The sequence below is a fragment of the Prinia subflava genome, chromosome 5 (genome assembly GCF_021018805.1).
Source record: "Prinia subflava isolate CZ2003 ecotype Zambia chromosome 5, Cam_Psub_1.2, whole genome shotgun sequence".
NCBI lineage: Eukaryota > Metazoa > Chordata > Aves > Passeriformes > Cisticolidae > Prinia > Prinia subflava.
The window spans coordinates 40,573,137-40,705,727 of NC_086251.1; the positions used below are offsets into that span (position 1 = coordinate 40,573,137).

General features: G+C 47.4%; 8 protein-coding genes and 1 long non-coding RNA gene across 14 annotated transcripts; 4 read left to right on the forward strand and 5 right to left on the reverse strand.

Moving 5' to 3' along the window:
- The first annotated feature begins 9,104 nt into the window (after positions 1 to 9,104).
- On the forward strand, positions 9,105 to 14,935 carry EIF2B2 (eukaryotic translation initiation factor 2B subunit beta). Its single transcript, XM_063399012.1, has 8 exons — positions 9,105 to 9,302; positions 9,865 to 9,985; positions 10,529 to 10,677; positions 11,353 to 11,516; positions 11,769 to 11,864; positions 12,728 to 12,865; positions 13,499 to 13,565; positions 14,446 to 14,935. The coding sequence occupies exons 1-8, from the start codon at positions 9,140 to 9,142 to the stop codon at positions 14,601 to 14,603; spliced, it is 1,056 nt and encodes a 351-aa protein (XP_063255082.1). The 5' UTR covers positions 9,105 to 9,139; the 3' UTR covers positions 14,604 to 14,935.
- Positions 14,936 to 15,292: 357 nt separating this feature from the next.
- On the reverse strand, positions 15,293 to 25,872 carry LOC134551410 (DNA mismatch repair protein Mlh3-like). Its single transcript, XM_063399013.1, has 8 exons — positions 23,958 to 25,872; positions 23,250 to 23,321; positions 22,181 to 22,289; positions 18,739 to 18,898; positions 18,084 to 18,107; positions 17,803 to 17,884; positions 16,482 to 16,633; positions 15,293 to 15,779 (listed from the first exon to the last, which is right to left on the reverse strand). Exons 1-8 carry the CDS (start codon positions 24,052 to 24,054, stop codon positions 15,702 to 15,704), a joined length of 774 nt encoding a protein of 257 aa, XP_063255083.1. The 5' UTR covers positions 24,055 to 25,872; the 3' UTR covers positions 15,293 to 15,701.
- Positions 25,873 to 31,345: 5,473 nt separating this feature from the next.
- On the reverse strand, positions 31,346 to 34,764 carry LOC134551406 (DNA mismatch repair protein Mlh3-like). The gene has a single exon (XM_063399003.1). It carries the CDS (start codon positions 34,703 to 34,705, stop codon positions 31,361 to 31,363), a length of 3,345 nt encoding a protein of 1,114 aa, XP_063255073.1. The 5' UTR covers positions 34,706 to 34,764; the 3' UTR covers positions 31,346 to 31,360.
- A 1,102-nt stretch (positions 34,765 to 35,866) lies between these two features.
- Positions 35,867 to 36,881, reverse strand: ACYP1 (acylphosphatase 1). The gene is made up of 2 exons (XM_063399015.1): positions 36,721 to 36,881; positions 35,867 to 36,525 (listed from the first exon to the last, which is right to left on the reverse strand). The coding sequence occupies exons 1-2, from the start codon at positions 36,802 to 36,804 to the stop codon at positions 36,310 to 36,312; spliced, it is 300 nt and encodes a 99-aa protein (XP_063255085.1). The 5' UTR covers positions 36,805 to 36,881; the 3' UTR covers positions 35,867 to 36,309.
- Positions 36,882 to 36,997: 116 nt separating this feature from the next.
- On the forward strand, positions 36,998 to 41,027 carry ZC2HC1C (zinc finger C2HC-type containing 1C). 6 transcript variants are annotated; one of them, XM_063399010.1, is made up of 4 exons: positions 36,998 to 37,788; positions 38,281 to 38,608; positions 39,252 to 39,350; positions 40,180 to 41,027. In XM_063399010.1, exons 1-4 carry the CDS (start codon positions 37,544 to 37,546, stop codon positions 40,444 to 40,446), a joined length of 939 nt encoding a protein of 312 aa, XP_063255080.1. In that variant the 5' UTR covers positions 36,998 to 37,543; the 3' UTR covers positions 40,447 to 41,027. The 6 variants fall into 6 exon arrangements, with proteins under 6 accessions (XP_063255080.1, XP_063255076.1, XP_063255081.1 ...); XM_063399006.1 differs by having other exon boundaries at positions 38,281 to 39,502; XM_063399011.1 differs by lacking the exon at positions 39,252 to 39,350.
- Positions 41,028 to 42,634: 1,607 nt separating this feature from the next.
- On the reverse strand, positions 42,635 to 69,677 carry NEK9 (NIMA related kinase 9). The gene is made up of 22 exons (XM_063399005.1): positions 69,487 to 69,677; positions 68,241 to 68,418; positions 65,183 to 65,238; positions 64,244 to 64,314; positions 60,371 to 60,476; positions 57,300 to 57,431; positions 56,186 to 56,296; positions 55,552 to 55,616; positions 54,577 to 54,627; positions 53,650 to 53,842; positions 52,276 to 52,420; positions 51,109 to 51,309; positions 50,651 to 50,697; positions 49,671 to 49,826; positions 49,132 to 49,240; positions 48,440 to 48,601; positions 47,894 to 48,064; positions 47,622 to 47,681; positions 46,851 to 47,041; positions 46,456 to 46,620; positions 45,538 to 45,750; positions 42,635 to 45,142 (listed from the first exon to the last, which is right to left on the reverse strand). The coding sequence occupies exons 1-22, from the start codon at positions 69,673 to 69,675 to the stop codon at positions 45,020 to 45,022; spliced, it is 2,895 nt and encodes a 964-aa protein (XP_063255075.1). The 5' UTR covers positions 69,676 to 69,677; the 3' UTR covers positions 42,635 to 45,019.
- Positions 69,678 to 69,761: 84 nt separating this feature from the next.
- LOC134551414 (uncharacterized) lies at positions 69,762 to 75,774 on the forward strand. Its single transcript, XR_010080566.1, has 2 exons — positions 69,762 to 69,902; positions 70,365 to 75,774. It is a non-coding gene; the product is annotated as an uncharacterized LOC134551414 (long non-coding RNA).
- On the reverse strand, positions 74,650 to 90,514 carry TMED10 (transmembrane p24 trafficking protein 10). The gene is made up of 5 exons (XM_063399014.1): positions 90,278 to 90,514; positions 86,094 to 86,214; positions 81,636 to 81,709; positions 77,316 to 77,442; positions 74,650 to 76,879 (listed from the first exon to the last, which is right to left on the reverse strand). Exons 1-5 carry the CDS (start codon positions 90,512 to 90,514, stop codon positions 76,758 to 76,760), a joined length of 681 nt encoding a protein of 226 aa, XP_063255084.1. The 3' UTR covers positions 74,650 to 76,757.
- A 23,008-nt stretch (positions 90,515 to 113,522) lies between these two features.
- FOS (Fos proto-oncogene, AP-1 transcription factor subunit) lies at positions 113,523 to 116,254 on the forward strand. The gene is made up of 4 exons (XM_063399017.1): positions 113,523 to 113,864; positions 114,266 to 114,511; positions 114,626 to 114,733; positions 114,853 to 116,254. The coding sequence occupies exons 1-4, from the start codon at positions 113,724 to 113,726 to the stop codon at positions 115,468 to 115,470; spliced, it is 1,113 nt and encodes a 370-aa protein (XP_063255087.1). The 5' UTR covers positions 113,523 to 113,723; the 3' UTR covers positions 115,471 to 116,254.
- Positions 116,255 to 132,591: the final 16,337 nt, after the last annotated feature.

Sequence of the window (132,591 nt, forward strand, 5' to 3'; positions counted from 1 at the left end):
CCCTGTCCCCATACAACAGCCCCTTTCCCACCCATTCTCTTCACTTCTCTACTGATGCCTTGTTCCCGCTCAGTCAGCCCGTGCCTGCCCACCCACCCCCTTCCCCTCAAGCTGCCCCGTGCCTGTTCCATCAGCCCCTCCCGCTGGACCCCGGTCAGAGCATTTCCAGTCCCCCCTAGCCTCAGGGACAGCCTCCCGATTCTGGTCTACAGCTCGGAAAGGAAGGAGGCACAGCAGGTCTGGGGTCAAACCCTGCTGCCAACCCAAAGGAGCTCTGTGGCCTTTTCTGTTCTATTTTTAAGCCCCAGAGGCCAGGGAAGCTGGAACTATGGGAGGTGTGATGAGATGCCAACAGGCAACACGATCCCCCGTGGGCTGCAGGTCCCAGGGAAATAACGGGCTCTGTGTCCGTGCCAGGATTCACATTTCTGTCCCCCTGGGAGAGTGGGGAGGCTGCTTCAGGGCTTCCCTACCCAACGGGGTATGAGGTCTGTCCCTGCAGCATAAGGATGCCAGTGACCTGCTCCCAGCCCTGTGGGATCCCTTCCCAGGGGATGCAGGACATGCCAGCTGCCTGTTCTCAGCCCCGCTGGGCCACGCAAGTGGCAGTGACTCAGGCCAGCAGGAGCTGGGCTCAGTCAGGAGCTTCTAGGCACTGGTACCACTGAGTGTGAGACAAAGCTGCCGGAGCAAGGCCTGGCAAATTAGCATGGAGATGCTGCAGAGATAAGCACACAGAAATCCCAACCCTACCGCAGGGAGGGTGTGCTGCAGTTCATCACTCAGCAGCACAGCACCAACTCAGCAGCTGCTGGGGGCTGCTGTGGCAGCCTTCAGTGCCTGTTCATACTCCTTCTCCTGGCTGGGCAGCAAAGAGCAGTAACATCCTTAATGTGATGACTGGAGCATACCTGTGCTCTCCCTCTGCCACGCTACAGACTCTCCAGGGCCGAGGGGACCCCCTCCCCACTCCCCAGGGATGATGGTGAGATGGGGTGAAGAGAGCATTTCCTCCCACCCCAGAGCAGAGGCTGCTCTGAGCAGCAGCTGCTGCCAACTCACTGGACAGACAGAATCCTGTTATTGCAAAGACCGTGACCACATGGGGCCTCATGCCTGTCCTTGCAGGAAGGTCCCTTGGGGCCACCTCTCAGACACAAGGCCAGCCTCTGGCGCTGGAGCAAAGGGCTCTCCCCCAGGAGCTGTGTGGCTGGGGAGATCAGCCCTTAATTGCTGAGTGCAGTCCTGTTCCTGGTCTGAAGCTATTTCCTCAGAGGCCTTGGGCAGAGTTTACATTCCTAGGATGAGCATCCACTTTCTAGGCAGTGTAGAACAGAGACAGGAGAAGAGAAATAATATTTGGACACCGGTAACCTGTGATCAGCAACATCCTCCTGCATATGGGAGAAACATCAAGCTGGCTGGGGTCACAGTTTCTTGCTTTGCCCTCTGCCATGCTCCTCCCCGGGGGACCAAATCTGCCCTTCCCCAGCTGCAGGGTAGGGCTGGAGGTCGATGCTATAAATGCACCAGCATGTCCCTCACGCTGCCTCCCACTGGGCTCTGGGGAGCAGAGTTACGCACTTTGGGAACAAGGGACAGAGGAAGCTCGAGGAACCAGCCAGGGATGTAAGGCAAACAGAGACATTTCCTTAAAGAGCAAATGCCTCCCCTGCAGGGAGCCCCATGCAGTGGCTGCTGACTGAGAGCATCACCTCGAATATGCCACTGCCCAGTGTGCCACCTCGCTGCCCTGCTCACACAGCTGAGGAAGGAGGTGGGTGGGGGTTGATGGCATGTCCTTGCTGTGGGTGAACACTGGCTGGCAAGTGGGGAAGGCCAGCCCTGGCATTCAGCTGCAAGCATGCCACAGCACAACCCTGCCAGGGAACAGGGGCACCTCCAGGGCCTTCAGGGTGAGGGGCAAGAGCAGGGCCCCTGGCTGCCCATGAGCACTGAAGGAGCCCGGAGTAAGTGGCTGCTCTTCCCTGCAAAACCCCACCCTGCTCATTGCAGGCAAGGTCCCTCTTAAGTAATCTTTTCCATAAAACAGCCTCATTTCAGCATCAGAGTTCCCTCACAGATATCTTATCCCCTGTAAAATCCCACCTTTGGCATCTCACGCGGAAAGAACACAACAAGAGCTTGTCCCTGCATAATTTTTAAGCTGATTGTAGCCAGGACCTCCTGGCTCCTGAAGCCCTCAGAGACACCTCTGAAATCCTCAGGGCATTATTTCTGTCTGCTTCTATTTAGGACACAGGACTCAGTCTCACCAAAGCTACAGGCTTCTACCAAGGGAAGGCCAAACCATCCATGACCCAGTGCCTGGCACAGTCACCCTCTTGAGTTTGACCCCAGTAGGCAAGAACCCTGCTAGCAGCTCCCTGTGCCCTGCACTGTGATGGGACTCCTGAGGTCAAAGCAGCATGAGGATGTATGGCACTGGGCTCCTCACACTGTCCATCATCTCAGAGGCCCCACGTCTCACCCTTGCTGTTTCATTTGATTGCTTTCTCTGGTTCTGTGATCTCTTCTTAGAGAGTCTCCCAAGCTCCACTGTCAGGGAGCCAGTCCATAGCTAGCAGTGAGACAAACCGGGTCAGTCATCTGCAGTTTGTGTCTCCACAGTGAGAACGAGGATGGCAATGGTCTGGCTGGGGCATGCCCAGCTCCAGGCTCTTGGCACAGAGGGAACCCAGGCCTCTCTCTCAGGAGACTGCTGCTGACTTCTGAGAAATGCAGGGCTCTCCTTGCAGGCAAGCAAAGCTGCACTGATGACCCCTGAACAGTCAGTGTTGCTCCTCAAGGAAACAGCTTGCAAACACCTGCCTGGGCACCTGGGCCCTGAAGGACTCCTCAGAGCCGTGCTGCAGCAGCTCCAACTCTGAGATGCCCTGGGCAGCACATCCCCTGTCCCTGGCGGCTGCTGTGGTGGCGTCAGCGCCTCTCCCAGCCCAGGTGCGCAGGGGGATGTGTTTGCTGAGGGGCAGGCTGACAATAGGGGGAAATGGGCCGGGCTGTGCACCCCAGTGGTGGCGGCTCACGGCCCCGCCACCGCTGCCCGTGGCAGGCGGAAGCGTCCGGCCTTAGTCAGCCCCGGCCGCACGTGGCAGGAACTCTGCTGCTTGTTTTGGTTCCTGGGGAGGGGAGCTCAGCCTCCCTGGGGACCCCAACCAAACCTGCAGGCACCTGACAGTCCAGCCCCCTGCCTGGGGACAGCAGGGTCTGCTCCCCACGGGTCACAGCACTGCAGGCTCGCCTAGGTCAGACATGAATTTCACAGGGGCATGGGATGAGCTCCAGGACTGCCTGAGAGCAGTCAGAGAACCCAGGCCAGGGGAATCCTTGGCAAGCCTCGTACTGCTCTCAGACAGAAATCCCTCATGAGGGCAGGGACGATGCTAACAAGAAAGATGTCCCTGAGACTGCCAGACCCAAGCCCTGGGAAGCTGTGGCCCTCCTGCAGCCAGTGTTCCGGGAGCAGATCATCATGGGCAGACCTAGTGCCTCTCAGCTTAGTGCTCAGTGGCCAGTGGCTGGGCAGCCCCACGCTGCAGGGACTGACCAGGCCATGGGTGTTTGCATGAAAGCACAGCCCTGGAGCAGGGTGAGGCACTGGAGAGCGACACCACAGCCCCAAGCATACGTGGGCACCTGCAGGTAAGGGTTCTCTCAGCGAGCGCAGTCACTGTGCCAAAACAACAGCCCCCTACACACAAAGTGCCAAGAGACCAGAGCAGGACGCAGAGACACAGTAACCACAGCACAGCTCACCCTGCTCTGTCCAAGTTCCTCTCCTGAAGCTCTGGGTGGGAGCAGCGTCTTCAAGTCCCAGAAAGCCTGCAGGAATTTCTCTCCAGCAGCTGTAGAGTGCTGTGCTTGGGAGAAACAAGGCTGAGGGCAGGATGGAGTGGTGCAGCAGTGTGCATGACCTTCTGCCACCAGCAGCGACAGAACACGCTGGACCCGCACCGGCTGCAGGCACAGGGTACAGCAGCCGTGGGAGGGGTGAGATTCTCCCGGCAGGAGCAGAGCAGCCCCCTCCTCAGGAAAGAGACAGAGGTTACTTTTCCACCAGAGAACCAAGCCTATTCTGCACATTTATCACATTTCATCTACCCTTCTCTGAACAGAGAAGAGGCACACGGGCACAGAGCAGCTGCTGCTCTGCTGCTGCCCCTCGTCTCCAGCTTTCCCAGCCCAGCCAGTCGGTGGGCAGGGGCTGCCAGGCGCTTTGCTCCCCTGCCAAACTGGAACCCAATCCACGCCCAGCCCAGAGCTTCTGGCTGCTTATCATGTGGGTGCAGCTCTCCTGCTTTTAGTTGTCATAATATTGACACAAAGCAAAATAATAGTGATGGCGAGACTCTGCCTGGCTCTGGAAGGCAAACAGTCAAGGAGACGGGGAGTAGCAGACTCTGCTATTGTGTGGGACAGGGCAGCAGCCAGGGCTGCTTCCAAGCTCTGCTCCTCAGCATCACTCCTGCTGATAAGGGAGGGATGTGGGATGCGGGCGGAGGGGGATGTAAGCTCCACAGCACACCCTCCCTGCTGAGGAGAGTGAACGTGTGTATCGGCAGGGCTTCATCCCAGAGGCTTTCCTAGAATGTGGGTGGAGGAGTGGCTCATCTCTCCCTTTCCCTGAAACCTGGCAGCCGCTGAATAGCTGCCATCTCCCGCAGCAGACAATGAGCAAAGCGAGCCCGGGGCCAGCTGCAGCGCCGGGAGCGTGAGCAGAGGAACTGCGGGGAGCGAGCTGGTGACCAGGAAGCAGCCCAGACTGCTGGTGTCACGGACCCCTCGGTGACCACAAAGCCTCTGCGCCGCACTTTGTCTCACTCCACGGGCCTGGCTTCCTGCAGCCACACCAGGTTTGCTCCAGGGTTTCTCTGAAGCCAGCCCGCAGGGATGAGCCCCAGCAGCACCTCCTCTGTGACCCAGCCGGCCTGCCGGGCACCCTCCAGGTGGTGGCAGGGCCACAGCCAGTGCCTGCATGGTGCCATGGAGCTTTCTGAGCGCTTGTGCCTTTGGTGGCAGTGAAAAAAGCCAACGCCTTTTCAGGGTATGAAGGTCCAGGACACTAATAGCAATGCTGAGCTCCCACCCAGCTCTGTACCGTGCTCCCTCATCCATTGCTACATCTTGTTTTCCTACATGACATGCAGTGACTTCCCACACTTCCCTCACCTCTTCCTGAGCAGCCTGGCCTTTGAACCGGCTGCCTGCAGCTGCCTGTATCACGAGGGAAGACCTGGGCTGCTGCCATAGATGGATGAGCCGACGAGTGAAGCTCCACATCCAGGGCAGCTTCCCATGCCTCTCCCAGGGGCTGGGAAGAGACAGAGGCAACCCAGCCTGGGCTGCTTCCACAACAAGCCCTAGAAAAACCTTCATGCTTCCCAGACTTGGTCTCTATTTTTAAGGCTCCTAAAAGGAGGAGGGAGCAAATTACAAACTTGCTGGCAAGAGAGATGGTCCCTGGGCCGGATTCAGAACCGCCTACTCATTTTCCATAGGGATTGTGGACTCCATTGGTACCACAAGGGTCTGGCTATGGGCTTGGCCTGCCTGTATGTGCTGTGCTGACGTGAGGATGAGACAGCAGCCATTTTCCAGGCAGGGACAAGTGCACGTACACGCAGGCGGCCAAGCCAGGAGCTGCACCAAATCCTTTGCTAACCTGAGGTACTGAATCCATCCTGTTACTCCCCTTAGCAATCCCTGCCTGTTTCCCCTTGGCCACCCAGGCAGTTATGGCAGCCAGGCTTTCCTGAGGATGACCAGTGTAGGAGACAGTTGTTACCAGAGTCATCAGAGAAGAGCAGCAGAACACGTGCCCTGGTACCTGCAGCGTCAGATGTGAATTTCAAGCATGCCAAAACTGCCGATGACTCAGACAACGTGTGCGTGCGCCTGAAAAGCCACAGAGCTCAGCTTCCCAGCTATTCACGTACCTGCATTTGATCAGCAGCTGTTTGTTTGGGTTTTTTGTCTTCTTTCCCTGGAAGCTTGAGTTTTAAACATGCATTCCACACTCAGTTCAGCTCATCCTTTCCATCCCCTTCACTTACTAAGTGACCTACTTTCTCCCCTGTAGCACACAGAAGACACTGGTTTCAGCTCCCTTCAGCAGATTCATTCCTGCCTCTCTGTCTGTGACTGCAAGAGCTTTGGTCTTGACTTATTTTTGTCTCAGGCCTTTGAGCACAGGTTTTCCAAAGAGCAATCATGTCACACCAAAGTTACCTTAGTGTATCCTTCCCCTTAGACTCCGCTTTGTGCTCCCCCCATACCCGTGCACTGTGACCTCCTTAACGCAGTCATTTGTGCTCAGCGAGCGGCTTAGGCACCCAGCAGGAACGCTGCTTCTGCCGTGTCACCCACCCAGCCTCCACAGTGCACGCCGAGCCGACAGCCTGCCCTGCTGCTCCTGCCGGGCCATGGCTCAGCTGGCTCTCCCCTGCTGGCTCCTTTTCCTTGCCTGTGCTGAGTGTGAGCAGCTCCCTTTGCTTACCCGACTCTTGCAGATGAGTCCGATTACTGGAGTTCAGCAAACTGATTCCCCTCCCTGGCATTTTATCCAGCCCACTTATCCGCTGAGAGTTTCTAATCCAAACAGCCTCCCAGCACACGATGTTCCAGTGCTCCAGGCTCTACCCAGCCTCTGTCCTGCCTTGTCCTCCTTCACATGAGCACTTGGGGGCTGACATCCAGCCCACAGGGATGCAGAATTCCCTGGGTGGAGAGAAGCAGTGTCTCTAGCAGTCAGCCCTCATGGCACAGAGCAGGATGCCTTCCTGGCGAGGCTGGCAGCTCTCCAAGGAGGTGAGACAGTTTTCAGCTCCTCTGCAGACCCATAAAACATGCTGCCATGCTTGGCTAGCCAGCTCATTCCCTGCTCAGCTCTTTTGTCCACATCACCAGCACTGCTGGCAGTTGTTTCAGCCTCCTTGCTTGCTTGTGCACCAGCTGGGAAGCTGCAGCCACCGACTGTGCCCAGGGAACACCCGGGAAGGCAAGGAGGGTGGGCTGTGCAGGAGAGGGTTCCCTGTGGCTGTGGCAACAGAGGGGCTCCTGCTCCTTAACACCCAGCAGCTGTGGACCACCAGGTGAGGCTCCTTCCAGCTGCACAGGCTGCACGTCCCCACCTCCCCTGCCTCTGCCACAGTGCCACAGCGCCACAGCCTGCAAGGCAGAGTACACCAGGGCACAAACATGCATCTTTCCTTCCCCACTTGCCCTACACTCCCTGTGCTGTCTTTGCTGCCACTCCTCCTCCTCCTCAGTCCTGCTGGGCAGTCCTTATCTAACTCATTGGGTCCTGACAGCAGCGCCTGGCTAATGACAGACACCTCGTAGTCATGGTCCCTTTGAGCAGCCCGGGGTTTGCCCCGCAGCTCTCCAGAGAGCCACAGGCTTTGGCTCAGCTCAGCTACGCAGAGCTAACAGCTCCCGAAATCCCCATTCAGAGGCTTTCATTCATGAAACACAAGGCAGCAGACCAAGTGCAGGACTCTGTCCCTCAAGGGACACCAGACTGCCAGCCGCCTAAACTGGCTGTGGCAGCAGTGCCCGCCAGAAAGTGCTGTAGGGAAAAGAACAGAAACAGCACAAACAGGGAAAGCTCTGCAGCCTGGCAAAGCGCTGGGAAAAAAACTGTCCTGCAATAGTTACTGGGACCAAAGCAGGGAATGTAAACAGTCCAGCATCCACAAGGAGGTCATAACCTCCGAGCCCAGTTTCCCTTCCTCTTCTCCATCCTGCCTAATCTCCAAGAGCTGCTCTGTTTACTAGCAAGATAAGTAAACAAACAAAGGAAAGCTCCAACGCAATAATTTTTGTTTTTCTGGCCAATCCACAGGTCCCAGTCCCTGGGTGCATGTGTGGGAGCTGTTTCTGCACACCAAGGCAGCTGGCACACAGCCCTGCAGGACCAGCAGCAGGCAGCCAAAGGGCACAGCCAGCCTCCCCAGCCCTGCCTGTAGGTGGCTGTGCAGAGGGGCAAAGGGGCAATGGGGTTTCCCTGCACAAATGCAGAGCTGGGCAGACCTAGCTCCAGGGGTCCTCTGATTTATGCACCGTGGAAGAACATATACACCTAAATCTGGGGAGGAAGAGGAGACAAGGCAGCGGGGAACCAGGACGTGCCCAATTGGCACAGTGGGGCCCAGCACAGTGGAGCCAATAGCTGGGCAAACACTGTCACCCTCTACTGACTTTCTCCAGGGGCAGAGGATGGGACAAGCTCATCATGGAGGGAAACTCTGACTTCCATCCAGGGCTGCAGCACTCCTCATACACATCCAGCCAAACCCAGATGGGTGTCCTTTTGCCAGGTACTGGATACAGTGAGTTTCCTTCCCCAGGCTGGACTCTCTGGCTTCCAGGCACACAAGGGCACTTGAGGAAGCAGGAGGAAAAGACAGGTATGGAAGGACTCTCAGTCCCCTGCAGGCTTTGGGTGACAAGTCACCTGCACTAAGTCCTCAGAGCCAGCACAGCAGCTGTTGGTATTTTGCTGGGGACCCAACAGTCTCTGGACAGGATCTGGCTACAGGGCAACTCCTAAGCTAACCAGACAAGTGCAAAAAAGATGTTGTGAACATCCAAGGCCCTACAGGCCTCGGCATGAAGCAATCACTGCAAGATTGCAGCATAAACCTGTTTGCTTTTATTTCCTAATCTCAAACAACAGGACACAGAGCAGAGCGATAGAATAAAGCAGCACCGCAATGAGAATTATTCCATGGCTCCTGCCTGTTCCCTGGACACACTGCTCCAGGAACTAGACACAAAGGAGCTACATTCCTGCCTTATCCAGGGCCGGTTCTGGCTCTGACAGCGAGAACAATCGGACTGCCAGGAACTGCGCCTTTCCCGCCCCGTTTGATTTGGCTCTTCACACGCAGCGCTCGGCCCGCTCCAAAGTAAACCCGGCCGTGCGCGCTCCCCGTGCGCGCTCCCGCGCGGCGCCGCCGCGCCCGGGGACGGCCCGCGCCCGCCCACCCGTCGGACGCGCCTGCCCACCCGCCGGACGCTCCTCTCATTGGCTGAGTCGCCGCCGGGGGCGGGCACAGCTCGGTAGTCTCCGCCAATGGGGCGGCGGGGCGCTTCCGGAAGCGGAGGAGCCGCCGCCATGCCGGGCGCGGCGGAGCGCGGCTCGGAGCTCTCGGAGCAGATTGAGGCCTTCGCGGCGCGGCTGCGGCGCGGCGGGGAGCGGCCGCGCTCCGAGGACACGGCGCGGCAGACGCTGTCGCTGCTGCGGAAAATCGTCGGGAACGGGCGATGGAGCCGGGCCGGTGAGGACGAGCGCAGCGCTTCCCTCGGGCGGGTGCGGCTCCCCCAGCGCCAGAAGCGAGGCGGCGGCGGGGCCAGGCGCGGGAGGGCTGGGGCACCCCGGTCGTGGCTGTCGGGTGCGGAGGAATCCGCAGAGCCGGGGCAGGCTCGATGCCGTGCCAGCGGATTCGCAGTGCTCGTTCTGCCGCGGCGGAGCCCTTCCCAGCCTGCTGTGCTCATGGGCGGCGTTACCTGAGGAGCTGCCCTGCTCCAGCCTGGCTCTCCCCTCAGCCGTCAGCCCGAGTACGGACCTTTCCAGCAGCACGGTGCTTTCCTCTTTCAAAGGAAAGACCAAATGCGCTGTTGTTTCTGTGTTGTGTCCAAGCGTTTCCGACTGCAAAGCCCACCAGTGGAACCGGCTACTCTGTAAGGGGCTCTCTGTTCTCCCCTTCCTCTTGTTTCTTGGTGCTGTAGTCCTTGTGCTGGGGCAGCTGCTGGCCCTGGCACGTTGAGGAGGGTGCACTGGTTTGATGCTCCCATGGGCTTGCTCTGGGCAGCGATATCCAAGGCCCTCTGCTCTTTTAGGGGAGCTCATGGATCTGATCCGGACAGAGGGCCAGAGGATGACGGCAGCCCAGCCGTCGGAGACAACAGTGGGCAACATGGTGCGACGAGTACTGAAGGTCATTCGTGAGGAATATGGCAGGTAAAGTGCTCCTCTTGCTCCCTATATCTCTCTGAAAGCCCAGCACTGGCCTTTCAAGCTGCTTCTATAAAACCCCTTTTGTTTCCATCACCCCCTTTTCTCACCCCTCCTAAAGAGGGATTCAGGGAGTTTACCACTAAAGAAATCCCTGTTGTTTCCACTGTGGGTGATGATATTTCCTCCTTAGAAACCATTTGGTGTGTGTCTTGTGAGTGCATGAGCAGTCTGTGCCCTGGCCTTGGGTTGTTCTGTCTGTCTGTACCCAGGGGGGTCCATCCCACTGGAGCAGTAGCCTCAAGCCTGCTCCTTGTCTATGGACGGCCGTGTTTACACATGACTTGGGAAGGCACTTTCTGGCAGAGATTTGGGTCTTTTTCTGCCAAGACAGCTGTGGAAGCTCTTTGGTGTGGCATGGTGTGCCTCCTGTTGGTGGCTTTCCCTCCTGTCTCTGCACATCCAGGTGTGCCACCTGCAGGGACAGTGCTCGGCCTGCCGTGGCCCTGTGCTCTCTCCTGGGGCTGAGGAGGCTGCTTCTCTCCACAGGCTTCACGGGCGCAGCGAGGAGAGCGACCAGCAAGAATCCCTGCACAAGCTCCTGACTTCTGGAGGACTGAGCGAAGATTTCAGAACCCCCTACCCCTCCCTCAGAGCTAATGTTATTGAAGCTATTAATGAGATGCTAATTGAGCTAGGTACGGATGGGCCTGAATTGCTCCTGAGTGAAGATTCTTATGGGATGAGACCGATGCTTCCCCCTTCTCTTGGTGAAAAGAAAACAAAAAGGATCTGGGAAGCTTAATCTGAAGGAACCAAGAGACTGCTCTCAGGACTTAGTTTTAAGTTATCTTTGGCTTTTGGGGAGATGGGTAATTGTGGAAGGAGCAATATGGGGGGCTGTAGGCCTGCACTCTTGGTCTTCTGGGAAGTCTTGAGTCCTCTGAAGAAGAGTCTAAAATCCTTGTGCATATATAACCTGAACCTATAACTGTGATACAATTTTCTTTTTCTGTGATACTTGTCACAAATCAGGCACACCTTCTGAGGCCCAAGTTGCCCCGTTATTGAACTACAAAACTGTTGAAGCTTTGTGAGCCTGGTGGTTATCTGGAGTAGTGCTGACACAATCCACTTCCCTCAGAACTGAGTTTTCAGTGCAGCTATTTTTATACATAGGGAAGGTATAGCTAGGGAGCACGGGGCATTCAAGAGGCAGCTTCTTGATTCCCCTCCACTGGCAAAAAGAATGGGGAGAAAAGCTGCTCCTCCTCTGCCAGTGCTAATAACATTGCTTTAGTGAAAAACGATCTTGTTGGAGGACAGTCCTAGCATGAGTGTTGCTTTTACACCCAGGTCTCGTTCTGTTACAGAGGGCACCACTGATAACATTGCTATGCAGGCGCTGGAGCACATCCACTCCAACGAGGTGATCATGACCATCGGCTACTCGCGCACGGTCGAAGCCTTCCTGAAGGAAGCCGCTCGCAAGCGCAAGTTCCAGGTCATCGTGGCAGAGTGTGCACCGTTCTGCCAGGTAAGGCCTGGGCCGGCTGGCTGACTGAAACTTTGTGTCTGCAATCAAGATGAACATTGTGGACATTCCTCTGCAGCTGAGAGACTGGAGGCAGCTCATGATCCTACCCCAGCATCCTTGATTTAACAGGCTGTGTTCAGGTTTCATCACTTGGTGTTTTTGCAGTTCGGACAGGAATTGAGTGCTGATACCTCTGTAATTGCACTGCAGGAGCTATGTCACAGGAACCAATTGGATTCTCCCTCTCTTTAGGGTCATGAAATGGCTGTCAGACTGTCTAAGGAGAATATTGAAACTACTGTCATGAGTGATGCAGCTATTTTTGCTGTCATGTCTCGAGTCAACAAGGTAAGGAGGGCTCTACTGGAGGAGGGAATTCATGGCAGGTTGGGTTCTTAGACCTCTCAAATCAGCTGCAAGTCTCAGCAGCGATGGATGTGTTTCTTCACTGAAGACTCAGAGTTGTAATAGTCCCTGTTCACTGCTGGGGTGGAGATTCAGTATGGAACTCCAAGTCAGTATGATGACTGACTGGTGATAGATTTTTCTGCCTTAGTGACTACGGTTATAAGAGAGCCTCAAAGGCTCAGTTTTCTAAGGAGATGGAACAAAAAGCAGCATTTCCAAAGGGAAGAAACACCCTTTTGCCTGAAAAAGAAGATGACTGATGAAGGGAATCATTAAGGTTTGTCTTGTTGAACAGAGCTGTTTTGTACTTTCATAGAAATGAAAATTTGGCACTCTGATGTGGGGGGAAAAAAAGTACTTGTAACATATTAAAATCCAGCCACATCAATTCTTACGTATATTTTGAGCTGCTTTATATTATTCCCTCAACCATAATGCAAGGGAATTTTTGCAGTGAGTGGTCAAGTTACTTGTACAAAGCTTACTTTGTAGATTTGTAGAACAACAGGGACCACAGCCCACTTTCTACTTGGTATTCCCTGCAGTAGAACATACATTTGTCTTCTGAAATTCTCTGTGCTGGCCTCTCTGTGCTGGAGTCTTGCTCTTGTTAGCAAGGAACATCTCAGTGCAGAGCCAGTGCCAGATGAAACAGATCAGGCATTCAGCTGCCCTATAACTCCAGCCGCTGGCTGGCTGTACTGACACAGTCCTCCAGCTCATCTGTTAGGGTCTGAGCCAGGAAGTGTTCCTTTCCCAGTTTGCTGTGGAACGTGCTATCCAATTCTGATCTGCCTTTTAAGGTCATCATTGGTACGAAGACAATCCTGGCCAATGGTGCCCTGATCGCTGTGAGTGGGACTCACACTCTGGCACTGGCAGCTAAGCACCACTCCACTCCGCTCATCGTGTGTGCCCCCATGTTCAAGCTTTCACCGCAGGTAAGTACAGCAGCTCTTCAGGACTGCACCTGCAGGGCCTTTTACTTGTGGGAGCTTAGGGTGGAGAGCACCGTCTGCCCCAAGGCAGTAAATGAGCCATCTCCCCCATCTAGTGCTGTTACTTCTGATAGGAGATCCTCACCCAAATCCCCACCTCAGGGTCTCCTCGACACACTGTCCTCTGCCACACTGCAAAGCACTGCATTGGGCATAAGGATGTAGACCACTGCCCAGACTGATGACACTGGCATTGACAGATTTCAGTTTATACCGTTAGTGTTGAAAGGCAGAGAATATGGAATGAGACATTCAAATCTCTTTCTTACACTCAGTACTTTTTCAGTATTGTCAGATGAAGTTGCAGATGGAGGAAGTCACTCCTCCAGTTCACTAGGCTTTGATAAGGGCAGTGTCATAAAAAGCTCTAAAAGCTTTAAGGAAAAACCTTTCACCTGTAAATGTTAGAGAGGTTCTAGATGCGAGCACTATGTAATTATTGTAAACAAGAGTTAATATCACCTGGCAAGTCATCTTCCTCTGCATTAGTTCCTTCCATCAGTGCCAGGATCTGTTTTCACAAGGATAATCAGATATGGTTTTTTTCCTGATCTTCCTGTACTCTTTCTCATTTAGTTCCCTAATGAAGAAGATTCATTCCACAAGTTTGTGTCACCACAGGAAGTGCTGCCATTCACAGAAGGTACTGGTTATTCTTTATACTTCTGGTCAAGTTGATTCAGACTATATTTTTTTTTGTAACTCATATAAAAAAATTAAACATCAGACTATGTTATAACCCAAGACAGAAAATCCATTTTTACTGTCTGTGACAGAAAAGAGTGCTCTGAACCATCCAGTTTTATAACTGTGTATTACATGAAGTAGAAAAAAAAGATTTCTTTTGAACACTGTCTTTGCAGTTTTGCTTCTGCTCTGGAAGAGTGTTTTATTGTAGGATGGTGATAATGATTCCAGGTAGGTAGCAGTTTCCTGTGGGACAGGGCACATGCCCAACACCAAGGGCAGCTTCCCTTCTTTCCCGTAACTTCTTGAAACTTTGTTACATGATACAGCCATTGAAACAGCAGTGCCTGTGTCCTGGCCTTCCCACACAAGCACCATCTTTAGAAAGGCATCTGTGCCCAAGCCCATTTTCAGTTTTAGCAAAGTCTCTTTCGAAGCCCCATTTCTATGTGACAAAGACTTTTGAAATGAAGATAGCAGGCGTTGCACCAGATTTTAGTTTTAGCCTTTTGAGCATTTCTTTCACTAATAACTTTGGCAGTATCAGAATTTTTGTATTGCATAGTGGTAGGGTTTTTTTGGCAATTAGTCAGTCTACATCAGAGGGGATCTGGGGTTTCTGCAAACAAAAATGACCAGAAACAGAGTTTTGCTATTTGTTCAAGATTGCTGTAATTCAGTAACATCAGTGTAGAAGTTGGAAGGTGTTCAGGATGTCCAAGTACTGACTTCAGGGTGGCATATACATAGCCAGTTTGTTTAGGGACTCCAGATGTGCAAAAGACTAAATGTACTTTGCGTTGCTTTGACTGATATTGCTGCTGTTCACTTCACAGGGGAGATCCTGGCAAAAATCAATGTTCACTGCCCAGTGTTTGACTACGTCCCTCCAGAGCTCATTACTCTCTTCATTTCTAACATTGGGGGTAATGCACCGTCCTACATCTACCGCCTCATGAGCGAGCTCTACCATCCGGATGACTATGAACTCTAATACTGTGAATACATCACTAGTCAGACTCATATCTTTCTCTTTAGAAAGATACAACAGCTAATTAGAGTGGATGTTGAAAAGACAGGTTGCTGTGGGGAGCTAGTGGGGAATTTGCTCAGCAGTGTCTGTCCTACCCAAAAGCGAGAGAAGGCAGAGCTCTTGTACAGGTTTTTATCCCATGCTGTGTCAGAAACCATGTGGAGCTGCTAACCCACTTTGATTATTAAATAGCAAGGCATATGTGTAACTCCAGGGCAACTAATCTGTTACTTCAAAATATGCTGCAATAAAAGCTGTTTACAGTGCTCTCACTGTTAAGCACATTTTCCATATGCACTTCTTTGTTTCTTTAACTAGCAGGAGTTTTGCTTTTTAACTAGCAGCAGTGTAGTGAGTTGCCTGCACTCAGTGATGCAGTAGCAGGCTTTACAGTGTGTTTTCACATGTGAATGTGATAGGAGTAGGAATTCATCAAGAGTTGTCTTCAAAATGGATATTTAATTATTTAGTTACTTCTGTGGGGCTAGGTGGGGATTTAGAAATCTCTCACTCAAGAACACAAACTGCAGGGAGCTGGAGAAAGCAGCTGGGTGTGTCATTCATTGCCAAGCTAAGTGTTTCTTGATTCTAAACTGGCCTATATGTACTATGAAGCTTGTCAATCCTCATTCCAGCCATGAGCCCAAGGAGTGAGTTTAGTGTGAACTTTATTAAGAAGTACCTTCCAATTTTCAAAGTACTATAAAATACACTAATTAAATTTCCCCTCTCTATTATGCAGAGTTATGCTGTGCTTGCAGAAAAGTGCTTTGCTTTGTTACTGCAAGTAGCTGCAACTCCTTGCACCCAACAGTCCAGCACTGACCTAAGGCCCAGTGACTCCTTAATGCTGAAGATGCTTCTCCAGGCTCCAAGGGTGGGTTCCTCCTGCCATGTTCTCCTGGCTGGTCTCTGCTTCTTTGGTCAGTAGTTGTAGGAGAGCTTTGGTGACTGCACTGGCTCAGAACTTGGCTCAACACAGAATATTGTAGTCTAACAACAGGGCTCACGGATCATACCAATGCCTCTAGTGGTTGCAGTCTACAGTCTTAACTTTTTTTAAATAGGTTCTTTTTTTTTTCCAAATAGCTGCCATGCTCGTGCCATCTTCCTCAGTCTGGTCAAATTAGGTTTAGGCTGGAAGGAGAAAAATTAGGAAGCACAAGTCATAACTGAGTAAATAAGTTTCAGTGTTTCCATACTCTTTGGCCTAATACAGTCATTCCGAAGTTAATATCTAATTCAAAGTCCCTCCTGACTTTGAACAGAGTAAAGCACACTAATAGTAAAAGGGAGGAGTAATGATTTTGTTTCAAATTTAAATGTAACCTGATTTAAATATAATTTAAATGTAACCTTGTCTAGTGGCAGGCGTTCCTACTCATGGCAACTAGATTATCTTTAAGGTCCCAACCCAAACCATTCTATGATTTTATAGTAAATGTTGCTATTCCTGTGCTTTATCCCATTTTATAGCACCTTAAACTTTGGGAAAGTAAGCATTTGTTTAATTAGCATCTTTGCTGCTAGCAGAATTTCAGAATTTCCATGCTTTCCAAATTTTACACTTAAAAACTGCGAATGCTTTAAATGTATGCCTAACCTTAAGGATACTATTCAAGTCAGTGTGACTATTGAAATAATATATGCTAAGATCCTTGGTAAAATGTTTACAGGACAGATGGCTTATGTGCTGAAGTTTCAACATGATGTAGAAAGTCAAGCAGTATAAGGCCAGCGGTGATGTTTTCAAGCTGGATGATCCTAGTTCTAACACACATACATGATGCGCCCCGATAATCCAAACACGGATCACCAGAGGTGTGTCCCATGCAGTACCTGTTTTTCCTGCTGCAAATGTTCTATGTCTGCAAGAGGCAGCATTGAAGGTCTTCCATGAGCACACTGGAAGGGTAGCTTACAAGATGACAAAGCTTCAATAAGCCTGCAGCTCTCCTCCAAAGTCAAATGCTCATTAAACTTAATAGCTCCTGAAAAAGAGACACATTCTTCATTCTTGCCCCTGCTGCCAAAGAGGACTCCCTTCCACAGCTGTGGTTTTCCGTGAAAACAAGGCATCTCCCAAAGATGAGCTGAGAGGCTGCAAAGGCAACCCACAGGCTGCAGAACGGTACACCTGGGGCTTAGCTCAGTTAAAGAGTCTGTATAAAGAGATCAGCTTTGCATGGCTTAAACTTGCACATCGCCCAGGTCTGATGCACGGTGAGATTATTACACTTTGGTGGTTTTTGTGTGTATGTGTTACAGCTGAAGTTGGAAACGGTTCACAAATCACAAAGTATTAAACCAAGACAACAGTTAATAACAGTTTCATAGGCTTTAGTGGTTCTCTGTGGCTGCCACAGACACGTATCACTTCCAAGACCAAGTGTTAGCCCTGCCACTAAGTCCTTTCTCACAAGTGAGCACTAAAAGGCATCCAGAGGAAATTCAAACAGAACATTAGGGAGTTATTTCAGAGGTGTTTGCAAACTTTAGCCTTCACAGATGCACAAGACCATCTGCAATATGCTTTCAGCCGTTGGACTTTTTTAGACACAAAAACCCAAAACATATTGACTGCCAATTGTAAATGGAGACACTGCTGAGAAAACAGATACTTCTGGTTCACGTTTGCCCTTTCAGTGTGATCTTATTGATACTGTATATGGTACAGGAATTGCAACAAGAGGTTGGAGCTACTTCACTCCGTCCAAAAGTACTTGAAATGTTGCAGGCACACTTAAACTATCACTTGGGATACTTCAAAGGAAATTAAAATTTTGGAAAGAGTGGCTAAGTGGTTTTTTCTGCATGCTTTCAAGCAGATTCCAGCACCTTCCCCCTTACTTCATCATAGGGCTGTCATTTGAATGGTTTGAACCTCACACAGATGAAAGCATCTCAGAACTGTATATTTCACACGAAGGTTGGAAAGTATGTTAGGCCCATACATGAATAAATTGGGGGAGTATTGCTTATCCCTCAGTGCTATGCATGAGCATTATCTCCTCTTCCCTAAAAACCACAATCTTTAACCCTGCAATAGCTGCAAACACATCCAAACACTGCCCCAGAGAGAATGTTATGTAGAGAAAGGTTTGGAGAAAAAAAATATATAAATAAAAGAAAGAATGAAAGAAAAGCACAGTTTCCCTACCATGACAGGCCTGGGAAGCTAACACCTTCAGAAACGTCAGAGGAAGTGTCCCTCGGGCTCCTCCTCTTGTGGTCTGCACTAGCTAAAAGAAGTAAGGGAACATCATGTTACTTTCCATTTAATATGAGAAAAAAGAACTGTAACACAAAAGAAACTAAAAATGGGAGAAAGCTACAGGATTATCTAGTCCACTCTCTCATTTCAAGCCCAATATACTCCTTTGATTCACACAGTAAACTTTGAATTGTTATAGTCAACTCTATAAGTAGACAGCAACTCACCTCAACTTGTTCTTGAATGAGCTCCTAGAAAGAAAAAAGGTAATGTCGTCAGTTGCTGTTTTTCCCTTCTATCCCCCTATCCTACTTTGTTCACATCTGCGTATAATTTACTCTGTGACTGCTAGAATCTGAAAAAGTGCTGCTGTTGGTAATACACTGACCAGAGTGTGAAAGATCTAGGTGGAAGTCCTGACCTCCCACTGCAAGTAATCACTTCAGGAGTTTCTCCCTCAAACTGCAGAACATCTGAAACAGTGGTTTTTATAAAGCCCCACGGCCCATGTAGAGATGTCATGGAAACAAATTTAAAATTGCTGATACATAAATATTTTTTGTTAGGACTTACTCATTTTTCTGTTCCTTCAAGCATTTACTGTCCATTCACACACCCATGTGCAGTCAACTGTTGAAATATCTTTGCTATATAGAGTTTTTCTTAGCTTCTCCACTAGTCCAAGTCCGAAACAGTCTTCTACCATTTCAGTTATAGTCCAGTGACTTTAGTTTTGTGGCTGCTTAGCTATTAAAAGGGACGGCACTCACATTTGCCAGGGGATTTCACTGCCCTCCTTCATAACAGAGATCCTGTAATACCCTGGGCCATGCATACAGAACAAGACCTACTTTCATAACTGTACCCATATCCACAGCTGACCTCCACAATGCTTTTAGTGATAGGTTGTCTTTTGCGTCGTAATTCATTGGCTTCTCTTTCTATAAAACACATTGGCACTTTCCTCACAAGAATCAAGGAGTTGTTTGTCTCAGGAAATGATAATTCAAGACCCAAGTCCTCCAAATTTTTGTAGCAGCATCTGAAGAAAAAAACCCAACAGAAGTAAGACATCAAGCACTGTATCTATGACTCCACAGCACATGTAAATATTTCTGTGGTCCACATATGTTATTTCCTTACATCACTTCCTGTAATAGTTTCCCATCTCAAAATCCATGCCTCATGAGATTCCAAGTAATTTTGTCCTTTCAGCTTACATTCAGACATGTTTTTTCAATCCATTGTGCATTTTTCATGTTTCACAACTACATGATCTAAGAGTTCCTGAATTATGTGAAGAGAGGCTTTATTTCTAAATCTATAAATCTGCCTTTTCTGAAGATGCACAAGATGTCTGGTTCAACATACAAACATTCCAAATATTGAAATTACACAGCATTAAGACCACTTTAAGTCAAATCTAAAAGAACTGTGATTTCAATTGACATGTATTAGCAAATACTTAAAATGGAAAAATATTGTAAGAAATTTATGATGGTTTAATGAACTTTATATCCTGTTAAGCAAAGAGAACACAGGAAAGAACAACCTCTAGTTAATTATGACATATGTCAGCCTGTGGATGGAAAAATACACACAAAAATGAGACTTCACAGACAGATGAGAGCTTATCTTCAAAATGAAAACAACTGTAACAATATATACTTTATTAATCCAGGGAATATTCACTTACAACAAAGGTGGTTAATGTTAACTCTAGACAAGAAATTCTTTGAACGAAAATAAAGAGAAGCAAATCTAAATTTACTGAAATCAATCATGAGAATAGTACAATTATTAGCCTCCATATGAACATAGCTTGTGAAATTCTACTCAAAAAAAGAAGACATGCATAGCCTTCAGCAAGCACACAAAGACAAAAATGGTTGGACACTAGGAAAAAGTTTTTCACAGAAAGAATAATGAAGTACTGGAATGGTCTGCCTGGGGAGGTGGTGGAGTCACCATCCCTGGATGTGTTTAAACAAAAGACTGGATGTGGCACTCAGTGCCACAGTCTAGTTGAGGTATTAGGGCATGGGTTGGACTCGATGATCTTGGAGATCTCTTCCAAACTAGTCATTCTGTGAAAAAGCCCATTGTGAATAAAATGACAAAATCCAAGCAGCTATTGAAGTCAATTGAGCTTTTCTGCCTTTTTTTTTTATTATTATTACTAAGAGAATAAATAAAGAAGGAAGTTCAAGAGAGTCAACAGAACAATGCATTGCTACAGTGCTTGGTAGACAAATAACGGAACCAACGCTGCAGGTGAACGATTAAATTGTAAGCATAGCTGAAATGAAAGGTCTTTTAGACAAATTAATTTATTATATTGCACCAAACTTTACCACAGAATACAGTCACAGTCTGAAGTAACAATAACAACAGAATTTAGACTTTCCCATAATACTTTTATTTCATAACTTTTTAGTGATGATAGTCTCATAAAGCAATTGTAAAGGGATGAACTGCTAATATAGACTGAAAAATTATTAAGTCACGCAATAAAACTACTAGTAAGCCAGCACCAGTAAGCTTCTTGCTGAAAATCACAACTGGCATCCCTCTGTGTCCTTAGAAGACACACATGCCTTTTTGATTTACTTCCTTACTAATTTTTGTAGAATGTTTATGATTTACCTGATGAAAAAGAAGTAGCCCTCAGAATTTATTAGCTCTTTCAAAAAGCTTTTAATGCCACCACTTAAAAGCAGATAAAAAGGAAATGCAAAAGGTTGTCATGGATAGAGAAGGAACATCTATTATGATTTAGAGACTACGGAAGCAAGGTATGCTGGCAACAGATGGTCAGTGTTCAACACAAGTCCTGATCTGCCTCCTCATGATTTGTTATTAATGATGTGGAAAAGAAGAGGCATGGTCAAGCAAGCAAATTTGTAGAAAGCACAAAATTATTTAGGTCAGCTGAGACCAGAGACAAAGTTGAAGTCAATCAGAATTTAAAACAAGTAGAAAAATGAAGAATGAAATCAGTAGGATGAATGAAAAATGGGCAGAAAAACTGAATTTAGTGCTCCTAAAGACAAATAAATACAATCATCAGAAGTAATTTAATCTATTTCTACTTTTTGCTGGTTTCTATATAAACAACACAAATTTAAAAAAATAACCCCCACTACTCTATTTCTTTGTCATGATCATCCACAGACAAGCAGCTCGTGCAAGCAGCAGTAGCCAAAAAACCAGACAAAAATATCAGGTGTGGATATAATAAACAGAAAATATGGGCACAGCTGCAAAGCTACTGTACTGAATCAATGGGATTCTCTCAGTTGGTATATTCTATTCAATTTTAGCCATCCATTCTCTAAAGTAGATCTATTAGAAATGAAAGACATTCACAGATGAGTGCAAAAATGAATCAAAGTTGAACAAGAGGCATGACAAATATTATGACATTAGCAACAACATCGTTGAGAAGTGGGAACAACAAAGGCATCCAAATATTACTGAACCATGAGCAACACTAAGCAAGTGTATCCCTGTAAGAGGCAACAATTAATAAGGACTGAATCAGCAGCTGTTGAGCTTCCCACAGGAATCACACACACAAAAAAAGAACAGCAATGAGGTAGTACTGATATCTGAAAAATCAGAACAATGCACAGAAAAAAATTCACAAATGCATGTGGCAGCTGACAGACAGGGATTTGGGGGAAAAGCAAGTTTGATGAGTGTCCAGTAGGTCTGCAGTAGTCCAACAATAAATCTGTATCTAAACTCTTGAAGTACAAAAGTTAAATATCCTAATTGTAGCTAGGTCACCGTTCTGAAACATTTGGGAAATAGTGTTCATTAGTTACTCTTGGCAATCACCTGAGAAAAAGGAATGTGTTTTTGAAGGATTCACAATACAGACTTTTCATACCCCATCCTCCCCTTCTCAAAAAGTGCCTGTACAGTCAGCACCTAGGTCAACACTCTGGGCATTGCACTCCTTTGTGCACTCCCAGGTCCTGAGCCCCAGACAGGAGTGACTGTTGGAAGCTGCTTTGGCAGTCTTGTGGCCCACACATGAGGGTTTACTTTCCCAGGGAAATCAGAGCACATTGCAAAGGCACAGAAATGGCACACCCCAGGGTTTTGTCCTGAGATGTTGTAACAATGTGCCTAAGAAGCATATCTATTTCCCTCAGTACAGACAGAGCCAACTGGGCTCTGCTCAGGAAAGAATCAACAACTTTTCTCCTGGTAATATTCAATTCAATCCAATTTCATGGTAACCTGGCAATACATAGAGATCTTCCTGGTCAACAGAACCATCCCCAAAAACTGAGAGCTATTTGTCACTACTAACCGTAGAAATCTTCTTTGCTCTTCTGTAACTTCAATCTCTAAAGGAGGAGAGATGGAAGATGACAGTATTTTCTTCTTGCCACATGCTGCAGCTTCCTTCTCATAGGAATCTGTGAATGAAACATTTAGAAGTATCCCTCTTAAAATATTTACGGAGACGTTACCCTTAATGACCCTCTGGTTTGGCATGTAATCCCCTGCTTGGATTAAAAAGTGACCACAGAATGCCTTGTCTTGAAATTTGTGGAGGACTGGGAATGTCACAAACCAGACATCCAGTCTCTGGGGAAGGGTTGGTTAATGCCACTTTGTTTTTTCCCACCAGTTCCGAAAAAGAGTCACCCTAAATAGCAAAAAAAACCTACTGATATATTTGGTTCAACTCAGAGAGAACAATTTTTCCACAGAAAAGTCGGATATAAATGGAGTTAAAATACTATTCATTAAGCATTTCTCCCTTCAGTCTTTACCTTTTTTCAGTACCTGACCAGAAGGAGTAGAGTTCCTGGAACACTCTGCGAGAACTGCGCAGTGTTTGTTGATGTAAGAGAAGGTCAATGATTTTTAAGTATCTGATGGATGGCTATTGTGCTTTTTAACACTGAAACCAATGGCTAATGAGCTTACACAGAAGACTATTATCCCTCTGCAAACAGTCAGACTGTGGAAATTTTAGGCTTTAAGCACAGTATTCAGCTAAAAAGGAATCAAATGAACCAGGCTCTTTACTCAGCATCCCATGTCTTATTCTTCACAATATAACCACACAAACTTATTAATGTTGTTCTATTTCCTCTTCATTGTTTTTCCTATCAGTCTTCCTGCTCTTTCATTATGTCAAGACTATTTTAGTTCAATAGTTCTGTGGGTAGGGACTATATCTTTTATTTTTGGAAAGGCTGTAAGAATTTTCAGCTGCCAATATTATGACTGCTACAAATACTGAATGTCTGCACTCTTCTAGGGATCAGGATAAAGATGACAAATGAATATCATATTGGTTCTGTACACCCCAGAGAGCTCATTTGTACTTTTCTGTGAACTGATTATCTTTGCTTCTTAGACCTCACCTGCAATCAGCTGCTCCAAGCGGATCCGTTCATGAGCTGCATGTTGGTCCACCAAAATCAAGAGGTTTCCATCTAAAAATGTACCACAACACATGAGAAATAGGCAACTTTGTAGCAGACAACTGCAGTCAGGAAGAATAACCACTTCCCAGAGGCCACATTTAGAAGATAAGTATCAGCTTGTTTCACAGACACAAGTGAGGAGGAGGCTGTTTTGGCAGAACATAAAGTTACTAGAGAACAGAAATTCAGTGGTCCAAAGTGGTGGTTAAATTAGATAATTAAATTGAGTCAGAAACTCTTGTCTATTGACATCTTCATCTAACTTCAGAATGAGAGCTGAGGTCACCCATAAACCATTCCATTTGACAGTCTTTTAAAATGCTACAAAAAATACTGATTTTGAATGCCTTTTTTGTACAGCTTCAGAGAGCTTCAACAATGAATATGTCCAGACACTGTGAACAAAGCCTGAAAGATATTAGTAATTTGAGTACAATCTATTTTTATAACATTAATCTGAAGGCAGTAGGAACATTCAACAATGTCCAAAATAAAGATAAAGAAGATCCAAGAAATCTCAAGCAAAGACTAAGATTTTCCTCTAACAATATCATCCCAAGGCAAGAAAAGATTACAAATAGGACAGTGCTCCCTCTGCAGTCCACTTGACAACCACCTCAACTTCATGCTATTAACCAGTCTTACCTGCCTTTGTTTCCATTCCATTCCTAGTGTTAATTAAACAAGCAATAAATTTATTGTCCACTTGCTGAAGAACCTGTAAGATACTCATAAAACTCATTAGAGAGCAGTAAAATTATTTTTTAAATGAAGGCAAACAAAAGAAACAGCAATCAAAATGGATCAAGACCAACAAATATCTAGTAGGACAACTATAGGAGTGGAAGCCACATCTTTCCTAACCCAAAAGGGTAGCAAAACTAGACTGAGATGCTATATAGTTATTCTTAATAAATACAGCAGGGAACTAAATATGGAAAAGGCAGAAATTATTTAAGCTAAAAGATAATACTGGCAGAAGGTCAAATGACCATTAAATGGTCATGAAACAGTTTAGACTGGACCTAAGAGAAAGTTTCAAAATATATTAAAAAAAATCTGGATAAACTTTTTAAAAGATAGTAATAAGGGCATGAGCACTAACTGTTCTAAGGTGAATTAAATGGTCACATAGAAACCTCCTTGAATTGGAATGAAATTTGTGCACAGTGACTCTGAGTAACTGATTTGTTGATACCATCAAAAGCTAATGTCAACAACCTTTTTTAACCTGCTAAAAGGCTCTTCTTCTGCAGAAGAAAGGAAGCAATTTTTCCCTTCATTTTGTGACGCAGAATTAGCCTCTGTGACTTGATTCCACTTTCCCCTCAAGCATCAGAAGTCAACCAGAGTAACAGGTAATAATGAGATGAGGTGCACAATGCTTTCAGTATCTTATTGTTAGATTTCAAATGTATAGGTATGGTGTTACGGAGGAATTTCTCCCACTGTCACATAGACAGCTCACCCTGAATTCTCTGTTTCACAACATGTGCATTGTTCACCTGGTAGGTAAAAATTAATGGATGACTATTTCTTTGCAGGGATGCAAGACCAATGATTCTTTTTATTCCTTTCCTGTTGCATGATGCAACATTTTCTGCTTTTAATCTTTTGTAGAGAGATTCTCAAAATTGCTGTTGGGTACTGAAGGCAGTATTTAGCTTTTTCACAGATAGGAAGTACTAATTTCCTCTAGTTTTGCCATCTTAAAGACACAGAAAGGAAAACATGACACAGGTAATCACAGAAACATTCAGTAAGTTTTAAAGAACAGTTCTTATTATGAGAAAATAGACAAATGCTACCTTCCATTCTCCATCTTTCCTTTCTTGTCTTTGTGAAACATAACCTTTTCACTACAATAACTTTTTTACTCCTGTTATTCATGCACTCACAACATAAGTAAGGGAATCATTTGGATCCTTGTCCACCCTGGAGATGAACATTACCATGCCTCACACGGTCAGAACCTGCAATCTCAAAGTCAGCAGCCTGACTGCCTAAGAGTAGTGCCAGCTGGACCTGTAAGCCTTTTGTGACTGGGATGCAAGAGAGGGAGAGAATTCACTCTGGCATTTCTACCCAAGCAAACCATCAAATATGTCAGTTGAAAACATATATTTACATTAGCTTTTAAGCTAACACTCAAAACATTTAAGAAACCACTGAAATAGTAAAATTATGTTATTATGCCATTTCTAAAAATCACTTTTAAGGACAGACATAAATCTTTGGGTGAAATTTTAAGTTTTCCATTAAATCTTGGATCTGATTTTGAAATCCCTCTGCTAAGGAATTAAATTTCTAAGGTAACAGAGAAAGAAGATATAGGACACAGATTTAAGAGAAATATGATCTAAGAAAATGCCTACAACAAATATAAAATCTGTACTTTGAACTATCATTTAGTTAATATTGTTTCTAAGCAGCAGTAAAAAGGCTATCTCTTGATTTTGATTTAATCATACTAATCAAGTAATTTTAGAGTCACTTGCAGCCAGCTCATTAACCATGACATGATACTAAGACATGGCATGGCACACATGCCTGCTGGTATCACACATGACCAAGAATCCTGTTAGGGCCTGTGAAAATTAGGAATAGGAACTGTTTTTCTGGATATTTCTTTCCTACCAAGTAGAAACATCAGCAAATCCCATCTGCAGAGTGGGAATTTGGGGGTGAAAGGTAGTAATGGATTATACTGTACCTGCATTGAATGAACCATGTCTTTGGTGAAACGATAAGGATACAAGATATTGTGAATTTTCACAGCCAGACTGTCAGCCTGACCACTGGTCACATCCACTGCAATCTGTAAAAACAGGATTTCACATCAAGAAAAGGCCCAACAATAGGGCAAAAAAACCCCAAACACACAGAGCAACACTCCAAATGAACCAGCTTTAATAAAAACTGGAAACAACTATGCATTTCACAAACCAAGCTTTCTACACAAGAATAACACCAACTAAAAAAATCATCTGGCAATTCCTTTGCTTCTATCCTGTATCTTTCCCATCTGGCTATTACCTGCTAATTTCAATGTGTCCGTCTGATTCCAAGAACCTATCAAAAATGGGAGTTAATTATCAGCCTACGTGAGCTCTCAGGGGATGGCATTACAAAGGATGTATTACCCCAGAATGAGTCAGAGCACACGTCACTGCAGGGACTAAGCAGAACCGTTCCCTTCCAGGAACTCACCAGCAGGTGGTTTGCAGCTCCATGCCTATTGTTTGCAGGTGGAAATGGTTACATACATATGTTTACACACACACAACATGAGGATTAAAGATAATGCTGCCTCATGACAGCAAAGGAAGTTCTTCTAACAGCTCCAGCATTGTTTCCCTCTCACATGCTGTAATCCTGCCAGGCTTTAAAAACAGCCATGCTAAAATACACTTTTAAGACCTGTTCAAACCTGGCTTATTTCATCTCTGTCCACAAAGCAGACAGACACTGTATTACAATTTTGCCATTCAATTACTTTTAATTTTGAGATTACTATCTCCATAGAGGGAAAGAGAGTTTACAACATTTTGGGTTTGAAATTATATAAAATGAAAGATTAGCCTGATACCTGCTTCTCTTTGAATAAATCCACAACAATGATTTGCACCTAAACAGTCTATAAAAACTAAAACTGCCAGGTGCACAGTGTAATATATCTCTGGATAACTTATATGCAACAACCATTATATTTGCAATTTTGGACCCAATATCAGAAAGTAAAAAAAATCTAAAGTTATTCCTATTTTGCATGAGATGCAAGGTAATACTTACCTCTGGGCAGGGGACAAAAACAGGATTATCCCATTCCAAAAGCAATGACTGTAGAGAGTTCTCCTCTGCATCTAGGAAAGAACACATTGATAATAAGGGACTCCCACCATCTGTCAATAGAATGTTTGCTGGGTACCTCAACCTCACACAAGTATTATTTCTTATTTTTCCTTCATAGAAAGGGGAGAGGGTACAAATAAATGATGGAACATGGCACTAGGATTCTGTACTGTCTGCTTTAACTAAGAAGCACAATGTGCATCTTTCTGACTCCTAAAAATGCTGCAGCACAATTCAATAGGCCTGGAAAAGGGCTGGAGGGACGGTAGGGAAAGAAAGACCTGTTTAGCTACCCACTCCCTCTGGACAAAGTTACATACCAAAAACATTATTTCATCCTTTCCACTGCAAAAAAAAAAAGTGTGAGGATTGAAGCTATTTTTCACATTCCAAGGCTGGAATGAGTACAAAGAAGTGAGTAGGTAATTATTCTTCAAACTCATGACATAATTCAACAAAGAACTGGGTATTTCATCCTGTAAATAAGTATCCTTTAACCTGCCTTCAACTCGAATTTTTTTTTCCAGTTCTAGATCTGAGATGACTCACACAGTCCCATTGTTAACAGACCTTGAGTAATTCTGGGTTCCTGTTGGGACATCTGGGAGAATTCTTTGATTTCTTTTTACCACAGAACACTGTGTCCTGGAAAGCTGGCCCTACCTCTCAGATTCTGGCTTGCCTGAGTCTTCTCTTTTTGAGGTCTAGGAAGGAAGGGAAGCACAATCTCACTTCTAAAGGGATGGCATCTGAACTGAAACCCTAAACAAAAAAAATAAATTTACTGCTGCATAATCAGCAGCATGCAAAATTATTAAAAGCTATACAACTATTATAGTCTTATAAAGGAGTGTGCGCTTAGCCCTATAAAATTTTGAGTATCCCACAGACTTCATAACCTAATATTGAGAAACAACAACACAAACGTAAAAAGCTGAGAATTATCAGACATACATGCCTCGGGAAATATAAAAATATTACCACGGTTTCTGCAGGACCGTATTTAAAAATTGGCTTCTGTTTTAAACTTGTAATAATTATTTCCACAATTAGTGCAATCAGAAGTGTTTTCCCCAAAGAAAAAGGATGCATATAGTAGTCTATCGGAGATCAAAACACTTGAATTCCCTCTGTTAAGGAGTGGCAAAACTGTCAGTCTATTACCACTCCTATCAATATTTAATACAGTTATCAGAAATTTGTAAAACTGAAAACTCCAATTCAGTGAGCCCACATGAGATAACAGAGTCAGTCCAACAATATGTTCCACCCACCCAGAAATGATCTAATATTACAAACTTCTATTGTTATCAAGAGTATTAAAAAGGTGGCTCAGATTTCCAGCACACTGGTAAACATTTCACCCTTCCTTTGGTACAATTCAGTCTTTTATTCTTTGTGAAATAATAATGAATTAATAAAGTTCCTTTCTACTAAGAAATTAAGGGTGTGCATTCAGGAAAAGAGGCACAGTGATAAAGCCAAAGAAAACCAGCTGTGTGCTGATAAGCTCAGTGTGAAAAGACTGTATAAAATCTTAGGCCAGTCCAAAGACTTCTGACTCTTGGCTCCATTCCAGTGAGGATTAGTGACCCTGGGGATTGAGAATCCTTTTGAGAATCCAAACTGGCAGCCCAACACTGGAGAGTAACTCAGCATCTTCTTGTCACAAAACCCAGAGGAGAGGACAAAGTGGCCTGATCTAGTTCCTGGTAAACTATGGCAAATTGAAGAATGCTGCCTAATTCAGACTCTGACAGAACTTTTATAGCTTTTGCCATAAAAAACAGTAACTCTCAAGTTCACAGAAGAATCTATCATCTGTATCAACTTAAGTCCAGTATTTTATACATGTAATAGACAAAGAGTCATCTCCCTGTCTTTTCTTGAAGGGAAGATCCTTGTTGAAGGTATACATTGTTCATAAAGTTATGATTTACTTGCTCCAGGGTTGGTGAGACTTCAGACTTGGCAGAGATATTAATATGATTCTTCTGACAAGTACCATCAGAAAAGGTGCTGAGGATAATAACATATATACTTCATGCAGGCAAACCCCACACAATTACCATATTTGAGCATTCATTTTCACTTGCCTCAGTTGGATCATGAAGATATACCAGTGTACTGACACAGCATAATGTAAGGAACAAAAATTGCAAATATAGCTGGCATAATAACAAAGACTAGGTTGAACTAGGATAGTTTCCTACTACAAATGCATTGTTCAAAAACCATCCAATGGTGAAACAAAGTTTGATAAATTTTCTGGTAGCAATCAGTTTAATCAGTATGAAGGCCTGGGTCTGGCCTACAAAATCTAACATCTCTGCTGAGCATGTGGCTTGTGGCTGGAAAAGACGACAGACAGCCACTGCTGTCATGAAAAAGAGGACATGGATTATTCTTACTTATTTCCACCTACTGCTAAGCAATCTAACTTCCCCAGAATTGTGTATGAGATGCTATTCTTAGGGGCTATGAAATTCTAAGTCAACACCATGGGGTTGACACTACTCGAAAAAGCAAAATGAAAGCATACAAATGAAGAAATGATTGCACTCCTGGGTCTTAGCAGCAGTCCAAAACAGCACTCAACATTAAGAGACGTGAATGCTGCATTAGGGCACAGTTACGTTTATTCCTACAGCTGAAAGGAACAACCATGCTTTGCTTCAAAAACATACAAAAGAACATGTTTGTTGAACTTTGAAAACCTAAGACCTGTAGGATCTAGCCACAGTTCAAACACCCTGTGAAGGTTTGGGAGGTCCAACTCTTAACCTAAAAAAATAAAATCAGACATCTCCCCAAAGAACTGACAGAGTTTAGAAAGACTGGCACCACTGATACAAAGGAGAGTAACACCAATGCTAAGGCTAAGAACAGTGCCATGGGAGGTAAAAAGATGCAATACATTAAATGTCTTCAAAGCCTACAGACTGTGCATCATCTGAAAGCATAAGGGTACATGAGGTATCATCTCTATAAACATGAATGCACTTCCCAACACTTTGGATAGAAGCTCAAGTTCTACATCTCAGGGCTTTGGCTGGTTACTAAAGAGCACCGTGGGCAACAAACTTGGTATACCAGACACTAAAATGTTAGTCAAGGTGTGTATACTTGAGCTTGCAAGGAGTTTTGCATAATAAAAACTTGCATCAAGTTTTCTTCAATGGAACACAATAAATATTAAAAACTATTGGCATCAATTATTACACATAAAAGGGAATAGCTCAATAACTGAAACACTTACTGCACCACTGTTTCTGACTGGTGACAAACAAAGAAGCACCAGACAAAAACGGAACAAACCAAAGGCCATGACAATTGATTAGACAAATTTTCACATGATAAATATCTAGAAGGAAGTCCAAAGTACTTTTTCTAAACAAATTATGCAGCAGAAATAAAGTCTATGCAAAGAATGGCTGCATCTTCACTCATAAAATCTGCCTATAGACAGAATGGAGAACAACTTGAGAACACAGATATATTCATTGAAGAGAAAATTATCAAAGACAGTATTAGACAGACAAACTAGATTAGGAAGATACAGAAAGACAAAACTCAACAGACAGATCAGTGAAAACTCATGAACACCGTGTCCCTGAAAAAAAATACAGTGCAGGGTTCTTTCACTAGTGGAAAAAGTCCACCATCAAAACAGCAACAACGCTGTACAACATCTACTACAAAGTGTGAAAGAACAGCCCACCTTCTAAAATCCATGGACAGGAGACTACACATTCTCAATGAAGTTAGATTTTTTTAGTCATCTTTCAAGAGTGGCTTTAAATTTTGTATGTAGTTTGAAAAAAGATCATTTTAATATAAGGCTCTCTTTAACATTCTTAGAAACATAACCACTTAGGACAAAATGGTAAAAAATGTGATACTTTTCTAGTACACTTACTTTGAAGTACGTTTCTCGTTTTATATGTGACAACAATTATATGTAACTGTTATCACAGAGAATGTCATGATGCCCAGTGAAAACTACGCAGCTGTTAATTGACATGATACTGACATTTCTTTTTACCATTTTAATAAAAATGATCTTTCAATATCATTACTGTTAATGTTTTACTGTCTCCATAGTTCCCAACACTTTCTTGTTTTCCATGCAGCTATTACCTAAAAGGCAGTGACTAATTCAGTAAAAACTCTCAGGTGCTGCCAGCAGGATTACTTCATGCACCTAGAAGAACAGTTGCCCTCATGCCATTTTTACAACCACCACCCCTCTTACCGTTCTCTGAAACGACATTCACAGCCATTGTTGTAATATCTTGAATACAGGCAGTTTGAAATCCTTCGCTAGGAGGAGTGCCGTAGGTGCTGAGTCCAGTTGCTTTATTGATATATACTGTCTTACCCGATAAAGCATCAAAATCTTGCAGCCACACAGAACACGAATCATTCCTGGCATTGCCTGTGCTTGTGTTGTCGGCAGAGGATTCCAAGTTCCTTTGTAAGGTCTCATGGGGAACCTCAGTATCTTTCATATTTTGTTCTGAGGATTCACCTAACGTACTTTTATCTTTACAGATTATGTTAATACAATCATTTTTAGCAGGTAATGATAAAACACTGCCTGAAGAGACTCTGTACTCTCCTTCTATACTGCTGAGTGGTGACGAGCTGACAGGACTCTTCATAGACTCTGCTATCACACCATCTGATTGTGAGCACATAGTCTCCTTAGAAATGCTGGACTTACACTCCCGCACCTTTTCCACTGAGGATTTATATGTTTGACGAACATTATACAACAAATCATTATTTGAAGATTCAAGATCAAAAGAATGGTCGCATTTTCTATTTGAGTCTGTTTGGAACTCTTCACCAAGTTGTTCTACTTCTTTGCGATCAGTTTTCATTCTGGACAGTTTGGATGATAATGATTCTGGAGATCTTTTACAACCTGTATTTTTGTTACTAACCAGAGAATAATCAGACAACGTCAAAGGACTCTGACAAAGGGCTCGTTTGTCCTGTGATATTTTTCCACTGCAAAATGAAGTCTTTTCCAAGGAACCAAAACCTTGGCTAACTTTATTAGAATCTGCATCTTCTGCAGGCGGAGTTTCACAACTGCTGAAATTTTCATCGTCATTCCCATTCTTTGAAAAGTCACAGTTAATTTCCGAATTAAGAACTGGGAGACCGCATTCACTTTGCTGTGACGTGGGTGTTGGTAGTGTAGACTTAACTCTCCCATAATACCTCCTGAACTTTTCTAATGACCCCAGCTGCGTGGACAAGCTCAGTTTCTTAGAGAGCTGAGGTCTTGGTACAGCTATCTGTCTTCTAGCGTTTTTGATAACAATTTTCTTGCGAGGAATACCCGAAGAAGTTGCCAGTGGCACTTCCGTATTATTCAGTGTTTCATAAGGTCTTTTATTGGTAGCAGCAGGCATAGCTATCTCCTCCCTCACCTGATGTGACAAAGGTTTGTTCTCATTACCATCAGTCATGCATACTTCTCTGGTAAAAGAAGCTCTACATTCTTTATTAGTATTACTGGAAGTACCCTTAGCATTTGAAGACTGAATCACAGCGCTCACTTTGTGGTCAAAAATATCCTTGGCACTGACAGGGCCAGGCCTACACTGTGTGTTTAATGCAAGATTTGTTTCCGTTTGTTCACAGTCCTGTGGGGGCTCATTTTGCACAACACTTTTTATAAGGCCTGTAAGGCTCAACTTTAATGATGCTGAACTAACAGCCCCTCTTCTAGCATCATCTTTCACTTCAGCTGTTCCCCTGTTTCTTCTTGCATTACACAGTCTCATTAATGAACTTCCAGAGACAGTTTCAGGTTCTGCTGCTGTTTCAGTAGGGTCTTCTCTCTCAGGCAGTGACTGAATAATATCCTTATTTAAGACACGGAGCTTTTTGCTCTCCTGTGTTACTTGAGCTTGCTGGCTGCCCACATCTTTTACATTATTCTCTGCACCATCCCTTATGTCACCACAACCATCTACTTCTCTTATTTCTGATCTGGCCCCTGCACAGAAAGAGGAAGGAAGATGTTCTGAAGGTTTCAGGCAAGTATCAGATACTTTTTGGGAATTGTTAGTGTATTTTGGCTTCTGTTCTGAGGTATGTGATTTAATTAAATCAGAAACTGTGTCATCTTTGCTTGGCAATGGAATCTCTGCTTTATTGTTTCTACATGGATTAGATGACTCAGCAGTGTTCTGAATTGGGGCACTTGCAGTTTCCTGTACATTTTTACTTGACTGTATAAGACTTGAACTTTTTTTTCCAGTAATGGATTTCCTCTTGACATCTTTTGATTGCAAGGTACACATTTCATAAGAATCCACAATTTCATTACATGCTTTCTTAAAACTTTCTTGGATGCTCTTCTTATCAAGAATTGAAGGCTTCAGAACCGGAGCGTTATGCAAACAAAAGTCATTACGTTCATTAAATTCTCTGATGTCCTCGCTACATGGCTCAATAAATAAATGCTCTCGTTTCAAAAATGTTTTCACTCCTTCCTCTATGCAAGTTAGAAGAACATCCCAGTTCTGGAACTCAATCAAAGTCTTTGCAGGTTCCAGGCACACATCATAGTCACTGTATGCACAGGTTACATTGAGAATAAATATCCCGTACAACTCTGGCCCACAGCGATGGCGACCAGGACTTGAATTAGCCTGTCGGCTTGCAGGGACACTTTTTGCCTTGCAAATTACACTTTGTTTTCTTAATAGAAAATCAATTAGTTTATGTAGTTTTGTCTTTAAAACAAGCCTTCTATTCACATACAAGAACTGCATATTCTTATTGTAATGTCCCTCAGTACTGATAAAACCACTTATCTCAAATCCGCCAGACTTGTGATTTATTTCTCGCAACTTCTGGGATCTGCCCAGTCCATAAATTTGACAAAACCGAGAGTACACATCTCGTGTCTTAGGGAGCTGAAGAACCATAGAACAAGAAACATCATTTCTTAAAGAAAGGGAAATAGAAGGATGCATTAGGGAGACAGCCTCTACCTTCTGTCTCACTCTCTCAATTTCCAGCACAGGGTCCATACACTTTCTCCTCACTGGCAACTGATAGAACAGATTGCACACAGTGACTGTAGTTCCACCACTCGGTCTGTTCAATTCAGCTTCACATACTTCCAGCGCTTGCCCATTGTGAAACAGTTTCATAAATGTTTTTGCTGTCCTGCTGGTCTTAGATGAGATTTCCACTACACTGGCCATGTTGGCTATACTTGCCAAAGCCTCTCCTCTGAAGCCATAGAAAGTCAGGTTCTCCAAGTCTCTCACTGAGCTGCACTTGCTGGTGAAGTAGCGCTTTCCAATAGCCTTTAAGTCCTCTTTCCCCATCCCAGAGCCATTGTCCACCACCTGGATCTTAGAAGCTTCCAAATCCACCCTGATAGCTACACACGTTGCTTTGGCATCGATGCTATTGAGCACAAGCTCCTCAACACACTGTCCAAAAGAGTTGACAGTGACTCCAGAACGCAGCCTGGCTCGCACATCTTCCACCAAACGTTTGATCATGTCAAAATCTGATAAATGAGAAACACAAGGAACTGCAGGAGGCTCACTTCTCCATGTTCCTTAAAACACAGAGAGAAAAGGAAAAAAACTTAAAGAAATACAAATTAAAGACCTGAAAATACTTTCGTCTATTTCACTCACCCTCATAAATACACTTTTCTTAGTTTTCTTGGCATTCAGAGGCCTTTTCTCTTATTTCCTACATGCTCAGGCTCTGACTACACATTGTCAGTGTCTTCAGGGTAGATGGCCAGAGCCTGAATCTAAGTTTCTTATTAACACACACTGTGTTCTCAAATTTAGCATACCCATATCATACTCGTACCGCATGAGTCAAAACTTACAGGTTTCTACTGAAATTTTCATCAGAATTATAGAGTAAATACCACCAAGAACTGGGGAGAAAACTGCTTTTGTCCTGTTTTTACCTCTAGGTCCCCACAAAAATTCACAGTGCTTCGTCCTGGTAAAACAGCATCTGCTGCTACTTGACCAGGAAAGGAGAAAAGCAGGCTTGGCAATGGGTGTCAGGGAAAGAGCAAGCTGTTTATGCGAAAGAGAACCCACTGTTTTCAAGTGCTTGGCGCCTACTTGTTTCCTAGTGGCATTCAAGAGGCCTGCTAGCCGTGCCTGGGGATCCGGTGCCACCGCTGTGACACGTCTCTCGAGGCTCCCTGACCCGGGGGCTGAGGAGGGCAGCGCGGACCCGCGGCTCAGCTCGCCACCACACGCCGATCGTGCCCTGCCCTCACAGCCGGAGCGCCCTCCGCTTCCTCCTCCCGGCCGCCCCGGGCGCCGCTCCCGCGTCCCGCCCTCGCCCCCTCAGCACCCACCGGACCGGGGCGGGCCCGCAACGGCCGCCGCGCGAGACCAACGGGCCCCGGCCGCCGGGCTCCTCGCGCGGGGCGACGGCGCGTGCGCAGCCGCGAGCGGGCAGCGCCCGGGCAAGGGCACGCCGGGAGTTGTAGTTCCGGCCCGACGGGCCCAAAGAGGCCGGGAAGGGCGGCAGCTCGGCCCCGCTGAGGGAAGCACGGCTTCCCCTGGCCATGCCCGCACAGCGGCACCGCGGGGAGGGAGAGGGACAGCTTGGGCAACAAGATCCAGCTCCGAGAGCCGTCATCTGCTCAGCCCCTCCATCCAACATGCATGCCACACAGGAGATGATATTCAAGCAATTTTATTCAACAGAAAATATTAAGTTTTGGAATAAAATTAATTGCTTCTGAGGCATTTAGTGCACAGAAATAATAGTTTTAGCGATGTTTTCTTTCGGCATTGACCCCATGATTTCCTTCACACGAGCACCACACTCTACAAATTTCAGATTTATCTCATGTACAACTTCCCAAACCACGTACACTTAGAAAAATAGGTTCTAGCCCTGAACAACCCTTTTAACAGAGACAACATACCTCTTCCTCAACCCAGTGGAATTCTGCAAAAGGCCGAGCATCAAACTAACAGTACAGCAAAACAATAAATTAGAAATTTAATAAAATAAAGTTCTCTATAGCTGAACATTGGCTGACTGAACGAGTGAGGAAGAGGGGAAATGTTTCTTGAGGACAGCTCATGCTCCAGACTTTGCTTCTTCCTGGACAAAGTCACTTCAAAATCTGGAATTCCTTGTGCTCCAGCGCCTTGATGTTCTTCTCATTGCTGAACTCTGCTCGGCTGATACGGGACTGAGGACTTCCTATCTTCCTGAGCCATTCTTGCAGCTCCCGCACCCTGGCAGCTGGACCCTGGATTTGCCCTTGCACAGTGCCGTGGCTGGTATTTTGGACCCAGCCAACAAGTCCCAGTCTCTTAGCCTCCCCCTGAGAAGACAATGCAGAGCAAAATGAAGTTAGTCCAAACTGTAAGAGAGCAACAGAACAACATTCGCATATAGGAGCCAATTTTCCCCGCCCACCCGTGGCTCGGCCCCTCCAAGGGGCGCGCAGTGGGCTGACAGCGAGCGCGGCGCACGCCGGCAGGCAGGGCGGCCCGCCCCCGGAGACCGCCGCACCCACCTGGGTGTACTTGCGGAAGAACACGCCCTGCACCTTGCCGTGCACCTCGTAGTCCACGGACAACAAGCCCTCGCCGTCCGCCATGGCGGCACCGCCGCCTCCTCCCGCTGCCCCGGCTGCTGCAGCCGCCGCGCTCCCCGCGGCGCCTGCGCCGCGTGTGGCGGCCGGGGGCGGGGCCTCCCTCTTGCGGCCAATGAGGAGCCGCAGAGGAGTAGGGCCCGCCCCTCACTCGCCGCCTCACGGTGGAACGTATCGCACCGCCTCACGGATAATGCATATCGCACCGCCTCACGGATAATACTGATGCCTTAAGTTTTAACTTTCATGTTTTTTCAGATTCTGTGCAGCTAGGGGTGTAGTTCTGAGTCTCATATTAAGCTCTAGTAAGCTCTCTTCACAGAGTAGGTAGACAAATCATTTTCTTGCTGACGACCAAGGACAACGAGTACAACTTTCAGGCTCGAAAGCATAAACAACAGTGGACTGAAGAAAGAAAACAAGGATGAGGCTTCTCAACCCGAAGCTGTAATTGGACAATTAAACCCCAATATGCAAATGGACCAAAACTTATAAAAGTGTAAGACCTCGTGACCGGCAGTCCGTTTTGTGACATTTCGAGTCCACCTTGGGTGTAGCCCTAGTCAGGCTCTTGTGCCGCCCAAGGTGTACACTTAAAGGCCTTTCAATAAATATCTACTTTATTCTCTAGCTCTGTCCAGTCTCTGTTCCAGGTCAGCCTTCCCAAGGCATCAATACATACCGGACCGCCTCATGAATAATGCATCTCGGACCGCCTCATGAATAATGCCCATCGGACGGCCTCATGACTCAGGACCGCCCCTGGCCGCCGCGCTCGAGCCGAGGTGGAACGGCCGCGCGGCCGGGAGCGATCCAGGGGCGCGCACCGGCCGGAGCGGCGCCGGTCTCCCGGCAACAGCCACCAACCAGCGGCGGGCGCAGCTCCGAGCAGAGGCAGGAGGGGTCGGGTCTCTCGGCCATAAGCGCAGCGTGTGGCGACGCAGCTTGCCGAGGAGGGAGGCCGGCGGAGCGCCGGGCGCAGCCCCGCAGGTAACCCCGCTCGCCCCGCGGCGTGAGCACCCGACACACGTAGGGGAATGCGGCGGAACGAGCCACAGGAAGATTGTGCCAAGCTTGGTTGGACTCCTGCATGTCCGATCTGTGTGACACAGTGTTGAATCACACTGCCATGACTGAAGGGACACTTTAGGGGAAACTGCCTGGGGAGTATAACAATTCCTCTGTCATTGTAGTATATTTCTGCTGCTACCATGATAAGGCAGGGCTCAGACAGAAAGAGAAATAAAAGTGTGTCTTATTTCTGGCTGTATAAACGGTTGGGACTAGAAGAGGCAGCATGGGAGCTCCCTAGATGGAAGGAATATAAAGATTTATAGAAAGAAGAAAAGTTACAAAACCTTTACTAATACTTATTATAACCTTTTATCTACAGCCTCCATGCATAAACTATTAGGAGATTTGTTCAGTTTTGGACAACACTGTCTGTAAGGGCTTTGCTTCTAACCTCAGGCTCTTTCTCAGGCACCGAATGGCTTTTTTCCCACCGGTGACTCCTGTGGTGGCAGCTACTAAGTTTTCTCCTGGTTCCCAGCTGAAACATCAGAGTAACAACATTTCGCATGAATTCATACTTGACAAAGAGGAAAGTTTAAAAGATCTCTATGCACAAAAGAACCAAAGATATTCCTATTCTATGTCTGCAGAAAGCACTCAGGACAGTCCCAGGCGTGGTGGACTAGAGAGCAAGTATCTCATCAGCCAGGCCTGTACTCTGTCAGCTAAATCATTGGGCAGACATCAAGGAGTGGACCGTGCATATCCCCTGCAACCAGTTTCTCACCAGAAGAGGGTAAGAGCTCTGTTGCTCAACACAGGAAGTTCCCCATACATGCAGGAAGGTCCAAATAGAAGATCCAGCTCAATAAGCAAAGGGATGGTTCCAGCAGGGATGTCTCAGTTAGCTGCAGTGCTCTACCCTTCGACAGGAGAGCCTGAACCATCAGCTACCCATCTACACAGGAGAGAGCTGGCATACCTCCTAAAGCTGGAGGCAGATAGAAGGAACCTAGAAGAGGCAATTCAAAAGAAAAAGGCCCTTCTTGGAGAGAAGCTAAAGAGGACAGAGGAGACACTTAGGAGGATTCAAAGAGAGAAGGAGCTTAACAATGTAGAGGAGAGAAGAGAAAGTGAAGTGGAGAGAACCCATGAGCAAAAGACCACAAGGCACCCTGAAGAGAAAATTTTCAGAGCTGCAGACAGGCCAGGTGTTGGGATTTTCAGTGGGACACAGTCTGCAGAGGACACTATCCCCAACCCTGGTACCAATCTCCACCCCCAAGAGCTGGCTGTGAGGAAACTCAAGGAGTGTCTCGTGGCCACAAAACACAGCAAAACAAACAACAGCAAAATACAAGACAACATACCCATGGAGTACTTAGCTTCTTGTTCAAAACTGGCCCCAAAACACAGCCTTTCTCTCTCTGCCCTCTCAGACCAATATGCTGATGACCACAAATCCGCAGAGATGCTATACATGCAGGCTGCCAGTGCTGTGGAGCAGGAGGAGTTTGGACAGTGCAGCTTCTGCAAACGTAAGTTTCTCTGCACGAGGCTTGAGAAACACATGAGTATCTGTGGCAAGAACCAAGACTCCAAGAGGAAAGTGTTTGACTCCAGAAAGGCCAGAGCTAGAGGAACAGAACTGGAAAGGTATCAACAGTTGAAGAGCTCAAGGAGTCCTCAGGTAATGTGCAGTCCCTTTGCCTCCCTGGATCCACATCTGCTGTTCACACTCCTTCCACTTCAACATCTGACTGAGACACAAGCACCTTCCCATGTACATGGGGCTGAGGGATACAGTACAGCTATTGCCTCTGAAAAGTTCTTGCCAAATGGATAAACAGATCCATTTAAAATCTCATAGACTGAGGCAGGAGTCCTGACTTGGCTTTATAATGTGTCAAGGGTGTACTTCTAGAGAAAGCTCACTTCCTTGCTGTAGCTAGAATGCAGACTGGTTCTGCAGCAGCAAAGCTCTGTGACATTAGGGGCAGCTGGGAACTGACTAAAAATCCAGACAATAACACAGTCTGTTAAAAAGAAGGCAGTGGGAACATGCAGCTCTGTTCCTGCAAAGCAGGTGTATCAACCCTCTGTAGTGCAAGTGTAGGGCCCTACTGCTTGCTTTTCTGGTTATCCTCAAGCTCTTTCTAAATACTGATGTTTCCATCAGTATTTCCTTTACATCATCCTTTGTGCTGGTCTTTCTGATTCCCTTTGTGGGACTCAGCTTCTCAGGCTGGGTTTTATGTCAACAAGGAATGCACAGGGACGGGTGACATGGGTTGGGTTCAGAATGTAAGTTTGAGAATGGAGGCTGATGGTGGTCCCAGTTGCCCTGACTGCCTTTCCCTTCTGCAGAGTAAAACACCACCCAGAAGGAACAACTGGAAAGCGAAGCACGAGGCTCTCATCCGCATCATGTCGCAGGCCCGCCAGGCGCAGCAAACCCTCACCAAGGGGAGGAAGGTGTCTGACCTGCCCCCACTGCCTCCCATCGAGAATCCAGACTATGTTGCCTGCACCTACTGCGGACGCAAGTTTGCTCCCCAAGTAGCTGAGAGACATATTCCCAAATGCAAAAACATAAAGAATAGGCCCCCACCTCCACCACAGAGGAGGCGCTGATGAGGCAGTGCCCCACTGTACCTGCTGCTGTGGCTCCCTGCCTGGTGTTTGCCAGATTCCCAGCTATAGACACTTGTGTTTCCTGTAGTCTCAACACTGGCCGCAAGCTTCCGTGTACAGCAAGTGAACAGCTCAGGATGAATAAGCTGAATAATGGAACTTGTATACTTTGACTGCACCTAGGTTGCCCTACAAAAGATGCCCCTTTCCTCATCACAAGGAGCTCAGGATCAGAAATTCCAGGGGTTAGAAAAGCTAACAATAGCAGGCACTTACTGTTTGAATCCTTATGTCAATTCATGTGCGTAGAACAGCAGGGATACTTGGAATCAGCCAGGCCCTTGAGGCAACAGAACGACCATCACAATCAGATTTAATATTTTTAAAAATGGAGTTTTCCTGCAGGCCAAGTTGCTAGGAACCTCTAAAAAACAAAGCTTGCACCCTTCCTTAAGTCACCTGCTTATATTCATCTTGGTTGTGGCAATGGTAGGGAATTATGACAAAACATATCCCTTCTTTTGTTTTCTTCTCAAGATGTTATTTTTCTAGATTCTAATTATTAAATATATTAAACTAGTTCTCTTGTGTAAAAGTTATGTTAAATGGTCACAGACTGGTCTGTGTTTTCACAGTAAGAATGACTATTTTGTATGAGAAAGTTGCAACAAGAAGCAAACAAGGAATAAAAAAACGCCACCAGCTCCTTTCACAAGTCCTCCAGTAGCAAAAGCAGCAGCTCATGGGAGCCTAGGGAAAGATCTAAAGCAACTAGATTGGGCTGGAATAGTCAGAAGCTGAATATGAAGGAATACTGCAGCCTTCAGTGAGTGAACCTGACTCCTGAAAGAGGTTTGAGAGCTCCTGTCCTATAGATACGTGAGCAGAAATCTCAATCCCTTGGCACACCCTGGAAAAGCATGAAGGTCCAGAAAGGATCATTGCTGCACTGTGCCAACCAATGATGCATGTACAAATGAGAGAAAAGGCAGACTCTAAAAAAAGGGAAAATACTTTACTGTATTCAAACTGATCGGAGAAGCAAGACCACTGCTTCAGATAGCAAGAGGTAGGAAAGGGGTATACTGTAACCTTTATGCCAGCCTCCTTGGATTCATGAAAGGTATCAGTGATTTGAACACATTAGTTAAAAAATTCAGCACCACTGCCTGTCTTCTAATATTAACTCTGTTTCCCTTGCACTATGTTTTATTGACAATATTTAGTGGACCCTAAAGGTCAGCGGTGTAAATGGTGATGTGGACACACACAGAAAAGCATTTGATGCTGTAAAATAAACCCACATGTTGGGGATTTTTCACAACTGACAGGCAAATGGCTAACACTGGGATTGAAAAGATTGAAACTAGATTAAACAAAAGTTATTAAAATTAAATCACCAGGCTTCATTTGTTACCGGTTTTGGAGCTAATATAGGCAGTTCACCCCTTTTCACTATCCAGAAAGTCTCTAATAACTGGTTTAAAACTTAGGAACACGTTAGACCAAGTCTCAGGCTCAGCACAGAGATTTAGGGTGCTGCTTTGCTATCATGCTTGGTTACCCTGATGCTACTCAAGCTGTGTTACTCATGCCAGCTCAGCTTCCTCTTTTGCTCCTGCAGTACAATCCTCCTCTCAGAAACATGCTGCATTTTTAGCATCCAAATCTCTAGTGAATTTTAAGTCTTTAACTCTGCTCTGCCTGTCAAGATATTTCACAATTTAATAAAACTTCTGATAAAAGTGGCAGGCTTTAAGTACAGTGGGCAGGAACAGTTCGCTGAGCAGGTGTCAGGCAGGTTCTCCCTTCCTTAGGCCTTAATGATCTGTGAAGATCTGAGAGAAACAGGTACTTCTTCCCTCTAAGCCCCTCTTCCTATTACTCATTTCCCCGTTTGGCACTCAAACTGAAGAAATAAACACACACACACACAAGCTCCTGACGTCACTAGGAGGAGATGTAGCAGTATGAGAAAAGAACGGGTTTTTTGTTTGATTGTTGTTGGTTTCTCTTAAGAAAGGGACAGAGAAACTACTCTTTTTTAACCACAGCAAAGAACCTAAAAGCCCTTTCACCCTCTTCCTATAAGCAAAAGAAAATAATCAGAATCAGAATACCACAAAACCAGATGACTGTATGCATATTTCCCTCTCCTCTCTTGGAAAAAAAAGACAAGAAAAAGAGTTCAAACACAGGAGTATGAGTTTAAACATTTATTTAAACAGAAATTCCAAACCACTCCACCCTTTAACCTTTCAAAGACAACAACAAACTAGTTTTCAGCCAGAGTGTCAGAGCAGGCATAAGTTGTGTTCCACTACAACAACTCAGTAGCAACACTAGCAGAGACCAACATATATGGAGCTAGCACTGCAAGAAGGGGAGAAGTAAAAAGGGTTTGAAACTGCTCAAAGGCACTTCTGCCTGCCTGCCTTTCTGTTTTCAGCCCAAGACAAAGGTGCTACCTTTAAACTGCTTTTTTTGTTGCATAGCTGGCTGGTGTGAAATCTGTGGTCTGTAACAGGCACAACCTGGATAGCGTGAATCCTCTAAGGCACATATGAGATTGCGGAGCACAGGGCATCCTGTCGGGAGCCCCAGTCCTCCACTAGATCCGAGGGGAATCCAGTCTGTGCACCTAGCTTCCCAACTGCAGAGCATTGAGAAATGAGGATAGCAGTGCACTGCAGGAGAGCGACTCTCAGCAGCTTGGTGCTTGCTTATTGGACATGGCTCAGGCTCAACTTTTCAGTCCTCAAAGGCACTGTTACACACGACCAACGACCCTCAAGCTGGGACCCTGACCTGAGAACTGGCTCCAATACACGTGGGGGCAAGGAGAGCAGAGTCACAAGGGCAAACAAGCCTGGCTGTACCAGGGCACCTGATTCTCACCACCTCCCAGGAGGGCTCTCCTCCTGCCCTTCTTTTGGTAGCAATGGACAGGCACACCGGAACGATCCTTGCCCTGGACACTGCATGGGGAAGACAGCACTTGATTCAGCTCCCAGATACTAGCAATAGGCACCAAATAAGTATTTAAGGAGCATTACATCACGAGCAAATGGTTTGGCATCCACCTCAAGACAAATGAGGAATGCTGGATTCCCTGGAAGAGTCTCTCAAAAGAAGTCTGTCAGAGGTGATACGATATCCACCTCCAGTAGACCTAAGGCAATTCTAGTAACATGCCATTGAGGGAGATCATTTAAGCCTGATGAAATCATAACCCCACTCTCACGGCAAAGGTGAGAGAACTTAGGACTCCTAGGAGAGGCCATGTAAGGCAGGGGAGGCTAGCTGCTCCCAGGGATCCTACCAATTCCATAAGCTTTACTTCAAAGTCAGTTTGGTAATAAATTTAAGGGGAATAAAATTAACCTCATTCTCTAACAGAAAATGAGTACATCTTGAGCATCAGACCATGCCTCTTCCCATCTCCAATTTTCTTGGGAAAGCTTCTCACTTCTTGAAAGAAGGTGAATTCCGGACTGAGATTTGATCATTCATGGTCTTTGGGGAAGGCTACATCCTGTGACCACAGCCATAGTGACCTATTCTGGGTAGGAAATGGCATTCCAGCTTCATCAGAACACTGAGTGGAAAAACACGGACTTTCCCACACCCACACAGAGTGTAGGCACAGGGACTGAGCAGAAGAGAAGCCAAGCAGGGAGCAGCTACAGGCTTATGCCAAGAAACCAGAAACTCTGGCACTCAAACCAAGTTGAACAGCTGGAGAAAGAAATGAGTAACTTAGTCTGAGGCCCAGATGCTTGGCATCTGGTTGGGAGGCAGGTGGTCTGAGATTGAGAACTACAGATCCAATCTCAGACAGTCCCACTACTGCTACAGGAAACACCTGATTCACTCATCTCGGTGCACTGCCTGGAAGTTGGAAAGCCCTCGGCACCCAGAATAAAGCCTTCAAACTCTGTCTATGCAGACCAGTGGACACAGCTATATGGCCAGAAGCCATGCCTCGAGGCCAGGGACATGCTGTCTACTATTATCTCCCTAAAAGGAACATCTCCACTGCCTCCAGAATGATACATTTGCTGGTCCCTCTGCGCCTCAGCAGAGGGAAGCAGCCTCACCGGCGGGGCCTTACCATGTGGTAAGGAAAGAATCCTTCACCCCTCTGACATTAAGGTGGTGAGTCTTAGGGTTCAGCCAGCTTCAGCGTAAAACATGTTTCCTCCTCTCATCCAGAGATGCAGTGATGAATACTGGGGTCCCAAAGGCAGCTCCCAGGAAACAGTGAAACAATGAAAGGGCCACAAGCTGCTACTGGAGCCATCGCCATAATGGGGCCGTTCTGCCTGATGTGCAGAATTGACAGATAAGGTACAAAGAGGAGCTGCTGCTGCTTCAACCACTGAGCTGGCCTAGAGCTCAAGGGCCCTCCCCCTCTCAAACTCACTCCTAGTTCATATCAAACGTACATGGGTGCTGCTCTGGAGCCTCCGGCCTCGCTCCTTGTCCGCGAGTGACCTGACGCCAGAAAAGCCGCTCTCTGCATTCGGTTAGTGTGCTGTGAAGTTAGATGGATCCCAGTGGGCTCAGGAGACTAGAGGTTGGAGCGGCACGAGTCCGTTCCCAGGAGACACCAGGAATCTGAATCCACATCAGGTTTGGGATCCACTTCCATCTCCTCTTTGGTTGTCTGTGTTCCTTTGGAATGAACCTTCACCTGTCAAAACACACAGCAGTTACCCAAACAGCGGCAGGACTAGCTGCAGAAATGCTAGAAGCTGCACAAGGCCCAGTTTGTATTCTCCACAGCTCTTTGTGACTCTTTGCAACGTCTGACTGCCCATCCCGTCTCATCAGGAGAAATAAAGGTAAATCCCACGTCCCTCAAAGAGTGGGCTGTCATCAGCTTCTTCTTAGCTTCATTCCTGTCTTGCTACTGTCAGAGCCTGCATCAGCAGCTTCTACAAGAAACAGGCATCTCTCTTAGTCCCACTAAATTCTGTTCTGATAGAGATGGCTGTTAAGAGCTGTTTCTTTCTGCACAGTCTCCACAATCTGCAGGAGCATGGTGAGCCCTGAGCACGGATGTGCTCCCAGATGACGGATTCTCACCTGCTGCATTTCCTCCATCCTCCTGCAGAACCGCTGGAGTTGGGCACTCAGACGAATGGTTTCCTGCTGCAGCTTCTTCTGATCATCCAGACACTGTAAAACCAGGCCTCGGAGGTGTGTCACCTCCACTTGCAGAGCACTGCACATGCAGCCTGCACCAGGAGATGCATCCTTCCCTTCACCACATGGTAAGGTTGGACTCAGACAAGTAGGCTGCAGAGACATGGAAGGAAGTCAGGCCAGGTTTGAGTGCAAGGCCAGGAGCTGTATATGCCACAAGAAAAAAACATGCCCAGAGTGTTATCCCAGTTTGTTCCCCAACTTGAGAAATTTCTAGCAGGCAGGGTCAACAAGCTACTTCTCCTTCTGTCTTCTGTACAAAGCCACTAGCTTCCTTCTTTTCCTGGGAAGGTTGTTCCTGTCCTCCTATCACCAAAATCCTTCCGGTTTCCCCCCATTTCCCTAAGCGTAGGATCTGTGCCTCCTCCTGGGACAGAAAACTCCTAGAGTTAGGTAGTCTCACTATACCAATTCTTTCTATATCAATTCCTTCTATATATCTATATCAATTTCTACATCAATTCTTCTTCCTATCTCACAACAAATTCTGCTTTCCAGATTTCTGTTTTCTGCTAGGCTTCTGAGCCCTTGGCTTCTCTTTTTTTTCCAATTGCATTATACACATTTTCCCATAGAACTAATCTCATTATTTTAAATCTGACCAAGAATCAGCTTTGTGTTCTAGATCCTTGGGAATTTTTCTCTTTGCAGCATCATCTCTGATTATCAGCCCTCCTATCTTCATCCAGATGAATTCAGCCAATCTAACAGTCTCTTCTCAGATCTGCCTGTAATTCAAACATTGCCATTTATGGTCCCCAAGAGCTTTTAGCCAAGCATTCACGTTGATAACATTACCCAGGGGTCTGTTTTGGGCTTGTTTAGTCCAACAGGTTCCTCAGAAGCCACTTTGAGTCCTTGAAGTTTCTGGTAAGGAAGAGTCTCCTTCTCAGGCTCTGAAGATGCCATGCTCAGAGGAAAGGGGCTGTCAGGCATGGGGATGAATTCAGCATTCTCTAGCTCCTGGATACACAAAAGCAGCTCTGTCAGGCCTGCCAACTTCCCACAGGTCATTTCATCTTCTCAGTCTATGCACCAACACCCTCTTGTGGTTAAACAGGCAGCGAGGCCTTAAGGGCTCTGTGCAACACGGCTCTAAGAACCTATCCGAGTATCCCTCAAAGATGGAGGGGCCCACCCAGTTCTCCCAGCCTAGATCCCCATTTTAAGGCATTTCTGAGGAAGCACATTACCTGCCGCAGCCAGCCAGGGCAGGAGCTGCTGTCAGCACTGTTGCCTCCCTTAGCTTCTGTAGTGCTGATCCAGCCCCCCAGCTCACGATCTGCTTCCATGGTTCCCCGAAAGCCTCCACTGGGACTGGGGGTTTCCGCTTCCTGTTCATTATCCTCTTCCTCTCCTCCCCCAGTTGTGCAGCTCTGAGCCACTAGCAAACAAAAAGTGAAAACTTTATGCTTTTCCCCACCTATGCTATTGGCAACACCTATGTTGCCAAACCCCAGATGGGGCAGAGAAGATGCACAAATTTATACTGTATGGTCCCAGTGAGAACACATGCCAGCATTATCTCCCTCAGCAGTTTAGCTCCTAACTCTCTGTAAGGGCTCTCTGTAAGGGCTTGTGTGCAGCAGTCTTTTGCAGTTTCTTGGGCCCAGGCCTCCTACAGGTCCAAGAAACTAGACTCCATGTCTACAGCAGCTGCTCCATAGAGCCCTTCCCCTATCAGCTCCCTTCAGTGAATTCCTCTCAGCTTTTCCTTGTCAAATTTAAGTTCCTTAACTACAAAGGCCTCTCTGCACTCATGTTGTTTCTTCTCTGTTTCAGTTGTTTCTTACTCAGGTTTGGGCCATCCCTTCCCATGCATGGAATTAACTAGATTTCTTCCCTTTGAGCTCTTCTGTGAGGTCTTTCAAGTACAGAGGAACCATGCTGCAGGACAAACTTGATCCACTCAAACTAACCACTGAGTGGACTTAAACCAGAGCTCCCCAGAGCAAGTTACTTACCAGTACCAATGGACAGACCACTGCTGTTGGATCGTATTGTTTTGGAGTTCAACACCTTTTCTGCAAGGAGAGAAGCATGCTTTCAGTTAGAGTGCCACACAGAAAGCAAGGTAACTCCCACAAAGCCAGTGTTGCAGGCCAATGGCTCAGAGCAGCTTGCCACATTTCCCTCAGAAATTTGGTCTGTTCTCAGGCAAGATTTATACTCTCCTGGGAAGAGAATATATCATCATAAACAAGATCCCAAAGCAACATCCTAAATTTACACTTACCAACAATGATGATGGTGTGCCAGCCACGGCACGACAGGTCTGGAACATGATGCAGTGATCCAAATATTGGCCGAGGCCACGAGGTACAAATATCTGAGCCATGAGCTCTCTCAGTCGATGTCATTGCCAGACGCCCGTTCCCGCCATTACCCCAAGCAAAGATATGGTTGTCTGAGGAGAGAGAAATTCAGGGACTCAGTTCCCTCCCTCCTTCTCAGCCTGTAATTACTGTAAGGATCAGTCTTTCTGCTGTAACTGCTATCCCAAAGTATCTAATCCACCAGCTTCATTTTGACAGTGGGAGAACAAACCAATAACAAACCTAACAGGCAGCCACCAAGTCAGTACTCTGCAGCCTTAGGGACAGCAAATACTTGGGGCTGCACAGAGGCAATGAACAGGGCAAGACAGCCCCAGCCTAGGAGGATTTCTTTATTTCAATGTTGTGCTATGGGGCTGGTAAAAGAAGTGATCAGTGGGAGCCAGTTAACCACTCTGCAGATTAAGTTCAAAGTAACCCACCACAACTTGGCAAAGTTCACTCACCGTCAGTAGCAGCTATGGTGAATTCATCTCCACATGAAACCCTGATCACCTGCTTACCCCCCAAGGGGCCTCCCAGCAGGTTTATTCCTAGGTGCTTCTTATAGTCCCCAACACCAAGCTGTCCACACTTGTTGGAGCCAAAGGTCAGCAGGCGGCCTCGCTCTGCAAGGAGGAAGGAGGAGACAGTCACAGCGAGTGCCCAGCTCTGCAAGCAGCCATGATACAGAGCACAGGCAGCAACAGCCCAGGAACAGGAATGGCTCTGCTGAGTGGCCAGCCAGGCTGGAAGTGCCAGCCAAAAGGAATGGGTTTTGTCTGGAAACACCTCCCCAGCCCTTTCTCCTACTGCCTCCCTTTTCTGATGCGGGGGGCTGGGACTTCTCACAGCTCTCTGACTGATGTCGCTTGGGCAAAGCCTAAGTTGATCATAAATGATTCCTCTGCTAGCCCAGAGCGTGATTCCTCCCCAAATTTTTTCTCTCCCCTTTGAAAAAACAGGAAGGCTGACATTGCTGCTTCAGCTGGCCAGGAAACAAGACTGCTGAGAAACAGGAATCCCGAGTTCCTGGAGCAGGGGTAAACCTTGCTACCAAGAGCAAAATCCCCAGTGTCAAGGGCCAGGCTGAAAGGGCCAAGTTGATGTAATGTAATTCAGCAAGCAGCATTCAGTTCTTACTGCACAAGGTTCTCACCATCAATAGAAGCTGTGTGTGTCTTCCCTGGAGAAATGGTACGGATCTTGTAGAAGGACAGCTGCTTGGCCAAAGTGAGGGAAGTGGCGTATGGCACCTCGCAGTATGTCTGACAAGATACGAGTAAGCACAGAGTGAAAAAATCACACATTCATCAGCTAAGACCTACTCAAGCAAGTTCAGGTCTGACCAGGATATTACACCTAAAGTTTAGGTTTAGGTTTAATGGATCTAAAGTCTAGGTTTTAGGATCTAAAGACAGTCTGAAAGCAAGTATGATAAAAACTGCCAGAATCCATATCACTGGATAAGTCACCAGAGCAGCTCACTCAGTTTCACTGCCTCAGATCTGACATAAGCCCACAGGGCAGACAGAAAACTGAGGAACAAATTGCATCTTCCCACAATCTCAGTATCCATTGTCTTGACTGGAATTAAAGCATTGGCACAAAGCTAACGAACACTCTGTCACAGCACTTCCATTTCCCCTTATACTGCTGATTGCTGGGAGCTGGAGGCAGGGATCCAAACGCACTTACATCATGATTGATTATCCCTGATGTGCACTGATTGAGGCCCAGCTTGTTGAACTCGTTGAGTCCACATGCCAAGACTTTGCCTGTCTGGGTAAGCAGGAAAGTTCCATCACAGCCACAGTGAACGGACACAATGTTTAAGGTCTTCGGAACATCCACCTAGGTGGAAGAAATATATCCTAAGAAAATAAAAATCCCAACACCTATTACATGGAAGCTGGCACATGGAAAACATATGAGGGTAGAACAGTGGCACAGCTAGTCTGGACACTATCGATAGCCAATACAGTTCATTTGTATAAGAATACCATAAAGTCTGTAGCATATGAAAACTCTGGTCACAATGCAGATATTCACAGCAGACACCAGTGACCAGCACAGGAACCTGAAACAGGATGCATAGGCAGCCTGGCCAGATGGGCTCTACAAACACCAAACCCAATCAGATGAGCAGGGCTGGGTTTGTGCCTGTGCCATGTAGGTGTGATACTGTGTGATCACAGATCTTTGGCTTCCAGGCACGTCTTTATTTGTTTCCAACCTCCAGTGGGTTGGAATACTCCAGTTACCTCAGCACTGTATTTCAAGAGGGTTTTACTTTCAACTAATCTCTAACTCATTATATTACATTCAAAGACTTGCAGTAGTTGCACTGCTGTGAGTTTCCTCTACAGATCCACAGTAAGCCCTTTGGTATTTCTGACTATGATTTCTACAGCATTAAGCTGGCATTTCCAGTTCCATCACGGAAATCAGAGCAATGAAACTCTAAGCTATGATGCTGTCTGGTTTGTGAGTGGTATGACTATGCTACAATCTCTAGGAGAGAAACAAAGCAAAATGAAGTGAGGAAGCAAAGATAAAACCCTTTCAAATTCTATGTCTCAGAAAAAACACCTGAGCCTCAGAGAGACAGCACTTCCAAAAAGAAACTGATTTGGATTTATGCCCTTGCAGATCTTGAGAAGTAGTCACAGCCCTACCTTCTGAGGGGTGTAGTGATCTTCTTCTGAATCCAAGCCCAAGCGTCCTGCAACAAGGAAAATACTGCAGTTAAAAATGGCCTTGCCAGGTGCCCATATCTAAGAACTGCTATTGTCTCTCCATAGTCCCAAAATAATCTTCCTACAGAACTAGAATGTCCCTGCTACCCCACATCCATCATCACCTGCCAAATCCTCAAGGGAATCCAATCCCACTCACAGAACCATTGCCCTACCCAAAGGGAAGCCAAGTGGCACCCTAGAGCTTTCCAGAGCAAAGTCCTAAGGCTTCAGTCACCAATTCCCCATTTTTACAAAGAAAGGAAGTCCCAAAGAACCAATGTTTTTACCCCCAGGATGTATAGCAGGCAGCCCCCACCCAGGCCCTGCATTCCACAGCTGCACCAAGCCACTTTCCAGCAGGCATGTCCCAGTGCCTTTAGGGAGACTCTACCTACCGTACTCCCCACAGCCCCAGGTGTACACTTCTCTGTTCCTGGTCAGCACTGCCACATGGTTATCTCCACATGAGACCTGCTCCACAGCGTTGGTCAGAAAGAAATCCAGCTGCAGGGGCTCAAGCACTTCAGAGCCATAAGCCTTGTCCACGCCAATGCATCCATAATAGTCTGAGCCGAAGGCATACACCTGGCCCTCATCTGAAGGACATGAGGGAAGCTTGGTCAGCACACAGGCCTCGTGTTAGGCTGCACATTAACCTCTTAGGACATGGTCAGAGCAACTTCTTTTCTGAAATCACCCTCCTCTTTAGTGCAGGAACATGTCTGACTATAGAGTCCTTTCTTGTTCATGTTAAGATGGATTTTACATGACAACCTGCAGCTACTTCAGTGCCAAAAATCTTTGGTTGAAGCTGCCAATTTCTTTAACAGTAACCCACAAATTGATTCTATAGCTACACCTAAGTAACTCCTTCCTTAAAATGACCACCTGAGCTTATCGGTGTCAAATCTCTGCCTTTTCAGCCCTGGCAAAATAAGCTTGAAACTACCTTCTTAAGAATCATTTGCATGGGGAAAGCAAGTCAGATTTTCCTGCAACAGACAACACCACACCTAACACATCCTTTGAAGTATGGGCAGGGACTAGAGCTACCAGATGACAAGCATTCTGAATTAAACAGCAAATCCTAGACACACATTCTTTTTCATCACTGTGTGATTCTTTCTCCACACAGCCCAAAGAGTTTCAAACATATCTACATTCTCGACTTCAGGCTTCATTGTCTTTAGTATGAGCATGTATGGAGAAAACACATGCACTGGTAATAGCCGAGACTCTACACAGACACATAGATTTGTGGTCAACACCCAGTTTTATCACCAAAAAGGATCACATCCTCCTTCTTGGGAGTCAGTATCTTCCTCTGTGTAGTAATGTTGATCTATCTCAAATGTTGAGATATAATCTATCCCAAATGTAATAACGTTGGTACTATCCTCAAAACTGAGGGATGAATAATATATGGGGCTTTCTCCTTTGTGCACAAAGCTGTGCTAATCTGACGGTGAAAGCAAACACCTCCAACAGCTCAGCAAAGTGAGGGGATTTGTCAATGCCCAGACATCCATAACAGTCTGAGCCAAAGGACTTCCAGCTCTCACCTGTGATGCACACTGTGAAATCATCTCCACAGGACACCTGGCGAATGGCTTTTCCCTGAAGCTTCTCAACATGCTTTGGCTGCCGGTAGGAAGCTCTGTCTCCATGTCCCAGCTGCCCGTGCAACTTGGTGCCCCCCTGCATATTCTGCAAGACAGAAACACCTTCTGAGGTTACTTTTCCACAAGCCCAGAGATGGTGTCAATAATCAACAGCACCTCAAGCTAACAATAGAAGACTGCAAGAAGCAAGAGAAAATGTTCAGTCTGCTCTCAGGAAGAGACGGCTCTCCCCGTGTATACAGCAGGCAACAACCTCAATGGCAGCACAGGCTTTCTGGCAGTGATGAACTAACAAGGAGTGATCCAGTCTCAGCTCAGCAGCTGGTGAGGAATTCCTGCTCCTTTCTCATCTGCCAGGCTACAGAACCTGCTCCCTGTTGCAGGACTAAAATTCATCCTTCAGCTTTTTGAACTACTTTACTAGATCCTAATGGCTGCAAAGAAATGCATAACCTGAAACAAATGTCACTGAAATGGCCTGATATAGCAATTATACAGAAAAAACAAAATAAGTAGTCTTGAAACTAAAACTACTAATAGCCAGCTGAAAGTTTTCAGTGGTTGTTCTTGAAGGAACATAGAGAAAATTACTCCAAGTTGTCCTCCTCATATTTGGATCTTCTTCCTTTCTCATTGACTTATCTTCTAATCTGTTCTAACAGATTCTGTTTAATCAATACAAAAACTCATGGAAGCCTAGAGATGGAGAACACCTCCATGTCACAGAACATCTAAACCTGAGAAGACGGAATTCAATTGTTTAAAATGCATTATATATTGACATCCTTTATTCACTTTAAACTATTCCAGAATTTCCACTCATCACAAAAAGCAGAGTTGTTTAGCATAAGATCCCTCTGCTTTAAGATGCAAGTTGCCTTGCAGATTACAACTGTATTACAAAAAGGTCACTCATCCCACCCAGGATTTTCAGGTCTTGAAAAACCTTCCTCAAAAATATAAAAGCCAACAGAGAATCACTAAGTCTCCGTTGTATGTCAAGTAGTCACGAATGGAATGAAGAGATGCTTGACTCAGTGTCTGGGTCTACAAGACCACCATCTACAAACCTCAAATGCACAGCAAGTCTCCAAAACACTTCCTGTCACAATGGAAAATGCCTCCCAGAAACATGCTTGCCTTAAGACACTTGGGTGAGCCCCAAATCAGATGGCCTCAGTGTCCACTGCAGTCAGATTTCTCCCTTTCCAAGCTTGCTGCCCATCTGATTCCAAAAGGCTCGTGAACAGTCAGCAGCAGGTGTGAACCCTCCTCTCCCGCTCTCACCCTCTGCCTGCAGTTTGTCTCACTTACCACCCAGGTGTAGAGCTCCTTCTCCACTGTCACCACTGCAAAGTGCGTGTTACCAGCACACACCTGGCGTGCACTGCAGCCACTTTTGATGGCATCCAGCTTCTGGGGGGTGGACTTCCCACCGCCCCAAACATACACCTCACTGGTGCGCGAAGTCACCACTGCAATGGGAGCCTCGTTCATGGTAGTTGACCTGCACAAGACCCCCCAAGAAACACACATGCTCTTTTAAAATAATGAGTTTGCATTCTCTGTCATCATCCATTCTCCTGCTGTTGTCTAGCAGTTTCTTCTTCACAACCATTCATGGTTTTTATTTTCAAAAACTGTTCTTCCAGCTAACTGTCAACAGCCCATGAACTGGGATGATTTCACCTAAGGTGCTCAGATAGTGTTAGTACTTCCAAGTTTATGAGGAAAAATGGTCAAATTCTATCTGATAAATAACAGACAGCCAGCTATACATGTCACAGAAGCTACCTGCTTCACAGAGCAACCCTGCTTACAGGCTTGCTGGGAACTGTGCTGAACCTCTGCTATATCAGATTTTATAGAAGATATTTATATTAATGTAATATTCATCATTCAGACAGTTATATTCCTCCTGCTCAAAGGAATCTGTGTGAAAGGAGAGATCTACATTACAACTCAGATATGTAGGCTGTAAAGATTAAATCCTCAGTAGGATAGATTACAGCTGGATGGGACCTGCTGAGGTACAGCTCCAGCCATACAAAAAAGTAGGCTATAAAAGGCAGAGTAAAACACAGGACAATAAGCATGCAACTGCTGGGTCAAATTTCTAGCATTCAGGGGTCTTCTAAATTACACTATTCCATTAAGGTTGTCACAGGCTAACACTCTCAGTTCCTCTCTGGGGAGCTGTTCTCTCCATACTTCCTTTCAAACACATGTCTAAATAATTACCTTGGTCGCTTATTTGGCCCATTAAGCAGCGTGACTTTCTCTTCCATCTCCCTGCCAAGGGAGAAAAAGGATTTTAGGAAACAGCAACATTGCTCTATGCAATTTACTGGCAAGCAGCACACACAGACTGTTTTCCTTTCCAACAAAATGCTGCTGCCTCTTGGAGGAAACACAGCAGCTGTTTACCAGCTCGCAGAATACACAGTAAGTAGGGCAGAAGTAATGTGCCACACAGCTAACAAACTTCTACAAGAGCTGAGGACAACAAACTACGTCTGTATGAAAATGCAGCCAACCAATACCCACATTGCACAAGAATAATCTTAAATGGCTAAATATTATCGAGATTTGGGCTTTTACCAATGCATACAGCAAGACAAAAACTCTGCTGATCACCAACCAAATGAGTATTGGCATAAAGAACTAAGTCTGCTGTTCCCAAGTAAACCAATGTGGAATAGAAACAGCCCAGAATTATTGTCCACCTTTCATGATGGTCAGACTAAGCTAAATGAGCCACTTTCAATGCAAGTATCTCCCAAAGAGGGAAGCAACAAAAGGAAAGAGTGAGTGTCTCTATACTGAATGATCCATGTATTTTGGATATTTATATTCAGAAAGGCTTTTTCCAATGACCACAAGAGGATCTCTGTGACTCTTCACACACAGAAATTTGAAGAGTAGAAAGAAGCATCCCTCAAAGAGTCTCAGAATGGAACACCTCAAGGTTCTCAATGCAGCAGCTTCTAAGGATGCAGAGACCTTTCCTATGCACCAACAGAACATCAGATCAGAAGACAAGACTGCAAAAATGCACTTTTCCCCTAAAGAGAATGAAGTACTTAAATATCTGCCTCACATCAGTCTAAATTCACTTAAGGACATTGCTATGAAAGCATAAACTCCACTAGTCTACACAAACCCTCCTGTTTCCCCTGTCAGCCATCTAGGTTTCAGGCAAGATCATCTGATTACCTCCTGCGTTTGCTGAGAAGGGGATGTTCAAGCAACTCATCTGCAGTGGGTCTCTTCTCTGGGTCCTGAAAGAAGGAAGCAACGAGTAATTCTCTGGGAAATATTCATCACCTATAACAAAATCTTGGGCCAGAAGACTTCATTCAAGCCTGTATGAACTTTCTTCCTTGACTCCCTTCAGAAGGGAAAGGAATTAATTCAAATACTTAGAATGAAGAGCGATAAATACCACAGACATGCAGGAGGGACTTGCATGCTCTCTAAATGTATTAATACTACATTTGCTTTCAATAAATTAATTCCCTGCAGAAAGCCAGAGCCCCAAGAGACTGTACTGAGATGATGCTCCTACCTCCACAGCACTGCATTAAAAAATAACTGCTTCTGCCAGCCCATTAAATACTTGTCATCAGAGTAAACCCAGCACACCTCCAGAGCCTGCACAAAAGCCTGAGACAAAGCTTTCAGAGGACTGGAGAAAGCCCAGCCTTAGTGATGCCTCAGGCCTCACAAAAATTACCCTGCGTCAACAGCTTACATACTTAAACAGGCATGTCATCCCCCTTCACCCCTGAATTCCACAGCTGAGACAGTTGGGAATGGGTATCCAAAAATTACAAAGTATTCCACCAACCTGATCAAGGCAGGAGTTCACCATCTGGATCAGCTCCCAGGAGTAGACAGTGGAATCAACCTCCATGGCACGATTTCCCTGTACAATCTTCACACAAAGGTTCAGGGGATTCTAGGCAGAAACCAGAAACCAACCATAATGGAACCAGACTGGACAATGTGTCCCATGGGGAGACATGCTATAGGCCACCACTATTTTCTTCTATCCCTGATAGGAAACACACCCCTCTTCCTCCCTGCCTAGCAGGTTCTCTTGAAATCTAATAACAATTCCTACAGAAATGGTACCTCTGATAACTAGGACTTAGTGCCAACATCCAGCTTTTCACCAAATTCTCTAACAGGGCAGGGAGAATAGGCTTCTCTTGGCACGAAATCTCCTGTGCCACATATTGCCATTAAACACAGCACAGCAGCAAAGTTGCTGGGGACGAGAGCCATCCCTGGAGAAAGTCAGGAAAGGATGATATTTTCACACCTTCTCTTTCAGGGGTACCTGAAAGAGTACCTGAAAGAAATCTTGCCTATGGCAGGCAACTAGCAGCTTTTCCCACCACATGGCACAAGCTAGCAAATCATGTGTCAGCCAGCAATGCCCCTTTCACTCTCCCTATACCAGCCTGACAAGACTTCTCTTACAATCAAGCTTTGAGAAGGAGTAACAGGATTAGATCCTTTAAATAGGAAGGCCGGAACTTTTTGCTACAGAATGCTATACAGAAAATTCACATCTAGTATGCTAAAAGAGCAAAAAGACTACACAGTCACAAACTTCCTCCTTGTAGTGGAAAGGATAATTCGTTCACAACCATGATACAAATTAGCACAGTTATTATTCTGCATCTAGTAAACATGGGCTGCAGACAAGGGTGGGTTTGGCAGAAGCCAAGAGAGGCTGCGGCATAAAGGCAGAGGGAAATCTGCACAAACGGTAAGGGGAATCAACACAGGTATTTTCTCTGGCTATAGCTGTCACTCTCAGCCACTGTTTTTCAAATTTGCATATTTAAAAAACAATGAAAGAAAAACATGACTGAAGAAAGCTATCAGCTGAGTGGTAATCTTAGGACAATAAAAAATAAGGTTATTCAGTCCATACTGGTTTGCAGACTTACGGTAGCATCAAAGGTCCTCTTCAGAGTAAGCAGCTCAAAGATGACACAGCCCACAGCCCAAATATCTGATTTGAAGTTGTATTTCACACCCTGGCAGAGTTCTGGGGACATGTAATAAGGAGTTCCAACCAGCTAGGAAAAATAACATTCAAAAATCAGAAATGATGCAGTAGCCTTCAGTTCAGGAGCTCTGTATCCATTATGTTCACACAGGGCAGAGCTAGACACTGACCTGACACAGCACTGAAGTGATACAGCTCCCTAATGTGCTGAAGGGAACAATAAGCACACATTTCCCCATCATCCACAAACCTTTCTGGTCCTGAGCTTCCTAAAAGATCCTAGACACATCTCTTCTCATGCACCTGATGTGGTACATACTGCTCACTAGAGTAATAGTCACAAAAACACAGCAAGGGCTTTCCCCTCTCTTAAATATATATCATTAGAGGTAATCAGGGCCTTAAGTACTGACCAGGTATATGGAAACTATCATGAGGTTAGAGAAAAATGGATCTAGCAAAGCTTCCAAATACAGATGCCAGACCTTAGCTATGGAGCCACTCTGATCACAAGATACTGCCAGGACAAAGGCTGCTCTGTCTCAAAAGAAAAGAAGGGTTCCTTTTGGGTCAGTACATAGAAAGCTGGCTTGAGTCCCACCCAAAAGGCTTTCACTTCAGAAGTGGACTTTCCTGAACAATTGTTCTGTGTAGAACAAACACCCTCACCACACAGAAATCCAAAACCCTGCACATAAATACAAAGGCCTCCCAGGTACTGCAGAAGTAGTGGCTTAGCTCAAAGTCACAACAAGGAGACACAGAACAAACATGATAAAAGATACAAGAATGAAGCTTCCAGATGAATGCAGCTCACTCCTTAGAAAGAAACTAGACAGCAAAACAAAATAAGACAGAATTTAGAAAAAGGAGAAATATTTATAGATGACCTCTTTTCAACTCTCTCAGCAAAGCTCCAAGGACTACAAAGCCTGCCCTTCATGAGACTCTGCAAGTACACTGGCTACCTAATGGGCACATTCAGAATCTGCCATCTCCCTCCCAGTTCCTGTTACAGAGCGTGACTGCTACAGAGTCCCAGCCATGGAAAGTTTAGAAGCCCTAAGATTTTGAGTATCACACAGAGAACTAGGACACTGAACCTAAACCTTTTATAAAGAAAGGATAATGTAAGCTTTCTGTAAGACAGACGTATTTTCTGTATCTTCTTTGGTAAATGGTAGAAAATGGTAAGATAAGAAATCAGTGTTTAGTAAGCAAGATGTGAATATTCTAAAATATCACAATTTGACTGCTACAATTACAAATACTGATAATAACATGTTTTGCACTCATTTCCTAAAAAAATGACTTGCAGTCTGCCACTGGTCATTAGGTTAGAAATTGAGCAACTAGACCAGAGTATAGCGAGCATATAAAAATCAAAATATGGTTGAAGGTGTGTAGTTCAAAACTTTTCATATGTGAAAAAGAAAAAAAAAAACCAAAACAATGCTTGCAGGTGTAGTAGGTATAGATGAATACAGACAACACAGGCAAAAACAAACCTGGAAATTCACAGCACAGAGTGAACTGCCTCTGAGAGTCAGAAGGCCATGAAAAGTGTGGCAAAACAGAAGTGCTTCTGCTGCAGCCCAGCCTAGTGATGGCTTTGTGCAGCAGTCTTGAGTTCCCACTTACAGTGGAACTGCACAATAGCATTCATGTTCTGCAAGAGGACTGGCAAGTATTTAACTACACATCCTAACAGAACAGCATCCCCTCACGTTAAATTCAATCATACAGCCCCGTAAGGGGAAGTGTGAGCTGCCTTGTGTCCCAAATTATAATAAAGGTCTTTAGCAGACAGGAACCTCAGACAATGTCTCCCTTTCCATGCCTAACACTCACCACAGAAATTATTGGAGCTGAGAAATCCAAACTGAACCTTTTAGGTGCCTGCAATACAGCTTACCCTGTGTCATAACTGGCTGCAGAAATGCTTTCTGGCAGGGTTTGGAACAAGGCCAAGACTGACAGCCTTCTGGTAGAATTCACTCTCCTACAAAGCTTAGCCCCCCCTTCAGGAACATTACCAATAAACCATACATCTGGTTACCATAAGAAGCACAAGTGTTTTCTTGCTTCTTCATAATTCAGTTCAGAGCCTGAATATTAAAGAGATTTGAGACATGCCTATGGCACAGTGCAATGTCAGGTACACACATCCAAGCTATCTCAGATCTACCTGAGGCAAAATTTACCTGTTAGCACAGCAGCATGACAAAATTAATTTAATTTAAGCTGGCCTTAACTAGCGCAGAGGGAGAGGTTGTTCTGATGTCACTATAATGCTGCCTCTGTCCTTCAGCTAGCATGGCCTTTGTGTTACAAAGATTCACCTTTAGAAGTACCATGCCTAGGGGAAAGAAGAGCAGTGCTCTCTAGCATGGCTATGCCAGCTCTGGTACAATTCTATTCCCATAGTGGTACCTATCTTTAGTCTACTGCTGCTTTCCAGAGAGACAGACCTCCAAAAGGTAACCTGGAAACAAGCATAACTGCAGGCTGCAACACATCAGCAAAGATACTAACATTAGTGAGATACTGTTAGGAAGTAAAGTTGTAGTGAGGTGAGTGTCAGTCTCCAAGTAATAAGTGACAGGTCAAGAAGAAATGGCCCCAAGTTGTGCCAGAGATTTACATAAAACAGTAGGAAAAATTCCTTCACTGAAAGGGTCAGGCGTTGGAACAAGATGCCCAAAAAAGTAGGTGAGTCACCATCTCTGGAAGTGTTCAGAAAAACCTGTGGATGCAGCACTTGGGGACATAGTTTAGTGGTGAACACACCGGTGCTAGGTTAACAGTGGACTCAAAGAGGACTCTTAGAGGTATTTTCCAACCTGAATTCTATGATACCATAACACTGAGGGAAATTGAGGGGTGAGGGAAAGGAAAGTAACAGAAAACAAGCAGCAAGCATGTACAGTGTCCCAGGTCTTCTGCAAGGTGTGTGGAGATGAAAGAAAAACACAACTCAGTTTGCACACAAAGATGGCAGATACTCACAGTCTCAGCCATAGAGTACTCAGAGTTCAGCTTCTTTGCCAACCCATAGTCTCCCAATTTAATCAGGTTTGCCTTGGTTAGAAAGATGTTTAATGTCTTTATGTCCCTGAAATGAGAAAAAGAAATTCAAATACTCAAATACGCTTCCAGATTTCACAGTTTTCCACACATTACTATACTTCCCCCCCAAAATGAGCTACTTGCTACTCTGCCAGCACTCTGTCACACACACATACAGAGTTCTCCAAAGGCAATTCTGCCCCAAGTAACTGGGCAGTAACTGCAGTTATCCATGTTTTATCACATTCCCCACACAAACACAACAGTTTCAAAAGCTCAGACACCTTATGTAAAGGCCACAGATCAAAGACAGTTCTTTCCCCCTCTCAGTTTCTTCTTGTATGAAGGTCATTGAGCAGGTCTTATTTTTGCTAGTTTTATAAATAGACCCAAGCCAGGAGACACTGAGCTCACTAAAAACATAAGTGTAAGTATGAATATGTATGTATACAAATATAAATACATACATGGTGGGTGTGAAACAAATGCCACTCTAGAACTTAAGGCTAATGTCCTTATCCCTCAAGAAGAACTCTTTATAACATGATACAGGACTCTGTCTAGCCATGAGTTGGCTGAGCTGATCGAGCTGGCTTTGGTCTAGGTTTGAAGGGGGAAGGAGATAAGACCAGGCTGGCTAGACATGAGTCTGCATGCCAAGGCTGGGGTGGAATCAGTAGGGCAGCTGAAGTGCACCTGCACCAATGCACACGTGGGTAACAAACACCAGGACCTGGAAGCCCCTGTGCAGCAGGAAAGCTGTGACACAGCTGTCATCATGGAAATGTGGCAGGGGGGACTTGCACCACGGGAGTGCTGCAGTGACACTGCATAAGGGAGAGGTGAGCAAGGAGGGGCGGTGGGGTGGCTCTGGACAGCAGGGAGCGCTTCGACTGCACAGAGCCAAGGTCAGTGACAACATGGCTCAGTGCCCATGGGTGAGAACCAGGGGAGGACCACCCAACCGGGATGAAGATCCAGATGAGGTTCCATAAGCAGCTGGCTGATGTTTCATGATCACCAGTTTTTGTGGGAGATTTTAACCTGCTGGATGTCTGCTGGAAACACAGCAGAGAGGAGGCAGTCTAGGAGGTTCCTGGAGGGTGTGGAAGATAAATTTGTGACACAGCCAGTTAGAAAGCCTACTGGGGCAGTGCCTGCTGTTTCTGAACAGAGAAGGGGCTGGTGGGAGATGTGGTGGTTGGAGGCCATCTTAGGTATTGACCACAAAATGACAGTTTTCAATTCTTGGTGAAGGAAGGAAAGGGGGTCAACAAAACCTCTACACCTTGGAGTTCTGGAGGGCAGACTTTGGTCTTTTCAGGAAAATGGTTCAGACAGACTCTTGGAAAACTGCTCTTAAAAAAACAGGGTTTAAGAAGGCTGGACATACTTTAAGAAAGAAATTTTAGAGATGCAGGAACAGGCTGCTGGAGAAGCTGGCAGTCCATGACTTGTGTAAGTGCACTCTTTCCTGGGTTAAAAACTGCCTGGGTGGCCAGGCACAGAGCATGGTGGCAATGGGGGCCACATCCACTTGGCAGTCAGTAATCAATGGGGTTCCCCAGGACTCAGTGTTGGGGTCAGTCCTGTTTCATATCTTTATCAACGTTTTGGATGAGGGGATTGAGAGCACCGTCAGTCACTTTGCAGACGAGCTGGGCAGGAGTGCTGATGGGCTGGACAGTAGGAGAGGCTCTACAGTGGGATCTATACAGGCTGGATTGATGGGCTGAGGCCAATTGCAGAGGTTCAGTAAGGTGAAATGTCAAGTCCTGCACTTGGGTCACAACAACCCCAGGCAGTGCTACAGGCTGGGGGCAGAATGCTGGAAAGCTGCCTGGCAGAAAAGGACCTGGGGTGCTGTTGACAGCAGATGAACATGAGCCAGCAGTGCCCAGGTGGCTGAGAAGGCCACTGGCATCCTGGCTGGTATCAGAAAAAGCAAGTGCAGCAGAACCAGAGCAGGGATTGCTTCCCTATACTCAGCACTGGTGAGGCCCCACTTTGAGGCCAGTTCTGGGCCCCTCACTGCAAGAAAAACACTGAGCTGCTGGAGCGTGTCCAGAGAAGGGCACCTGAGCTGGGGAAGGGTCTGGAGCATAGGTCTGATGAGGCATGGCTGAGGGAGCTGGGGGCATTTAGCCTGGAGAAAAGGAGGCTCAGTTGAGACCTTATCACTCTCTTCCACTGCCTGAAAGGAGGTTGCAGCAAGATGGGAGTCATTCTCCTTTCCAAGGTAACTGGTGACAGTTGTCACAAGAGGAAATTGCTGCAGGATAGACCAGGGGAGGTTCAAGTTGGATATCAAAATATTTTTTTCCCTAAATGGGTTTTTAAGCATTGGAATGGGCTGTCCAGGGAAGTGGTAGAGCTACCATCTCTGGAAGTGTTCGTGAAACAACTAGACATGGCACTTAGTGCTATGGTTTAATTGACATGGTGGTGTTCAGTTGGACTCTTGAGATCTTGGAGGTCTTACTGAACCTTAATGATACCATGATTCTATGACATACTATGCACAAGAGATGGAAAGGCTGATGGCCACAAAAACACTGAACTCCAAAACCTGCAGAAAACACTCTTTCCCAGACAGAGTAATCTGTGTGTAGTGTCACAGATCAACACAAGAGGCTGGAAATAGAGAGAAGTCCCCGCAGTATGATATGCTTTTCATGGCCAACACTTGGTAACACCCTCTTTTCCTAACGTACCATCAACAACTTCCCAGTGTAGATCAGGAAAACATCAAGTAAAGCAGCACTTTGCATTCATCCACTTGGGGCATCGCAAAGTCCTGGGTCACTCTGACAATGTCTGCAGCAGAAGGAAATCACTGCAAACATTTAAATAATTGTTCAATTCGTTATTATGGAAGGATTTGGGGCCACACATGTTCAGAGGTGGCAAGCAGGAAATCGCTGCAAAGCAGGACAGACATGACATCTGCTTCAGGCCAAAAACTTAGGCACTACTTTGCCGAATGTAGGCTACCAAGCCCTCATTAGCAAGGCTTGCCAATTACTAAATACTCAGAATGGCAGCAGCCACGATGCTATGCTAAAGGAAACATCCTCACACAGCTATGCCCGTAAGTTAGTGCAGCACATGACTCAGCTGCGCTGGAAGTGGCTGTCTACATGTGCAATACTCCCCAGAACACCAACACCACAGCCTCCCTGAAACACATGTAAGACATGGAATTTACTGCTCCCAAGCAGAAAAGGGCAACAGAAAAAGGTAATTAGCTACACATTAAAATATCAGAATAACTGTCAAAATTACCACTACAAGCTAACAAACTCTATTAGCTCCTTAAGTAAAAGGCCAAAGAAATAAGATTCAGACAAATGCATGACAAATCTTCACATGGGTTATATTAGAGCAGTGGATAAATGCAAAGTCTTCATCACCATTAGCCTCCAGGAATTACAGAATGATGCACACATTGGCTTGCAGCTATTAATTGTGGAACAGGTTGGAACTACCTTTGTCCTGTGGTAAATGCTCCTCCTACCCAGCTTAACAAACATCATTTATGCGTTATCACAATAAAGGGCAAATTTACTTCCTTCCTATGTGGATAAACTCTGCTCACACAGCTGCAGTTCCATTTTCAAACACAATATTTCCTGCACATTTATCACAAGACAGTTTCTCCCCCAATAAAAAAAGGGATTCTTAACATCTAGGAGATCCTATTACACTTTGGAGAGAAGCTCTGTGCTTGCTTTAAACAAAGCAGCAAAGGGGTTCTTCACTCACCCCCATGAGCTGCACTGGTTACCTCAGCTTTCTGCATGCCACACTTACCTGTGAAGAATTCCAGCTCGATGAATGCAGCTCACAGCTGATGCAATTTGAAAGAGATACCAAACCACCATCTACACAGGTAGGAATATAAGCATAATAAGCATAATGTGAGGCTCAAAAAAACAAATTAAAAACCACAAAACCCTACATATGTCCCTGTCACACTGAGGCACAGCAAGAGGGCCTGGCCATACCATTTAGATGCTCTTTCAGCAGTATGAGAATTTTAGAATTTCCTGGTTTGGAAATCTCTAAAAAAGTTATTTCAATAGGTAGATTGTTCTACTTCCATTCACAGTGTCTGTCCTGACAAGCACCAGACATTCAATAAGTGAAAAGACTTAAGAATGACAATTAATGACCACTTGGGAAACACCTACAGCTGTGGTCTCCAAAATATGAATTGGGATCATTAAATACACCCCATGAGCCAGAAAGCTTTAGAAGTCACTATATAAGACAAGTAAGTGCAATCATTAATCAGCTCAGCATGCAGTGAAAGCAGACAGCAAAAAGTAAGTTTAGGCAAATAAAAACAGAAAAAGAGAAGAATAAGATAGATTCAAGGAAATTACTTGGAAAAAACACCCCCTACAAATTATTAAGAAAGGAGAGAAATGAGGGGCCACTAGGAAGAAACACAGAAAGAGGTTTAAAAATTAAATGTTTGCCAAGATGATAAGGTGAAGAAAGCCAGCTCTCTTTCATTATTCCTCCCTTTTTACTATATACTGCTTATTGACAGTTAAAAAGGAAAATAAGACGTTTCAGACAGTCCATAAACGCTTGCAATATTGAACCAGGAGGATGCCAGCCCCCAGATAAACACAGAAATTCCCTGCCGTCACAATGAAAATTCTGAAGAAATACTCAAATAACCATACAGATCCCCAGAACATTAGGCCAGCCCCACTGCTCCCTCAAACCACTCCAAATTACCTCTTCTTCAAATAGCTTGTCTTTCTGTCGCAGGATCTTATCGTAGAGGTTCCCTCCTATAATTAGAGGTGAGTGAGAAAGACAGAGAGGTTCATCTTAATTAATGGCAGCAGTTACTCTGCTCAAGTGCTGCTGGGAATACCCAAACCCCCTAAGAGATCTGATCCATCACTATAGCTCTCTCTCAGCATTCTTCACTTCAACTGTCAGGCACTCACAAAATTAGGTTCTTCTTCCATCTAAGAACTTCAGTGGTGCATTTAAGCCTAAGCAGAGATGATTCTTTAACACCACCCCTTAATACACTCTGAAAAGCAAATCAGTAAGCTCAGCCAGCAGTCCCTACTTTTTTACTTTTATAAGTGCTTCTTGGGGTATGTAAACATGTATTAGCTGTACACCAAATCACGTGAGATTGTCCTGTTCAGCATTATATATACAAATAACACATTAAAAAAGAGAAAGAAAACAATTTTTAAGTCATGGTAGTCCCTGAAAGCACAATTTACTGTCTTTCCCTACCTGCTCCCCAGCTCTGATTGGGCTCTCCTTTATCTGCCCTGCCAAATATACTGGTGCAGATTTCACAAAGCACTGACAACAGCAGTACCACTAACAGAAGCCTGAAATCAGCAGAAATCTTCAGTACACCCCATGACTTCAAAGACAGCAGACTGAAAATCAAGGAAAGCTAAAAGAAATGATACTGAGGGCTGCAGGTAGAGAAACTCCCTGTCAGATCACCACCCAAACAGTAAATCCCAAAACTCTGAGCACCTCCTGTTGCTATTCCAATTCCCAATTATCATATATTATGTCTTAATTGTGATGGATCACTAGGACCATTCCCATGGTGCAAGACAGCCTTTGGTTGCATGATTTCCACAGGCCTCTCAAATGGTAAATGTCCAAAACAGGCTGCAAGGACTCCTTTGAGTCTATTTGAGGGACTTAATTCAGACTTCCATGTTAGGAAGATTTTTCTGATTAAGATTCCCTTCACTTGATTTTTTCTCATTCAGCCTTGCTGTAACTTCTCAACATTTCTTTTTTCTGCCTTATGTTCACGTTTACAAATTAGCTACAAACCACTCTTCACATTCACTTCTGCCTCTTCTTATGAATGTCTTTTCTAACCATTCAAATTTTGCAGGTTTTTAGTCAATTGTGTTCTTAATTTTGCTTTTTTCCCATCTTTTTTTGCAGCTTTTCTGAACCAAAGAGCAGCGTGATAGGCACTGCACTGCCAAAATCCTACACAAGGAGACAAGTTAGCTCTTGACTCATAACCAATACCTCTACGCACACATATGAAAACCAAATTAATTTAGTGTTTGTTTCATCTAATCACATCTAACCTTCCAACATAGGTTATTCTCTTTCCAATTACTGCATTTTATAGGATATTTCTTCCCAAATATATTTCATTTGTATTTACTGGTGTTATCCCATGGTAAATCCAAGTGTTACAGTACCATCATATACACATGGAATTAAAGGCAAATAAATCAATAACTTGGCTTCCTCCTCTGTAAAATAGGGGCAATGTTTACTGAAATTTGAAATTCTTTTCTAGATCTTCAGAAGTGACAAGCCAATTAAACAGTAAAACCTTTGGATTCTGAGGAGTGTCTGACAGTGACTAGTCCAGCCTTACTTCAAAAATTACTCACAAATTACCTTGGGCTTGTACACTGTAAAAAAAAGCAAACAACTATTAATACATTGGCAAAACCACTACATGGAAGTCCAAACAAGATTTCCTCTTTCTCATGTCCCTTGTTCTCTACCATTCAGACACATTCAGGCAACACCAGCTACACACTCATCTCTTGGTTATTATCCCAAAGCCAACAGAGGCATTTACAAAAGTGCAGAGACATCAATACTATGCAACTTTTCTCTGTGCCCTCCAACAAATTTATAATGGCCTCAGGAAGGCAGTCTTTTCAGGGCAAGTAAGTAATTCACACAGAGAGAGAACCCCTAAAACAAAAAGTGCCTCAAAGAGCCAACATTCCCCTATGCTTGCACTGGACTGCACACTCCACAAGCACAAAAACCAGAGAAGAAAAAACAGCTTTGGCCAAGCTGCCAACCAGGGTGTCTGACACCCTTCAAAAAGACTTTGCCCAACTCTGTTGTGCTCTCCAACCTGCTCCAGTGGAAGCAATCTGTTGTATAAGGTGATCACAACACGATGATAGCCCTTTCCAGCAAAAAGTGTTTCTACTGATGAGCCAAGGCTTAACACAAGCCCTACACAAACGCCACATAATTTGCCTGGGGAGCTGTCCCGTTCACCCAGACAGGAAGCACACCACAGTTCTGGGCATGTATCCTCTTCCAGCAGTGTAAGCTGTGTATGGGCTCCCCTTCCTGCTGTCTGAGAGCAGCTGCTAGGCACAAACTCATTGCAAATCCTTCTACTGCACCATCCAAGCTAGGACTGCTTCCCCTGCAACTCCAAACGCCACCATCTGAGCTACTCTTGGACAGAGTTTTAAAATTTTCTCCACCACCAGAAGGACCAGGTTTGTTGTTTGAGTTTTTTTAATAGCAAATATGAAAGCTGAAAGCAGAAAAAAGTCCTGACTGCAGTGTACCAGGACATTTTAAAGCTCTGATTTATAATTGCCAAATTATAAACCTATTTAAGTGACAGTACTGAAAAAACAGCCCCACTTTGTACTGGTAGAGACGCCCAGATAGTTTCATGGTCTTTTCCCACTGCCCTCCTAAAAGAACACAGCAAGGTGCACTAGAAGTGTTTATCACCAATAACCCACTCCTTCCAGTGCACCAGCCATTCAGAAAACTCAAGAAATCATCTACTGCACAGACTGCCTCCACTAACTACTGGGCTTCTTTCTTTAGCACCTGAGACACAAGTCAGAAGGGTTCTCAGTCTCCTCTTCAGGAGCTACGCAGCAGAATTCACCTCCACTCCTTTGCTCTCCAGATGACACTGCACAAGAAATACTCACTGCAGGTTCTGCAGGAGGGTGACCCAAACACGTGGCAGCTGCCTGTTCATAAATGAGAGTAGGGATCTCACCATTACAGTACTCCAGCTCAATCAGGAGCGTGGTGTTATCCATGAAGTGATTGTAGTAGGCGATGATGTTCTCATGCTGCAACAGGGCCAGGATCACAATCTCGTTCAAAGCATCACGACGCTCCTTTTCTGACAGCCGGGTCAGGTCCACCTCTTTCCACACGACAAGGGAATCATCCTGAAACACAAAAACATCTTTCAATTAAAAACACACTGTTATGAAGAGAGCAGTATGCGCCCTTAGAGCAGGAAATTAAAATAGCAAGAAGAGTAAAAGACTTTCCTGTCTCTTATGGATTTCAGACAAATATTCTTCACAACTTAATTCTGAGATTTGTTGTTTGTCTTTAGAAATAGTGATGGCCTGAAGCCATCTTTCTGGCTGGCCAACACTCTGGGAAAAAAACCAAAACCAAAACACCAAACTAAGGGAAAGACATAGGATTTGTTTTATTTCAATCAAGACTAAACATACCCCTGTTTAATAAAGGGAGAACGTTGTATTTTTAATGCTGTATGTACAAGGTCATAAGGTGTTACAAGCATTCAAAGGAAAAAGCCTAAAGTAAAAAAAAAACAACAAACCCAAAACAAAAAACCCAAAACAAACCAATAAGGAAACCAGAATGAATTAAGATTTAGTTTGCCCTTGTTAGGCCCACGTTGTCAGCCATGCTACAAGTGATGCTACAAGACACCTCAAGGTGGCCAGAAAAAAACTGAGGAACTTACCTTTGGAACTAAATCAAGCATTTCTCCTTGACAGCCACTAAAACCACAACTACAATTGAACTGGATGGTGTTAAATGAGTTGGGAGCAACGGGAGGACAGGCTTTTCACCCAGTCTCCCCTGATTATACCCAAATGCTGAGCACCAGAGAGTCACCTGTATGAGATGCCCTCATGTCCTCTGTGACTGGAACAAAACAGAAAAATGAGCAGTCTACCAGCGCCAGAAGAATATTCGCAGTTCCCTGAGAAACTTCAGGGGACCGAGAGACTGGCAGCGCCCAGACCCTGCACCCCTGGACGCTGAGGGCTGAAGCTGTCACTCCTGTCCGGGCTGTTCCCAGAGAGCTGCCGGGGGATGTCACCCTGAGGGCTGTCAGTACTACCCTGGGGCTCTCGGCCGCCCCAGGGGCCGAGCCCTGCTGCGCCTCCCAGCACCGGCGCCCGCCCCTCTGGGAGCGGCCCGGGCCCCTGGGCGGGGGCGGCAGAACGGGCCCCTCTCCGCCGCCCACCCACCTCGGTGCGGCGGTACAGGGTGGCCTCGCCGAAGGCGCCGCGGCCCAGGGTGCGGATGGGGATGTAGTGCAGCTCCTCCTGCTCGCCGGGCACGCCGCCGCCGCCGCGGGAGCCGCCCCTGCCCGAGGACTCGTTGCCGAAGTCGGAGCTGATGGAGTCGCAGTGCCGCTCGTACTCCCCCAGCGACATGGCGATGGCGGCCCCGCTCGGCCCGGCGCTCCCTCAGCGCGGCCCCGCGGGCTCCATGTCGGCTCCCCACGGCGACCCGGAACCGCTTCCCGCCGCTGCCGCCGCCGCGACCTCCGCGCTCCCGCCCCGCCGGCCCGGCCCCCGCCCCGCCCGCCGGCAGCGGGAGCGGGGCGCACGGGGCCGCGGCTGTGCGCGAACTCACTTCGCAAGAAGACAGGCGCCCAACGGTAGTTCCTTAGAAAGCTTTTTGGAATAAAAAACTGTCTAAAGTAACTGCTGTATATAGATAAAAAAGTAATTACTGCTTCTTATTGGGCAGATGTTAATGTTTCTTTTTGCTTAGCCGTGCTACACATAATATACATTATTGAAAAATAATTGACACAAGGGAGAACACACACGGATAAATACCACGAGTGTACCCCAAGCACAAAGATCTGCTGCAGCAGCGAGAGCACTTGCAGTGGATACACATTTCACATAGCACAGCCAGCTCTCTTTCTGTGCCACTCACAGTGCGTGGATTTTCTCTCTTCTTTAGATTTCTAAACTAAATGCTTCATAAATGTTAGAGCTGAAGCTGCAGTGACTTCTCTGTCATGAAGTATTTGCAACCCCAATCTTAGGTTTGTGATTAATTCTCTTCACAAATGATGCACACCATAATTGTTTCAACGTTTTATTTCCAGTGTTCTGCGATCACAGCTACAGGTGGGAAAGTGGAGTTGAATGATGGAGAACATTCACTTCAAGACAGGTGATCCAATGTTTGCAGGAGACCTCAGGAGCTGAAGTTCAAAGCCCTAAACCCAAAGCACAAGGGAGACCACTTCGCTCTTACTTCACTATCTTGGGAAGATGCTTGAAAGAATCAACATTGCTCCTTGCAAGCTGCTGAAGGTTAAAGAGCTGCTCAGCATTATATGCACCTATTTGTAATTTACACATCAACATCTATTTGTCATGCATTGAAACTATTTCCATACAAAGATGATGTCCTGAGGAGCAGCAAAGACAGCATGTCAGTTTTAGGACAAAGAAGCTTGCAGTAATGGATGAAAAAGCTCAGATGTATCTTGCTAAAGATCATTTACTCCCTCCCCTGGAAGGAGAGTACTTGGCAAAATGTCACCTGGCACATTACTAGTAGTAATTAAAAAAAAAATCTATATGACAAAAATCTTGTGAAAATGGGATTAAGGAATTTGGAACAGTTGTAGAAAATCAGAATACTAATTGAAAAAGTCAGTCTTCATTTTTCCTATTTGAAAACTAGAGCTATCTTGACTATTATTATCTACAGTATCTGGCAAATTCTTCCACAAAATGCTGTAAGTACTACTGTAAGTAGTAGCTATGATCAGGTTTAGCCACCTCACAACTTTGCCTTTACTACCCTTTAAGAAGCAGGTAGTAATTCTCACAGCAAGATGCCCCTAAGGTAAGTAGCAGTCCCTGTGCATTCAGGGTTATTGGAATGTGACTGAAGAATGCATGCCCGACTTTACATTGTATTTTTTACTCAAGCATTTAAAAAAATCAATCATCAAGCCCCCATCAAGGGGCAATGTGTCATTTTCCGTCTTGCAAGATGAGTATCGAAGGATGAATTTGGGTGGGGGTAGGAAAACTGTAATTTAAACCAAATCATAGCAAGCATCTGCCTTACTTCAAAGACCTCATTCATGGTTTTCAGAGTCAAGGCAGTACATTGGTTATATTACTAAGGAAATATCAGCCCACATATTCCAAGGAAAGATCAGCCCACGCTGAGAAAGAAGTGACAAGGCATCTACATGGTTAATTACAATTAAGAAGACAACACCATGAAAATCCAGTTGCATATGTATAGCAAATACTTTACGTGTGAGGGAAGATTGTCCCAAGTACACTCGGGGGAAATAAAAGCCCAAGCAGTTATTATGGGTGAGAAAATGCTAGAGGGAAAAATTCTCCAGCAGGTCAGACCAGAGCTGCCATGGGACACAGCAGGAAAACACAAGCACCTCACCTCCTCTACTTGCCTCGTCTACTGGCACAGCAGTAGGAACAGCACCCACCAAATAACCAAGGAAGAACAAGTTCTTACCATTACAGTTCCAACAGAACATCTTGGTGCAGTTTATGCAAAGATCACATAATGCAATTGATTTAAAAGCTCAGGGGAAAGTTACCTCAGGAAAATCAGCTGTGAAAGGCAATTAAGTGACAGGAAACCACAGAAGTGAGAGGATGCACTGTGAGCAAGGTCCTATCAGCAACCAAAAAGGTTGCTTATTTGGGGGTTATGTGCCCCCAGAGGAAGTCGTTCAACGTGTACTTTTTATTGCAGAAACTGAAATACAAGACAAATTAGTCTTTTAGGATATAGCAGCTTTCTCCAAACATGAGCTAAACCAATGATCCTCATAGCAAAGATCACTGGGATGGACCCCAAGAGATCACAGGTCCTCTGGCAGGGTGTGTCAGTGAGCTGGAAATGCAGATGCTAAGGCATTGAGTTTGAGGTCATAAAACACATGGACCTCTGGAATCAGAAGAGCAAACATGAATCTGTTATTACAATTTTGCAGAAAGTTTCAGCTGCAGCTGAACAGAGAATTTTCTAGCTCCTGCCAGTTCTTCCAGTGCAAAGCAAAATAGGATTCCTACAAACACTACTGAGCAAATACAAACGTTTTAGTCCAGTGGCAAAGGCTTAGGCTCGCCTGTTTCAGGTTAACAAAAAGGTCCAAGAAAAGCCAACTGGCAGTTTCTCTAAACCCTCTGCTCTTTCCAGTCTCCTCAGAGAAAGGTTACCTGCCTCTGGTCTGCTGAGCTACCACACCACCCCATGCAGTGATTTAGGAGAAGAGAAAACAAGCACAAGTCTGACAAATTTTCCAGATGGATAAGGGCCAGCAGAAAAACCTGCCAACACTGAACTCCTGTAATCTTCACCAGACCCAACCTTTTTTTTTTTTTTTCCTTCTCTGGAAGATTTATCCATTTCAGGTTTGTGGTCTCTCTTTTCCAATAAGCCACCTTCAACATAAGAGAGATTCATTTCCCAAAGACTTTTTTCACTAAAATCATGGCCATCTCAGGCATCTGAAAGACAAGTACAGCAGAGGGACACAACTAAAGATATGGGAGACAGAAATATACCACATGAACTGACAGAGGCAAAGAGAGGCCACGCTAATTTCCCTAACCTCTGCCTCAGGACCTGTCAAAATGTATGGGTAGGAATCCCCTCATTATCTTGACAACCAGTTGCCAAATTAGTTTGAGTCAAATGTCTCTCATCTGCCAGTTAGAAGAAAACACAGATGTTGTACACTTGGGTTACTTCTCACATATCTGGGCAGCGTGTAAAAAAATGAGCAAGTGTGTAAAATGTTCATCCCCTCACACATGTACGCAAACAGCAGCTGCGGTGGGCACCCAGCACAGGGTGCAGCCCACGCTGCCAGAGCAGGAGGCGGAATACACAAAGATAAACCTTACTTAGGAATGCTCACGTGCTGAGTTAAGTACTGTGATAATTAAATCGTTAGTCACATTGACAAGTGGGTGGAAGAGGCTGGAAACGTCTGATGCAGTTTGCTACAGGCAATCATAGATTTACCAGTGATGCATCTGTCACACACAAAGATGGGCTCAGACCCAAGGATCAGCAACGGCACAACTTCAGCCTATGTGCCAGAAGCAAAATGGAACGAAGACACCAGCCCTGCATCCCCAGTGCTGTAAAACAACCAAGACCCACTATCAACCTACCTCATGCAAGCAGCTGTATGATTTCACATACTCAAAATATTCATCTGGGAAAAAACTGACAGAGGCTAATCCTTATCTAGAGATCTGGGGATTTCCCTTCTTGAAATTCTCCCTGATAGTGCTAACTATTTATCTACCATTTATATGTCCCCAGTCTTGTTATGCATAATATCTCACTTGGCTACTGCATAACATAAGGTTTGCAGGGTCAGCACAGATGTGACAGCATTTCAGTAAATACCTAACCACTCTCTTCAGTATCTGCCCCTCACACAGTACCAACTCATCTTTGCAAGAGTTTTCAATCTCCTTTAAAGTACAAAACTGAAAGTACCTATGTTTGACTTAATGAACAAAATTTTACATGACAGCTGATGGTGCAAAATTTGGTCTTGTAACCTGTGGTGGTGGGTTTTTGTTAATCTGTTCTGGAGGTATGTATCCCAGTGATTCCTCCTCATATCCCCCCCGATAAGTCAGGTACTGTACAAAGGTATCTCTTCCCTCTTTGTCCACCTCTCCTGGCCCTGCCCTGTCTCTGGAAGCTTTGGTCTGCTGTCCATCTTTCCCCTGACCCTGCCCTATGTTATAGAAAAACACCTCTCAGTCTGCCCCGGGGCCAGTCCCGTTTGTTCACGCCCCTCACCCCCGTTTAAAAGTACGCGCGGGCTTTGTCCCGTCCTCTTTTTTCGTCCCCCCCTTTATTCCCCTTGGGGAAAAAAGGTCTCTGAGAAATCATACGAAAAAGAGCCTTCTCTATTCCTTGTTCCAAAGCCTAGACACCACGACACCTGTTTGCCATAGAACAGCCTTGTTCTGCACTGTCACCTGAGACTGCTGGCAGGTTTGGGAACAGCCCTTGGCACAGCCGGGAATCACAGCTAGCTGGGTTCTACCGGCTCGTGTCAGTAACCCAGAGCACCAGCCCTTGTTGCACAACCAGCCTCAAAACTCCTCCACTCACAGCAACATAATTAGGAAGGGGAGACGGAGAAAGGGAAAAAATGGTAACCTGTATTAGGACACCTCACTTGCTGTGCTGGTCCCACTCCAGAGAAGCCTGTGCAGCCTCCCCAAGTCTAGAATTAATGGTTACTAGAGAAGCCCAAGGCTTGTGGGGAGTCTGTTTACTTGCTGATTCCTGCGACAGGTCAACTTTCAGGAAACAGGGGTCTGTAGGAACATGCACAAAGAGGACAAGACTCACAGCAAGAAGGTGAGGTGGGTTGTTTTTCCCCCAAAAATTTTTATTTGAGAAAGTTGACAAAAGTCCCCCAACCAGTCATTACAGGTGAATCCACAGCAGTGCCCCACACCTGCTCCCCAGTAACTACACCAGTACAGTGAAGACCAAAACATAACACCACAACGATGAGAATGTAAGTCACCTGGAGAACTTAAGGCCTCACCATCATTTTTATGATAACTTTGTACTCAGATAAGGATGGGAAGAGGATATCAAAACAGACAAGACTGGAAAAGCCCCTTTCTTGTACTGTCTTCTCAAGTTATATAAAAACAAAAGCAAAACCTTAACAGATCTACAGGCTTCAAACTGCAGGACCTAAATGACTTCTGTATTTCAGTCCTGTGGCACTGCTGCTGTTCTGCACTGTAACAGCTTTCAAAAACATACAAGGATAAAATGGATGCAAGGGCAGAGGAGTGGACTTAGGATCCTAATATGGCTTTATCAAAAACCAAACAAATTAAAAGCAATCAAAGTACTTGCAGTGGAACTAACAACTCCAGGAACTTGGGAATGGCAAAGAACGAATGTATTTAGATGACAGGACATCATCTTTACATCCTCTTTTCCATTGCCTCACCCTGGACAACGGTTTCCTTCCTAATAATAGATCAGACTCAGGTCAGAAATTATAAAACTATGCCTTTTTGAAACTGCTAGGCTGGGCTCAGGGCCATGACAACCCCATTCCTACCCAGAAGTATCTAGACACAGGACACCAGAATGCTGTGCTGCTGAACCACTTGCTCTGAAGGAATGCAGAGACGATGAAAGAATTGTAATCACTGTCTAAAAGCTGCAACAAGTCCAGGAAGTTAACCTGCCTGCTTTTTTTCCCAGTCCAGTTTATTTAACATAAGACCATCTGGACAGCCGAGAAACGGTGAGAAGCTGCTGGCTCTGGCTAACTAGCAGTGCACAGGAAAATAACAGTTCTCTTGAGGGCACAGTTCAGACTGCCCCCTCAGATGTAGAATTAGCCTATTCCCACCCTGTACTGCCTTTTTTCAGTTCATCCACATTTTCCCAACTCCTCTGCCACCCTGCACAGCACTATTGTACCCTCAGACCTCAATGCAGGGCACAGGCCCTCATGCCCCATGTGAGCATGAGCTCACCATGCTTTGAGGTCTCATTAAATGACATTCAGCCAGCTGCCTGGATAGATGAGAAGTCTCCTGCTCAATGTAAGAGCAAGTTTCCTAGCATGACCTGCTCCCATCTGCTCTGTGACTGTATCTGACTGAGGCCTCCTGCACAAAAGGTTCTTCCTGACCAAGGTTTTCAGGAAAGCTGCTGCACCATTTCAAAACAAGAGAGGCAAATCCAAGACAAACATGTGGGGGAAGGGCGGGACCAAGGCTGGATAGCTTATTTGAGCAAAGCAGGCTTCTTTCCAAGCTCAAACACACTTCCAAGCCTGCCTTAGAAGGCTCCCCTTCCTCCAGGCTGAATCACCATATGCTCAAGTGCTCTGACCTGTCAGCACAAAGACACCAGCTCCCACAGGGAGAAACATAGAGGTCCACGACAGGGACCAAACCTTGGAAGACCCTTTATTCTCAGGCCGTGCTGGAATGATCAATCCTACTGCTTTGCACTCATCTCCATTTGCTCGAGGCTTAGATCCCAGCTGGTGAGGACAGGGAATCCCCCTGCTCTGCCCCAGTGTGACCTGCATTCCACCTAAAGAGCACAGCAGGGTCAGGTGGCTCTGAGTAACACTGCAGTCACAGACAGATGGGAGACATCATCAAGCCATGATTATAAAAGGAGAATAGACAGCGCAAAAACCTTGCTGCAGCTGTCATGGAAACATCTTTTTTTATTTAATCGCTGCCCCAGGAATACCCAAACCCATTATGACCTTCCCCACCCTCAACATCCAACAGGATTTCACAAGTCCCCCATTGCCTCTGATGTTCAGGCTCTCCTCCCCCTTTAGGGTCCAAGTTCCTCCACAAAAGCTCCAGTCAGTGGGTATCATCTGTAAGATGGCTTCAGGAGGCCATGGCTAGGTCCCAGCGGTGTCCAGCTGGGTCTGAGAGGAGGGGGAAGAAGATTTGTTCCTTTACTCAATCAGTTTCTTGGCCTTGAAGAAGCGACGCAGGTAGAAAACCTGCCAGGTGGCCAGTCCGATGAGACAGCACATGGAGAAAATGCTGAAGTACAGAACCCGGGTGTTTGTTGACTCTGAAACAGAGAACAAACCATTGCACCTGAGTCTGGCATCACAGGATGCACCCCAAGATGGAAAAATCCCCAGGACTTCCTCTCCTCCCCCATTAAAAAGCAAGATAGCATGAAGGCAAGGCCACCGAGAACCAGCAGCACTTGAGAATAAAAGCAGAGGGAACAAGAAGGACAATAACAGGGAACAAGGTGAAGCTGTGGTTAATGGGCCACATTGAATAGAACAGAGTAAATCACATTAGGAATGGAGACAGAAAGAAATTATTTCTAGAGACAGAACAAGAGTCAGTGATTGCTCCAGGTTTCCCTTACTAGGAACAGAACAGGCAGAGACCACTATAACTGCTTGATCTCCAAACACTGCCCGAATAACTCATTTAGCAGAAATGAGGGCTTTTAGAGTTCCATCCCTCTGAAGGGGCACACAGTCTCTTACCATTTGTGTCCCTCATCTCCTCTTCTCGTTTCTTCATATAGGCAAAGTCATTAACGATGGACTCTGAAAGATCTTCCAAGCGCCTCAATTCTACTTCCAGGGGTTTCAACTTCTCCACTTTAGCAATCTAGAAAACAGGAGAGTCAAATCACTGAACCAAAACCAGAAGCTCCCACATGGGTTTTTACTGCCAATTTGAACCACTCCCCACATGCTACAGATCTGGGGCATCCTTCCCCTCGGGAAATACCTCTACAAGCCAGAAACTGCCATTGCATAAAACACTATCACTTCTCCCACCTGTTTTCTGAAACACACTTTCCTACTACTCCTCCTACACAATGGAGGAGCACAGCATGCATACGAACACACTTCTTCCTTATTCGGCTTAATGTTAGCTTGTTCACAGTTGGTTTCTGAGGAGTGGGTAGAAGATCTTGCTACATGACTAAACCTCCAGCGAGCGTAAGTCACAGACTGAGATAGAGGTGACTAACTTACGTATGTGTACGATACAGTTCCATAGGCACACAGGCTATTAGCACCGAGACTCCCTTTGCTAATGCCCCAGAAAGCCCAGGCGGCTCGGTTCCCAGCAGCAGCTGCAGCTTGGTTATCCCACAGAGCTGGAGGCTCTTATCCCTCAGACGAAGCTCCAGGGCAGCCCCGGCTCCCGGCGGGGCCCCGCGGCCAGCGGGTGGCGCTGCGGGGCCGCGGCCGGCCCGGCTCCCGCTGGAGCGGGCGCTTCCCGCAGGAACGCCGCCTCCCCGGGACACCGCTCCTGCGCACCACGGCTCACCCGCTGGGCGGCCAAAAACAAAACCCGCTGCGAAATTCAACCAGAAAGCACAGCACACAACAGCAACTATTTGAGTTGAGTGTGTGGACATGTGTTTGTGCCCCAGTTGTGGCTATAACCTGACACACGCGTTACATAAAACCTGCGACACAAGGACACTCAAAGGAAGCCAACTGCAATTCCTGACACTTCTCCAGTGCAGGCTTTGTGTAACTGCGGTTCTTGCATAATTTGTCACTATTACCAAGAAGTGACAGGCCCCTGCCATGAAGGCCGGCTGCTGTGTCCCCAAGTAACACAGCAGAAGAAAGATGAGTTACAGAAAACATACAAAGCACCTGCAGTTCACCACCAGTTTCAGCCTTATGGGATTATTCAGACGTAAGCTGCATGACGGCCGTCTCTCAGTGATCCATGCTGACAGGCAGGCAACAGGGCACCCAGCATGAAGGCATCCCCAAAATGCCACTTCCAGAGGCAGCTGCCTGGGCATCAGAGCCGGAGAGATGCTCATGACCAAGCCAGTGCTAGCTAATCACCCGTTCCACTGAAGGGTCTCCACATGACACGCATATCCTGGCAAGCAGCAAGCCATCAAACAATCATCTGGATTTTTATGCTGAGACAAGCTGTATATTATAGCTCTGCCAGCACAGCAGTGTCAGTTTGGAGTGTGTTTGAGAGGAGAGTAAGAAGGAGTAGGTTAACCCCCTCCTGCTTTCTAGCCAATAGGTTGACAAAACCCTGTGGCCTGGCCACGTCACTGCCAGCAGAGAACTTTGCTGAAAAACTGGCACCAGTGTCTGCAAGCCTACAGCCCAGACTCTGCTGACACTGCTAGAGCTGCAGGTCTGCAACACACACAAGGTCCTGGGCAGCTGTGACAAGCTGGCCTTGCACTGACCAGCTCCGTTATCTTCCTTGAAGACTCATTTCCTCATTCACAGAAGGCTACAAGGGTTCCACTGGGAAAACCCAAGGTTTATCTGCTCCGTCTGCATCTCTTCAGCTGCTCTTAATAGGTGTAGCTACAAACATCTAATAGCTACTTTTAGTCCTGCATGTATTCCAAGATCTGTATCCTGAATTACAGAATCAATTAGAGTGGAAAAATCCTCTGAGATCAAGTGCAACCTAAGACTTAACACCATCCCGACCATGGCAGTAAGTACCATGTCCAGTCTTTCTTTAAATCCCACAACCTCCCCAGGCAGTCCTGGAACCTTTTACCCCTAATGAACCCAATATGCAGAGCTGTTCCAAGAGATTTTGTAAAAAAGCCCACCAAGCATCTGTGATGCTGGAACATCATCATCCTAGAAAAAACATCTGGACCACCAGCACCAGGATAACAACTACAATGAGCTTCCCAGGGGTAACTTAAAGATTTGTCAAAGCCTAACTCTCTTCCTAGCATAGAAAGAAATACACTATAGCCAAGAGTTGACAAGGAATAGTCGATGTGAAAAAACCCTAGATCATCAAGCATTCTTAGTGCCATCAGAAACCTTTTTACTTTTCTGTATCTTCATTTCTACTTCTTGAATGGATAGTTATTCTTCCCAAACCCAGATAACTAAGGTATGACACTGTAGTTAGATCTTCTAATCCAGCTCACTATTCCAGCTGCTTTGCTCCAAGCCTATCTGGATCTATGAAAGTTTATTAAGCCAGACTTAGGCAGTATCAATGACCCTCATTAAACTCCCTGAATCAAGTCTCCTTGCAGCAATTCAACAAGAAGATCTAGGGCTGTACAACAGGTCACTCGTACCCAACAACAGATGAACATCACAAGCAAAAGGCTCAGAAAGGCTGCAAGCCATGAGAAACCCAAGCAACATTCCTGCCCTCTGAGGCCTTACAGCAACCTGTCAAGTCAAAACTCACTACTACAGCAAACTGAGAAGAGAGATGGTGAAAAAAACCAGAAAACACATTGCAAAGCAGTGTGGTTAAATAATAAAACCAGTCTGAGTCCTTTGAGTCCTTTGTAGACATACTGCTCAACAAGGCTCAATGCAGTCTGCCACTCTGAGAGGTCCTCACAAGTCAAGGATGCTTGCCAGGGCTGCCAAGATTGGCATTTGGTATCAAGTGGGACTGCAAGTCTAAATTCTTCTTTTCTTGTACTTGTCCATGGACCTTTTCCCTCAATGAGCATAAGAGATGCATTTATTCCAAGACAGTTTTATCAGTACAACTAGTGAGCACGTAAATACACAGGCATAAGAGAACCTTTCTTGCACAGACACAGTGCTTCTAGGTAGCACTGCAGTAATGTAACTCTGGAGTGTTCTGTAGGGTGGTATTTAAAGGGATTCTGTAAATACAGCAAACATAATCCCCCCAGTTACGCTCTCAGGGATCCATCCCACACAATTTCAACATCTTGCAATCCCTCAGCAGGTTGACAGACAGCTTGCCCTATCAGTGCTCCACTCTTCCCTGACCCCAAGCACCTTTTTACTCTCCATGCAGGATGTGCTCCAGACTGACTTAAGCTATAATTCCTCTGCTCTTCCCTGACCCCAAGCACCTCCTTACAGTCCACATAGGAAGTGCTCCCAACCAATTTAAATCACACAAGACCAGACAGCCCAAAGTTTGAAAGGATATAAAAACACCAGCATGACCATCTCAGAAATTTTTTAATTTTCTATCTGGAACCATGCACAGTCTCCTCTGCAACCCACTCTCCTCTCTATGGCATCTCTCACGGTCTTATGCACAGTGGACACAGCAATCATTTGCAGGACTCTTTCTCCACCAATAATTTCTCATTTTCTCAGGCTCTGTACTGGAGGGTGACTGATCCCAAATTCTAGTGCGACAAAAGCATGACAGCTGTCAAAAAATTCAGCATCCAAACCAGTCACGACTGTCTCAGCCACAAAGTAACTGCTACTCCATACAGCTGGCTCTTGGCTCTAAGGAAGCTATGTCCTCTTAAGATGGAAATGTTTAGGCTTTTATGCTCATTTCCAATGTCACGCCTTCAAACCAAATACCCATTCCACATCAGCTACTGCTCCGCCAAACACCTTTACACTGATACACTGCCAGTTCTTAGGAACACACAAGCGCCATTCCAGGCCTGCTGAGCCAGTACATCTTACAGGCAGGAAGATAAGAACAGTAACATTGAAATTTGACCTTCAAGAGAGGTCTGATATTAACTTAAAATGACCTCTGCTGCTGGGCTGGGGAAACTTCACCTCTCGGTGTCTTGTTGCCTCTAATGCCTATGTCCAGAAGCTGGGTCATGCTGTCCTAGCCAAGAAATTCACACATTGGGCTCCAGTTCCCAGAGTACAGAATCAATTCTAGTTGATGTTTGTCTTCTTTTTGTTTTTTTTATTCCTCCCGTAACACTCAAAGCTTCACTGCAATTGTAGTTTGCAGACAGGCTTTCATCACCACTGGGAAAACAGCTTCCCATCATGAGCCCAGATCTACAAAAGGCATCACGTGAGTGCTGGGAAAGGGAAGCCTGCAGTGCAGGCAGCCAGGGGATATACCTCCTCGTAGTTCTTTGCTTCAACGCCATGCTTCATATCCAGAGTCACGAGCTGGTCCGGCATCCTCCCTGTTCCTGGAAGCATAATGAAAGGATTCCTTGTGTGAAACATTCAGCCTGCCAGGAAATCACCAGCTCTTCCCACCAGTGAGGAAGAACTCAAATCCCTCCCCTCCCCTCCCTCCATGTCTGCAGCTAACTGCGGAGGCAGCACAGTCCAGCCTAAAAATACAGAGACTTCACAGTAAATCCTAGCTGAAGGAGAGCCTCCCAAAGATAATGAGAACAAGCTGTAACTAAAAGCGCTGAGTGTCTACAGGATGCAAATCACTGTAAAAACTGCAGAGGATTAGAACACGAACACCAGCTGCTGTGAGACAGCCTAGTGAAAGACCAGTCACCAGAGGGACAAATATTCAGCTGGGAAGCCCACGCTCACAGGGAGTGAACCAGCAACTTGTCAGGGTTACTGGGGCTGTAAAGGACTTTACATTTAAAGGAGCAAACGATAAACTGCTCCAATTGAGGAACATGGCATATGAGGACTACTGACCCTCACATGCTGGAATGTCTGCAAAAGCCAAGGCAATCAATCCCTTTACCAACCATCTCAGATACCCAAGAACCACACTGCTAATGCAAACCCCAAGAGAGCAAGAGGCTTATGAAGCTGGGAAAACACTGCCTCAGATCTGGAGCTGCCAGCTGGAGCTGCGCAAACAGGCTTAAGGCAGCAGTCACCAGTAGAGTAGGTATCTTCCAAAACTGTAACCCCCAGGCTAGGGAAACCTGGGGCTTATAGCTTCTTTCAACTGCTGCAAACTGTCACATCTGAGAACATTCACAAGAGGAAAAATATATGTAAGATATATATAAGATATATGTAAGACAGTCATATCAGATACTCCCAAAAATGCTGCACATCAGCATATCTGAGTATCTTTCTACCACCCACCAAGAAAATGTCTGTATGTAACACATTTCCAAATCCCAGCATGTTGGGACATACAGCTGTCCTCAACTGGCTGCCAGCAAAACACAAGGTATGAATTCAGTTGAACTATGAATTTCAGAGTCTCTATCCAGAGCATGTCCAATACTCACATTTTGCCTCAGAAGGCTACAAGGTGGGCATTCCCTCAGTCCACAAACAAATTCAATGTACAGGTTAAGCTGGGTCATTCCAGTTGGAGCTAGGAGGATATTCCAGATCTTCGATAAAACATCCCCAAATTTTTTCTCTACCAACTCACTGAACAGTTCTTCAACACCAGAGTAGAACCACCTTCTACTGCTAGCAGGACAATTAATAATTTACTGATAAGATGGTGCATATCAACTAAAAACTGCTTCTTAAGTCTCCTTATGGAAATGCATTATAGTAAGAGCCCAACAGATAAATTATGATTAGGATGGAATTTTGTTGTTCTCTTATAAAAGACCAGTTGCTGTAAGAAACTCCTGAAATCCCAGCACTGTTCTTTAACAGACAGTATACAACCCCCAGTACTCCTTTCCACAGCCACAAGTTTTGACTGCTTATGTCACACACATTACTGGCATGCATGGAGACAGGCAGGTAGGACAGACAACAGGAGATGCAGAAAAGAACTCACAGCACTGAGTTCAGTGAGAGGTTTTTTTTAATGGTGCTCAATTTATAGCAATTTGAGTTGAGAGCTAAAGTTTGCAAGAAGGGATAAGAAAGACAAAAAGGCCAGTAAACAGAAGAACAGAATTAGAAGAATTAATTTGCTAGACTGGAAGGGAGAGCTGCCAAGAGGCAGCAAGAAACCAGAAACCTTAAAGCTGCCAGGTGCAAAGGGATGGAGGGCAGACATTTTGCAAGAGGTTAACACTGTCAGAATCTGGCAGAGAAAAACTCAAGCTGCTCTCCTATAAGTTTACTAAGCCCAAGGCAGCTCCCTTCACACTCATCAGATCCTCAGGAACACCTTACTTCTGCAACCAAGGCTCACCAGAGCAGGCTGGATCACCAGCAAAGAGAAAAACAGTCAAGATTTGGAGATCATGAACAAAACTGATACCTACACTCCTCAGGTCTTCAAGAGGTCATCTCATCTGAACTGTTTCCTGGGAAATTAGGCTAGGTCTTAATTTGCAAAGTCAGTGGAAAAGCAGGATGGTTGAACTGAACATCACCAAGTTTTCCCACAGGAATTCCAGAAAAAAAGAATTCTAACACTCTTAAGCAAGTTTGTGAAGAGAAGGATTACAGAAGGAGCATACAGTTAAAGACTGGCACACAGAAGAGCCCTAGAGGGAGCATGCAGTGAGGCCAGGCTGTTCACCTGAGACTAGCATATTGTGGCAGATTAAATGTGCCTAGGAGCAGAGCAGTGGTCAGGAAGACAGGACCATTCTGCCTGGAAGAGGGTAAAAAGCTCTTCATGCAAATACCCACAGCTCCAAGAAGCACCCTAAGAACTCCTCCATTCTGATAAGGTGAACCTTTGATATGATCTCTTTCTCACTTCCTCTTCCTCATTTCTGTGGTTAGGGATTGAGAAATCCCAGTTGCTTGGACCCCCCAGATCCAACAGCTCTAGGTTTCCTCTACCAACAGTTTGTCCCTTTCAATACTCCACAAACATCCTCCTTGGCTGCTGCTGTAAGTCTTGATTACTTACTTGATGAGACTGGGAAAAAGACCCTAACCTTTAAAGAGAAACATGGGAATTAAACAGACTTGGTAAATTGCCCCACTCCCATGCTGACCTTATAGAGGAAACAAGGTACTTCCTTGTGACGTGGTTATTTCTTTCCAAGTACCTTAACCAAGTTCTGGAGATGATCAAGCCTCAGAGTGTCATGTCCCTTATTTTAATGCATCCTTCACTTCCAGAACAGACATGGGAAGTCTGGAGATACTCTAGTTGGAATTTGGGGCATCTGGGTCCAAAAAGAAAGCCCTAAAAAGAAAGCCTTCAGAAAAGGATCCAGTTGTTCAGTTGATGAGCTCTGGATTTTGGCAGCTCAGTGCTCCACAAGTCATCAAGGTAAAAACTGCATTTAGAAATACTTAATCCTCAACCATAATGAAAGCTTTAAAACAAACTTGCAACAAGGTAGTCGGGGAACATTTGCTACAATCAAAACAGTTGTAATGGGCTCTGTCTAGGCAAGAAACTTCTGCTCAAAAGCACCAAACTAAGAGTCTAGACACAACTAAAGAAAGAAACCTTTCCCACTTCAGAGTGTGATCACATGGAAGCTATGAAAAGATCTGCAGGACTGTCTGGAGACTTCTCAAATACCCAGGTGTTGGAAAGTAAATAGCACGAGTGACTCCCAGATGAGTCACTAGTGCCTGCATGTCTCAATGTGTTAAGGAACATTTGGAAGTCCTATCTTCAGAGTGAAATAAAAACATAATTCTGAGCATTCAGGGTCACTATTTTATCTGTAAAATACCACAGAAGTGTTACAAGCCAGATCACTCCCAATCCCAGCAAAGAATATAGCCTTCTCTTTCTGTAAAGTTTTCAACTTGCAAACTATTTGCATCTTATATATGGAGCAGAAACAGCAAAACAGCAGCTGCCTTTCAACTGATTCGAGGAATGCTGCCAGTGAATGCTCTGTGAAACACTCTGGGATCTTTTAGGATAAGACCTAATAAAAACTGGGCCCAAGAAGCAGAACTCTGACAGTAACCATGAAATGATGTAGCACCTACAAACTTGCATGTGCTCACACCACCACTGATGAGACTAGAGCCCACACGTTGGCCACTTTCAGCACGTTTGTCCTGAAGTTCAGCTCGGGCATTCAAAGCAGTACATGCGTCACACCCACAGGAAACAAGGCTCAGCATTCGTTAGGCAACCATCCCTGCAGCACAAATGCAAAGCTGACATCCTGCTCATTTCCCCTTCCCTTTATTGACCACTTCAAGAGCAGTTGTGGGTGCAAATCAAGGACACATTCCTTATACACACACAATCCAACCTCATTAAATGGCTATCAACCTGTCACAGGATAGCTGCCAAGAACACACTGTGCAGAGATCACATTCTACCAAATGGGGAAGAAACAGCCTGCTGGGGTGAAAGAGAGGTCCTGGGATGATGGCACCCAGCTCTGTCCTGGCTCAACTGCAAAATGGGGAAAAGCATTAAACTGGCAAAAGAAGTGTGGTTTGCTCACTGCTAGGGCTACTCATCCCAACTGTGGTGACCTCTGCAGGAGAAATGCCCAATTCCCCTTACAGAGGAAACCTAAGCACTCTACAGCCACAGAGGATTACTTCAATTGCAACACACAGAGCAGATGTTCTGCAGTGAGACTGGCCACAGCCTCCTGCAGATCTGCTTTAGAAGTCAAAAGTGCACTGTGGACCACATTCAGGATCACTTTACTCGTATTCCTAATCCACACAGCTACACAAACTTGATCAGAAGCTAGAAACAGCCGGCACACCTTTCATTTCACTTACCCACAGGAAGCTTGCTCTCAAAGCAGGCCTCAAACATATCGTAGTCTTCAGTGGTGAAGGCAAACTTGCCCTTGGTGGCATCCTCCTTGGCATAGAGGATGTGCCCAGCGGAGTCAGTTATCTGTAAGAGGGACAGCTGAAGGTAAGAAACACAGTACTTAGCAGCCATGAGCTCATGCTGCCTGTGCAGCAAGAGCAATCCTAGCCTCCCTTTTGGATCTGCTGCCTTCTCCTCTCAACAGTTTCCCTCCTTCTCTGAGACTTCATCAATTCCTCCCCTCTTCATCCACACACCAGGAGCTGACAGAGTGACTATAAAGTAATTATTGACTCTTAAATCCCCAAAACCACCAACCAACCAAAAAACCCCATTCCCTCAAAAAAACACCACCAAAAAGCAATCGACCAACAAATTAAAAAAAATCTCAAACTGAAACCCACACTGATTTCTCTTCCTCCTATGAATCCCAAATACAGACTACACGTAAGAACTACAGCTGAACCAAACTGTCATTCATTGCCTTTATTTTGCAAGCAAAATTAATGAATTCCCATAGCAACAGAGATAGGGAGAGGGTTTATGGGACAAAAGAGTCACATTCCTCAGAAGATGAAATGGAGAAGGGTACATCTATTCCTCTAAAAATGAACCATGAGTGTGGCCGTGAATTACACAAGGTTTGGGTGCCAAGATCCATAAAAGTGGCCACTTCAGACGACAATTCAGACAACACAGACAGAATAATGACTGCTTTGTGCTAACTCTATAAAACTACTAATAATAGGCAAAAACTGTGGAAGGTCTACAAAAATGCTTCAACAAAGAGTATAAAAAGAAAGGACAGGCATTTCATGACGTAAACTTGAGAATAACTGTGCTCAATTAAAAGCTCCATCCAGCTGAAACACTCTGACCGGGGGAGAGGAGTGAAAGAACCAGAAGGTGTTACAACACCGCATGAAAATGAACAGTGTGAATTCCAGAGGAATGCTTCGCATTCTCCCTCGACTCTGATTTTTAACAGGTATGTCTGAAACAGCACAGACACTTAAGCTACTAGGGATCTTTGAAAGTCTTAGAGATGAAGAAAGTAAAAAGCTTGGGAATAATTTTAAAGGTATATAAGATCAAAGTACACAAAATAATTTGTGACATGATAAGTCAGACATTCTACTTTACTCCAGACTTCTTCCCCGTACAAAGGCCATACAAAAGGGCTATGTACCCAAAACTATTCTAAGGAAACACTCTTTATTCTTATTCGAGCAGCTAATTAACCCTCTGGCACTGGGTTTGAAACAAGTGTGGACCTACCCATGGATAAGAGTTGCTGCATTAGGCAGGAAAAACAATCAAGTATATAAATTCTCACACTTTATGGTATAAACCATAGCTGGCGTGACTCTAGGAACAAGCTTCCTCCATATACCCATCATCCCACAATGGCCTGTTAGGGGCCTGCACTGACTACACCATCCGCTGTCAGTGTCTGAGACCCAACAAGGAGCACTGCTCTCCGTGCAGCAGCGCAGAGCTGGACCTGTTTGCAAGTGGAAAGCAGATGAAAGCACGCAGGCAGCTGTGCTGCCAACCCCTTGCCACAAACCATCAGCTACCTACCTCCTGTCTGGAAGCCACCAGGCACTGGGAGGCACTGGGAGGCACTGGGAGGCACTGGGAGGCACTGGGAGGCACTGGGAGGCACTGGGAGGCACTGGGAGGCACTGGGAGGCACTGGGAGGCACTGGGAGGCACTGGGAGGCTGGGCCTTAGTGAGCAGGGCCATCTGCAGTAAAGGACTGTGTATGTTTGACCATGGCAGCACAATGTAAAAGCCTGTGATTTGGCCACCACATGGCACGTGCTGTTCAGTGGAGCAGTATGCGTGACACCACACATTCTGCACACCGGGTTTTCCATCACAAAAAGCAGTCAGAACAACACAGCTCTCAGATGCCCCTATTATTTTGAGCACTATTTTCCTATGCCTTTGTAGGCACCAGAGCTAATCTTTATGCAACTTGATCTATTTTTGCCCTTTGCAGCTCATGAACAGCATTCTGGCCAGTGAAAACTCTGCTATCCGCTTTCATCAGAGCTGAATAGCATTACCCAAATCAGGCAAACACACTGCCCATTCAGCCGGGTGTGCGAGGGCGGAGAGGCTGCTAATAGCCCAGCCAGAACGCTTGTGGGGGAGTCGACCTGAAAGGGATTTTTCATGCTATTCTAACGTTATTTACGGTAAGGCAATCCCCTACAGACAGGGCATTGTTTGCCCTTGACAAACAGCCCGATACCGTCGGGCTCGACAATGGGGCAGAGGCAGGCGGCTGCCGAAGCAGAGCCCAGGCGCCCCCCGCAGCAGCGGCTGGCAGAGCCGCGGATTCCTCGGAACAGAGGGTGCCACTGTGAGCGCTGCGCTGTCACACACACCGACCGCAGCTCACGGCAGGAGCCGAACTGAGCCCGCACTGAACTAACTACCGACCTCCTCCCGCCTCTGCTCGGTGGCCCGGCCCAAGGAGCCAAAGCAGACCACCCAGCGCAGAACAGAGAGCACCTGCACACATTATGTCCTGAACTGACCTTTCCCACACAGACCACAGAGAAAGCAGGCACCTATCAGAGAGGCTTCAGCACTTATAACAAGCCCAGCATGTTGGGAGAACACAGCATACCTTAACAATATGAAGGAAAGCAAGAACTGCATACATTGTTTTTTCTCCTTTGTAGCTTTTCAAAGTATACAGGGCTTTTAAAAATTATTTCATTTTATGGTTCAAACAAAAATAAACATCTATAAGCAGTACCACCCGAATACCAGCTTCATCAGCAAAGTCAATCAAGACTCAAAACGTGGGATTCACTGGTTCACCATCACCTCCCTAGATAAGTCCTATGTCATAAAAATGAGTTTTGGAAGACCTTGGGATCAACTGACCTAACAGTGGGCAAGCTGGGAACCAGGAGGCTTGGTTACCAGGCAGTAAGAGACAGATGGGCACATGGCACTCCACCTGAAATACATGTGCCTTACCGGGTGAATACTACATCAACATTTTTAAGCCTTAATGCTGCTTGGCTCTGCCTATACACAGACAAGTTTCCTCTTACAAATGATGCAAAACCAGAATAGCATTTTTAAAAAAGTAAGACTCCAGAAGAGGCCTTCTCTAGCCATAACCAAGCACAACTGCCAATAATGCCAGGCCTTCAGGCATTGGCAGGCAGATGCTGGAAAGGCAACCTGATTTCAGGAGGTCTAAAATACTCAAGAACATCAAGTTCAGAAACTCCTGAGCAGACCATTCTGACTCTGTTTGCATGCTTACTACTGAAACCTTTGAGAATGAAGACAGAAATGAAAAAGGGGACAGAAGGAGGTTGTGAACTGACTGTGTAACAACAGATCTTATTCAACCAGGCTGGAAGACTAGGGAAGGCAGATTGTGGGCAGCACTGAAGTTGTTGAATTAAAGTGAAGCTGTTGAAGTTTAATAGCTGCATGTCACACAGGTGTATTAGTCACGTATGTTCTGCCAACCCTGTACTTCCTGAAGATCCTTCAGGATCATTTTCTTTCCTGCAGCAAACATCTGCCTACTTAAAATCCATGCAAGCCACAACACAGGAAGATGTGAATAGCCACTTTGTGTACCAGAACCCGGATTCTTAGCCCCCACTGCACTGTGGCAGACTCCTGTTGTGCCAGGCCCTGGGCATGGAGGGAGCCCTGGGAAAGCCACGTCACCAGAACTCTCTGCTGCTCGCACGGTGTCAGCAGCCGCGGTACAGCTCTATCGCAGCGGCCCATCTCGCCAGGCGCCGGATAATCTGCATCGTGTGCGGATTAAATGGCAGACTGCGGGACGGGCCGTTGCAACTCGATCTTTGGGGAGAAAACGCTCTTATTTGGCTCAAGCTAAAACGCTGCCCTGGTCCCTGGCTGCCCAGCACCCGGAGCCCCCGGCGGGCTGGCGGCCCCTCGCACAGGGCGAGTGCCGCGGTGCGGGCAGCGCTCGGCTCACGCGTGGGCCGGTGTCACGCGTGGAACACGTCACCCCTTCCTTCCTTCCTTCCTTCTGTCCTTCCTTCCCCGCCCCGCACGGCCGGCGAGGGGAGGCGGGGCCGCGCCGCCCGCCCCGGCCACCCCCGCCCCCCCGGCCGGCCGGGGCCGCACCTTGAGGTTGGCGGAGGGTCCGGTGGAGGAGCCCGGCGGGGGGCTGATCTCGTACTCGCCCGTGACCAGCGTGTCGCGGTGGATCTCCTCCCGCAGGCACTTCCGCGCCTTGCCCGGCAGCTGGAAGGAGATGGGCCGCGCCGGGCCCACCAGCAGCAGCAGCAGGAGCAGCGGCGGGAGCGCGGCCCGCCCGAGGCGGGGGCGGCCGGGCAGCGGCGGCAGCGGCGGCAGCGGCATGGCGGCGGCGGCGAGAGCGGCGGGCCGGGCCTGCTCCGCCGCACGTGACCGCCGCGCGTCAGCGCGGGGCGGGGCCGGGGCGGGCCGGCCCTGAGGGGCGCGGGGGGAGCCTGCGAGGGGCTGCGGCCTTATGAGACCAGGGAGCGAGGAATTAATGCGGTAATAACCGAGGGGAACGAGCGATCGTGCTTTCGCTCGGTAAAGAGCTGGAAAATTACAACTGAACCAAACCGTGCTCTGAGGCACAGCAGCACTCTGGGGGTGTCAAGCAGTTTGAATTTCAATAAGGCTGAAGTCCTTCACTGAGAGGGACACTTGCAGTTTATTGTATGGTTTTCTTTTCATTTTTGAGGGGTAACTTTCCCCTGGACTTCTTCACACAAGAAAATTTATCTGCTGTCTCGCTTCTTTGCATCAATACCTTGTGAATACCCTTCAATAGGAGTATCCAAGTGTTTTTAACAGCAAATAAAATTATGATGATTTTTGAAGACAGAGCATTACTGGTTTTTTCTCTCCTTTTCCAGCATATACTTAGATCTACTTGTTCTTTCTTTTCCTCCTGATATATTTTGCTCTTTAGGAAGGTAGCGTTAGGTAAGCACTGAGCACTTTGGGCTGCTGCTTGCCCTGGCGCCGCCTCATCTCCGTTCCCAGGCTCCGGGCTGGCAGTGGAGCTGCCAGGAGGACACGCACAAGCGGGAGCAGACTCGTTCTGCAGCATAACCTGCCAACGGGGAGGAGGAAAATTGCACACATGGAGCCAGCTCCTGTGATCAGCTGCAAGTATTTGGGTGTGCTAAGATGTACGGAAAAGTAGGAAGAAAGATATGGATAGTAACATTGCTAGAAAGCAAAATATATATTTTATTTCTTTTTGCTTGAGTTATAAAAATTACACCACTGTTCCACTTTTATTCCTTAAACATCAGCAGCTGTGTTCTCTCTCTGGTCTAAACATGTCTTTAATGACAAGCAATAACAAGGAGTAGGTACAAACTTCAATTTAAAGAAGCTTTAAGTGGCGAATTTCATGCCTGGTTGTTAACCTGTGGAGCATTTTAAAGAACATTTCAGCACTTTTACCTGCTTGTGTTCATACTTACTGAGAAAATATGATGAAGCTCTCCTGCAGGAACAAGCACTAAGCCCAAATGTACAGTGGTGGAGTGACCTCGTGCTTGAAGGGAAATAAAAAGAACCTTCACAAAAAAAAAACCCCTTCACAAGAAAAAAAAACCAAAAAAACCAACCCACCCAAACCAACAAAACCTCCCAGCACTAGACCTTTGCCCTTACTTTAAGCTCCAGTTTATTGTTTAAAGTGGGATTTACAATCACTTGATGGACATTTCAATACATTTTATTTCTCTTATCAGTTCACAAACCTTCCCTTATTTGGACAATTAAATTACTTGGAAATGTAACCATAATAAAATAAATATTTTGCTCTTTCTGCAATATGCCAAAGTATATTTGCAAATGAAAACATTCTTTCCATTGCAGCACTTAAGGAAGAAATAGCCATTATTTCACAAAATTTAAGAAACACAGATTACTAGAATGCGAAGATATGAAATGTTGTACCATAAAATTCCTGATGAAACAGGCACAGCATGATGAATTTCTTCATGCAGAACGTTCCTCAAACCAATGATATATATCCAGCCTTGTAACATGTTTAAAACATTCAATAATGCCTTATTTTCCAGAGAAAGTGGTTCATTCATGTTGATACAGCCTCGTTTTCTGAAATCAAAGTGTGAACTCAAGCATCAAAAAGCATTTATATGACTGACTACAATCCCTTTCTGTTGAGGCCATTTTGTCATGGTACATTTTAGATGAGTTACTTTTATGACCAACAAATTTATCCCCTGCTTTCTGTTGTAGTCGCTTCCTCTGGATGCATTATTCTAGAAACTGCCACATAGGCAAGTTCAGAGCTAATTATAAAACCTCCTCAGAGATCCTTTAGTGCTTCAGTGTGTTATGGAATAAAATGGTACAGAGCTGCTGTGAGTCTCTTCATAATCCCCAGCTTTTGGCTCGTTAAAGCACTTAAATATGCAATGGGGCAATCTCCCTTGAGTGTGCAAAGTAACTTACAGCAGAAGGAAAGCATTTGAAGATCCTTTCAGCTGCAGGTTAGGAAATAACAGTCTTGCAGGGACATGCCTTAATGTTTCCACATAGTGGAGGCTAACAAAATGAAATGCTTCCTGTAATTGAAAAACCATGAACAGAGGTGAAGGAGAGATTGATAACTTGTTACACAATTTTCCCGATGAAGCTATGACCTATTTTAGCTTAATCTGCTGTGTTAAGCATTGTGGGAGCTCAGCAGTCAGCTGGAAGCAGGTCTTCATTCTCACTGCCACCAATCCATAGACAAACGGGTGTATCCCCAAAGTAACACTAACATCAGCTCCCCATCACGATACACTGACAAAATTCAAACCATTTTGTTCATGTGATAAAAGATACCTGTTATCTTTCCAAATATCCCTAATGCTGTTTTATTACTGTCTTGAAAATTATGAAGAGAGCAATTAATTATTCAGCTTTCAGTTCTGTTTTAGCAAAACAGCAGTGGAAACCTTTGGATGTCTCTATAGGCTGAGACAGCAAAGGCCATTGAAGAAAATATGCCTCTTCCCACCAAATTTCTAATTTTTCCCAACTGACAAAGTTCACAGTGTTAGCAGTACTGAATTCCTGCCACACCAAAATGTATCTTTTGTCTATGGTGAATGGCAGAAAACAACACTAATTTGCTCTCTCCGTGAAACAATGTGTATGAATGTGTATGAATTACGTAATTAGACCTTCTTTTTTCACTGCTTCTACGTCAGCTGCTGTGGCATTTTTGCATTTTCTTCTTTTGGACAATAAAAAGTTGAAACAATGTTCCTCTTAAAAACTATTCTAGACTTACTTTCATGCGCTAATCTTTTTGCATTCTGCCTTGCACCTGGCAATCCACTAGAAGCTACTGAGAAAATTCTATAAAAATTACATATGCTTTACTATGCTAATGAGTGTTTTTACTAACCATGCAAAATTATCCATCCACCACTTCTAGAAAGTGCAGGGCCACTTCTTTTAAGGAGCTATATTTGAACTCATTGCTGGGATATAACTCTCACAGTCATCATCATGATCATAATCCAAATAGAGATGTTATTCAATCAACTAAAAATAAATCAGTGGCTAAACAGCCATAAAACAGCATTGCACTGCTTTGTCTCTCCTGTAATCTGTCCCAGAGATCATTTGTACTGTGTGCTGCCCATATAGCTAAAATATATAGCATTTGGGTAAGAGGCATGGAACAAAACGACTTTAGATATCAAAAATCATTTAAGTTGAATCCTCTGAGGAGACAAACTATTGTTACAGTATATTTATATGTATCTGCTCCCATTTCACGACGTGACTATATTCCTACAAAGTACTTCAAAATCCTGCCTGGATGTGAATTGCTTGAAATCAAGTGTATGGGGCTTAATCTAAATTATGAGTTCATTCAGGGAAATAAAACATCCTTCATCAAAGAAGCCCAGGTACAATCACAAACAAAGCACTTTGAGGAAGTGAGCATTCATGATTCTTCTCATCTCTCCCCAGAGCTTTTCCTGCTGCCAGGAAGGTTTTCAGCTTTTAAGTAGTAGCCTGACAGCCCTCCCATCTTTTTGAGGAAACTTCCCACTTCACTTCCCAGCGACTTTCACCTACTCCTGGAGCTCAGGGAAGCCCATATCCCTTTCCATTCCCAACAGATGGCTCCAGGCAAAGCCCTGCCTCTCCCACAGCCCCAGTGGCATGAACCATGCCAGCTCCCTGTCCAGCAGAGGCCTGCTGGCCTTTCCTGCTCACCAGCAATTGTGTTGGGATTAACTTTTCCAGCAAAGTCCAATAGAGAGTTCACCTAGAAACCCCCAACCTCTGCAAGAAGCAGCTGGCTTGTTACCTCCTCTCAAGCCCCACCCATGTCCTCCTCTGACCTTTGTGATAAACATGCCTCTGCTCAGGGAGGGTAACAAATTATTGTTTACACAGCTTTCAAGAATCTCTACAAAAGAGGTTTTGTTACCTAAGCCACAATTCTAAAAAAATAGAAGCTTGGGGTATTGTCTCAACAGGCAAACTCTCCAGTGTTAGGTCATACCATTATTTTTCCTTCAGTTGTGAATCACAGTGCAGGCTCAAAACAACACAGAAGAGAGTACCTTTGATGTTTGGGGCATAACTTTACAGTTACTTTTTCTTAAAAGACCATAGCTGAGATCCATCTGATTAAATGCATATCTCTGCATCTCATGGGCCATGAGGGCACCATTCCCTTTCCAAGCAATGAAGAGAAAATATTCTAGAGAGATTTTCTCATCCTGAACCAGACATCTAAATCTGGTGAGATAAATCTCACTCCAGGTTTCTTTAAACCGAATTTATGCTGAAATCAAGGTCTAATCAGCAGTTACTTTGTGTATTGATGCTCTGCAGAAGTCTGACTGAGCTGTGTCCTTACCAGTGTACAACATCTTAAACAAGAGGTGATTGGCCAGGTCCTGACCTCCCTGCAGCTCAGCTCGAGTCCTCATTCACCTCATTCCTGCCACCTGATGGGGACCCCCAGGCCGGCTTCCAGACCACTCAGACCAGCTCCTCCACTGTCCTCTCTCTGATAAAGGCTAGAGACTGATATGGCATAGGACAATGGAGAAGTCCACAGCAGAAAGACTGGACATATTTACTCCAGCATCAAACAACTGAGTCAGGCCTAACCCGAGGCCATCAGAAGAAGACGCACTATCCTTTTTAAAACATACACTCACTTTTAAAAATCAGGATCTTTCTGCCAGCCATGTAAATTTCAATGCTTTTTAATATGCTGAACTCTTTAATCAGGTGCTTTCCAGAGCTGCTGTCCAATGCCTGTAAAGGTAGTTCCTTAAAATCACTTTCAGATTTTCAATTTCACTCTCAAGGAAGGTGCCTGCCTAAGATGCAAGGAGACAGCAACTGAGGGAAATAGATGAGGAAAAGGACCACGTTAGGTACCAGGAAAGGCTTGAGTATCAGTGTGTCTAAGGACATCTCTTCCAAATTATTTCCAGTTAAGACAAGCTGTGATTTCAGTGGCATTTTTCAAAGAAAAATTCTGAACATAATTCTTAATGTAACCATGCAGAGAGACTTTCACGTGTCAAAAGTAATGTAAAAATACTCAGGAATTTACAAAGTAAACACGCTTGTGTAGGCTTTGCACATGACAGCAAGAAGCTTTTATTGTGTAGGAAGCCTGAAGTCTTTTTATTATTCTACGACAGTGATGATTAAATGTCGAAACGTTTTGTTACTAGAGGCTGTATTTCTTCAAGGCCTAATTTTAATTATTTTTAACTTTTCAGATATTTAACATTTTTATCTGTCTGTTCTTAGATCTTTCCTTCTTATACATTGAGAGTAAGTGCAGGAACACTGGGGAGGAAATACCAAGACAATAGAGATCTCGAATTTCTAATTTGAAACACAAAACTAATCTCAGCTTTAGCTATGGAGGCATGGTTTTGAATTATATTATTTGCATATCACCTGATAAGAATAAAAAGAGGACATCTGTGCACAGCAGTGCTACCTATTTCAAAGATATCTTCATGATAGATTTAATGGAGAGTACCAAGCCCGGTTCCCCACTGAAGAGAACGCTTAATGAATTCTTCCAGCTTGACATATTTTTTTCAACTCAGAACAACCTTGCTCATTATTTGAAGATTAACATGAAGAGCATTCTTTCCTGCAACTCGTCACAATGACCAGCATCTAACAAACGGCATAGTGAATATTAGCTCTTGTATATCAACAACAGCGCAGCTGAGCGCTGCTCAAGTCACCGGTTCTCGGGAGGAGGCTTGGCAGCAAAGGCAGCAGTTAGATGGGATGTTTATTGGATGTCTTCCACCAGCTGCACTGTGTGGTGGCTTGACTGTTAGATTATAAATATTTCCCCTTGTGAAAAAGGGAAGTTGGCTGGATGAACACTGATTCAGCAGGACATATTCATAGCTAGGCAGAGATCGGTGTGTAAGAAAGCAGGAATGGGAAGCATTGAATTAGGCCTGGGAAGTCCCCTCTCTCCACAGGCACATGAGCAGAGCACTTATCTCTGGAAGCTAGTCAGCATGGCACGTGGGCAATAGGAATATTAATAACTCCTCTACAGCAAGATTTCTGGGGCCAGGATGGCTCACCCAAACCACAGCCTCCACGGCCATTTGGTGCAGATGGGCAACTTCTGCATTGAGGAGTTCCTTCTGCAAAGGCAAACTGAGCTGCTAGGCTGGGGGGGGGGGTGCAGGAGGCACCCCAAAACCAGGGAAAAGGTACTTTGCAGATACTGCTTTGCTCACTGTTGGCCATAGGCAACAAGTTACAAAGTCACTCCTGAGCATCGTATCCGAGGCCAATGGACCGTGCAAGCCTTGCCAGTGTGCCTGTCTCAGTGAGCACAAAGACCTGGCTGACCATTGCAATGTCAAATATGGAGAGTATCAGTGGACAGGCCTGTCAGAGAGCTGCACAAGGAATGCATTCTGGTTGAAGGGAATGGAAAAACACAGGGTGAAGATGGATAGGATGTGTAATCACAGGTTCTCATCCATCTTGCAGCATGGCTATGAAGATTGATGAGGATCAAGGTAAGAGCAAAGTGGAAATTTCCTTTGCCCTGCAGATGCTTTCCCCAGAGGTGTCAAAGTGATGGGATAGCTCTGGAGTTTCTCTCAGCGCTGGCTTTGTGCAAGTGGCTCTGACTCATCAGGGCAATTCTGGACCAGGGGGTTTTCCAGGAGGCAGGGGCTGAAATCCCCAGGGATGTTGGTCTAGACAGGGTGCTCTTCCCTTTGACCTCATTGAGGACCTCAGCTTCCTCTTTATGCAAGTAACATCAGCTGCCAGGACAGGTTATTTTGAGCTAGAGAACAGTTATGAAAGAGGAATATGCTGAGGGTTTGAGGAAAAAGATGCTCCTGTTTCAAGTATCCTTTCCAGACCACAGTTGTGCCAGGACACTCATTGCTGCTGCTTACAGGAAACAATTTTTATTCCTGACATGTAAAGAGACTCAAACAGCCTGAGAATGGCTCTTTGCCTGACACTGGGCAAGAGCTCGTAGAATGATCTCCATTTCCCCCAGGATAATCAGAGGGAAATCCCAGTCATTAAGTCTTCTGTCAAGTGTTGACGTAAGAGGGATTGTAAATTAATCCTGCTTCCCATTCATCTTGTCCCAGCAGAGATCCCGCTAGTAAAACCAGTCCTCCAACAGCCTCAGGGAAATCCCAGACCGTATCACAATGCTATCCTGCCCTTTTCTGCAACAAATATACCCAGATATTTCATGTGCATGTGTTACATCTTCCAACCCTTAAGAGCTGATTTGTAGGAGAAGGCACAGGCAAGGTGTGAGTGCAGTGGAAGCACAAAAGGTTTACAATATTCTGGGCTGTGTGACCTTCTCTCCACTTTCCCAGCAGCTGGTCCCTGGCTCCCTCACCTGCCTTTGGTGTCTCATAACTCTTCAGCAACAGCCAGCCTGGCCTGAGCAGGGCTGTGGCTTGTGGCTTGTGGGCAAAGGACATGTTTTGTGGCCCCTCCTGTCCTGTCCCATTCTTGCTGGCCCTTTCCATTTCTGTCTTCTCTGCTCTCTCAGAGGCTTTCTTCTACAAATAAACAAGCCATTTCAGTGGAATGAAAGAACCTGGCAACCTGGGCAGCCAGAAGATGAATGCCCCCTGCCTAGTGGCAGGAAGCACCAGGAGCTCTGCCTGCACAGGGGGTCGTCATGGATAGCACTGGGCAGGACCCACTGGGATTATCATCGCAGGGGCATGAGGCTGCACTGAGTTGTGCATTGAGGAGTTTATGGCTGGGGGGTCACACAGACCTTGGTTCCAACCCAGGGAAGCTGGATTTTGCTGTACAGTCCTTTGATTCCCAAACACACTTTCTGAACTGCCTCACTGAATACACACCGCCAGTCTGTGCTACTCCAGGCACTCCATATCCCATGGAATTGTCATGGGCTGAAGGAGAAGAAGATAACAGAAGACACAGGGGGCACACCAAGTGTTCTGCACTGTATGGTTGACATTTGGATTGCAGCAGGGCAATTCCTCAGAAACCAATGAGGTAACAGTAATCAATGGATACTCAGCAAACAATGTCCCCAAGGATATGCAAGCAACTTCCAGCTGGCCTTGCCAGGCTGAGGGCAGGACTGGGTGAGGAGGGACCTCTCCATGTGACATGGATATTCCTCCTCTCATCCAGCCACTTCACTCCTGTTGAGCTTTCACCTCCAGGAACTCATGGGGAAGATTGAACAGACTTCATTTGTTCTGAGTGGTTTGCAGTTTGGGTTTTTTTTGAGCCCAGCATGAGGAACTGCTCCTGTGGCTGCCTCACTCACCTCTTGCCAGGCTGCTATATATATATATATCAGTGATTCCTGTCTCCAGGATCTGTCTGGGATCTGAGCCACCTCTCCAAAAGGAGACGTATTCAGCACTGTCATATGACAGAGGTGGAGGGAGAAGGTGGCAGAGGTCCAGGGGACGCAGCATATATTGCCTTCACAAGTGGGCACATGCTTCTCAGGATAGAAAAGCAGTTTTAAACCTTTTGTCTTTTTTTTTGTTGTTGTTGTTGTTTTTCCATAAATAAGGAAAAATAGAGATGTTTTCTCCAGAGCTCTTGTCATCCTTAGTGTTTGACATTATACTAACTTGCTCCCCTTCACAAGTCTTCAACCTGTCAGCTGAATGAGGATGGACAACATTAGCCTCAGAATTCAGTATGGGACACCAAAGCACCAATACAGACACACAGACATCAGGGAAAGTTGTGCCCAAAGTCACAGAGCAGAGCAATGTCACAGAATAACAGATTACCACATTCCAGGCTCCTCTCCTCTGTTCAGACTAGTAAACCATGCAAAAAGAAATCAAAGCAAACATATTCAAAAGAGAAGTTAGACACTTTCATCTCTGTGTGCTTTGGACAATGACACTATTACTTTTACCTAGTAATGAGGAGTTTTGAGCAATTAAGATTTCTCATGTCAGCAGGGAAAGTGTCAGACCTAATCTATGTGTCTATACAGGAGTGTGACTCTTTTCCAGCTTCTTTTTCTAGAATTTCTCCTTGCTTTATTTTTCTGGGTGGGTTTTTTTGTTGTTGTTGTTGTTTGTGGTGGGTTTTTTGTGTTGTTTGTTTGTTTGTTTGTTTTTGTGGTGGTGGGTTGTAGTGTTTTTTTGGGGGGGGGTTGGGTTTTTTTGTTGGGTTTTTTTGTTGTTTTGTTTTTGGTTTTTGTTTTGTTTTGTTTTGTTTTCCTTCTTAAAAGGGTCTGAGTCTCCATACAGTGTTTTCTGAGTCAGCTTTTCACCTCCTTTCAGTACTACACGGCCTATGGCTCTACCAGGTTGCAAAGTCAGGAGACAAGGGGAGCTGGCCAGCTCTGCAGGTCACCTCCCAGGGGACAGCAGCAGCTCTGGGTTCCAGCCTACAGAAGCAAGTTTGCTAGAAAGCCCTGGCAGAAGTGTTCCTATTCCAGTATTTCTCTGCTCGGGATTTTAGTCCGACACTGTGAATCCAGAACCTTGAGAGAAGCCCTGCTCCGCCCACGGTGGTGTCCATGCGGGAAAAGCAAGGGTCAGCGCAGCGCTGAAGCCCAGCTGGTGTGAGCACGCAGCCTGCATTCCCAAAAGGCAGCAATGAAGCATGGAGCCGTCCCTGTGAGCCTTCAGCAGCCGTGCTCCCCCCTGCCGCCTCCTCTTCCACACATCTATCCCCTGCGGCCACACACCAGCCTCGCTGACAGATCTTACTTGAAAGCTCTGGCAGGCTGTGCCACTAATGGCAGAGCCCTGAGCCGGCTCCCTCCGTCTCCCTGGAGTCCCTGCGCAGACGTAGGTGCACGTCACGGCCTGCTCTAATTTTATCCGTGTTTGATGGAAGAGACGAACTGAGCAGCAGGGAGGCAGCTATTTTGGTTTTCTCCGTGGCGGTGGGTTATATAAAGCATCTTGCCGTGACCCGCGTCGCTTGGGAGCTGCTTTGCTTTCAGCCGCTACAACCCAGAGGCTCGGACGCTGGCAGCCGACACTCCGTGCGGCTGCGTGGGCCAGGTGTGCCGTGTGTGCGCCGTGTGCCTGGCACGGAGAGCATGTCAACGAGGTTCGGGGTGACCAGCAGGGAGAGGCTGCCTCTCCTCCTTGCCCTGCGGTGTGGCATACACTCGGGGGTTTCCCCCCTTCCAGAGCCAGCACATCATGCGTGCTCCCCCAGCAGCACAGCGGGCACTGGCTCAAGCGGGCGGCGGGCTGCCCGGGGTGTGCAAGCTTTGGCCGCAGAGCACTGCCGCTCTCATCTCACCCGGGCAAGAGGAGCGGCTCCATTAGGTGGCAGCAGCAGCAGCCACAGCAGGAGGAGGCTGCTCTCCCGGTGGGACCTGTGCGGGTGTGCGGGAGGCCCATCGGGCCACAGAGTGCCTGGCAGAGCCAGGCAAGCACTGGCACTGGGTGCTGGGCAGCTTGCTGCCATTGGATGCAGGAGATGTGGGGAGCTCTTGCCCCAGGTGCCTGTGGTTCCTGGTACTCTGGGTACCTCTGTCTGACACTGGCCAAGCCGCTGTGACACCCCAGGGGCCGCTCCCTGGGCTGACCTCTCGCACGTAAGGCACTACAGGGTAGGCAGCCGGCAGGGCTCCTGTCCCGGGCTAGCTGACCACAGCGCCCAGCCTCTGTGCAAGGGCCATTTCCCAACGACATGGAGTGGAGGCATTACGCAGCGCTTCTCGCCCATGTGGGCTGTGGCTCCTCCATGCCTGGCCCTCACGGGTGGTGTTTTCGTCAGCAATGCTCCGGTGCTTGGTCCCAGGCTGGCGAGGCAGGGCAGCAAGCTTTGGGCTCCCTGGCTTGGGAATTTTTGGCAAGAGGCGGCATGACCAGGACGCTTTTCTGTGTCTGACATAGGAAGAGTCTGACAACATCTGGGTAATGTGCTAGAGCCCACTGCCTGGAGGGAGTTTTGGGGAATGCCTCTTGCTTTTGTTTCTTGTACAAGCAAGCAAATTTAATAGCACAAGCTAAAGTAATTAGGACGTGTCACGATGTTGATTGGCACCGCCCTGCTTCTCCAGTCTCTGGGTACTGCTTACCCAGTGCTCAGCTCTCCTGCTGACTCATGTCAAAGCCGCCTTCTCCCTAATGACCAGGGGTCAGGCTAGGACCCAGCCTGCTCCGTGGCTCTCCTCGCTCCCACGCAGTTCCCTCTGGGCCTCTCGCCGTGGCACCGGTAGGACGCACCCACTTCCTAAAGAGTCACCTCCTGGGAACACCGCCGAGCCTCTGCGGTGGCCTCGGCATCCGAGTCCCTCCCCCTCCGGGCATGTGCCTACCTGAATGCCCATACCTTCTGTCTGGCTGCTCCCGAGGAGGCACTGCTGGGTGAGGGATAACCCGCAGGACAAGGGGGCTGTGGTCCATGTGCAGCCACCACCCGCCCACCCAATCTGCAACTGGCTGGGGTGGGAGAACTACGTCCTTGGGGTGTTCCCAACAGGACCCATATCTGTGTTCCTCATGCATCCCCCGCAGGCGCCGGCAGCTCCAGCCCCCTCAGCACACCGCCGCATCCCCTGTGCTGGCACAATCCCCGGGGAAGGCGGCGGGCGCAAAGGCATGCCGGAGGAGGGCCGCGTGTGCGTGCAGGAGCGTGCATATGTGCACGTCAGGGAGAAGGAAGCGGGGTTGGAGTGCTGGAGGCGTTGTGAGCGCCAGGCACAGGCTGACAGGCAAGGCTGCCGCTCCCGTAGGAAGATAAACTGTTTCACAACAGTCACGATCGCAGTGAGTAGTTCACTCCAGAGAGCTCCTTCTTGCTAGGGAGGGAGAGGATAATCAGAGCCGAGAGGAGGAGTGTAGGATATGGGGGAGCATCCCGAAGATTATGCCAGTGTGTGTGCAGGGAGAGTATTTGTGTGGAGAGAGCAGCAGATCTGTAAGCCCCTGCAGATGGGGTGTGGACACAGGAGAGCAGTAATGCTATTGCACAGTAATGCAGTAACACAGCCCCCTCCAATACCGATGTGGAATGCTGCCCAGGGCAAAGGTCACTAAACCTGCCAGAACTGGCACCGGAGCAAACAAGAAATGCATGAAGAAACTAAAATACTTAAGGGAGCGAAAATGTTATAGACTTGGAAAATACTGGAATGAGAGAGCAGCCAACTAGCCTCCTCTCAGTTCTGCAGAGAAGTGCAAATATATTCAAATATTGTGTGAAAGGACAAGCCCTCCTGCAGGAGCTCAGCTCCAGCTCTCCTTTCCTAGTGAAGCAATTCAGTAGCGATGTGCCTCAGGCTTGTACTCAGACTCAGCTGATAACTGGAGCCCTGTTAGCTTGAAGTTGCTTCTGTGGCCATGTTTACACTTTTCTGGTGCTGAGGCTGTTTGAAGTGGTGTAAGCAATACCAACTCCACAGAGCTCACTCAGATCCCCCGTTGTGGCAGCACAACACTATACACAACTGCCTGGCAAACCAGATCAAGGAGCTGTTCTGGCAGAGGAGCCATCATCTTTTGTCTTTGTGGGGTTAGTCATCTTCCAGCACAGCTCATTGCAAGGCTCCTGAACAGCACTGTGCACCCCGGCTTGGCTCGGAAGGTGCTGGCTGTGCCTCCCAGATTTGAATCAGCTGATATAGAATTGGGTAGCTGCCAGCACCACACCCTGTGTCGTGCCAGCACAGGCAAGTGCCCATCCACTCAAATTGCAGCTCTGCAGCAATGCAAGCTGAGATGCCGTAGGCTGGCTTTCCCCACTCCTCCTAGCATGGGACCTAGCCTTCTCCATGCACTGGCTGACTCCTGACTCTGCTCTCCATCAGTTCACTGTGATAAAATGGCAGAGGACAGATTGACAAAAGGCAGTAAAGGGTTTTCTCTTGGGGCAGCACAAGAGAGCAACTCCCCACCCCACAGCTGAGAACTGGATCTCGCAAGGAGCTGGGAATGGGGTCCCCCCGTGGGGAGGGTACCCTGGCAGTTCACTCCATAGTAAGCCTGAACAGCAAGTGGCCTGACCTTCTGAAATAAAACCTGCTGAAATAAAGTGCTCTGTATCCATCCAGGTCAGCTCTCTGAACTGGTGTGCCATATGTCTACATGCTCCTGTGTCTAGTGCAAAGAAATGAAATACATGATTTAAGCAGGAGGGGACTAGGAGCATCACAGGGCTACATTGCTGCCCCCCCCACATCTCAGATGTCTAGCTGCTTGCTCTTGTCCCACAACATCACTCAGCCGGGCCTGTGTGACACAGGGCAGGACAGATTTGGGATGGAGCAGCAGGGGCAGGGTTGGGCAGATGCACTCCTGGGTGTTGAACTCTGTCCTCTGCCCTGCTCTCCCTTCCCTGTCCTCTGCCCCACTGCTCCCTCCCTTCCTGCAGGTGAGGTCCCATAGTAGACAGGGTGGCAACCCAGTGGCAGCCCTGGCTGGCAGCATAGGGCACTGAAAATATCCAGTTGACTGAGATGAGGCATGAGGAGGAGGCTACTGGGCTGATTGGTCTCTGTGGCTCATTGCCCCCCTTACAGGAGCTGTAAGTGCCTGTGCTAGCAGCATTGATGCCTGTGCTCTGGGATGGGATGGGGCCAGAGGGAAGACAGACTATTTTGGGACAAGGAGAGCAGCAAGAATAATTGGAGGAATTAGTGATATTTTTCCTTTCTCATGTAAACATCCTCTCATGTAAACAAACCTCCATGAAACATGGAGAAACCCTCATACCATGGGCTCCAGCTGCCTGGATGCATCAGGAGTATCCCATCCCCCCGTGTGGGTGTCAGTAGCAGGAGCTGCCCGGGGCAAAGGCTGTGGGTTGATACACGTCCTGATGGGACACCCCTGCAGGCCTGGCAGGTGACTCTGGACATGCCCTGCATTGCAGCCCCGAACCCCAGGCGCGGTCCCTGCCTTTGACCACCTACCCACACCTTCCCACACGGCCAGCGGTCTCCGGGAGCAGTGACCGGGTACCCGCGGAATGCGGGGAGCTGCCGTGACCGTGCGGAAAGCCTTTTCTCACGCCCGCTGATTACCTTCCCAAACACCGACACTTCAGGCTTGCCCTTGAGAAGCAAACACTAATTTCAGCCTCACCCTTTCCTGCCCTGGGGCTGCAGGGCGAGGGTATCCTCAATGTACGCCGTGTTCCCCACCGAGGGGTGTGGGACAGGAACCGGCCCTCGTAAAATCGCCCGGATTGAACCTGCTGCCCTCAGCCTGCCAAACTAAACAGAGCTGATGTAAAGCAAATAGCAATGACAACAGCCTGGCTGCTGGCGAGGGTTGGGCAAGCAGCTGGTTTCCAGTTTGCTGGCCTCAGCAGATGGCGGCGGCGGGAACAGTCGCTGGGAGTTCCCACCCCGCAGGCACCCGGCTCAGCGGCCGAGGCCGGGGCGGCCCCGAGGTTCCCTCCTCTCCCGACTGCCAGCAGCGCCTGGGCAACCCCCAGCGCACAGACAGCTTTTGGGATTTCAGGGAGCCACCCAGCCGGTCCTGGCAGGGGCAAACCGGGGATGCCCGTGGGTGGGTCCCTCCAGCAGCCGCCCTCTTCGTCGGGTGTTTCACCTAGAAGGGCTCTGGCCGTCACACGTTGTAAGGGAGGAAGCTGATGTCAGAGAGAAAGACGCCCGAAGGAACATCCAAAGGCTGGCTGCCGGGGAGGAAACCGCACCAGGAGCAGGGCTCTTTGGAGCAGCCCCTGCTGCCCCGGAATGCAGGGAGGAGCATTTGGTCTGTCTGGTCTCTGCTGGACATCCCGCTGCTGGTGACAGGAGCATGGATAGCACTGGGTGGTCTGCTGGGCAATTTTGGCAGAGCAGGCTTTTCAGAGGATGTGGCTGGCAAAGGATGCAGAGTGATCAGGCCACTTGTCAAGAGATGGACCAGAAAACACTGCACAATGTGGTTCACTTCCTAGTTTCTTTCCACTTTTTTCAAGGCTAGATTTCTCAGGGTTTTTGGACATGCACTTTACATCCACACTCCACTCAGCAACCTGGATGATGGGCACAGCAGACCTGTGGCACCTGTGCTGGGGGTTCTGAGCCAGGGCGCTGCAGCAGGGCAAGAGCTCATGTGCACTTCTCTCAGAGCAGTGCCTGCATAGTGGCCTCTGTGGCCCATCCATCCATCCATCCATTTGACCCTTCCAGCTCCGGGCTCTGCCTGCAGCTGGGCTGTTCGCACTGCCGGCCAGGCTCCTCAGAGCAGAGGGCTGCACCGCTGATCCCAGTGAGCAATAAACCCTCCTTCTCAGCGACATTATTTTTAACCGTGGGCCCATCTCCGTGCTCACGTTAGCAGCCTGCGCACGGCGGGGGTCGCCCAGCAGCCACAAGCCGCCCGTGGGGCTACGGGCCGCAGGGACCTCTTCTCACCCACAACCCACACCGCTGCCTTCTGCTCGCGGGGAACCCTGGGCTGCCGGGCCCGGCCCGGCCAAGGTGCCCCGCCGGCAGCCGCGTGGGCAGGACGCCGGCGGGGAGGTGGGGGCCGCCGCAGGCCCCGCCCGCCCCGGGCTGCCGCCTCCCAAACAAACAACAGCCGCTCCCGCTGCCGTGGCGACGCGCCCCGCCCGCCGCCGTGGCGACGCGGCCCCGCCCCTCCCGCGCGGCTGACGCGCGCTCCGGCGGGGGGAGGCGGGAGGGGGAGGCGATGACGTCGCCATGCCGTTTCCACGGGAACCGCGCGCCGACGTCACGGGTTTGTGTGTTGTCAACGTCCCGCCGTCTCCCGGGCAACGTCAGGCGCCCGGCCCGGCCCCGGCAACAGCGCCGCGATTGGCCGGGGGCGCCGCGGGGCGGGGCCCGCGCGCGCCGCCACCGCCCCCTCCCCGCGCCGCGCGGGGTGCGCGCCTTGGCCGCGGCTGCGCCTCAGCTGGGCCCGGGCCTGAGGGGCCCGGCGGGGACAGAGGGACTGCCGGGGAATGAGGGCCGGCTGGAAATCAGGCACCGCTCCGCTCAGCTCCCCTCCCTCCCTGCCACCCCCTGAAATGGGGAGCAGGTAAAACTCGGGCAGGAGGTAAAACTTGTCGGTGGAGATAAGAATAGTAATTGAAAACTGAGTTAAATGCAATTATAATGGCAAATAATAGTAATAATAATGATAATGAAAGGGAAAGGAGATAAAACCAAGCAAGTGATTCACAATACAAATGGTCACCACCTGCTAACCCATGCCAGACCCCAGTACATCGCAGTGATTTGTGTCTCTGGGGTTGCCAGGTTGACAGTACAGCTTTTACCAATATTTTAATGGTTTTTCTGGATTCTACACTTGTCTGGAAGTAAGGTGCAAACACACTGAATGTGTCCACTGCCCCACATACTTACTCATACAATCCTGCCACTCTGAACCTGCAGGCTGTCAGGGTGGGGAGATCTGGAAGCCTGGCTGGGCTGTGGGCATCAGCAAGCACCCCAAAACTCCAGAGTCTAGTCCAGATGGACCTGGCAAGCTGGAGCGGTCCTGCACAGCTGTGCCGCCTGCAGGAGGGAGACAGTAGGCCCTGAGGGGTGATGTGTGCTGGGTGGGGCCAAGTGCATGGTGCCCCATTGCAGCTGCATGAGTCCAAGCTCGCAGCTCCATCAGTTCCTCACCAGCACCAGGCCATTCTCTGCAGGCTGTCTCCAGCTCCCTGGGAGATGCTGGGTTTGCCTGGAGAAGGAAGGAGAGGAACCAGGAATGGGGACCCCTCCAGGCTACCTTACTGAGGCTCTGTGCTGAAGCGCAGGGCACCGTTCTCTCTAGGCTGGTGCCTGCCCACATCCGCGCTGGCACTCGGTGCCCAGGGAGGCCAGCACCGTCAAATGGTGTCTCACTTGGGTGAGAGGTGCCAGTTTTGCAGCCCACTGAGCTCTATTGAGATCCTAAAGGAAACAGTGACAAAGCAAGTTAACCTGACCCCACTGGCCTGGCAGTTGTGCCCCTGGCAGCCAGGCTTCTGGGAGGACAGTACAGAGGACATGTCTTCCATGTGCAATCACCAAGTCAAACAGTCCCAAACTGGACTGCTGTACCTCTTCTGTGAGAGGTCCTTGAGTTTCCAGGCCTAGACTCTCTGATGTGTTTGTTGTCTACATGTTTAACATATGACCTTGATGGGGAAGAAAATGGACAATCTCTTCAGAAGTTAGTATGGACCTGGATGATAGCAAGAGCTTTTCTTGACTTGGAACAAGCTGTGAGCAAGAGACTCTCCACCAGACGCTGTTCAGTGTGCAGAGGTGGAGCAGAGCACACAAATGATCTGTAAATGTCCTGCTCCCAGGTCTCTCTGCACAGGCATATGCTTAACTCTGGTTGCACAGATACTTAGGAATGAGTTAACACAAAAGATGTTTCCTCTTCCAGCAGCTACCTCCTGCCAAACCAAATTGCTTGGCAGATCTGGATGCATGGGGAGGATCAAAGCCTCAGGGCTGGGCTGGCAGTGCTCTGCAGTGTTTACATGTTTACATATTCATGGCACTGTTCACCCCAGACAATTTAATAATACTGAATTTTGTATTTGTTACATTTCTTAAATACCATCTAAGGAACCTCAGCTTCCTGGGGTATTCCCAATGTTTGTTTCTAGGGCAGAGAAGGCCAACTCGCATTGTAGCCATGCCTTATTATTCTCTTTCTCCGTTACTGGGGTCTCTATTCCTGCAGTGGCAGAATCTTTGCACTGAGCTGACTGCTCCCTTTGTCTCTGCCTTGAGTGCAGCCTGGCTGTCCAGCCAGAGGCACAGCTCAGCTGGAGAAGGGTGCAAACACCTTGCTTTCAAGTCTCATCATTTCATTTCAGCAGCAGCAACGGAATGTGACTTGCTTGTGGGCCAGGGCAGGCTGAGTCTCTGTGAGTCCATGTGACAGCCCCATCACTACGAGAGCTGAGGACTCAAAAAGGGAGACCTTACTTGTATTCATGACTGTCCTCAGGGCAGTCAGCCCACCTGGTGTCTGACACTGAATCGCACAGGAGAAAGGTGACCTGGACAGTACCTCCAGTGAAGCAGGGTTGTTTCTCCAGGCAGTGACAAAGGCTTAGAGAGTTCTTCCTCTCAGACTATCCTTTGCAAGTCTTTGTTTGTCCTGAGACCGCTTGAGCCTTTCTTTCCCCAGAGCGCTTCCCAGTCACAACAGTTAAAATGTTTCTTTTTGTGCCATGCTGAACAATCTTCAACATCCTGTCCCTTACTTCAGCTGCTTTGTTCTCCATCTGTAACAAAATCTCTTTAGCTAAGCACAGTGGCATTTTCCTCCTTCTTCTCAGCACTTCCTCCTTTGCTACCTTTGACCCATTTTACTCAAGAACCACTGCACCAAGAGAGTAGCAGGACCCCTCTACCCAGACCCCAGCAGAAGCATCAGTATCGCTGCCCAGCCACACAGGAAAGAGATAGCTTGTGCAATGTGACCATCCAGCTCCCACCTCCAGAGAGCTCTTGGACACAACAGGAAGCCCAAGCTTTCTCTTGATTGTGTGGGGTTTTTATTGCAGGCATGTCATGGGGTTCCATCAAGGAAATAAATCACTGCTGTGCTCACCTTGTTTGGCTCTTGTCTGATAATCAGAAAAGTCCTGCATCATCCTGTCTGTCACTGGGTTTGAACATGCTGCCTTTCACTGAGCACATTTTCCTTTCGCCTCCTCCCACTGATCAGTGCCCTGGGACTATAGCTGTGAGCCTGCACAATGCCCTGGGATGGGCTTATGGTGCAGGAGCTGGCGGGGAGATAAGAGGCCGGCTTGGCCGTGGTGTTCCGGCTTTGTCGCACTGCCGTGGCGCACACAGCACATTGGTGGCAGCAGCAGCAGGAGTTTTGGAGTTTTATCTGGAGAACTTTGTGCTTGAATTACTGTGGGTTATGAACCCTGGCTAGTGGAGTGATGGCTGACAGCCTGGCCTTGGGGCAACAGGGTGCGGAGGAAGCGCTTCAATGGGCAGAGCTCTTTTACACCTGCTGGCTGTGGGCGGTGCATGGGCTCCTCAGTGTGTGCAGCAAGGTCCAGCTGTGCCTGGTGAGTTAGTATCCAGCACGGTGCAGGCAAAAAGTGGTGAGAATAAGTGGGATGGCTTGACAGCATCGTCTGCAGTAATTGGCGGCCCACGGCATGCGGCTGTCCGACCACGAGATGCCGGGATGTCTCTGTTCATGGTGTTTATTCTTTAGGATGTCCCTGTCACACACCCAGCTGCTGGGATCATTAATTACTATTTATACTTTGCTTTGGGTATGCACTTTTGGGTATGTACCTTTAAGACCAACAGAGGTGGGAACCCTGCCCTCCTGGAGGCTCACAGGCTAGGTAGGAGGGTGACAGCTGCAGTGTGTCTTGGGGGCAGTTCAGGCCACTCAGATAACATGCTATGAGCCCTTCCTCCACGCTTTGCTCCCCAGCCACATCAACAGAGGGGGCAGGCTCCTATCACTGTTTTTTCAACCCCTTTTTCTGCTTTTTCATCATGTTTTCTTCTGAGCCCTACAGTCTCTGCCTGGCTTTACAAGCCTCTCTGGGGCCAAGGGGAGTGATGGGATCCATTGTGCCCTGCTGGGAGTGGATGCACCGGGGGCACCAGGAGCAGTGAGTGTGGAGGTGTGTGCGGACAGAATTTCACTTATGCCCCTGGATCCTGCCCATCAAGTCTGTACCACAATAGGTGCTCACGTTATTATGTGGAACTTCTGACAGTGTGGACAGGATGCTTGGCCAGGCAGTGATGACTTCTCAGTGCAGGGGAGCTATTTCTTTGTGTCCACAGCAGTGCCCCCTGCATGACAGCTCTGCTGCTGAACTCTGGCTGTCTGGTCTCCTTCCCAATGATCCCAACAGTCCCTGGTTAGCTGGAGACAAATGTCCATCATGTTGTGTGTCTAAAGAGGGAACATGGAATCATGCTACAGTCAGCGCTTCTGACAGAGAGTGGGTTGAGATGGTCATGAGACTACCAAAGGACCACGTTGCTGGCATGAACTTTCCCCTGCTGCATGGCCAAAGTTAGGCACAGCCATCTCTTGCCCCTGCAGTGGGTTTAGGCTGTGCAGTTGCACTGGACCACATGCCTCAGGTGCTTTTCTGTTGTGGTTTTCCAAGGTCAGCCTGAGTTACAAGCTCATATGAAGGATGGGTGTGAAAGTAGGGCCGAGTTCCAGTTCTGCACTCTGAGGCTTAGGAGCTCTGTTGTAAGCCTCAGAGCTGCAAGCTTTCCCATCTCCCTGCTTGATACGAGGAAAAGTGGAGGCCAGGAGGGTGGAGGGGTTCTGTTGGTATGCAGGACAAGATTCTTATTGGATAGATGCTGTCCTTCTGCCCTGCTAGCACCATTGTGATGCCCAAGAAGTGCAGTGGGCATGGTCTCTTCTGTCTGGCCGGGCATCTGGGAAGAGCCATCTCCCTGCTGGTGATAGTCAGCACAGGACCCAGAGATGCAGTGGGCTTGTCTGAAGCAAGGGAAAAGTCCCTAGAGGGGTGTGTCCCTGCAGATGAAGCCCAGCCAAGCACCACCAGAGCCTGGCAAAACCCTGCTGGCCTTGGTTGTACAGGATTAATAATGCTGTAGTGTTCACTCAACGCATGGTCCACTCCATAGATTGCACTGATTTGTGAGGGTCTAATGCCTCTTACCATTCCCAGCTTGCAAGGGAAGTGAGGAATCTCCTTTAGCCTGACATGCTGAGGGTTGCCCTGGGTGAGGGCAACCCTCTCACTCAGGCAGGATTCATGCACTGACTCTGTTTTGTCCCTGCGCTACCGCCTGCTTCCTTTTTATGTTCTCACACATACTGTGGTAAAACGTGTGCACCCTGTGTTTGGAGCAAACAACAAACCCACGTCATGTGTTTTCGCTTTCTCTGTTTCGTTGCCTCCACGTGTTAGAAATGTGCAGCATCCGTGCACTTTCCAACTGGTACAAACAGATCGTGCTTGGTCATCAGTGGAGATGGCAACAGATGGTCTGCATGGGCACCACAAAAATATTGTGGGGTTTGGTGAAGTGGATTTCCCCCCTGATTTCCAGACACTTCTTTTGGGGAAGGCAGTTTGGCTAGAGGAACCGTGGGGCAGTTTCTAGACAGCAGGGCTAAACAGTGTTTTCTGAAATGTGCCTGGTGAATGTCTGAGACTTTTCTGAAATGTGCCTGGTAAATGTCTGAAACTGTATCAAAGGCTCCTGCCCACGCTGGGCACCGATGTGTCGACCTAGGCCCTGCTGGGGATGTGGCTGCAGAGGTTTGCCCTATTCTCACCACTGGCAGGGATGGCAAGGTCGTGGCTTTGCTAATTTGCTGGCACATCCCTCCTCTGGGCAGTGCTGAGGGCCTCCTCACTTGCAGCCTGAGGCTGCTAGAGAGACCACGCTTGCCCCACTGTTTCAGTAGCTGAAACCCTTGGCAGCACAGGAACCTGGGGTGACTGATGCCTGCCCCGAGATGGACTAGCCCACGGGCCAGCACTGAGCCGATGAGAGCAGCAGGGGCCCCCGCAGGTCTTTTCCCAGGGAGCGGTACGGGCCGTGAGCTGCGGCAGTCCTTGGCTGTCCCCTCTGCTCTGACGGGCAGTTCAGAAATAGCAGCTGGCCCAGTTCTCCCGCCCCCGTGGCCCAGATCTCTAAGAACGGAGGTTGCTCGCGCAGCAACAGCAACAGCAGCAGCATCAAGCGCTGCATTTAGCCCATGAGCTCAAACAGAGGGAGAGGCTGCCAGCAGGATCCCAGCCTGGCTGGGTGACGCTCCTGCCTGGAGACTGCGCTGCAGGCTCTGTTTGTTGCTGTAAACACGCTCCCTGCTGCAGCTTCCCTGTTACTATCTATAGCCGCGATCTCTTGGCTCCCGTGCAAGGCGAGTCTGCGGTCTGGCTCCCACCTTAGCCTGACCTGAGCCAGGGCTGCCTGACATCCCCGTCGTGGGTGGGTGTCTCCGGGCTTCGCTGCAACAAGGATCAAAACAAAACCCAAACTGGAGGAAAGGACAAGCCTCGCCCCTCTCTCTCCTCGACGGTGGTTTCCCGGTGGCCTCTTGCCCATGCTCTTGGCGGCTATCCCAGCCCCCCCGCGAGCACTGCTCCCAAGCTCTCCCAACCTTCCCGGGGCGTTGCGGCCCCTCAGGCTTCCCTTCAGGGCTTCCCAGCGCCCTGTGCCACTACCCTCACCCTCGACAATTACAAACGTACATAACAGACAAGTCAATAGTGACACATGAGCGTAACGCGTTCCTCGCTGCGGGGAGCGCTGTCAGTTGAGCTTTCCGTGCGTGGGGCCCGCCGAGTACCTGTGCCCAGCTACGGGCAGAGCCCGCTCGGTGCTGAAGATGGGGCTTGACTTGCGGCGCAAAGCGCACCCCTTGCCGGCAGGACCCCTTCTTCTCTGCCTTCCTTGGAGCACCTTGCTCCGCGGCAAGGCTGTGCGGGGCCCCGCTGAGGGGAGGGGGTCACCTGCGGCGGGACGGCAGCCCCAGGGGCAGTGTCGGTGTCCCAGAGCCCTGGCAGGGTCCCGCCGGGCGGGGGAGGGGGGTGGGGGAGGGGCCGTCCCAAGCAGTCCCGTCCGGTCCTGTCCCGCGCGCCGCCCGCCCGCCCGCCGCACTTGGCTGCAGCCTGGAGCGCTTCCCGTCAGTCACGCCCCCTCGCACAGGATGTATCCCATATAAGGATATCTGCGTCAGTGGGTTCCCGAGCCCGGCCGTACCACTGCGCGCGGGGAGGAAGCTCCACGGCCGCTCCCTCCTGCGCTGCCCCGGGACCCCCCCGCCCCTGCGGCCGGCCCCCGCCCCACGCCGTGGGTCTCTTCCGGGGGGGGCGGGGGCAGACGGCGCGCGGGACGGCCCCCGGGAGGCGCGGGGCGGGCGCGGGGCGGGCGGGCCCCCCCGTGGGCGCGGATGGCGTGTCCCCGGTGACGTCGGCGGGAGGGTATAAAAGGAAGGCACGGCGCGGTACTCCAGCAGCTCAGGCAGCCCCGGCAGTGGAGCGGATAGACGCGCGGCGCGGACCGGGCACAGGGACGCACGCAGCCGACCCCTCCTCGCTTCATCCCCAAGGACGCTTCGCCACCGTCCATCACCTTTCACCTCCGGCTTGCGCGCACCGAGCCGATATGATGTACCAGGGCTTCGCCGGAGAGTACGAGGCGCCGTCCTCCCGCTGCAGCAGCGCTTCCCCGGCTGGGGACAGCCTCACCTATTACCCCTCCCCGGCGGACTCATTCTCGAGCATGGGCTCCCCTGTCAACCCGCAGGTGAGTCGCCGAGCGTGCCGGCTGCGCTCTTGCCCGGGGCAGGAGCACTCGGGAGGGGACGGGACAGGGGCGGGTGGCGCGGGGCTGGCCGTGTCCGCGGAGGAGGTCAGACGGGGGACTGGCACGGGGAGCGGCCCCGGTGCCGAGGCGTGGCGGTCGGGGGGTGCCGTAGCCCGGGCCGCGCTCTGCGACGGGTGTGTAAAGCGGCTTCATTGATAAAACGCGAGTTCATTGAGGAGACTCCGGAGCAGCGTCTGCGTCAGCGCGGACGTCAGAGATATTTATAACAGGCCGCTCTCGTGTGGAGCCGGCGCTGGCAGCGCGGCGCCGCGGCCCCGGGGACGACGGGGAGCGGCCCGGGCGCTCCGCTGACGGCAGCCCCCCCTTCCTCTGACCTACAGGACTTCTGCACCGACCTGGCCGCATCCAGCGCCAACTTCGTGCCTACGGTGACGGCCATCTCTACCAGCCCCGACCTGCAGTGGCTGGTGCAGCCCACTCTCATCTCTTCGGTGGCCCCCTCCCAGAGCCGCGGGCACCCCTACGGCGTCTCAGCGCCCGCCCCCACCACCTACTCCCGCCCCGCAGTGCTGAAGGCGCCGGGCGGCCGCGGGCAGAGCATCGGCCGCCGGGGCAAAGTCGAACAGGTGAGTGGGGATTGGAGTTATTGAGGGCATTGGGGGGACGGGCCTCCAGCGGGTTGCCCTGGCCGGGGGGAACCGAGCTGGCAGCGGGACTGAGCGGCCTCTCTCTGCCCGCAGCTGTCCCCGGAGGAGGAGGAAAAGAGAAGGATCCGCCGGGAACGGAACAAGATGGCAGCGGCCAAGTGCCGCAACCGGCGGCGGGAGCTCACCGACACGCTGCAGGCGGTAAGTGCTGCCCGGGAGGTGGCGGGGAAGAGGGAGTACCCGGGGCGGGGATGACAGGAGGAAGGGGACTCCAGCTGGGAGTGATGCCGGCCCTGGCTGACAGCCCGCTCTCTCTGCAGGAGACCGACCAGCTGGAGGAGGAAAAGTCCGCGCTGCAGGCGGAGATTGCTAACCTGCTGAAGGAGAAGGAGAAGCTGGAGTTCATCCTGGCGGCCCATCGGCCCGCCTGCAAGATGCCCGAGGAGTTGTGCTTCTCCGAGGAGCTGGCAGCTGCCAGTGCTGCTACCGCGCTGGACCTGGGCACCCCCAGCCCCCCCATGACCGAGGAGGCTGCCTTTGCTCTGCCGCTGATGCCTGAAGCGCCGTCGGCCGTGCCGCCCAAGGAGACCAGCAGCGGCGGGCTGGAGCTCAAGGCTGAGCCCTTCGACGAGCTGCTCTTCTCCACGGGGCCGCGGGAGGCCTCCCGCTCTGTGCCCGACATGGACCTGCCCGGGGCCTCCTCCTTCTACCCGTCGGACTGGGAGTCGCTGACTGCTGGGACCAGCGGGGAGCTGGAGCCCCTCTGCACCCCTGTGGTGACCTGCACCCCGTGTCCCAGCACCTACACCTCCACCTTCGTCTTCACCTACCCCGAGGCAGACGCCTTCCCCAGCTGCGCTGCCGCGCACCGGAAGGGCAGCAGCAGCAATGAGCCCTCATCTGACTCCCTCAGCTCCCCCACCCTCCTGGCCTTGTGAAGGGCTCCAGCATTGACTGACCTGCTGGGCCCCCTCCCCTGCCCACGCACCCCCACGGACTTGCAGCTGTGCCCCATGGGGCTCCCCAGGCTTGGGGAGGGCCCTGCCACCGCCACCCCCTGTCTGGCCTGGTGCCCCGGGGCCTGGCAGAGCGTCATGCACCGAGGTCTCTTACCTCTTCCAGAGATGTAGCAAATCGCATGGAGTTTGTCTTGTCCCCAGTGGCCCATCCATGAGAGCTGGTAGTCTGTAGCATGTCCCACATGGCTGGGTAGGTGACTCCCTCCCCTCCTTAGTATCACTAGCATTAACTAATTAATCTCTTGGTTTTAAATGATTGGAATTTAACCTGGTGCTGGGTATCTCCAACTCGTATCTAGTGCAGCTGATTAACAATAACTACTGTGTTCCTGGCAATATCGTGTTCTGATGACTTAGCAATGACCCATCTTATGTGGGGGGAAAGAGACTCTATTTTATTTTCTAGTAGGTAGATAAATAGCTATATCCATGTACTGTAGTTCTACATTGATGTTCATTGTAACTTTACTGATCATGCATTGTTGAGGTGGTCTGAATGTTCTGACATAAGTTTTCCATGAAAACGTTTTTATTGTGTTTTTAATTTATTTATTAAGATGGATTCTCAGATATTTATATTTTTATTTTATTTTTTTCTACCTTGAGGTCTTTTTTGACATGTGGAAAGTGAATTTGGATGAAACTTAAGCATTGTTTGCTTATTATTGTTCAGAGACATTGTCAATAAAAGCATTTAAGTTGACTACTGGAGCTGTCCTTGTGTTACCTTTTGCCCTTGCTTCCCCTCAAAGGGGTTCCCTAGCCTCTAATTTTGTCTGGGCTTTATGAACTGCAGGCAACTGCAATCTGCCTGAGGCTTAGGGTGCATCAGGGTGGGAATACCATTTAGGCCAGCCCTGTCCTTGTCCTGGTGCTAGTCAGGGCTGGCTCTGGTTACACCCATCCCGGCAGGCAGGAGGCTCACTCCCTATGGCCTTTCCCAGCTGATCTGTCTGGGTCTGATCCGTTTCTGTCTCTCTGTGTGTCACCTGCTGTGGCCTTTCACCAGCTAGCTGGAGGTCTTGCTGCAAAAGTGGTGAAAGGGCACCTCTAGGCTGGAGCCCACGTGCTCATTTCCACCTGCCCAGCAGCCCAGCTTCCTTCTTCCTGGCTCTGGGTGTCCCTGGATGTGGTCTGGTTCCTCTAGGAGAGTAGCTATGGCCTATCTTCTTTGGACATGAGGGGAGGAGAAAGGCTTGTGCACTCCTCAATTTGGACTGAGTGGTATCAGGCAAACCACTGGCTCTTTAATTTCTATTAAAGCCACCCCAGTCCTTGAATGAATGAGTTATAGCAAATGGCACACACATTCTAGGAATGCGCTGCCTCCTTGGTGTCTCTGAAAATGTGGCCGGTCCTGCTGAGTCAGTGGAGAGGGGCTGCTGTCCCCCTGCTGCTTGTGCAGTGAAATGTGCTCTGCTGCCAGGACAGCAGCTGGCTAAGTTATCCCTGCATGCAGAGCAGTGGTCTGCTCCCTCCCTAATGGCTACAAATGAAGGGTTCTCTGAGGGTGGCAAGGCCTCCCTGACAGCCTCCAGCCCTGTCACTCCAACTGGAGAACTGCTTTCTCAAGGTGAAAGCAAAGGTGTCACCTGTGCTGGCACGTGTGTCCAGCCAAAGGCTGTCTTGACACCATGGTCTCAGGGAATCTCTATAAGCTGGCATCCAGGGTAAGTCCCCATTTCCTGGCCACTGTAGCAGGCTCTGCTTTTTTCCACCCCTTCCCTAACCAGGACACACACAGGATGTATCTCAGTAGTGAGTATTGCAGCTCCATGACTTGCTCAGCAAGGCCTGCCCTGTTTAAAAGCAAACATTACAAGCACAGTTTCCCATCTTTCAACATTAATCTGTAGGCAGAGCTGACAAGTGATGAAGACTAATCCCACCTGCTACTGAGAAGCAGCTACTTTCACGTTGCCACTTGAGTTTAGGCAGGCAACACCCAGGTGCAGCAAATGCACAGTAGCACTGAACCATGAAGAGTCATGTAGGTGGTAGGTGATGCTACAAGAGAGTCAGACTGATGTGACAGGTAACCCTGTGAAATCTGGAAATCTGGAATCACGATGTGCTGTCTTGCTGAAAGACCATCAAGTTCAGAGCTTAACAATTCCGGTCTCTGGGAGCCCATGCACTCTGCTGAAATCACCAGACGTTCAGAAGAGGCAGAAAGGAACAGGGGTCCACGAAGTCCAAAAATACCACACAATTCCCTCAAAGTAGGTGGAGTGATCCTGGCCCCATCAACTCTCATGATCACCGGACAGACTAAAGCAAAATCTAGAGCTGAATTCAGAGAGACAGCAGTCCCTGCAGCCTAACCAGGGCCTCTCTTTTTAACAGAAGCGATAGCAAGTGCCAAGTCTAAGTGTCAGCTTTTGCATTTGTTATGCAAAGATGTCAAATTCAGGGGTGGCACTATATAAGACATGTTATGCCTAACCCCAGGCTCCAGGCTTACTCCTTGTGTTCAGCCACCAAGAACCCAGAACTCAGGATGCACTTAATAAAATTTATGCCACGTTATGAATGTGATTTATCTACTTCCTAGCATTTGGGAATTATGTAGTGAAGTTGCACTTAAAGCAGGGGGAAATCTTGCCACTATCTTCAACTGAGGAATAATGCAGCAATCTCTGCCTGCAATGTGTTACAAGCATGTGCTTCAATTACCAGGTGTATCTGATACATCGCACAGATACCAGCACAAAGCTTTGTGAAACACAACAATGGAACGAGATAAGACACGTAGGGAACGCTCGTGCTGTTTCTGATGCCTCCTGCGCTCCTGATCCCTCTGAGTGCAGTAGTGTAATTAATTCTTAGAAATGCAACTGCAACGCCAGGCACGGTGGAATTGTTACGAATTACAGAAAGTAGAGGCGTGAAACAACGCGAAGATCCTGAGACGCGTTTATGGTAGATTAAAGGGAGGCTGCCCAGCACAGCAGCACCCGGGTACAGGAGGGGGTTGCGGATCTCGGTGCTGGCAGCAGTCCCGACGCGCTCCTCTGCGCGGCCCCCCGCCCCCGCGCGCCCCGGGCCGAGCCGCCGCCGGTACCTGCGATCCGCGCGCGGCTCCCGCGCCGGGCCGGCCCGGCGCGCGCCCCGCCCCGCCCCTCCGCGCCTGCGCGCGCCCGTGTTTACTGTTTGGTTGCCGGGGCGCCGCGCGCGGGCGCGCCGGGGACGTGACGTGACGGCCCGCGCCCCGCGGGGCCGCCGCGCGCCAGCGCCGTGACGCGCGCGCTTCCGGCGCTGCCCATATATGGCAAGGCGGCGGCGCCGCGCGGCCGGGCGGCGCGGGGCGCGTGCACCCGGACGGGCACCCTCCATGTGCCTCGGCAGTGCCCAGGCAGTGCCCAGGCAGCGCCCAGGCAGCGCCCAGGCAGCGCGGCCGCGAACGTCGCTCCCTGCCTTGCCCGCCGGGCTCCTCGCAGGTGGTGCCTCGGGGTGGGCTGCCAGGGCAGCCTGGTCTCCGTTCCGCTTCCTCCGGCGCTGTGGTCGCCTTTGGGGGCGCGGTGTCAGAAGGAGGAGTGGGGATTTCACGCAGCTGGGTGTTAGTCCCAGGCGAGCTCACACGTAACGGTTTGTAGCTGTCCCTAACGAGGCTTCTGTGGCATCATCCCTCCGCCTGGAAATCTCCATAGTCAGCTCTGAGCTGCAAGAATTGATCCGTGATGGTGGGAAAACAAACCACCCTCCCCCATAATTAACAACTGTCTTTTATCTCCAGTAAGTGGAAGAAAATAATTACCTTTTTTTCTTTTTTCCCCCTGCAGTTGCAGCACAAGAGCTGCCCTGTGAACGTGGCTGCAGTGTACCGGGTGACCAGCAGCTACACCCTTGAACACTTGCTGTGCCAGTTCTTGTGCCATTAGTCTTTTTGTTACCTTTTGTTACACAAATCTGACTCTACTGATACCTGTCAAAATAGAACAGGAAGCCTGCCAAAAAAGTTATCAGTGGACTGTCGAAAAAGAAAAAAATTATTCAGAGGAGATAAGGTTCTGGAGAAAAATTAAGTTAGTATTTTGATCTGTGCTCACTGTAGAGGAGCTTAACAATACTTCTGTACTTATACTTGATTTTGTGAAATATTTATCAGAGGATATGTTTCAAGCTAAAGATCTGTAGAAAAGGTGGTGAAACAAATGGCTAAAATAAAAATTGTTTAGCAGTTGAATTGCATTATATTCATCCAAGAGTTCTAAGAGAAGTCAACACTTAAATAGCTGAGCTGCTTACTAATGGTTTTTGTGTAACATTGCATTTAGAAGGGCTTTGATAACAGAGAATGGGAAGATAGTTAATATGGCAATTAAAAAAACCCAAAAAACAAACCAGCCTGAAAAGTTCTGTAGAGCTGCTGAGCAATGAGCCTGTTCTCTGTACCAGCCAAGTTAGTGATAACTTTAAAGAGGTGAACTAGTGGGTGCAGGGAGAAAATGGGGTACCATGAGAGCTGGCAGAGCCTTTCTAATGACAACTCCTGGCCTCACACATTGTTTGGAGTCCTGTGAGGAGTCAGCAAAGCATGTGGACAAGAGAGAGCTGATATTTTCTGCTTGTGTTTCTGAAAAGAATTCAACAAAATCTATGAGCAAAATCTTCTGAAGAAACTATATAATAATAAAAGTTTTCATGTGGATAGATGACATGATTAATTGTCATTAATTAGGTGATGTGAATAATTGATAGATTACATAATTAATTGCACTAAAGACGGGTCTCTGTAAGACAGAGCAATAAGGTTTCTCGGTAGAATGAGTCAATATGCAAAGTTCCACAAGGATCTGAATTCCACAGCCTGTGGACTGAGAGCAAAGGTAGTAAAATGTCACAATACAAAGTGAGTGGGTGGTACAATTTGATGTATATACATTTAAAGTGGTTTAAATGGGAGATAAACAATTCATTTCAATCACACAGAAGCAGCCTAGAAGCTGATTTATCACTTGAGAACAAGATCTTGGCACAATAATAGTTCTGTGAAAACCTCAGTTCAAGGCTTGGTAAATGAGCAAATAGAGTGTTAGGAGATAAGGAATAAGGGCAAGAGAATAAAAGCAAAGAGTGTCATTATGGCACGGGATAAATCCATGGTGTGCCAGTGCTTTGAATGTTGTGTACAGTTCTGATCTTTAGAAGGACATGGAGCACCATAAGAGGTTCAGACAAGTAGATAAATGTTAGGAAGAGTGGGACAGCTTCTAGGTCAGAAGCAGGTAAGTTAACTAGGACTCTTCAGCTTCACAGACACAAGTTAGGGGAGGTCTCTTTTGGTGTAAGAATGATATACAACAAGGAAAACTTGGGGAAACGTGGAATAAAACTGGACAAGGTTGCTCATTCCATGTTGTGGGTACTTGTAGAAAACCTTCTTACCTGATTTTGTGGATACTACAAGGGTTTGGTGGTTGGTTTTTTTGGTGGTTTTTTTTTGTTTGTCTTTTTTGTTTGGTTTTGTTTGTTTGTTTGTTTTGAGATGAAAAGTCCAGAAAATGAACACAAATAAAAGCTAGTGAGGACTATTAAATACACAAATATCCCCTTTGGCTGTGCAAGTCCTGATTTTAAAATTTCTGGGGCCTTAGGAAATACTGTAATGAGGCAGCACAACACACTGACCACGGACTTTGTCTTTACTACTTTCTTCAAGTGGTTGCTACCAGGTAGTGTCAGAAGACTGGCTGATAACAGAGAGGGGCAAAAGCTGTGCTTGATTTCATCAAATATGATTATTTCTATGTGGGTTTATAGGGATTTAGCTGAACTTTCACTCTTTCCTGTTCTTCCATATCGTAATGGTGTTTGAATCTTGTTTAAATTATCAGAAGATGTGATGTCATATGTCCGTGCACCTTATCTGTTCAGATCTCTTGCTGATAAGGTAGTTCTTTGGGGCTGCATCCTGTGGCCTTTCCAGGCAGAGGTAGGCTGGTGACCCAGTGAGGAGCTGAAGTGAAACCAGCAACACCCATTCTTCTCACTGGAAACAGCGGATGTTCACAAGGGACCTGGATATTATATCAACAGGATATCATGGGAAAACAAAAGGAGGCTGTAACTAGCATGTGGACAATGTATCTTTATTATTTCCAATTAAGGAGCTATTGTTCTGTGGTGTGGTGTCCTGTCTCCTGCCATCCCCCTGGCAACTTTAGTTTGCACAGCAGATTTTCAGCTCTTCTTCACTGATTAGATTTGAGATCTGTTTTTGTACAAATGTTTTGTAACTTGGTCTGTTGGCTATGGACAACCAGCTGCTACGTTAAAGGAGTAATTTTAATTCTGATTGCATTGCATCTTCCACTTAGTAAGGATTGAGTGCTTTTTAAATAGCCCATCTTGAATCTTCTCATGCTTGGGAAGAAGGGAAGAGAAACCAACTCATAATATAGTATTTATCTGGTTTTGTTTGCAAAATTAAATATTTCCCCTGAACACGTAGTGGTATTTCAAAGGCCATAAAACACAGTAGCAATGTTAGTCTTAAAGTATATCATCTGAAAGGTACACAGAATTCAGATATTGTGAGGGTATTTGGGTTTTTAAACAAAACATTACTTTGACACTGCTTTGAAGTACATCGATGCTTCAGCATGAGAGTGGTGAAAATCCTGCTATGAAGCATTTGAATCCTAATCGTAGGAAAAATAACAGTTGCCAGTGACACATGGTAGAGAAGGACAAGCTCTGTTACAGCATTTAGGCATGTGGTATGGCAGTTGAATTAAAATAGCAATGTAACCTCAATGATGATGTGTCACTAACCTCGAGGACAGCAGGGAAGATAAAACAAAGTAATTTGCTGCCATTACATAAGGACTGAGTACAAAGCCAAGAATGAGGTTTCGGCACAGATAAGGATTTCCCTCCAAGACTTTCAAAGAATTCAGCTCTTTAAAGCTTTAGCTATCCATTGCCTCTCAGATCCTCCCATCCTCTTCATTCTCTTCTTTTCCCCCTCCCCCCCACCCCCAACATGGCTGTGGTTTTTTGCTGCTATTTGTCAGCAATTTCCAGGTGCCACAAGCTTTGGTCCCTTGGCTATGCCTCTGCTACTGAATCAATAGAGGGTAGGAATCAAGTTTGGGCATTTGTCTCCTGCTTTTCCTCTATGCTCTACTACACAGTAATAATTCTGGTTTCTGAAACAGTTTTGGCATGTGTCCACCAGCAGTCTCCAAGATGATGGGTGGGTGTAGTTCAGAGGATAGCATGTGTCCAACAAGCAGTGAGCAAGGCTCTGTGAGACTGGACCTCCTCCACTCTTGGGGGTGATCCAGCAACATCCCAGCAGGTTTCATACTGTCAAACACACCTCTATGCTGTGGCATATGACAAGTCCTTTAGCTTCATGTTGTAAATCATCCCTCTGGGCTATGGCACAGGGTCTCTTCTATTAAAATCTGCCTGTTTGAAATAACACTCCTGAAATAATACTTACTAAAGACCATGTGCAGTTTGGAGGTGACCACCAGCCAGGTGCTGTGTGGTGTGGATGTGGTGAGTGACTGCCCAGCCCTTCCACCACAGAGCAGTTCCTGGCCCAGCTTCACTTGGCATTGTAGACACTGCCTGTGTCAGCCTACAAACAAGCTCTGGCAGGTTAGAGGATTTACCTTGTTGTAAGGGTTGTGTAACATGTTCACATTCCAAAAGGAATCCCGATGACTGCAGTGCTTGATAAATTATCTCCAAATCATCCTAAATATGAGGTGGGATTTAAGGGAAGTATGAACTGATGTTTTTCACAGTGGCAGATACATAGCTGTAATTGGTGGGAAACATGGTCAAATAACACTCATGGAAACATGTTATTCTACCTGGATGCATATTTTCAAAATCTTTGTTTCTGTCTGGGAGCTCAGTCAAGGGGCACGGCAAGCTGATAGGATGGTTTCCACACTCTGAGAGCCACAGAATAATATTCACATGAGCTACCTATGCCTCATCCCTCAGAAGGGATGATTCTGATTAGGAACAGTTAGTTGAGAAAAGTTTTATCTGTATCTACATACCGTTAGGTTCCAAGGGCAAATACTTCACTGGATCTTAGTCCCAACACATTTAGTCAAGACATAATGAAATTCTTTTTGTTGTTTTAGTCCTTATTGCAGAAAGGCACTACAGAAATGCAAGACTCTCGCTCATTACACCAAAATAGTATTAACATGGCTTCTTCATAAACTTGTCGTATAGTCATATGCCATTAACATAAGTCAAGATTTGCCAAGAAAGCTTTAGAACTTCAGAATTGGGGTTTTTTTTCATATCTTTTAAAACCTATAATTTGAGAAAGATCTTATTGTGCAAGTATTTTCAAGCCAAAACAAATGCAACTTATTTACTTATTTCTTATAAAGTAGGTAAAGATGGTTCTAGAACCAATGAGATGGTTCTGGAATGGTGATACTTCTGTGTTTGCAGTAAAAGTGCCAACCTATTCCATTTGCTGGATAGATAGAATAGAGTGTCACTCCAACCAGTAAAACTGAACAAAATCTCTTTTTTCCAAATCACTTTCTAACCAAAGTTGACAATATTTTTGCACTCTGTGCCACTTTGTCACTTGCTGTTTTATCGTCAGAGAGTAACTGTGGCTGAAGGCCTAAACATCACTTGGGTGCATGTGAGAATGATTATCATAGCTACCTTGAGGCACGTGTAGTAGCACAGGGAATGACCTCACAGCTTCCAATCTCGTAATAAATATAGCTTAATTACTGGATATTGCATGACAGCTTGTGCCCTGCAGGTGATGTGCACAGAATGTGGTAAAGACCAGCTCTGACTCTTAAGCAAAGGTTTGTATTTCCTTTCAAGATACATTATGCTCTGAAATAATCATCTGTGTTTAAGAGAATGAAGTATTTATTATATAATGATTTCCACCTGAGGACCTTGGAGCTCCTTATGGGCACTAATGATTTAAGTGTTCTGTTCTGGTTTGCAGCTTACCATGAACCACTCAAAGCAGCATCTGAGCACTTTCCCATTAACCTCAAAAGTGATTAATACGCAAATGTGTGGTTTGTTCCCCTCTCCCCTTCCCAGTGGATTTTGTGTTGCAGTTTGTTTGTGCTACAGGTGTAAGCAGCATACCTTGCAGTCTGAACTGGCAGGTACTGAAGGATCCTTAGTGAGCTCATTCTCCAGATTTTGGAAAATTGTGTCCTTTGCAAAGGCCAATATTACATTATTGCAGAGAAGCTACAGTTTCAGGAGATCTTAAGTCAATCTTCATGTGTGGTCCTGCTATTTCGTCTGCTCTTATTCATGTTATTCTGTTTTATTCCTGGCTTGTACACAGTTACTTGCCAGACCTCTCAATTAAATGGCTCAGGAAGTTACACTGGCACAATGAATGTATTTATGTGGGAGAGTTAGGCTGCTCTGTACCCCTGACCAAAGTTACTGCAGAAGCAGTCAAGTGCTGTAGCTGACACAACTGTATAAATTCCTGTGGAACAGCATATCCAGGACCTACGTGATTTGCCTAAGTTCAGTTTGGAGTGTTCATTCTTCAGAGCATGCACTAAAATCCTTATGTTTTACCATGAAAGTGGTCAAACACTGGAGCGTGTTGCCTGGAGAGGCTGTAGGACCTTCAGCCTTGGACATAATCAAAATTTGACTGGCTGAGGGCCCGAGCCACTCTGCTTCGAGCAGGGATGGGAAGGGTGGCCTTCAGAGACCCCTTCCAACTTTTGTTGATGCTCTGAGTGTATGAATGGCTGGATGAGTTGCATCACAGAGAGCCAAGTAATGCCCTGGTAGTGTGTGTGAAAGCAGCTGAGTGGTAACACACAGGGTTTGTGGCAAGGAACTACTCCAGACGTATGAAATGTCTCTATGTATATGTATGAGCATCTCTAAGATCTGGATGTCATGCTCTGACAGATCTCACTAGCAATTTAAAATACTGTCTTTGCTGTCTATGGTGCATTGCTAGCTCTCCTGGGTGACAGCCTGTGCTGTACCCTTGCCCATGCCCGGAGCTATTAGCTAACCAAGTGAGTGCAAAGGGGTTTGTGCAGAGCTCTCTGATGCCCAGTGACAAGGACTGATGTTTTTCTTCTCCCTCCCCTGGAACAGGTGTGTTGGCCCAGGACAGGAGAGCAGGGTGGAGAGACATAGATGGGAATGCCTGCAACCACCCCAGCCATAGTCATCCACCCCAGAGTTAGACCCCTGAGGCAGCACTTCTATGCTCAGCCACCTCTAAACCCAGATTTTTGGGGTCCCAAGACATCCATTTGCTGGGGTTTCTTTTTGTCCTGTGTCTGATTTTCCATAGGTGTCCTTTGTGGATAAAGATCTGTAGTTTAAATCAACATGCTACAACTTATACTGGAACTGACAGCAGCATGCAAATGTCTTTGTGGCCTTGATGTTCATTTGCACAATGGATGTGAGCACTACCCTGAGCTCTAGCAAAACCAACCAGTGAAAGGCCCGTGTCTCCTGAGTTTTGGCAGGTCCACTGTCAGTGGAAGAGTCTTGATGCCTGTTGGGATTTCATCATCCCAGTGCCTGGAGTCATGTGGTTATGTGAGAATTTAAATTTCGGTTTTTGTTGGGTATGTGTTTATATCTCGAGATCAAGGAGCACAGTTGGGCAATATGAACCGTGTAGCCCCAGATGCCTGAAGCAACAAGCAAGGTCCAGCGCTGCCAGCAGCGATATCGGGACAATCTCGGGAGTTCTGGGGATCAGGCTCGTGGGCTGACACCCGTGGGCGCCCCCTCCGCCCGACCCCCGGCTGTAGGAAACTCCGCCTGTGTCCTCCCCTGTGTCCCTCGGCCAGGTCCCCGAGAGAGCCGCGCTGTCCCTCCTCTGCCCGGCTCTGCTCCCGCTCCCGGCCGTGCCCTTGGGCACATCCCACGTCGCCGTTCTTGGCCGGTGGCTGCCCGGGGCCCTTCCCGCTCCCCTGGGCTGGGCATTCGGAACCTCAGCGCTGGGCGGTCCCGGCATGTGTCTGCAGCCCTGCAGGAATGCTGCTGGGCTGGTGGGTGAGGCTCCATTCCTCGCCTTTCACTGCTCCCTGCTGGCTCCGGGACGCTGAGCACTGGGGGAGAACAGCAGCGGCCACCGGTCCCGATCGAGGAGTGCTGAATCAGGGTGCTCTGACCCCAGTCCTTGCTCCAGCCACCCGCTGAAAGCAGGTCCAACAAGAGTGTGTTGTTCACCGTGTTGTCCAATTGGATTTTGGATATCCCTGGGAATGGGGTTTCTACAACATTTCTGGGCGACTCGATCTAGTGTTTGATCAGTCTTATGGTAAACAATCAGGATCTTGGGGACATATTCTGAAGAGTTAGTATTTCCTTGCTGCTTTCCCAAACTTTTTGCAGATGTCAAACACTTTTTCAGTGAAGTGGCTCCTCAGCCAGGTGGCACCCAGTACTGTTTTATGGAGTTATTCTCTCCCAGGCAAGGGACTTGCTTTTGATTATTTTTAAAATGAAATTGTTATCAGCCCTTCGTCCAGCCTATTTGGATTCCTCCAAGTGTAGCACTGCTCTCCAAGCATGTCAGTCATTACCCCTGATCTGGTACTGTGCATTAATCCACTGTTTGTAAGCTTTGTCACACCATTCAGAATGTTACTAAGGGCATCACTGACCCTTAAGAGATGCCACCAGAGTCCACTGGTTGTCACTTGGGCTTTGTACTGCTGAGTGACTTTGAGTGTGGTGATCCAGACAGTTTCCAACCCACCTCATTATTCATGAGGCAAATATGTGTCTATCTCAGTAACTGGTCTCTAAGCTTAGTTGTTGGGGTAGGTGGCATTGCAAGCTTAACTGAAGTCAATTATTGGCTCTATCAGAACCAAAGAGCTGATGCTCCATCCCCAGAGCAGCAGCCTGCTTTCGCAGGACCCTCTAGTCCTCTCCACAAACCCCCTTTCCTAGTCACTCACCTGATCCCCTCTCCCATCTGCTTTGACATTGCTCTCAGGCTGTCCTTGCTCTCACCAGCCTGCTTTCCCACGACTGCCAAGCCTCACAAGGGTGCTTCCTGGGGCGGGACAGGTGACTTTTCATGGGATGGACAGGTTGTTGATACATGGCCAGACTTGCTGTCAGAGTCCTTTGCCTTGCTGTTTATCTGCTGTGCAGTCTCATAATTGAAATATCTTTTGATGAAATCTTGATCTTAATCCTCTCAAATATGTACATGTGCTGATATTGAGTCTAGTTTATATAATGAAGCTTTGGATAGGGTGGTCTGTTCCTGTAGAAACCATACAGGCCACAGGCCTCTTTACAGATTTTTCCCTAGGGAATAGTAAAAAGGTAGAGAGACTGTAAAGTGGGATCCAGCAGGGGCTGTGGGGCTGGGATCTGGCACTTATGAGAAGTGCTGAAGACTAAAGCACACCACACAAGGGGCTTGGACTACTACAGGCTGTGCGAGTCAGGGGAAGAACCTTGCTTTTGTTTATTTTACTGTTTTTTGACTCTTTGGCTGTGTTTTACAGGAAGAGCTTAGAGAGATTACGGGTTAAACCTGTCCTGGGCCAGTGAGAGAGTCCACTACTGAACAGCTGACAGAGACTAGATCCTGGAAGGGGTGTCTTGCTGTAATTACTGTGCTGGATGTTCAGCTGCACTGAGGCTGAAGGGTTCACAGGAAGCTGTTTGGTCTGCAATTTCTAATGCAGTTCCTTAGAACTATGACAGAAATAGTCATGCTTCTAGTTGTTTTTCTTTTATTGCTCTCATCTAGGAAACACGTATAGATTTAAGTTAATCTGCTCTCTTGACTTCCCTTGCACCTAACAATCTGCTATATCCAGCTGCTCACCATGCCAGATCAGAGAACTAACCCTGAGTAGTTTGAGATACAATCCTTTTGTTGCACTTGTTTGTGTTCATTGGCCATTTGTGTCCGGTCTCCAGAGAGGCCCATGGAGGTTTCTCTTCAAAAACAACATAACCACATCCATTATTTTATCTTCTCACTGAGGACCACCTTTCTCCACTCCTTCCTGCTGACATTTGGCATGTGGATGGAGGAGCAGGGTGAGCTCTGGTCACTGTAGTAAGACAACCATTGCAGCCCTTGCAGCCAGGCAACCACTGCCATGGTTGCAGCCGTGCAATAGAAATTGCCACTTATGTGCTTGTAGTGGTAATTACCTGAGCACTAACTCAGCTACAGTCTCACCTGTGTTACACTCTGCTCTCTTCTCAAGTCCTTCAGAATAAAAATGGAGGCATAGTGAAAAGTACAGACAGTAACAAATGCTGCCTCTTGTTTTGTTGATGCTGGGAGCAGGGGCATTTTGTTGTGCTGAGTTACCTTATGAGGGTAATAGTCCTTGAGAAATTGTCTTCCTCTCTTGAGGAATGTCAGGCATATTCCTGATCTTCCCTTTGAGAATCCTGTCTTTGGAGTTGCCGAGCTATGTATGCAGAATTACCCCAGCAACTCTGAAGGAGCAGGCTTTGCTGAGCAGGTTTAATAGCTGCAGTTCCTAAGGAGCCTCCTCTGTTTGCTGAGCATGACAGGAAGGTCCTTCTGCTCCTGCTAATGTCCTCTGCCCAAATCCCTTGGTACACAAGCTAGCTCCTGTCAGAGCTGGAAAGGCTGGGTGAGTCCAGCCAGGTGTTTGGCTAATGCTTTACAAGGAACAAGCTTTTCCTTTGCTTCCCTTGAACTCACAAACCTTCTGCTGACAGGCAAGACATTAAAATAAAGACTGTGTGGCCCCTATTGATTCTACCCAAGGCTTTTCTGCTTTTTTCCTGTGGAAGCCTGACACGCAAAGTCTTGCACTGTGCCTTTCAAATCAGCCTCTGGATCAAGTCTTGCGAAGATTGTGTGCAGCTGCACGATTGCTGGAGGGGTTTTTATCCTCACATCAGATGGAGCTGGGGCAAAAAAAAAGCCAAATGAAAACAAGGGTAAATCACAGAGCCAGCAACTTTCTTGGCATCTCTGGGATTGTAGCTCCTCCTGCCCCTCCGGCCTTCAGAAATGTACTCGGCAGAGCTGCCTGCATAGAAAAACAAATGCTTCCCAAATCAAAACAGAGTTGGGTGTTGGTAGTGAATGGGCCAACACTGCGTGCTGGCGTCATCTCTGCCCACTGCCAGCATGTTGTCATAGGAACAGCTGGATTATTTTACAATCCAGCTGTGGAGCCAATTCTCCAAAGGAGTAGCCTGGAGGGAGGAGAGAGGAGCAGGCAGAAGGCAGCACTGCTGTATTTTCTGGTAACTGGAGGGAGGTGGGTTATTAATGGGGAGAGGGAGGGAAGGGTTACCAGTGAGTGCCTCGAGCATAGCCTGAAACCGCAACTAGTCATTTCCAGATAACTGCTGTTAGCTGCATCTGGGAATTACAGACTGCCCTGTGGGAGAAGGGTGTGAGGAAAACGGCAAATCTTTTTGTGTTGAGGCTGATAATGTGTCTCACAGCTTGCTGTCCTGCAGAGACCATGACTTGCCAGCTGTGGGGAGTGCTGTGCACCTGCACGGCTTCCCACCTCCCCAGAAATTTGTGCTGATCAATTAATGGGTGTTAGCTTACCATGAAAATGATTCCTTACTGTTTCTCTTGCCCTCTTTGCAATGTTTGTTGCCCTGAAAACTCCTTGGATCCTCCTGCAGTTTTGAGGCTGCAGAGCACTGAGGGCATTGTAGTTGCCCAAGCAGAGGTTTAGTCTTTGTGCTGGTGGAGGCTGTCATACAAAAGTGAACACACCTGGTCCGACGGCAGAATGTTTGCTCTTCAAGTGAACTCCAGGCCTTGCAGTTTAGCAAGTCACACTGATTTGGGGCTTGATGAGTACCCACAATGAATATTTGGTGACGAAAGCTAGGAACCTGCAGCGGCTGAGCGAACAAAGCCCTTTGCTCTGATACAGCTGGGGCTGCTGCTGTTCTGAAAGGGAAATCCAGGCAGAGGGAATTTGCCTGCAGAGTGCTCCCAGCCCAGGGAGGAGGAGAAGGAGGCAGGGAGCCTTGGCTGCGGACGGTGGGTTAACCTGTCCCTGCTGTGCCGTCCCCAGGCCGTGGATGCCCTGGTGGTGCCCGAACTGCGGCGGGCCCGTCCCGCTGCGGTGCGGGGCGCCGCGGGCGCTGCGAGCGCGGCCGGCAGAGGGAGCGCCGGGAGCACCGGCCCGGCCTGCGCCGCCGGCGGCCCCGGAGGGCAGCTGCCGGGCACGGCCGGGGCTCGGCAGGGACAGAGAGCCGCCCCGGCAGCTGCACTCCACAGCCCGGGGAGGGCAGCGCCTCTCAGCCCCGCCAGCGCGCTCTGCAGCCCGGCTCGGCTCGAGGTGTCCGTCCGTCAGTGACACGGAGGGGTGTCCGAGCAACAGCTGACCAGGGGTCATTGCCAGACAGGTGAATTAACCTTGCTTTCCCCTTGCCGAACCATCTGGCTGCTCTGCTGGGCCTGACTGCCTCTGGAGACCCTTCCCTCTGTTTGCAGACGATGCCAGGCTGAGGGAGAGTTGATTTGCTGGAGTTTAGGAAGGCACTGCAAGAGGGATCTGAACAGGTTGGATTGATGGGCTGAGGCCAGTGCTACAATGTTCTACAAGGTCAAGTGCCAGGTCCTGCACTTGGGCCTAAACAACCCCAGGCAGTGCTAGAGGCTGGGGGCAGAATGGCTGGAAAGCTGCCTGGCAGAAAAGGACCTGGGGGTGCTGGTCAGCAGCCACTGAACATGAGCCAGTGTATGCCCAGGTAGCCAAGAGGGCCAGTGGCACCATGACTTGTGTCAGAAATAGTGTGGCCAGCAGGACTAGGGCAGGGATTGTTTCTCTGTACTCGGTGAGGCTGCACCTTGAGTCCTGTGTCCAGTTTTGGGCCCCTCATTACAAGGACATTGAGGTGCTGGAGTATATCCAGAGAAGGGCAATGGTGAAGGGTCTGGAGCACAAGTCCTATGAGGAGCACCTGAAGGAGCTGGGGTTGTTTAGCCTGGAGACAAGGAGGCCCAAGGGAGACCTTTTTGCTCTCTACAACCACCTGAAAGCAGGTCATGGTGAGCTGGGGGTCAGTCTCCTGTAACAAGTGACAAGTGACAGGAAACTTGAAGAAACAACCTCAAGTTGCACCGTTAGATTGGGTATTAGGAGATTTAGATTGGGTATTACGAAAATTTCTTCACTGAAAAGGTTGTCAAGCATCACAACAGGCTGCTAAGGGAAATGTTAGAATCACCATCCCAGGAGGTGATGTTTATAAGACATGTAGATGTGGGGTTTAGGGACATGGTTTAGTGGTGGACTTGGCAGGGCTGGGTTTGTAGTTGGACTCGGTGATTTTAAGGGTCTTTTCCAGCCTAAACAGTTCTGATTCTCACATGCAGTTTTTGTCAGAGCTGGAAGGGCAGGTCCAGTTTTATCCCTTGATTTTGAAGTGATGAGTGTGTGACAGATAAGAACCACAGAATGCCAGTGAGCTTAGAAGACTCTCACATAATGATTTTAATCTTTGTCAGAGCTCAGAAAAGATACTGAACCGTTTTCCATACTTCACTTGGCATTCTTGTATATCTCATGTATGGGTTGATGCTGTCTGTGCAGACTAGGGTCTAGGAGAGATTTGAAAGGGCAAAACCTGCCCTCTACCTTATTGGTTCTTAACATTTTAATTAAATACAAGTCAGATTTGCAAAGAAGTATTTTAGGCACTTTAGTACCTTCTTCCTCCATTCTTTCATACCGTCCTTTCTCCATTCTTCTGGCTCCTCCCAGTGGTCTCTGTTGACCCTGCCAGTGAAGACTTGCAGTCCCCTTTAGGGGCACAGTTGGTAGGACCCTGAGTACTCACAATCAGCACACAGCTTTCAGCATGTGTTCTTCTTTACCAACACATCTCCAAACTTGTGAGAGAAGCTCCAGTGAGAAATAGCAGCTTTAAATTATTTTCAGGATTTGGACTTACTAGAGAAGATATCTGTTTGAAAAAACCCAATTTCTGGGCCTCTTTAGTAGTGCAGTTCTGGACCTGGCTCCTATTCTAGAGGATGAAAGTAGCAGATAAAAATATTGTAAAATATACAAA

What these genes read in the sequence shown, in the direction of transcription:
- EIF2B2 (XM_063399012.1), top strand. Translation starts at nt 9,140, where the DNA reads ATGCCGGGCGCGGCGGAGCGCGGCTCGGAGCTCTCGGAGCAGATTGAG. An exon ending in ATTCGTGAGGAATATGGCAG is followed by an intron (nt 9,986 to 10,528) that starts GTAAAGTGCTCC and finishes TTCTCTCCACAG; the next exon opens with GCTTCACGGGCGCAGCGAGG. An exon ending in TCATGTCTCGAGTCAACAAG is followed by an intron (nt 11,865 to 12,727) that starts GTAAGGAGGGCT and finishes CTGCCTTTTAAG; the next exon opens with GTCATCATTGGTACGAAGAC.
- LOC134551410 (XM_063399013.1), bottom strand. Translation starts at nt 24,054, where the DNA reads ATGAGTTTTATGAGTATCTTACAGGTTCTTCAGCAAGTGGACAATAAA. An exon ending in TGGAATGGAAACAAAGGCAG is followed by an intron (nt 23,322 to 23,957) that starts GTAAGACTGGTT and finishes GTACATTTTTAG; the next exon opens with ATGGAAACCTCTTGATTTTG. An exon ending in TCACTAAAAGCATTGTGGAG is followed by an intron (nt 18,108 to 18,738) that starts GTCAGCTGTGGA and finishes TTTTCTTTCTAG; the next exon opens with GAGCTCATTCAAGAACAAGT.
- LOC134551406 (XM_063399003.1), bottom strand. Translation starts at nt 34,705, where the DNA reads ATGATCAAACGTTTGGTGGAAGATGTGCGAGCCAGGCTGCGTTCTGGA.
- ACYP1 (XM_063399015.1), bottom strand. Translation starts at nt 36,804, where the DNA reads ATGGCGGACGGCGAGGGCTTGTTGTCCGTGGACTACGAGGTGCACGGC. An exon ending in TCTTCCGCAAGTACACCCAG is followed by an intron (nt 36,526 to 36,720) that starts GTGGGTGCGGCG and finishes TTGTCTTCTCAG; the next exon opens with GGGGAGGCTAAGAGACTGGG.
- ZC2HC1C (XM_063399006.1), top strand. Translation starts at nt 37,544, where the DNA reads ATGACTCAGGACCGCCCCTGGCCGCCGCGCTCGAGCCGAGGTGGAACG. An exon ending in CGCCGGGCGCAGCCCCGCAG is followed by an intron (nt 37,789 to 38,280) that starts GTAACCCCGCTC and finishes GCTCTTTCTCAG; the next exon opens with GCACCGAATGGCTTTTTTCC. An exon ending in AGAGCTCAAGGAGTCCTCAG is followed by an intron (nt 39,503 to 40,179) that starts GTAATGTGCAGT and finishes TCCCTTCTGCAG; the next exon opens with AGTAAAACACCACCCAGAAG.
- NEK9 (XM_063399005.1), bottom strand. Translation starts at nt 69,675, where the DNA reads ATGTCGCTGGGGGAGTACGAGCGGCACTGCGACTCCATCAGCTCCGAC. An exon ending in AGTACTCTATGGCTGAGACT is followed by an intron (nt 57,432 to 60,370) that starts GTGAGTATCTGC and finishes TATTTTTCCTAG; the next exon opens with CTGGTTGGAACTCCTTATTA. An exon ending in CTGGGGCTGTGGGGAGTACG is followed by an intron (nt 50,698 to 51,108) that starts GTAGGTAGAGTC and finishes TCCTTGTTGCAG; the next exon opens with GACGCTTGGGCTTGGATTCA.
- TMED10 (XM_063399014.1), bottom strand. Translation starts at nt 90,514, where the DNA reads ATGCCGCTGCCGCCGCTGCCGCCGCTGCCCGGCCGCCCCCGCCTCGGG. An exon ending in TGAGAGCAAGCTTCCTGTGG is followed by an intron (nt 81,710 to 86,093) that starts GTAAGTGAAATG and finishes TTATGCTTCCAG; the next exon opens with GAACAGGGAGGATGCCGGAC. An exon ending in AAGCAAAGAACTACGAGGAG is followed by an intron (nt 77,443 to 81,635) that starts GTATATCCCCTG and finishes CCTGTTTTCTAG; the next exon opens with ATTGCTAAAGTGGAGAAGTT.
- FOS (XM_063399017.1), top strand. Translation starts at nt 113,724, where the DNA reads ATGATGTACCAGGGCTTCGCCGGAGAGTACGAGGCGCCGTCCTCCCGC. An exon ending in GCTCCCCTGTCAACCCGCAG is followed by an intron (nt 113,865 to 114,265) that starts GTGAGTCGCCGA and finishes TCTGACCTACAG; the next exon opens with GACTTCTGCACCGACCTGGC. An exon ending in TCACCGACACGCTGCAGGCG is followed by an intron (nt 114,734 to 114,852) that starts GTAAGTGCTGCC and finishes CTCTCTCTGCAG; the next exon opens with GAGACCGACCAGCTGGAGGA.